At 35.6% G+C, this 120781-nt stretch overlaps 7 protein-coding genes, 2 long non-coding RNA genes and 1 pseudogene across 15 annotated transcripts; 7 read left to right on the forward strand and 3 right to left on the reverse strand.

Moving 5' to 3' along the window:
* Positions 1-4623: 4623 nt before the first annotated feature.
* Positions 4624-10632, forward strand: LOC117685359 (uncharacterized). The gene has a single exon (XM_034459698.2). It carries the CDS (start codon positions 4624-4626, stop codon positions 10630-10632), a length of 6009 nt encoding a protein of 2002 aa, XP_034315589.2.
* Positions 10633-15355: 4723 nt separating this feature from the next.
* Positions 15356-30842, reverse strand: LOC105344551 (uncharacterized). Of its 4 annotated transcripts, XM_066081286.1 has the most exons (7): positions 30327-30842; positions 30162-30231; positions 19102-19137; positions 16942-17265; positions 16398-16481; positions 15729-15965; positions 15356-15552 (listed from the first exon to the last, which is right to left on the reverse strand). In XM_066081286.1, the coding sequence occupies exons 1-7, from the start codon at positions 30477-30479 to the stop codon at positions 15371-15373; spliced, it is 1086 nt and encodes a 361-aa protein (XP_065937358.1). In that variant the 5' UTR covers positions 30480-30842; the 3' UTR covers positions 15356-15370. The 4 variants fall into 4 exon arrangements, 3 of the variants coding, with proteins under 3 accessions (XP_065937358.1, XP_065937352.1, XP_065937354.1); XM_066081280.1 differs by lacking the exons at positions 30162-30231; positions 30327-30842 and adding an exon at positions 19488-20773; XM_066081282.1 differs by lacking the exons at positions 16398-16481; positions 30162-30231; positions 30327-30842 and adding an exon at positions 19488-20766.
* LOC117685328 (uncharacterized) lies at positions 20454-21267 on the forward strand. Its single transcript, XR_010712806.1, has 2 exons — positions 20454-20583; positions 20686-21267. It is a non-coding gene; the product is annotated as an uncharacterized lncRNA (long non-coding RNA).
* On the forward strand, positions 24434-27904 carry LOC117686819 (uncharacterized). Its single transcript, XM_066081292.1, has 3 exons — positions 24434-24633; positions 24971-26081; positions 27627-27904. The coding sequence occupies exons 2-3, from the start codon at positions 25076-25078 to the stop codon at positions 27713-27715; spliced, it is 1095 nt and encodes a 364-aa protein (XP_065937364.1). The 5' UTR covers positions 24434-24633; positions 24971-25075; the 3' UTR covers positions 27716-27904.
* Positions 30843-39119: 8277 nt separating the features above from the next.
* Positions 39120-40667, forward strand: LOC117686111 (uncharacterized; annotated as a pseudogene).
* Positions 40668-42885: 2218 nt separating this feature from the next.
* On the forward strand, positions 42886-44202 carry LOC117686119 (uncharacterized protein F54H12.2-like). Its single transcript, XM_034460801.2, has one exon. The coding sequence runs from the start codon at positions 42886-42888 to the stop codon at positions 44200-44202; it is 1317 nt and encodes a 438-aa protein (XP_034316692.2).
* A 7229-nt stretch (positions 44203-51431) lies between these two features.
* On the reverse strand, positions 51432-54917 carry LOC117685529 (uncharacterized). Its single transcript, XM_066079228.1, has 4 exons — positions 54882-54917; positions 53495-53771; positions 53327-53377; positions 51432-52939 (listed from the first exon to the last, which is right to left on the reverse strand). The coding sequence occupies exons 1-4, from the start codon at positions 54915-54917 to the stop codon at positions 52512-52514; spliced, it is 792 nt and encodes a 263-aa protein (XP_065935300.1). The 3' UTR covers positions 51432-52511.
* Positions 54918-64287: 9370 nt separating this feature from the next.
* Positions 64288-71201, reverse strand: LOC105348546 (uncharacterized). Of its 2 annotated transcripts, none has more exons than XR_010712809.1 (4): positions 71067-71201; positions 69123-69217; positions 68392-68467; positions 64288-67692 (listed from the first exon to the last, which is right to left on the reverse strand). It is a non-coding gene; the product is annotated as an uncharacterized lncRNA (long non-coding RNA). The 2 variants fall into 2 exon arrangements; XR_010712810.1 differs by having other exon boundaries at positions 68331-68467.
* A 239-nt stretch (positions 71202-71440) lies between these two features.
* LOC117685426 (uncharacterized) lies at positions 71441-76151 on the forward strand. Of its 2 annotated transcripts, XM_066081304.1 has the most exons (6): positions 71441-71638; positions 72325-72408; positions 73106-73255; positions 73528-73613; positions 73801-74609; positions 75017-76151. In XM_066081304.1, exons 1-5 carry the CDS (start codon positions 71441-71443, stop codon positions 73895-73897), a joined length of 615 nt encoding a protein of 204 aa, XP_065937376.1. In that variant the 3' UTR covers positions 73898-74609; positions 75017-76151. The 2 variants fall into 2 exon arrangements, with proteins under 2 accessions (XP_065937376.1, XP_065937370.1); XM_066081298.1 differs by lacking the exons at positions 73801-74609; positions 75017-76151 and having other exon boundaries at positions 73528-73727.
* A 7883-nt stretch (positions 76152-84034) lies between these two features.
* LOC105341170 (uncharacterized) lies at positions 84035-91335 on the forward strand. Of its 2 annotated transcripts, none has more exons than XR_004600373.2 (2): positions 84035-90925; positions 91278-91335. XR_004600373.2 is itself a non-coding variant. In XM_034464068.2 (2 exons), exon 2 carries the CDS (start codon positions 84633-84635, stop codon positions 90723-90725), a length of 6093 nt encoding a protein of 2030 aa, XP_034319959.2. In that variant the 5' UTR covers positions 84035-84176; positions 84529-84632; the 3' UTR covers positions 90726-91335. The 2 variants fall into 2 exon arrangements, 1 of the variants encoding a protein (XP_034319959.2); XM_034464068.2 differs by having other exon boundaries at positions 84035-84176; positions 84529-91335.
* The last annotated feature ends 29446 nt before the right edge of the window (positions 91336-120781 follow it).

Here is a 120781-nt window from a genome sequence, read left to right on the forward strand (position 1 = left end):
GATCATATTGACGAACTTCTTATGCTAGATTTCATTCCAATGGAATTTTATGAATGCCTAGCCGGTGATCATTTTTTCTGTGAGGATATGGAGGAAGAAATGAGACTAGAGTCCAGTATCTCCGTCTTATACCATTTCAAAGAGTCTTTTTGAAATAAGGAAAAGGTGAAAAATAGAACTTAGACAATGGGAGAGTATATAAATTGTGAAATCGAACCCTAGCGCATTCACATAACTCTCTGCATAATAACTATGCCTTTTTATGACAGTGGATTTACAATTGACTATACGTTATTATACTCTTGGTACTTAAACCTTGATACCTTATCTTTGACTGTAATTATAACAATTTATACACTGATGCAATTTTTACAAATATATGTATCGACAACCTACAAAGTGGTGTTTTCTTAATACTGAAGTAGATATTGACAAATTGGGTTTAAATGAAAGTCTGTAAAAAAAACAACAAAAAAACAACAAACAAACATAAGCGTCAATGTTAGAATGTACGAGTCAAAGGAATGTTGAGCTTATGAAGTATTTAAGAGTATCCTGCGAGCAGTGAAAATGAGCCCCAAAACTCAATCACTTTATACTTATGATATCGACCTATGGTCAGTGTAGAAATTATACAGTAATAGAGAAAGGAGAGATTCTTTCATTAATTTGAGTAGTCAACCCTTTAATAAGTTAAAGGGTTTTTTTTTTTTTGGTTTTTAAAAAAAGTATTTTTCATCTGCTTTTTTTTTGTTTATTGGCCTCCATTCTCTGTTGGTGGAGGTGGGGGAGGCTGTGGGGGAGTGGCCTACAAATATGTAGACAATCTCCCTGTCTACATTGATCATCCCTCCACTAGGAAAGGGATTCTCATCCGCTTCCTTCTCCCAATCCACTTCAACCAGAATTTTCGTCATTTTAGGTAAATTTGATTAAGACTCAGTTTGTGCTACAGTTTTCTTCTTTTTCTCTTTTCTTAAAAAAATTGACCAATGGACTCCTTTCACCACTTGACCAATGATTAACGGTTTTATAATACTCAGTTTAATCCATTGACCAGAGATAAATTCTGTACTGTAAATCCCTATTAATCGCTCCAAGCACTTGGAAAATTGTAAGTGACTTCACACTTTACCTGAGGATTATTTTGAAAATGGTTGTAAGATCAGTATCTTGACTATTTAGTTTTAAGCGTTGATAATGAGTATTGAGACATTTTTTTCCACAAAAAAAAAATTGACTATATATTTATTTAAATATCAATCACAATATTCAAGGTTTTTTAAAATGTTGATAATAAATTTATACAAGAAGAGAAATTTTGAATAATAAAATGTTTATTCACAACCAGTAAATATACAACTTTGATTTCTTTGCTCAGCAGTTGTTAAAATTGGACAGTAAAAGTTAAGCACCTCAATACATGTTTAAAAAACACACATTTTATTGCTAAGAAGAAGAAAAAGAACACCCTAAACACAAAAACTGGTGATAGGTTGTTTACCAATGGCTAAAATAGTAGTATTTTGATGACATAAATAGTATGAGGTAGTAAATTATTTAAAAACCTGAGTATTTCCAATAAAAAATATAACTTCAATAATTTGTGAATGACTGAATGTAAGTTTTACAAATGGCTAAAATAGTAGTATTTTGATGACATAAAAAGTATGAGGTAGTTAATTATTTAAAAACCTGAGTATTTCCAATAAAAATATAACTTCAATAATTTGTGAATGACTGAATGTAAGTACAAATTGTTTTTCATAAAGTAACACATTTCTCACATAAAAATACAAAACTAAAGGAAATCTAAATTATTGAATATATACATGCTGATTTTTTTTTTATCACAAACTTCAAGTGTACACAAGAAAGAAAAATGAAAAAATATCACATACCTTTAATTTTTATACAGAAAAAAACCCTGAGTGTTGTTTAACGTGATAAGTAAATGGGAATGTATGAAGCATGATTTATAAGTAAATGGAAATGTATAAAGTATGAATTAATCAAACACTTTCATTAGTGTAGAATGACAAGATTGAGTAAATAGGTATGATAATTCTAAAGTGAATAAACGTTGTACACATTGAGCCAATATAACTACATATTAAAAAAAATGCTCACTATAAACTTGTCACATATTAAAGTCAATCTAGCTACATTTTTAACAAAAGGATCAACAGAAGAACTAAAGTAAAGATTTAAACCACAAACTACAAATGTACACACAAAATGAAAAAAAAATTACATGCCTTTATTTTTTATACAGAAAAAACCTGAGTGTAATTTGACATGATCAGTAAATGATAGGTAAAACAAAAAAATAGGAATAACAACAATTTGTATAATTAAAAAAATCACACTTTTTTCTTCTTAAAGAGATGACCTAAGTCCTGTTTAGCATGACTAGTAAATGAGTAAAGCAGAAATATATGAAATATGACACATATGAATTACATTTTGTTAATTTGGGAAAATGTAGAAAGCAGGAAATATTGTAAAAAAAAAATTACAAAGTAAAAGTATAGGCAAGCATAAGCATTTGACATTTGTAGTTTGAGTATAATAACACTGAACCAGTCTAACTACAATGAAAACAAAACACCATTCGTTGGTGAACTTGTGTCATAAAAATAAAAAATATTACAACTACTTTTACCCTCAAAAAAGCACCAGCTGTAAAAAATAGTTAAAATCCAATCAAACTACATTTTTCAAAAAATTAAAAAAAAAATTCTGAACATTATTAGAAGTATTTAAAGCTACTTATTTTACATGATTAATTAAAGATTCAATTTTTTGGAGTGCTTCTTCGACGTGCATATCTGCGGGGTGGTTGTTGTGGATTTTGTTGTGGGTCAGTTCTGCGGTTAGGTTGTTGTTCGTTTTCTTGATGAAGGTAATGGCGAAGTCTGTTTCGAAGGATTAAAACAATTACGATACATTGAAAAATCTGGATGCTTGTTTCCTTAAACAAATCCGTAATATTTTTACTTTCATGCAGGAGGTCTACAAAATATCAAATATACAAAATATTAAATATACATATATTCAAAGGTTGAACAGATCTTCTCGATCAAATAAAACATTGCTGCCACATGGACTGCACATTGTGTGTAGGGTTCTTTTTCTTCTATATATAGTGTAAATTGCCACCAGAAGAAGAATTACTGAAATAAAAGAATGATCATTTTCACTCTTTTTTTTAAAATTTAGTCGTATTCAAAAGCAATATACCAATTTAAGCAGCATGGTCTTTTGGAACTTCTTGCATTGGTAAATTATGAAATAACTCCGTTCCACGATGGTTCTTATACTTTCATACAAGATGCATGATTATCACAATGAAGACCATCAGAACAACTGTAAATTGAGTGAACAGTATATAGAAATATGTATATTATGGAAAGAGAGATACGAAATTATTGAAAAATGAGAAAACAAAATACCTATCACCACTCCAAAGATGTACACAAGCACTTGCCAAGGTATTGTGTCTTCGTTGGTTTCCCGTTTGCCGGTGGGGGTCGAAGCTGAGGTCTGTGTTCTGGTAGGGGTGAAAGCCGAGGTCTGTGTGCCGGTGGGGGTGGAAGCTGACGTCTGTGTGCTGGCAGGGGTGGAAGTCGAAGCCTCCTATATTAAAAAAAATAATATTAATAAACTAACATAAGCTAAGGGTCTAACGTTTCGTACATGGATAATCGAACCGGTAAAATTACACAAATTTAAGTGAAAAAATATTTGGTCAGGATGCAAAAAAGGTATAATGATTGTACTTTGAAGCTAATCAAATTTGATGATTGAAATTCATAATGTCAATAATTCCGACCGTAGACTAAAACGTTTGGTAGTATTAGACCTACTATTATAACATATTCATGCCAACTTTTTAACAGTTAAATTATATAAAAATTACAACCGCGTAAATAAACTACGATATGCATACGTGTTGTTAGGATTAATAAATACGAGATAATAGGATTGAAGCATGTGATCTGTATGTACTAGTACATGTATGATGTAAGAAGGGGGCGGGGGGAGAGGTCAACGTCGACAATTGTTATATTTTTCCCAATTTACAGATTCATACAGAGCTTACTTACACATCTTTGTTTGGTGATGTAAACCGAAACTGTGTGTGGGGCGATTATTGCTGAACAAGATATATCGCCATCCTTTATTTCGATTTTCATCAGGCCCCCCTTCATATGTGGTGGTACGATGAGTGATGCAGCAATGGACATATAATTCATCGTTGTATTGTTTACAAGATTTTGTATGATTGTGTATTTTGCTAAAGTTTAATTATTATCTAAAAACATTTAGAGTTATCTTCCATTATCATATTGATATGTATTTTCTGCAGTTATCTTTCTTTTTTGAACCTAGAGTTATCCTTTCATTATATGATTTAGAGTTACTTTTCCTAATTGTTGACTTCCTGTTTGTTGTTTGTGTGACCCACACAAGGACACTTAGTTCACACAACATGTTTTTCGTATTCCTATGCTGCCACACACTTTTTTTACCGCATACACAATAAATACGAAGCACTGGATTGTTGTGTTGGTTAACTATCTGTAGGCAAAGGCAGAATAGTAAAAAAAGTGTTCAGCTATGGATTACATGGACAGAAGGATGCGTACATTGACTTCTGGAGGCCAAGCCATGTACCAATCGAATCTGGACTACTACCTACGGAATCTCAAGAAGGATTGGAGAGAATTCGAAACTATTTTGACCGACTTTGATGATTCTTGCACCGACATCAAATATCTACGGAACGTGGAGAGCAGAGTAGAAATGGCCAAATATGGATATATGGATAGCTATCAGTCACTCATTTCCTTTCTTAATCGAACACGCACCGATGAAAGTGAACTTGAGCTAGATAATCAGATGATACGTCACCAGAAATGTTTAGGCATTATCAACAACTTCGAGAGGCAACTTGTTGACCTTCTTCTAGATGCGGCTGAAATTCTAACAGAGAGTTTTGAATACCGAACAAGATCAGAAGCATCCATTTCGACTACCAGATCAATGGAATTCAGGAATAAACATATAAGTCCTACACGTAAACCTGAAAAGACGAAATATTCTTTCAAGGAAAAAGAAAATCTTAAAATACAAAAGGAATTAACCGAAGCAAAAATGGAACAATTGGAACTTGAAGATCAAAGATCACATGTGTCATTGCCAAAGCAACACCTTCTCAGTAACTATGAGTCCCCAAGAAGAGTAAGACAACAATACACTGAGAGATACGTTAGTGAACAATCAGTCCTAAGTGAACCGAAAAGCCACTACGTATCATTTGAGGAATTGGACAAGCAGAGCGACCTAGATGATCATTTCCATAGTAACACCAGAAACAGTATACCAAGGAAATCTGCAAGTGTACAAGATAACAATAGACCTTGTGCGACAGCTCCAGAAACTCTTCCAGTTTCATCTCCTGGAGTAGTTGAAAACTTGACGCAGTTTCTCCTAAAGAAAGACCTCCTGATGTCACGATTTAGTCCATTTAACGACAGACCTGACTCGTACCAGACGTGGAAAGCCAGCTTTACAAGCATAGTGAAAGAACTGAACATCTCCGCGTTTGAAGAAATGGATTTGTTGATAAAATGGTTGGGACCAGAGTCAAAGAGATTTGCAAGCAGCATTAGAGGATCCAACATCAACGACCCAGTGAAAGGACTCTATCGTATATGGGAACGTTTAGAAGAGCGCTATGGAAGACCCGAAATGATTGAATCCGCCCTAAAGAACAAACTCAACAAATTTCCCAAGATAACTATGAAGGACCCAAAGATGCTGTATGATTTGCTTGATATATTGACCGAAATAGAATCAGCGAAGGAGAATGGTCAATATGCTACACTCCTCTCATACTATGACTCATCTTCTGGTGTCATTCCTATTATCAGCAAGCTTCCCCCAAATCTAAAAGAAAAATGGGTATCTGAAGCATCAAAGTACAAGAAATATTACGAAGTTCCATTCCCCCCATTTAAATTCCTTGTGAGTTTTATCCGGGATCTCAGCATTGTAAAAAATGACCCAGCTTTTCATACCGATAGTTCATCTACACTAACTACATCGGAGAAAAGAACTTACGAACCAAAGCGATCGTTTCCTGTCAACAGTCGAAAAACTGATCTTGCAGCTGATGACGGAAACATACAAGAAACACAGGAACGAACATCAAGATGTCCAATACACAAAGCAAGTCATTCCTTAAATCAATGCAGAACCTTTCGAGCTAAACCTATACAGGAGAGAAAGGATTTATTGCGGGAATTTGAATTTTGTTATAAATGCTGTGACTCTAAACATCTGTCAAGAAACTGTACAGCTACCATAAAGTGTGACGTGTGTGGAAGTTCTCGTCATACCACAGCGCTGCATATCAACCAAAAGAAGTTTGAACCCAAAGCATCTTGTGGATGGGAGAAGACAGAATCAGGATCTGGACGTGTTGACGGCGGGGAGAGGTCTGCAAGGAGAACTGACGTTTCAAATAAATGTACTGAACTCTGTGGCAATAACTTTAGTGGTCGATCATGTGCAAAGGTTCTACCTGATAATGTTTATCCTTACGGCAAAAGGGAATGCGCTATCAAGGTGTACGCAATCATCGACGAACAGAGCAACTGTACCCTTGCTAGATCCGAATTATTTGACTTCTTCAACATCCAAAGTGAATCAGAAGCATACACCCTGTTTTCTTGCAGTGGTCAATCTACATGCAGTGGAAGAAAAGTCAATGGATTAGTTGTTGAATCTATAGATGGAAGTTGTCGATTCAATCTTCCTACAGTTATCGAGTGTGACGAAATTCCTGCAAATCGACAAGAGATAGCAACCCCAGAGGTAGCAGACACTTACCCTCATCTACAAGACATAGCAATTCATATGATGCCACTTGATGATGACGTCAACATTCTTCTCTTGATCGGACGTGACCTTGGAGATTTACATCATGTTCTCGAGCAAAGAGTTGGACCTCCAAATACGCCACATGCACAGAAACTTCATCTTGGATGGGTGATTGTTGGAGAGGTTTGTCTCGGAAGAACTCACAGACCGGATGTTGTTGTTGCAAACAAGGTCTCAGTTATGTCTGATGGAAGGAATACTTTGGCTACCCCATGTCCAAACAATATCATTGTCAAGGAGACCCTACCTAAACAAATACAGTGTGATGCACTCCTTAAACATCCACAAGGAAACGAACCAATTGGACAGAACATTTTCCAGACATCTCCTGACGATGACAAGCCAGGACTGTCTGTGGAAGATAAAGAATTCCTAGCCATCATGGACAAGGAGTTCTATCGTGATGAAAGTGGCCAGTGGGTTGCCCCATTACCATTCCGAGAACCGAGATACAGACTTCCAGATAATAGACAGCAAGCATTGAAAAGAGCAACGATACTAGATAATAGCCTGAGGAAGAACCCAATTAAATGTGAACACGCACTCACCTTTATGCAACGTATATTTGATGCAAAACATGCAGAGCTAGCACCACCATTAAAGGAAGATGAAGAGTGTTGGTTCTTACCTATTTTCAGTGTATACCACCCGAAGAAACCTGATCAAGTTAGGATGGTGTTTGACTCATCAGCCCAGTGTAATAGTGTGTCACTGAACAATGTCCTTCTGACAGGCCCGGATTTAACAAACAGTCTTCTTGGTGTTCTACTGCGGTTCAGACTTGATAACATCGGTGCCATGGCTGACATACAACAGATGTTTCACTGTTTTAAAGTCCGAGAAGACCACAGAAACTATCTACGTTTCTTCTGGTACTTAGACAACAATCCACAGAAGCAATTGGTGGAATACAGAATGTGCGTTCATGTGTTCGGCAACAGTCCATCACCCGCAGTTGCAACATATGGACTTAGAAGGACTGCAGATATTGCCGAAGATAAATACGGAAGTGACGTTCGAAGTTTTGTTGAACGCAACTTCTATGTTGATGATGGTTTGATCTCGATGTCATCCCCAGAAGAAATCGTCAGTTTGATGGAAAGAACAAAGCAAGCGCTACTGGAAGACGGAGGGCTTAGGCTTCACAAATTTGTGTCTAACAGCAGTGATGTTATGAGCCACTTTCCCACTGAAGACTTAGCCAAAGACTTGATGTCTTTAGATCTCATTAAAGAGAATCTACCTATACAGCGAAGTTTAGGGTTAAGCTGGAATCTCCGAACAGATTCATTCACCTTCAGACTTTCCTTAGATGAGAAACCATATACACGCCGCGGAGTACTTTCCTGTTTAAACAGTTTCTACGATCCTATAGGATTTGTTGCCCCAGTTCTCGTTAGAGGTAAACTGCTGTTAAGAAAGTTCATTGAGGAATCTACTGACTGGGATCAACATTTACCTGAACAGTATCAAGTGGAATGGGACCAGTGGAAACAGCAGCTACCATTTGTTGAAAACCTGGAAATCCCTCGTCCTTATCTCCCGGTATCTCCTGAAAAGCTTTTCATGAGAGAAGTCCACGTGTTTACAGATGCGTCTGAAGAGGCAGTTGCAGCAGTTGCTTTCCTCAGAGCGGAGGACCAAGATTGCAATCTACATTGCGGCTTCATTATGGGAAAAGGAAAAGTTGCACCTAAGAAAGCAGTCACCATCCCTCGGTTAGAGTTATGCGCTGCAGTGCTTGGAATTGAGATATCCAAGATCATCAAAGAACAGCTGGATATTGATCCCAAAGAAATGCATTTCCATACTGACAGCAAAGTTGTTCTTGGTTATATCTACAACAGAACCAGGAGATTCTATACCTATGTTAGCAACCGAGTTGAAAAGATACATAAAGTTTCTTCACCGGAGCAATGGAGCTATGTTCCATCAGAACACAACCCCGCAAATCAAGCGACCAGACCAGTCTCAGTTGAAAGCATGAAAAACAGTCTGTGGCTTTGTGGTCCAAAACAATGGTTCCATCAATACCAAAACACAGTGAAGACAGCTGACGAAACAGTTCCACTAGAGCACGAACTCGTAGACTCAGAGAGTGACAAAGAGATTCGACCAATACTTACAGTGAAGAAGCTACACATTGGAGAATCATCTCTAGGAACTGGGAAATTCACTAAATATTCAACGTGGAATGGTTTGGTAGCAGGAATCGCACGCCTGAAACACATAGCTAGGGCTTGGAGTGGAACATCACAGTGCAGAGGTTGGCATTCCTGCAATAAGGCAAAGGATGTCAAACTGTATCTTGAGACAGAGAAACACATCATTAGAGAGGTCCAAAATGAAGCATTCCTAGAAGAAATTAGATGCATTAGAGAAAACAAAGATCTCAACAGAGGAAGCTCGCTCTTGAAATTACACCCCTTCTTAGATAGCGATGGTATCGTACGTGTTGGAGGCCGATTGTCCAAGTCAGATTTGAGCAACCATGAAAGGAACCCCATCATTATTCCTGGGAAACATCATATTGCTACACTGTTGGTGCGCCATTACCATCAGCTCGCGAAGCATCAAGGATGCCACTTCACTGAAGGCTCGATTAGATCAGCCGGTTATTGGATAACCGGAGCCAAGCGAATCGTATCTTCAGTAATATACAATTGTGTGACATGCAGAAAGATGAGAAGAAAACCTGAGCATCAAATAATGGCGGACTTACCTCAAGATCGGTTATCTCCAGGACCTCCATTCTCAAGCGTGGGAGTGGATACCTTTGGACCCTGGGAAGTTGCTGCACGTCGCACCAGAGGAGGACTGGCTCACGCAAAACGTTGGGCAGTGATGTTTTCTTGTCTTTCCTCAAGAGCTGTCCATATAGAAGTGGTCGAAGAGATGAGTTCCTCGTCTTTCATTAACGCTCTGAGAAGATTCGTCGCTATACGAGGCAGAGTACAGGAATTTAGATCGGATCGTGGCACAAACTTTGTGGGTTCAACCGAAAGTCTAGGAATTCATACCATTAATGTAGAAGATGGACCCGTTGGACAGTTTCTGTTGGATAACAGAGCTGTATGGATATTTAATCCTCCACACTCATCCCACATGGGCGGTGCATGGGAGAGGATGATAGGCCTTACAAGACGAATTCTAGACTCTTTATTGGTTACTGGTACAGCAAAGAAGTTGACACACGAGACTCTCGTAACGTTCTTAGCTGAAGCTTGTGCCATTATTAACTCAAGACCATTAGTACCAGTTCCAACCGATCCAGAATACCCATTCATTCTCACTCCATATACCCTTCTGACCCAGAAAACAGACAACGGAGGAGAACCGCCTGGACCATTTGATGAGAAAGATGCCTTCAAAGCTCAGTGGAAAAGAGTTCAACTACTTGCAGAACTCTTCTGGAAACGATGGCGTAGGGAATATTTAGTCACCCTTCAAAGTCGACAAAAGTGGACACAGCACCAAAGAAACCTATCCGTCGGTGATGTTGTTTTATTGAAGGACAGTTCAGCCCATCCCTGTGACTGGAAGATGGCAGTAGTGGATCAAGTGTTTCCAAGCGCATCGGACAAGAGAGTCCGTACAGTACAACTTCGTGTGAACAAGAATGGCATTAACACATTCTATACGCGCCCGGTTACAGAGACTGTGCTCTTGATGGCAATTTGAATATTTGTAACAGTGCTTCATGTTATTCAGAACTGTTTGGTATTTCGTTTGTTTGGAATATTTTGGTTATTTTGTAAATATGTTGGATAGTGATATCTAAAGATATCAGACGGGGAGTGTATTGTTTACAAGATTTTGTATGATTGTGTATTTTGCTAAAGTTTAATTATTATCTAAAAACATTTAGAGTTATCTTCCATTATCATATTGATATGTATTTTCTGCAGTTATCTTTCTTTTTTGAACCTAGAGTTATCCTTTCATTATATGATTTAGAGTTACTTTTCCTAATTGTTGACTTCCTGTTTGTTGTTTGTGTGACCCACACAAGGACACTTAGTTCACCCAACATGTTTTTCGTATTCCTATGCTGCCACACACTTTTTTTACCGCATACACAATAAATACGAAGCACTGGATTGTTGTGTTGGTTAACTATCTGTAGGCAAAGGCAGAATAATCGTCAAGATTTCCTGGTACAGGGGAGTGCTGACTACGTAATTACCTTTTCCTATCCACCGACAATTATCTTTTTTCTGACTCCTTCTCGGCTTTATATCTCAAAATGTTTTCTTCCGATTTCCATGAAATTTTCAGAGCTTTTGTAAAGTTATCATGCCTCAATGATGTTAAATTTTCAGCATTTACGTCACTTCCGTTCAAGTTTGACGGCCATTTTTAATTTTTGAAAGAGTGATTTTGTCCGGAGGATTTCTCCAAAAACTTTAAAGATATCGCTTCGAAATGTTAAATGATGATAGATGTATCAATTCTATGATGTACTGGGGGGTTTAAAATTTTATTCACCGATTTTGCTCAAAACCGGAAGTAGTTCAAATTTTTGTAAATTTTCATTTTTTTTTTATCAAAATAAGACAATGCCACAGTCTTATAGAACTTGCCATGGTGATTTCAAATTTGAAATTCGTTTGAAAATCGGACGATGCATTACAGAGATATCGGGGTTAAAAAATTGATTTTTCCGGAAATTTTGATTCCGCGTCCTTAGTTTCAAAAATAGCGTAATGTTCAAATTAACTCGTACCAAAAATAATTGTTAAGTCGTACTTGAACACATTCGGTATTTTTTTTGTTAAGTCGTTCTTGAAATCAGAAATGTTTTTGTTAATTCGTACTTAAAATTATTCGGATTTTGTTAAGTCGTACCAGGAATAATTCGATTTTTTTCATCTTTTTATTTAAATTACTCTTGTTAATGGTTTAAGAGCTCTGCTTCTTGCAGGAACTTCCAGCTTTACTTCCGACATTAACGGAAGACCCACGCTTTGCTTTAGTTTTTTAATTCCTATAGTAACCAAAGTAGGATTTCTGATTTTCAATAGTTTATATTTTAGCTTAACCAGCATTAAGGTGGTTGATACATTCTTTGAACATTTCTCGTTATATAAGTCACAGAAGAGGCATTGAAGACAATTCTAAGATTATACCTTAATGAATCACCGACAATTAAGACCAGATTATGATTAAGGCGATTTTTTACTCTGCAAAAATGCTGATTTTTTTTAATCTCCCATTCGAGTTATACAATTTTTTCCACCTAATTACTATAGTAACCAAATTCGGATTTTTTCCTTTGCTGATTTTAATTTCATTTATAACACTCGACATTATAGATAAGGCCGAATAAAAAAAAAGTGGTTTCGATTACACCTGAAAAATTAGGGTAGGTAGGGATTTTAACAATTTTTTTTTTAAAAGCTAATAATTGTATATAATGTTTTTCGTAGTACAACCTGTGATTTGCAGGTAGAATTTAAATATGTGGTGAGATATAAATAAACAATTAATCAAGATTAGTAGGGAGAACTTTAAGTTTTGGCTATGAACCAAATATTTTCGAATAAATAACTAATAAACATAATTGTTAAAAAGAAATATGGTAGCTGATGACGGGTAACGGGGAAAATTCAGGGGGAAAAAAGTTTATGGTAGGCAGTATAAAATAGGGAAGGTAGGGTAACCAGAACCACATATATATATTTTTTTGCCTAATGAAGATTGACAAGTCTCAATCCTACCCCCACACAATTTAAGATTTTTTTTTTTTTGCTTGGTGTTACAAATACTTCGAAATTCTTAATATCGCCCCTTCCGATTCACAAAGTTGTGGGTAAAACACGTCCTATCATCATGAGCAAGTGTGAAAACGTACAGTATGACACTGAGTCTGATAATAAATTAAAACAATTAGTAAACAATTTTGGAAGAGGAAAGCGGGTTGTTATAAAATACCAAGGGGACTTCAAATACGTATAAGTGTTACATTTTTAGGTAGAAGTGGTTTCTCAACGTATCGCAAACGCTTTGTATTAAATGCAACTCAAACAAAATTATTTGTTATTCATACAGTATTTCGATGTTTAAAAACGCGGCCAATGATGCAGGTGTAAAAGTTTAAAGCTTTATATTGTAATAAGATTGAAGAAAATTTTGTTTGAAATTTGTGGAAAAATCGAACAAGTAGCTTTTAATGGTGTGTGAAGTCAAGAATAATTATATATAACTCCTTTAATCATTTGTAAACACAATATTTATACATGTTACATCATTATATTTTCAGCCTCTTCCTGTTGAATCCTTCAAACGAAGGACTGGTGTAATGGAAATAGGGGTTCAGCACGCTCATACCTTTAAGATGTTGCAACCCCTACCTCATCGACAACAAGTACTCCAAGAGCCCCAACAACAAGAACCCTAACAACAAGAGCCCCAACAACAAGAGCCCTCCCAACAAGAACCTCATCATGGAGGATGGTTTTGAAGATTTGGATCTTTTTCTTTCATCTTTGATTGCCACACCCATTTGTGTTCCCAACCATTCCAACCCGTCATATCCATCCGTTTCTTCATCTTTGATTGCCACATCCGTTTGTGTTCCCAACCATCTCAACCCGTCATATCCATCCGTTTCTTCATCTCTGATTGCCACACCCGTTTGTGTTCCCAACCATCCCAACCCGTCAAGTTCATCCACTTCTTCATCTTTGATTGCCACACCCGTTTGTGTTCCCAACCATCCCAACCCGTCATATCCATCCGTTTCTGTTCCCAACGTCGCAAACGATATTCTCCAGAAACAGAACCAGTAACACCAACCAAAACACCAAAGAAAGGACGTCATGTAAAAAACCCGGGATTTAAAAGGCACCGTTCCTTTCCACTCCCTTCTTTGCCACCGTACAAAGAACATTGATAAGTTGTATATATTGAATTTTATGCTAATAATTTGTTCCATTTATGCAAATAATTTGTTCCATTTCTTAGCACATTTCATTTTTTTTAAAAAAGCAGGGAAAAGAAAACCAACGTTTATCATTATATAATAAATTTATTATTATTATTATTATTATTATGTGCTTTCACAATTACTAAAAATCAATCTATAACAAATTTTTATTATATAAGAGTATGCAAATATTGTGATAATATGTGATAATAGGTGATGGAGAAGTCAACGTGATGGTTTAAGCGCCTTTTGTGAACCAGTGACTTTAAATTCATCAGTGTTAAAATAAATTCAACATTAAGAAAAAAATTTTTTTATTCCATTGCATCAACAAATGTGTATCATGGTGTATTAAGCAAAATCGTTATCAAAAACTTAATTTTGGAGATTTTATTTACCATAGCTTTACACATCACAAATCATAAGCACCCAACTTAAAATTGTTAAATGTAGACTTACGCAATTTTAGAAAATCAATAAGGGGGGGGGGGGGGGGGGGGGTACCTGCACACGAGAAAGTGTCGTTGGAATTCATCATTTCGATAAATCCTACACCTTGACTACATAACTGTTTAAATCGTGATGCAGCACCGCAATTCCCTCTCACTAACAACTGTTTTATAAATGTATCGGATCTGATGTTTCGTAACCAGAGTAGTATAGCCAACATATAGAGGGGGGGGGGGTAAACAATGGGTCTATTGTGTGAGAGAACAATGGGGGGATTATCCGGATGATCCTCCTGAAGGTGGGCCTATTGTGTGAATTATCCGGATAATCGCCTTTATGGGGTGAAAACAATTAAGTGGGGTCCATATAGGGTGGGAAACAATGGGAGTAATTGTGTGAAAGTGGGGTTTAATGGAGTTTGTCTGAATGGACACTCCTGATAATCCGCTGAAGTAGGGTCAGATGGAGTTTATCCGAATAATTGGGGGTAAACAATGGGTCCTATTGTATAAGAGAACAATGGGGGATTATCCGGATAATCCCCTGAAGTGGGGTTAGCTGGAGATTATCTATATGGATACTCCGGATAATACCCCGAAGTAGGGTCAGATGGATTTTATCCGAATAATTCGTATCCTGAGGAGGGTATAGAAGGGGGTGAGTGGATCTTTTGAAGGTTGTTGCCAAAAGAGGACAAGGATTCGTATAATCCTCTCTGTCGTCGTCATGGATTTTTTCCCCCAGGAAGATTCTATGACGTATTAAAGGAGTGCAAATACGAGATGATGTTTGCAAATTCTTGTAGACTTGGACTATGAAAATGTTTCAACTCTAATACTAGTACATCTCATGCATTAAAAATTGATTTCAATCAACCATTTAACTTTCAAAACAGTTGTATGTATTTTTATTGCAATCAGTTTTTACGAAACAAGAGATTAAATATTTGTACTTATTTGACATACCAAAGTTCAGTCATTAAAAGTCTGTTTTCGTCAACATGTACTTTTATTTTATACAAAAAATGAATGCACATATTTCCTAACAAACAATCAACAACCAAACATGAGTATGCTTTTGTTGATATAATTTCTTAAAACGGAAATGAAAAAAAAAATATATAACAATAACAAGATTAATTTTTGAGATCATGAATTTATTTTTTTTCTTTTTCATTAGGTTCAAATTCAATGTATCTGCACTGCACACTTCAGGACAGGACTCTGAAAATATTAAACAAAAATGTAAATGTTTATTAAAAAAAATATATATATATAATTAATGAAAATAACAAAAGTGTATGGAATTATTGTAATTCTCATTATATACATGGTTTACAAATGCTATTCAGTTCTGAAATTGAAACATCCATGTTCATACAAGACAAGTAAACACTCACTTTTTTCGGAGGTTGTATCTTGGTCATCTTCTTCCTCCTCCTCCTCCTCATCCATGTTGACCCGAACCTGCCTCAGTTCTATTCCCGGGGGGTCGACACCCTGGTTCCTCCCATTACAAGTGACGGGGAGCCTACACTGAACGTTGAATCTCTTTAATGCCCATTTGATCCCCCACCCCACACATACGGCAATAATTGCCACGACGGCGGTGACGCTCAATCCATAAGCTTCCTGAACTATTTGAAAAAAAAAATAACAACAGAAATAAATACGGTGTGGTATATAAGGGTATATAATCAAGAGTTTCAAAAGTTATATTACGATAAACTTCACATATATACTTAAAAACATATATACCGGTACTTGAACTTATTCAAACTACTACATGACCGTAAATCATCAACTCATGCAGGAGCGTTATTAGTCAACAAATGCATAAAAAAAGATTAGTTGATTAAGTAACATGCAACAAATCTGATTAAACATATGTAATTTTTTTTAATTACATTTTTTGTTTCTCATAATATTTCTTTACCATCAATTACAATATTCATATTAATTGATTCGGATTTCATTTTCCCCCCTCCGTTTTAATCTTAAATCCTTTTAAATAGAATAGTGATAAATAAATAATCTGTTTCAATTGCAATACCCTTTTCAGGGCCCACCGTGGTTTTGTGCACCGCTGTCCGTATCAAAGTGCTCGACCGGGATGATGAAGTAGTTAAATCGTTTAGGAGCCCGTGGGGAACCTGTGTGAGGTAGGGTTGTCAACAGGCGCATAAAAGAATAAAATGGTCAACTGAGTTTTGAACCTGTTTTTATGAAACCTTTAAAGGGAAATACATGCTATCTGAGTTTCAATTCATGCTTAAGCAAAACAAGTGGTAGTAAAGAAAAGTATTAGTCAACATTTCATCAGAGATCACAAAGATATGATAGTATCATCTCGTGCACGTTTTTTCGGGTCACTTAACATGTAAATATCAATCCTTTATACTTACCTAATTTTTTTATTTATTTTTTATTTATTAGTATTTAATTCATATAATACTGTCTATTCTTCAATTTCATCCATATTTTTCATTTCAAGCGATTTATCTACAATATTAACATTTTTTCCACGTTTCAATCTTAAAACTAACACACTCATGATAAAGAGTAAAGGCATAACAATTAAAATAAATAAATAATCAAGTTCATCCCCGATACCCTTGTCAAAACTTTTGTCTGTATTCGTCGTTGAGGATACATTTTCCGAAATCAGTGATGTGGGTGTAACATTGAGGGGCGTGATGCGTGAAATCATATGTCCTTCGGAAACGGTGGAGGTCAAAGTAGAGGTCGCACGCGTCCTAATAAGGGTGGCGGATGAGTCTGTAATGCTAGTTGACGCGTTATTTATAGATACCGGGGTCGTGATAGGGAAAGTCGGGTCTCCGTGTGTACTGATGTCATGGGGAGTATGTCCGCGGGTTACGGAAGACGGAGAGAGCACGGGCGTAGTGGTAACTGCCATCTTGGAGAATTTATCATCTGCAGAACAATATATAACCACGAAAAAAGAGAACAATGAATATGGAACAAACGAGATAACAAGATGTTAATTGTAAAAATAAAAACGTATAAGTTGTAACAACGAACCAATAACATGAAAAATCAAAGGCCTGAAGGGCCACAATGGCGTCGAGTTAAAGTTAATTTGAAGAGTAAAAACCTAAATAATTTTTTAAACAAATGAAAAGCTGTCAATGTGACAGCTAACCGGGTTTTCTTTTTATATGTGAACTGTATCCATAATCCATGTCAACCCATATCCTATTTTGCTAAAAAAAAAAAGACTTAGTTCAAAAGCTGGTATTTTTTTTCATAAATAATCAGAAATAAAAATCCTAGATATATGCACACCTCTGATACATGTACAATTAATCTGCAAAAGAACAACTTTTTATCTTGAAAACTGTAGGAAAAGTTATCCGTACAATGAGGTTACCCTATATGCAATATTTTGCTAAAAATTGACTAACTTCAAAGCTGGTATTTTTTTCACAAATTATCAGTAATCAAAATCCTAGCAATATGCACACCTCTGATATATGTATATGTGATCTGCAAAAGAACAACTTCTTATCTTGAAAACTGTAAGAGGACTTATCCGTACAATGAGGGTACCCTATATGCAATATTTTGCCAAAAAATGACCAAGTTCAAAAGCTGGTATTTTTTTCATAAATTATCGAAAATCAAAATCCTAGCAATATGCATACCTCTGATATATGTATAATTGATCTGCAAAAGACCAACTTCCTATTTTGAAAACTGTAGGAGGACTTATCCGTACAATGAGGATACCCTATATGCAATATTTTGCCAAAAAATGACCAATTTCAAAAGCTGGTATTTTTTTTCATAAATTATAGAAAATAAAAATAAAATACATTAGTCAACTTTAAAAAAAAATAAAAAATGTTATTTATCACATAACTAATAAAATTACAATTAATTACAAATTTGCTCACCTAATTCTTAAAAAGTTTTGAATTTCAATTGAAAATTTAAGTTTAATATAGAAATTTCTTAGGAGTTAAAAAACGTTTAGATTTTTTTTCTCTATTTATATGGAAATAAATATTAAAATTATTATTGTGTTTAATTCTATACATTGTATACTGCTGATAACCACTCTGTCTCTTATTATCAATTTCATCTAAAATTCACAAGGGTCCAAATGACACGGTCCGAAAAGATCAGGGGTAGATAAAAGAAAGCACCCATTCACATTGTTTACAAAGTGAAAGTAGTTCACTAGTTGGTTTAAAATAACTTTTGGTTGTAGATGTACTTATCGCTCGATTAGGAAGTTTTGTTCCTACAAGATCAAACATTTGTGCATTGTCAATTTTCGATATGGATACAAAATAATCTATTTTGCAGGCTAGTACATTTCATAACCAAATTGAGTGTGTTAGCCCAGCTATCGCATGTGTCTCGGTGCTAATGTATTCATCCGCTGAAACCGAGACATGTTGTTTTCAATAAAATGTGAACATTTTTAAAGACGGCAACCATTTCGAATCTGCAAACTTGTTTTGTTGACGTACAGTTCTGCTCGAAATTGAAGTATATGTCATCTATTTTCTTCAAACACATACGAAAACTTTGCACTCATTTGAGTTGTTTGGCTCCTAAAAATGTAACTTCCGGACGTACGATCCCTAGATGGCTTTCGAGCTTCGCTCGACGCCATAAAAATCAGAGAACATCAGACCTGTAGATATATGTAAAATAGAATAAAAAGATTATCATTTGCGCAGTTTTCCTTAAAGTAAAACATCTACAGATCTGATATATTTGTCATAGAGTTTAACTCACTATTTGACTCCATGCTGTTGATAGTTGTGGACGTTTCTGAAATAAAAAACACAGTTTTATAAATCACATAAATCCATATGATCTAACACATGCCATTATCAAATCGGTTTTATCCAGTGTATATTTCAGAAAAATCACAGTGTTTTAGAAATGAAACTATGTACCACACTCTAAGACCGTCATTAAACCTTTCTTCACACATGATCAGACCAAAACGAAGCTGAACCTTTAAACCCTGACTAAATTTGATCGAACCTTGGTCCAACTTTCCCACGAATCATAGCCGTGGACTGCAGCTGTGGCTCTTAAATGAACTCGCCATCGGAGTGGATTATGTAACTTTTTGCGAGAATCAAGAAAATAAGAGGAAAGGGGTGGGGGATTACCTGCACAGGGGAAAGTGTCGTTGGAATTCATCATTTCGATAAATCCTACACCTTGACTACATAACTGTTTAAATCGTGATGCAGCACCGCAATTCCCTCTCACTAACAACTGTTTTATAAATGTATCGGATCTGATGTTTCGTAACCAGCATTCTACCTGTACATACTCGGCTCCATACACACAGACTGATTCCCCTGTACAGGACGCATAGTTACTAAACATATAGTTGCACTCCTCACAACTGTACACCGAGTATATAACAACAACAAAAAAGATCAACACTTTTAGTTTTTCTATCGTTAAAAACTTTTCACTGACCAGAGTCATAACACGTTGGATACAGTTAAGATTAGTGAATATATGACCCCTGTCCCACATTTTATCTTCAATTTACACAGATACATGACCCTGATGGAAAAGTCACCCCCCCCCCACTCCCCTTCGTCGCTTTCTGAGCATAATAAAATTATCTGTGAAATTTTCTACATTCTGTCATTACTCGTAACAGATGGTGAACATACAATTGTCATTGAAATGATTTCTGTGGAATTTTTCATCACCAGATGTCATGTTTTATAGTCTTGTTTAAGTACATCGTACAGATTAATTGTGACTGACAGAATTTCGCTTTTCTCCTCTACCCTGTAAAAACGATAAGATGTACGGTTTTTTTTTTCAAGTTAACTATTGTTAGTTACAAATACCAACCGGTTTTACTATTAAAAAGAAGTACCTGTATCACTTTTTTCTCCATCTATGAAAAGAGATAACGCCCTGGATTTTCTCATTATTAGTTAAATTGCTACAGTTGAGAACCTGTTTCTTTTTTTTTATTATTTAAATGTAGTACTGATATCACATGATTTTAGAAATAAAGAGAGAAAACACACCCTAAATCTTCCCATTTCTTACCCCAAAAATGGACCGGTAGGTGAATATAAAGATTTTATAATTGTTTGATACCACTTTGCTTTCCTTTATATATTTTTTGATATCGCTAATATTTTATTTTATCAGCTGTATGTGTCAGGAGACACGTGAAATATTAAGCGACTTGGAAGAAGTCAGAAAGAAAATCGAAAATCTTCCATGTCCGTGAGTGTTTTAGTGACCTTTTTTTTTAACTTGAAATTTTATTCCGCATTAGGGTAAGTAATATTTTTATTTTCAACGTACCTATTCAATATTTTTTTTTAGTTTTGCTGTTGTGTATGGGAAACGAACGAGCAGGTAAAGTCACTATTCTATTATTTTGAATGTTTTTTTAATTTTTATTTTTTAAAATAATTCTTATAAAAGACAGAAATGTCTCTATTTGATTAATATTATTTTTTTCGGATTTAAATCATGGTACAAAAGTCGCTTGATTTCTTTCAGCCAAGCTCCCCCAGAGTAAGTACTATTTCTAATATAAAGTCATCAATTTTATTTAATTGAAAACAAAATTCACTCTGTAGCATTGTGTGTATTTTTATTTGGTATTCCTCCCCTTAGAGTAACCTCGACTCCGTTGAGGAACCCGGAGTTAGCTTCGGGAGCAGGGTTAGTATATCGCTCAGATGGAAGTTTTTTAATATGAAAAAAAAATCACTAGCTTTCAAGCTCTTAATTAGTTTTTGAAATTTATTTTACACCGGAAACTTTTTTCCCAACAGGGTGCCGCCAAATGCCCCTTTAAGAAAGTTAGTATTTCTAAAAACTAAAACAAAAACTAAAAAGCCCCCAAGCTTGATTATGAAATCATTGTTTTTAATTGCACCTATCTAAAAAAAAACAAATCATCTGATTTCAGCGGACGTAGATTAATAGTCATCGAGGAGCAAGTAGAAAATAGTTTATTTACGTTCAATTTATAATTAAAATATAATCCTGTTGTTAAGTCATCGTTCTTTTCTTTATTAAAGTTCCCCCCTCTATTTGGAGGAAGTGTTTAAAAGCAGCTGGATGGAGGAAAGGTATTTTTTTTTTAAGTTTAATACTTATCATTATCTTTTTTTTAAATATATTTTTATTAAGATTGTCTCATTTTTTTTTAACCGATCATGTCTCTCTTTGAGTACATTTGAGGAAGAGGAGAAAGAGGAAATGTAAGTATGGTAAATATTTCAACTGTAAAGAAAAAAAATTAGTAAACAGTATTGCAGAAATTGAAGGGTCTGTTTATTTCAGCGTCGAAATAAAAGACGACAGCCAAGTTGAAGAGGAGACTGTGTAAGTAATTTTATCAATTAACAATTATTTATAACATGGAAATATTAAGTTGATTTTCAAATTGACTTAACTAGTCTGATCTTCTTGATCAATAAATATCACGCAAGTGTTTTTCTTTATTCTAATATTCTTTTCTTTACAGTGACCAGAAAAAAGAAAATTAAACTTGGAATTTTCTTTTTAACAAATAAAAAAAATTAAAATGAGAAAATGTGTAATGTTGTGTTTATTTCAAAGATGATACACTTATATGACTTTAACATGCCAATGTTTGGAGGTTATGTGATTGATAGAAATCATGTGTATTGTTTCATTTAAAAATATATAAGATGTCGTTATCAGTCATTTGTAACATCCGAACTTTGCTATGTGAGTCCTGTTTATGGGATTATAAAGAGAGGGCTGTCTCTTTTTGTTAAAGATTATGGTTGATTGCACTTTGGTTCTATTACGAATTTTGTGTAATACCGGTACATATGCGTGACGTTAAATCAGATGTTAAATGCCGATATCTAGAGGTTAAGTGATTCATATTATTTGTAATTTTTTTTACTTATCGGATGGTTGTAAAAATAAATGCAAAATTTACATCAGGACATATTATTTTTTATGTTCAAAATACAGAAAAAAAAATATAAGTTCTGATCTCTCATTTAAACAACCGAACATTTGTAGTTGTTTTAAAAGGGTGTATACAACATCGTATGACGGTTTATCCCTGTAGTATTTTTCTAAGGATTCATCATTATACCGCTTAATTTAATAGTTCACGAATTATTGCTTTCTCTGATACTGTTAAAGGAACCGTTCTATCGGTCAGTTGATTACCGAGATACACAGGTCAGGATGGTGATTTTTCTCAATTCTTAAAAGGTGTCATACAGTCGCAAATATAAATAATGAAAAGTATAAATATGTTTTTTCCGTTCAAGATTTCTTCTTATCTCTAAACATAGTGTATATTTTAAGGAAATAATTTTATTCAATAATTTCACATTTATAACGTTATTTAATGTAAACAAACAACATTGGGGTATATAGTAGTAAAGCAACACCAGAGGTAAAAATAAAAATCACCGCTAACCGAACTTAGCCCCGAAAAAGATTGTAAGTAATATGAAATCATCGTATGAAGGTTTTTATGTGCAATGTATTTCTTAGGGTTCAATATTATAGCGTTTAATCTCATAGATCTGGAATCATTGTTTTTCTCTGAATTATTGCTTTCTCTGATACTGTTAAAGGGAACGTTCTGTCGGTAAGTTGATTATCCCTCCCCTTGAGTTTTTCAGGGTCCTGTCATGTTGTTTACGCTTGAACAGCATCATCCAACGGGAATTCGAGAAGGGGGGAAACTTTTAAGAAATAAAATAATGGTAGAATACATTTGATGTATTGTATGTTCTAAGTCCTCAGAGGAGACTGACGTGCCTTAGTACACATTCAAAGAATAAAAATCATCATGTATCAATGTGGTTATTGTGAATTGATGTTTATCGATTATGATAGCATGTCCGAACATGAGAAAGACCACGAACGGATTATCAATAATAATATATCAAATTCCACAAGGTAAGATTGAATATATATGTCCGTATTTATAAATGCTCAGGTGTACACAGCACGATGTTTAAAATCTGTAACAGTTAAAGGAAGACAATCCATGAAAACGTTTAACCTTTATAACTGATTGAAAATTTAGACACATAACAGTGTCATGTTGTAAATTTTGTATTTACACCCACCCAGTAAATTCAAAATTTTTCTGTAAGGTTCAACGTCAATTTTCATAACTAGATTATACATTCTATTTGATATTGATTAGTTAAATCATTCAAATCATACGATATTAGTAAGTTATATAATAATTTTTATGGAAAGTAGATTTTTCATGGAAGACATAACTTGGGTAGAAAAGATATATTTTTCTTTGAGTACTTCTTTAGATCATTGTAAGGAATTTTTCTTATGTAAGTTAGGTGCAGATTAATTAACCAGTTAATCTGATAGTAAAACAGTTTATTTGGCATAAATTCTTCTCTATACTATGTAAATTTGATTTCTTTTCATAAGCTAAACGGAAATTTGTCACTTTTTAGCTCAACAAAGGATGACACTATTTGAGTAATCCAGCATGTCCATTTTGTACCCTTTGATCAATTAATTTAGTCGCGCAACTGTTTATTTAGGGGATTATTGAGGTGATACCTGGGTATAATTCTTTAACCGTGAGCTACACGGTCTTCCTTTTTAGACCACTCTCATTACGTAATTTCTAATTGCTTTTTTCGGACAAAGTCACGGAATCATTTAGTCACGTGGTAATAATTAAATAATTTGATTGGATATATACCCAAGGAGTCGAAATTAGTATAGCGCGTGGGACCGCATTTTATCATTCCATTGCGGGTTCCAATAATATAAGAATCGTCAACTAATTTTGACTTTTGTCTTCTTTTTCCATTAAGGTATGTTTTTAGTTTACTTTCTAAAATTTGATTTGTCTTAAAAAGTGTCTTTATAGCAAAGATTTTCATAATTTAAACTATTTTTCTTTTATTTTTATTAACTTACTTTTAAGTTCTTATTTTTATTTGCTTTTCTTAAAGACACGCTTTAATTCAAGCATTTTACTTTATTGATATGTAGTTTTAGGTTTTTATGTACTTAGATATTAGAGTTGGTTTATGCGTTTGATTTCCAACTAATTAGTGTTTTATTGCTTTTTAAATTTAGCGCACTCTCAATGGTTTAACTCTTTAGTCTCGGAAGTTAGTAAAGTTATTTGTTTACTTTCACTTTAGAATGTTCGGCAAAACTAAAGAAATCGCGGTTGTAAAGCTTTTATTTCTAAACTTTCTAAATTTTAATGAGTGGATTAGTTGGGATCAATGCAAGTTTAACATGTTTGTTCACAGCCATGACCGGAAACGGGTAGTAAACATTTTCTTCAAGGTTTTTATATATTAATCACATTGTTTCTTTACGTAGCAGTTTAGTAGTTTTTAAAGGTTACTCGATGAAATGAAGTTCTTTTATAACATTCTTTTTGAAAACCACAGCGACATTTTGTTGCTATTTTTCATGATGTTCAGACACGAAAACAAAGTTATTCATAATTGTCTTATGTGATGTTCTCATATCAAAGTTTGTTATATAATGTTATGTAATAATATTCTGTCATAACATTTGTATAATTGATTCCATTGCGGGTTCCAATAATATAAGTATCGTCAACTAATTTTGACTTTTGTCTTCTTTTTCCATTAAGTGCACCAAGACTTTAAGTCCTCTTGCACTAATATAGGCTAATTCCCCATAATCTAAGAGAAGAAGAGAGGCAACGTTACTAGTGGAGAAACCGACAGATCCTAGAATGAAACCTCAAAACCAGGCACCAGAAGGAGTGCAGACCAGAGCGATGGAAGCAGCGGCTGTAAACACAGCTACAGCACCTCCTCAGTCTCCATCACCACAGAGGACGCAGCCACCGCCTCAGTTACCATCACAACAGAGGATGCCACAGCTATCAACTTCACCCCAGAGGACCCAGCCATCTAGACCCATGCCAGGCACTCCAACTCTAAGGCCACCAGCACCAAGGGCTCCGGCTCCTCCGGCTACATCTGGGATCCCTGCAGCTGGACGTCCTCCAGTACCTCCACGAGTGACAGTCCATCTGGCACCGTACAATGGACTGTCATCCGTTGTCCAGTGGTGGCTGAACTTCCTGTCGTATGTTCAGCTATATCAGCTAATAGACGACCAAGCTATTAACATATTACCATTCTACTTCACAGAGCCGGTAAAACATTGGTTTTACCAACTTGAAGCCAACGCTAGGAGCTCCCTATCCCAATTTAAACTGGCCTTCTTCTCCAGATTCAGGAAGAATGACGAGGACCTAGATCTGGATGACATCAAACAAGGTCAGGAAGAGGATATTGATTCCTTTCTCTTCAGGCTACAACAGGCAGCTTCTGACCTCAACATCACTGAAGTTGAACTGACCAAAAAAGCAGTCAAAGGGCTCCGGCAAAACATCAGGGGCCATGTATACATGAGAAAACCGAGGACCATGGAAGATCTACGACAGGAGGCCAAGCTGGTGGAGCGGGGACTCAACATGTCCAACCCCATAGGAGACGACATAACAGCAACTATTCAGGCCTCCGTCAATGCAGCGGTCTCTTCGATGCAACAGCTCATGGCACCAATGTCGGCGATGGAGTCAGACCCCACCAACCGTCCACCCAACCGCCCACCCCTTCATCAGTATCAGCAGCGTCAACAACATCAGCAGAATCAACAACATCAGCAACATCATCAACAATCGTCAAGACAGGAGAGCATGAGAGGAAAGAGAGTGTGTTTCAAATGTGGTGAGTTCATGTCTTTCTAAATCACATTGTAGAGCTAAGGATGAAAAATGTTACTATTGCGGCAACAAAGGTCATTTTAAACGTGTTTGTAAAGATTATTTGTTGGAAAAAGCCTTAGGTTTAGAACAATAGGGATTCGAGCCTACTCGAGGTTCTTCCAAGAGTGGGCACATTGGTAAAACAAACAACATTCATCAAAGTGATAAACCGGATGAAACTCAAGAGAAAGGTGCTAAAACTATTGACAAAATTGATTGTGCTTCTGTCAATTTTACTCAACAGATTGAGAAAAATACAATGCAAATGTCAATTAGAAAAACCAAAACTTTTGCTTTAATTGATACAGGGGCAAGCATTTCATGTGTCAGCCAGTCATTTTTAAGCAAAACAGATCTTGCCAATTCTAAGTTAGAGTCACCTGATTTTTCATTTATCAAAGGTGTATCCGGTCAGAAACTTAGAGTTTTAGGGAAAATAGTGCTACCAATCTCTTTCTCAGGTTGTAAATTTTGTATTTACACCCACCCAGTAAATTCAAAATTTACAACATGACAACAGTTAAAGGGGGGCAATCCAACAACATGATTAACTTTTTCTCACGTTTACGAGTTTGCTTTGATGAGAAAGTACAATGTACATTCTATCGCGAAAATCTATCTGGACATATACAGTGATGTATTTTCCCCTCAACAATTGAAGGTATATGTTCCGTTTAATAAGAAAGAGAAATATCTTATTTTATAAAATTAGATAAGATAAATGCTTATTTTTTCTTTTAAAAAAATTAAGAAAAAAAATTATGTCATATTTGCCTTCCCTGTAATTTAAAACGAACTATGTATGATAAAACCTACGAGATACATTGCAATAAAACAGTACGAATATCGAATGACCTCATGTATGGCTGTCCATTATAGATAAAATGTGTTAAAATATGATAGTAATTATATGATAACCTCATGTATGGCTGTCCATTATAGATAAAATGTGTTAAAATATGATAGTAATTATATGATGACCTCATGTATCGCTGTCCATTATAGATAAAATGTGTTAAAATATGATAGTAATTATATGATGACCTCATGTATGGCTGTCCATTATAGATAAAATGTGTTTTAAACAAATAGTAATTTTATGGTGACCCATATTTGACAAAATTTATTAAAATCTGAATGTAGTTGTTTTGCGAGATAAAGTAATTTGTACGGTGATCAGTTTACGATAAAACTCAATGGAAAAAAAGGAAAAGGCAAATCTTTGGTAGATTGTTAAGGATTTAAATAAATAAAAAAAAAATGTTTAAAAATATGTTATTTATTTCAAATAAAATAATACAGGAGGTTTTTTTTTAATTTAAAAGTATGTCCAAATTGATAAGAAAGATAATAATTTTTTTTTGGAGGGGGTGTCTTTTTTTTCTAATTGAAGGTATTTTTTTTATTGATGATAATGCTGTAAAATAATATTAATAATTGTTTGGTATTTCATAAAAATCAAATATAACCGTTTCTATGAATAAAAATTATAAACGATACATTGCAGCTCTGGGGTTTGTGAACAGGCTCTGTTTCGAGACATGCAAGACATGGAATGGACACAGGTACCACCTGCTACGGCCGACGAATTATTGAACAGAGCCTCAACACCGCCCTGTAGGATGACAGAGAGTATGGACTTTGATGACATTGTTGAAAGTTCCTTCCACTGCGAGGATTCGCTATTGATGGAGGAAGATGCATTGTCTGCTGCTCACTTCTTTTCAGAGCTTGCTGATGTCTCCTTCCATGAGGGTGCTTCTCTTATTCGTGATCTACAGGTGGATTCGCTAAGCGAATCGTTTATCGATTAATATGATTTATTCACAATGATTGCAAGTACAACAATTTTATATGTGAACCAATTCTTTGTTTTATTTTTGGTGATTCTTAAACTAAAAATGTTCTTGGTTATGAAGAAACATACGTGATATGTTTTATACAATTTATTGATGGCAACAATAATGTATCCATGGTATTTAGAATGTGTCAGAAGATTTTCCTTGAGCCTATATTCTTGTGCGGATTGATATCAATTAACAAAAAGAAATTCATGATTTTCTGTTGATTAAAATACGTTGATAACAAATTTTACCTCCGATAAAAGAAGTCATTCTTTCATGATTCATATCACTGCATTTTGATAATTGATGTATTAGTTTGACCATCAATACGAAAATGTGATTTAACCCAGTGATGGGAAACCCCTTTGCAGTGACTATACTGAGTTGATATACATCAACTCGTAAAAATTACTTTTATATATTTTTTTTCACATTAAAAACACACACAATCCAAGGAAAAGAAAACCAACATTACTTCCATTATATTTCACCATTTTTTTTAAACAAATTCTAATCATATAAAATTCAGCGAATTATCTGGTTTTCATCCTGTCCATAATCTTTTGTACCTCTTCACAACAGGTCTAGGCAACCTCCGTTTTTGAAGGATAGCTCAATTTCAAGATGGCTGCCAATTTTTACCATATATGGAAAGTTGCTTTGAATTGTGGGTGAAATTATCCTCCATTTTTGGAGGATAGCATGGGTATATTTCATTGGCTTCGTGCATATCTTTAATGGGAAAATGCAAGCACCATACCACATGGAAATTGAAGTTAAGGAATTAAACTAATGATTGTATGCGGCGATTTGAAATTCTATGTATAGTATTTTCAAAATATGCGTCGAAAGTATGTACTTCCTGTGCTCAGTTTTACAAATGGCATAGACTATTTACAACTTTTTCATTTCATAAAAATCACAAAATGGTGATGTTTATTCCTGATTCAAACATTATTGAATTAATTCACGTTTAAAGACACATAATGGATATCTTGATCTACTATATTGTACATGTACACAGTAAATGTTTGCATACCTTAGGAGCTTTGTAACTCTTATTCTTATTAATACACAGGTTATTTAGTATAATGTAAAATTAATCCGTTCACACAAAAAGACATTGTCAAATTTTATTAATCAAAATGATACCATTTATAAATAGGAATTAAACTGAATTTAAAAAAAAAATGTGAGAGTCTTCACATAAAATATTTTTCTTTAAAATCAGCCCTGCAATAATTCAAACTTTAATATTTATTAAATATATCAATAAATATAATTATTGACAGCTAAATAAGGTGGTTTTTTAATTGTCTACTTATTATAGTTCATGTCCCTTTGTAAAAACAGAGTTATTTGCCCTTCATCTGAAAAGATCCACCAGGGGGCGCAAGCATCTATCCTCCAATTCTTGAGGATAAAATCTATCCTCCAAAAACGGAGGTTGCCTAGACCTGCACAATGTATGCATAATTTAGCTACAGACCAAATCTTTCAAATTTTGAACAGTTCAGTGTCACAATGGCCAAAAGATAGATTGGTGATTACTACGTTCGCCATTTCCGACAAGAATTGAACTCGCTTCTGTCGTTCGTGTAAGAGAGTTAGGAGTAGTTAAGATGACCATGGTATTATAATAAAATACCTGGCGTCATTAAATAATAACGTTAATCCCGGTATTGTACTAGGCTTAAAAAAATCAGGTACAAGTTATCTTAAAGCATAGGCGAATGACTTTGTAAACTCGTACCATAGAAAGTTTTAAAACTTCATACAGTTGTTCTAATAAAACAATTAAGATTCTGCGAACCTATTGAAATTATTGAATTACCCTTGCAATTAATTCCTTTATGAATCATGCAAATGAAAATGAAGCTTTATATGGTATCTAAATAGAGTATTATTGGTACAAGTTATCTTTTTATATCAACTGTATACAATGTTAACTCGAACTAGGAATATTCATGTTTTATTGTTGTTGACACATACACCCCCCGCTGCGGCTCACTCATCCAGTAAATACCAATGACAAATGACCCATCGCGCTTTAAAAGTATACGTGTCCAGGTACCTGAGTCGAAGTAGCTCTGCTAATCCAGTCTTCAAAAGAAGTAATAATGTGGTCCACTAAACACGAGCAAAATGCCATTCTTGTCAAAGTCTCTTAGACGCGTACTAATTTTTTTTTTATTTACCTGTGCCGTTCGATAAGACATCTCTCGTCAGGCTGGTCAGAGTGCTGGTTGTTTCCTCGGAAATTACATCCTAAAATAAATGAAGTAATATGAATGTTAACAAACACTTTCTTTTTATTTTTAACTGACTATCTACGTGAATATGTAGGCATAATTATAACTTACACGTGAGCATTCTTTAGAGCCAAGAATGATTCGTGTCCTTTGTTTTCTCTCTATGGCGTTGCATGACAGCCTGGACTTAACTATCTGTAGTAGTTCAAAATCTTCAAACTCTGACAGATCTAGTCGTGGGGCATTCACCTCGGCAATTTTCATGATCCTGGTACCTTCAAACTCCCTCCTAACAAATCTAAAACATGTTACAACATCTCCTTCTCTCCTACACGGCTGACCTAAACTACTACTCAAAACTAAAACAAAAACCACTTCATCTTTCTCTGTCTGAAGCTAGAATAAAAGTGACCAGGGCTTCAAGTGCGTGGTCAGAATCCGGGTACTTCTAGACAGCTAGACAGTCTGTCGCCGCAGACGGCATCATTTCAAAGAGAAGGGATTCTCGGCGAAACGGCCTGTGGGTAACTTCAAAAGGGGGGATGCGCGACATCCCAGACGGCCGTGTATAGTGCCCGTGCGATTACATAATCCTGCAAGATTGATTTGATTTGAACATATTTTTATTGTACAAAATACAATTGGGATTGGGCACAAGTTCTATAACTTAGACCGCCCTCTCCCAATACAATAATATAATACAATATTTATGTGTACACAACATAAATAAAGGTCAGTGGATAGAATTGGCGTATACATAAATGCAATTAACATGTATATAATAAACAACGGTGTACTAGTAAGATCAGTTAAATCTTTCAGTACTTTTGATATAATTATAAACTAATATAAATAAAGGCTTGTTTTCATTGTCACTTATTGAACTGTCACCCCAAAGTAAAACATGAGTATTGACAATGTTAAGATTTACAATTTGAAAAACGTCATTAAATAGAACATTTCTAGCATCTTTATATTTATTACATGTGAAAAAATAATGGTAAGTATAATCCTGTAAGATTCGAAGTTGCGTAACACCCTGTGTATACCCGTTCGCCGAGCAGTCTGTGTATACCCGTTCGCCGAGGTTTTTTGTCTTTGGCGATTAAAAAATAAAAAAATAAATGAACAAGATCTACTTTAATAAACTATGTCCTATTATATAAAACAGCTAGTTTTGACAATAGTATTTAGAATTTTTTGTAAACATTATAATGTCTTTCGTACTGGTGCTGTAACAAAATATTCCCTGTAATAAGTGACTTGTATTGTCCAATAACATACCCGGACAATTTTAGCCATTGAGAATTCTCGTTAATGCGAGTATAAATATCGCAAGACAGGAGATGGGACAGGGCAAAAATCTCAAATCCTGTTGTCCATGTCCCAATTTTGTCAATTTTCGTGTTCTTTATATACTCGTTAACTGATCTGTAACCCTCTCTTAAAATGACTCTAAACTTTTCAGAATTTTTCTGAGCATGTTTAATGGTTTTCATTCTGAGAGTCTGGTGATTTTCTTCCGAATCGCTAATTGCATGGGACACTGCTCTGAATAAGCAATTCCCATCTTCCAGTGTACTGTGAATTTGATCAAAGTCCGTTTCCTCACAGAGCGGGATATCTAATAATTCACACAAGCGCTCTTTTTCTTTTCTTGACAAAAACACAGGTTGATGGGGATTGTGGTGTGCGGATGTAACACACAAATCATCATCGGACTCCCCACTCTCCGCATAGAGATCGAGCCTCAAACTCTCGTCCGAGCTATCTTCTTCGCTATTATTCCTAATAAAAAGTTGATATCATTATATATCCAGTATTCTCTTTTACACCTATTTACTATTTAATTTTTCAAACCGAAACTAATAATTATGAAATAACTTACTCTGTCCGAAATTCTTCTAATTTCTTGTTGAGTGCATGGTGCCGAGTATAATTATTCGACTCTGCCCATTGAATCAGTTCATTTAGAGTTAAACACTTCTGTACTTCACTTCACCATAATATCTTCGATATGGTATAATTGATGATCGATATTCATGTTGAATAAAATCAAATCCAAAGAGGTGCTCCGGTTTCAACTTATATCCGAGACGTATTTACATCGCACTAGCTTTGTATTTATTTACACAACAGATTTTAAGGTTTACATAATACGACTTTTAATTGTTATATAATTCGTTATATAATTATTAGTAAATTTTAAAAGGTCACACATAACTTCAAAAGGGGGGATGCGCGACATCCCAGACGGCCGTGTATAGTGCCCGTGCGATTACGCAATCCTGTAAGATTCGAAGTTGCGTAACACCCGTTCGCCGAGCAGTCTGTGTATACCCGTTCGCCGAGGTTTTTTGTCTTTGACGATTTAAAAATAAATGAACAAGATCTACTCTAATAAACTATGTCCTATTATATATAACAGCTAGTTTTGACAATAGTATTTAGAATTTTTTGTAAATATTATAATGTCTTTCGTACTGGTGCTGTAACTAAATATTCCCTGTAATAAGTGACTTGTCTTGTGCGATAACATACCCGGAAAATTTTAGCCATTGAGAATTCTCGTTAATGCGAGTATAAATATCGCAAGACAGGAGATGGGACAGGGCAAACATCTCAAATTCTGTTGTCCATGTACCAATTTTGTCCATTTTCGTGATCTTTATATACTCGTTAACTGAGCTGTAACCCTCTCTTAAAATTACTCTAAACTTTTCAGAATTTTTCTGAGCATGTTTAATGGTTTTTATTCTGAGAGTCTGGTGATTTTCTTCCGAATCGCTAATTGCATGGGACACTGCTCTGAATAAGCAATTCCCATCTTCCAGTGTACTGTGAATTTGATCAAAGTCCGTTTCCTCACAGAGCGGGATATCTAATAATTCACACAGGCGCTCTTTTTCTTTTCTTGACAAAAACAAAAGTTGATGGGGATTGTGGTGTGCGGATGTAACACACAAATCATCATCGGACTCCCCCACTCTCCGCATAGAGATCGAGCCTCAAACTCTCGTCCGAGCTATCTTCTTCGCTTTTATTCCTAATAAAAAGTTGATATCATTATATATCCAGTATTCTCTTTTACACCTATTTACTATAGTAGTTTAATTTTTCAAACCGAAACTAATAATTATGAAATAACTTACTCTGTCCGAAATTCTTCTAATTTCTTGTTGACTGCATGGTGCTGAGTAAAATTATTCGACTCTGCCCATTGAATCAGTTCATTTAGAGTTAAACACTTCTGCACTTCACTTTCTACCATAATATCTTCGATATGGTATAATTGATTATCGATATTCATGTTGAATAAAATCAAATCCAAAGAGGTGCTCCGGTTTCAACTTATATCCGAGACGTATTTACATCACACTAGCTTTGTATTTATTTACACAACAGATTTTAAGGTTTACATAATACGACTTACGATTAATTGTTATATAATTATTAGCAAAGTTTAAAAAGTCACAGGGTTACTCATCGGGTCTATTTTTAGCTTGCTCATCAGCTCATCATTTTGGGGTAGAACGATTTTCTATACTATATACTACTCTCAGTGAACGTCTTCCATCGTTAAAATTTCAAATGAAAATGATATAGAAAAAGTGTGGCATGCAAGTACTTAAGTCTTTACCGCATTCCTTTCTCTCAAATGTTTTAGCTTGGCTAGGAAATATTGTACATTCCTTCAGGTCTGAGCTAAAATACTCATAATTTAAATGTCTGCAATGAGTTGAACATGAGGAGCGTCATATAGTTGTATTAATAGTAAATAACATGTTGAAGTAGATTTAATGATAATCATAGTTTAAATCCCCGGATAAGTCAAGCAGCAGTCCCCTTCATTAAATTTCATGTCCAGTGGACGGTCATACCGAAGTTACAGCCTACACTCCATCGGAAACACATATACCGAAGTTCGGGTGTTAAATAACAGATTACGACACCTTATGTATTTTTTTTAATTAAAAGATACATATGATTTCTATCAATCACATAACCTCCAAACATTGACAGGTTTTAACGTCACGCGTTGGTAATTAGCAAGCAAATCGCATAAGACCCAAAATGTGATAAAACCTAAACTTTGCAGAATGAAAATAAGTTGGGATGTTAAATGACTGATTACAACAATTTACGTATTTTTTCCCCAGAAAAATACACATGATTTCTATCAATCACATAACATCCAAACATTGGCATGTTTAACCGCACACATTTGAATTACCTTTAAAAATCACAACATTAAAGTTTCGTTTCGTGTTTTTTTTTATTCTTATTTACACACTTCAATTTCACACTTGTTTCTTCAATTTCTGATCACTGTAAAGGAAAAAAAGTGTTATAACAGTAATGCATGTATGATATTTATTAATCAGATATATCTGTACAATTTTTTTTAGAATCAACTAAATATTTTCCATGTATAAATTAAAAAAAAACTTACTCTTTTCCTCATCCAGCTTTTCTTTGTCATCATCTTTTGAATGTTATTCCTCATTAATTTGCACGCTGGAAAATAAATAAAAAGAGACACTATTATTTAATATTGTTGTCTTTTTTCCCTGCAGCTGAAATATTTCTGGTAAATATTTACTTACTTTTCAACCGATGTCTCTAATTCCGCACTGTATGAAAGAGAATTATGTGTGGTTATAAAAACGAGACAAATAGTACATCTTTAAAAGGATAATGATAAATACTCAGTTTAAAAAGAAATTACCACTAATTTCGTGTAACTCAATTGATTAGGATATTTTTAAAAATTGCCATCAGTATTTAACAAACTGGTCTTGTTATAAGAGAACTAGACTTTGACCCGTGCGTGCACGTGTTGACATTGGATATCGGACATTTACGAAATAGGTACATCGACACACCTTATTATTGACATTTACATAACAAAGCTATAAGCCTACAATAATGCTATTAATTTCACAACACTTTCCTTAGTTTGAATAATCTAACTGTGTCTCGGGAAAGGCCCTCACCACTATATAAATAGTGCCTGTTTGGGAGGGTAACAGTTGAAAATGACACCCCTCGAAAACCATTGTCAACCGACGCGAAGCGGAGGTTAACAATAGTTTTCGAGGGGTGTCAATTTCAAATGTTATCCTCCCAAACAGGCACTATTTATTTTAATAAACTGCCTCTTATACCTGTTATGTAGCAGAAAATGGCAGAATCGCTCCGAAACGATTTTGGAGAAAGTTAACGAAGTTGCCTTGAAAATAACAGTCAAATTCATCACAACTAATCTTTTTGACAATATTCTTCTGATTTCTCGGTATTAAAGACCAAAAATTCGAGTGTGTTATTTTAATATAGTAGTATAGATATATCGCTGGTGGAGAACACTGAGAGAGATGGGCATTCCCTTCTGGATACACTTGTTCAAAGATATGGAAGACCAAGGGATGTTTACATTGGCAAATAACGAGCACATGTAAGATGCAAAATATTTATTTTTGAACATTATGAAATAAATTTTTATAACCTAATATAATACTTCTGCAGGTTACCGGATCAATTTTGTAAACCAACAACTTATAATTAGGATGGTTTTTCAACAGAATTATTAAGAGATATTTTTAACATAAATTTTATTTACACTACTTTTTTTTAAATTACTTTTTCTATTTACCAATTCAGAGAATGCCGTCGTTTCTGTTTTATGAGAATAATACAGCAAGAACTTGATCAAATAAGAATGGAATGGAATAACCATTATATTAGAGCACAAAGACGCTACGATGATGACGGAAGTATTCCAGGAAAACCAGATATGATGTTTTTCCAAGTCCAAGTCCAAGTCCGAGAGGATGTTGTGAGGACTACGCAGCATACTTCGATCATTTGCTTTTAGATTCCACAGACCATTGAAAAGGCCATCGCGGCTTTGAATTACTTGGTTGAAAAGCTCTAAAATCCAAACCAAGCCCAGAGAATACACCATCACCTAATGTTCCACTTTTTAATTTAATGTGTTATACCTATCATCAGTACAGCTAAAAGAAAGTGTTTGAATTAAAATTTACAGACAGAAAACTTTACTGAATTTATTAGATAACTATATTCACTCATGGAACATGTTTTAATGGAAATTGCAAAATAAGGATTAAAAAATAGCAAACTATCCCAAGAAAAACTTGAAAGCCATACAGATGCAACAATCAAGCATTCTAAAAATGTTCAAGTGTATGCTACTACCATAGATACACCAGAAATCAATATTTACAAACAATTATCAATGCCCCTTGATATCATCTTTGTCTGAAGAAATACCTTTTTTCATAAAACTATCACTGCCATTTTTTTAGTTTAAAAAGAAAATGAATAAAAACTTTCAAAAAACATATATATCATTAAATAAAGTTCCTTTTCTTAAGCAAGATGGAATTCCCCGCCTCAAGTGATGGCCAACTCCATTTTCCTGTGAAATTTTTCAGGGGTTTCTCCTCTGCATATTTCCAAAAAAAGATCGCAAGTATGTGCAACTGATAACAGAGCTGGGTCTTCAACAAATTTAATTTCAAGCTTTTTGTGAAACCCTAATGGAGGGATTGTTTCAGCTCCAGTCAAAAAAGATGGGTTGATATAGACTTTAATTTGTTTTGTTTTGTGTTAAAATTTTAATTTTCGTGATATGAATAACATCCACCCGTTTTTAAGAATCATGCGGTTTTCTTCTAAATTGTATTGTGATGATATTAATTAAACTATGGTACGTTCAACTCTTCTGCATATTTATATACAAGAACGACATGCCTCGAATACCTAATTATAAATAGAGAATCAAAAAACCAAATAAGGCCGATTTCATAAAATATATAAATCCATTCATACCTTCCCTTCCAGACGCCATGTCTTCTGAATGGCGCATGCGCAAAAAAGTCGATAGCACGATGACGATGATGCGATAATACAATGGCGGTGACACGAATGAGCATAGCTTCATCGTCATCGTGTTAACGCATTATCGCTATAGTACCATCGCGCTATCGCTTCATCGTCATCGCATCCTCGCGCTATCGCACCATCGCCATCGCATTATCGCGCTATCGACCCCAACCTCGATGGTGCGATAGTGAACTGCATGGCCCTATCCGGATTCCATACAGGAGACTTTTGTAGCATGATTCAAAATTACAGATAAAAATTATATCAGTCAAAAAGAGAACTCATTTACGCGTTTATAAAAAAATATATCTAAAAAAATGTTGGCAAAAGAAACAGTACTTACTTTGGGTCCATAAGACTGAAATAAATATACAAGAGACTTGTGTAGCACGATTCAAATTACAAGGTCAAATTACAGATAAAATCAATATCAATCAAATGAGAGCTCATCCGCGTGTTTTAAAAGAAAAAAATTAAAAATTCGAATTCTGACTAAAGTCATTATACACGGTATTTTCCTTGACGATTGAGACCTTTTCCCACTGTTCATTAGGGCGAAACTAAAAATAATAAATTCGTACGTTGATAATAAGAATAAAAAATGTTACTTACTCAAATATGGAATAAGTTCCAAGTAAATAACAGACACTGTAACACTTAGTATTCACGTGCAAGGAAAGTTTTCGATCGTTGACGCGATCCGGGAGTTCTTGTGTAGTTCTTGTTGGCTTAATAGAGGTTTGCTTTGAATGTGCAGGCATTGTTGAGTGCATCATTGAGGAGGGAGAGCCAGAGGTCTTCATCGAATGCACAGGCATTGTTGAATGTATCAATGTGGAAGACTCACTGGAAAAGTCCATCTCCTATAATATAAAGTGGTCCGACGAATTAAATATATTTTAATTTTATCTAAAACGCAAGGTATAAGTAGTAAGTAGGACAGAGTGCAGTCACTCTACAGTCAGGATGACGTCATGGGTTTTCCCCATAAACGAGGTCAAAGGGGGAGTCTGCAGTCAGGGGGGAGTCTACAGTCAGGGGGTGGTTTACAGTCAAGGGTCAGTCTACAGTCAGGGGGTGGTTTACAGTCAAGGTGAACTCTACAGTCAAGGGGTAGTCTACAGTCAAGGGTTAGTCTACAGTTAGGGGTAGTTTTTAGATAAATACAACGATGATACTGATTTGTTATTAAAAATGGAAACTAAGGAGAAGCAGTACAAATGGAAAATTGTAGCCTGGAATGCTTTAAAAAACAGTGACAAGAAAAAATGGACTTTACAAGAGAGTCAATGGTTTGACAAAAAACAGGCATGTATGAATGATTTTAAAGAAAAAATGAAAAACGGTTACGATGTTGTAGACAGCTGGGGATCCGAAGAATACCTAATGAAACGTCAAATTATGCCCAGAAGGACTTATACGATTTAAGTTACACATGGAGATTTTTGCGTTAATTTTTCATTGGATGACCATACGAGTTTAGGGTATAAAAAGCTAGACAACACAAAAACACAATCAATGTGACAAAAATGGCTGAACAAATGGTCATGATGGAACTTCTAACAAATAACTGTGGAAACGAGTGTAAAGGCATGCTAAATGATGAGTTGAAAAAAAGAATAAAAATTATTATACCTGGGATTTTTGCGGTCGCACTCATTATTTCTTTGTGCGTTGTTGTCAGTGTCCTACACCAGAAGAAGAAAGACGACACTCTGATAGACTGTGTTTTACGTCCTACATTAAAAACTGAACTTAAAACTTGTTCATTTGTGGATCAGTACCCCCTTTCAAATGAGATTTACGTCAGGATATGTGTCAACGAAACTGTCCAGATTGATATAAGACGGTTTCATAACGGAAAACCTGGAGATGAAGGAATTACCTTGACCAGAACACAGTGGCAATACTTGAAAGCATCTGTAAATCATATGATGTTTCTATTTTAAAGCATAGAAAAGTGAGAAATAATAAATCAGGGGATGAAGAATAAGAACAAGACTGTGCACTTTTCAGAAACGGTTACGGTTATCCTTATTCCCTATGAAGAACGAAAAGGGGAATGGATGATCATGGCTTTGGACAGATATCGCTTTAAAAGAAGAATAGAAAACGCATCAAATATAATAAGCCCTGTATTGGAGAAACATTTACAAATAATAGTAAGAAATTACACTACGCTAGATGATGACAGTCAAAGACAGCATCCTATTTTAATATCAGAACTTACAGTCAAGGAGGAGTCTGCAGTCAAGGAGCAGTCTACAGTCAAGGGGGAGTCTACAGTCAAGGAGCAGTCTACAGTCAAGGAGGAGTCTACAGTCAAGGAGCAGTCTACAGTCAATGACGTCATACGATTACACACACCAAGTGATCTAAATTGTATATAAACTTAAATCAATTTGGAAATTTTACCAGTTCTTGTCGTCAGCAAGATGGAGCAAAAACACCAAGATCTCATCAAAGCAAACTACTCTACATTGGTAAAAAAAGATGATGTCTGGTTCAGTAGCAGGACACTTATACGCTTCGCACATTATTACAGATGAAATGAGACAGAAAATAGAAGCCGAAAAGACCAGTTATGACAAAAACAGGAAACTATTAAACATTATTTTGCGTCGAGGTTCTACTGCTTTTATGGGACTCCGAAAGGCATTACTCAAAGCTAACCAAGGCGACCTATCAAGACTCCTGATGAACACTGATGAAGATTCAAAAACCGAATACGAAAAGAAGTTAGCCATGGCAAGGTCGTTAGTGATCAACACAAAAGACAGGGGTACGTCTGAATCTAAAAAAGACAAGCGTTTGCAGGAGCAAAGATGCAGAATACCATTAGATGACGTAAACGACCTCTTCCTCACTGTCATGCCTTACAAGGGGATACTTTACATACATATCCGACACCTTGCAGAGTTCCACGGCCGACTCATTGCCACAAAGAAGGGGGTTACCTTTCCTTTAGACCGATGGTTAAAGTTTGAAGCTCTTTTACCAGATATCCAAAGCTACATCGACAATGTCGGACAAGAAAATGACGAAGCACAGTGGCATGTTGGCGGAGGAGTGTTCGTTTCGTTATCACCGAACAATCCTACAGTAGACATAAGACATTTCTGGAAACCAGATGACGCTACACAACCAGTCCCAACAAAGAAAGGAGTCACACTAAACAGGAACAAGTTGGCAAGACTTGGCTATGCTGTCGAAGAGATGCATGAGTATGTTCCGGAGTTAAAAGACGTAGAACTTTGCATGCTGAGCGAGTCTCACCAGAATCAACTTGGAATGCTTAACTGTCCCGAATGTACTCCTTTCGGATATGACCCACAAGAGACTCTACCCTCCTCCATGGAATGTAACCCTGGAGATTCTCGAGATCTAATGAACAGGGAGCGTGATTTTGAATGACAACTTTTTAAATTAATAATTTACGTTTGGTGGCTAAGATATATATCTATACATCTATTCATATAAATATATCTATACATGTATATATTATGTATGAAAACATTGTATTATAACAAAAATAAAATGATAATCGACCAAACAAGACTTGTGTTTTGCTATAAAACTGTGCTCTTAGAATCATGTAGACAGTTTGTGTCAAGTATGTCAAACTACACGGATTACTTACGGGAGCTTTATTATACACCCGGTAAACCAGGCGCATTTGCTGGTCCCGAAAAATTGTATCAAGCTGTAAAATCAGAGGGCAAATATAAGATTGGTAGACAAAAAATTAAACAGTTTTTAAATAACGAAGATGCTTACAGCCTGTTTAAGCCGATTCGAAAGACATTTCCTCGCTCAAATGTGGTTGTTGACACGATTGACTCTATGTGGGATGGTGATTTGGCAGACGTCAGCAATATAGCGTCTCATAACGATGGATACAAATTTTTGCTAGTGTTAATAGACATATTCAGTCGATTTTTATTCATAGTTCCTTTGAAAAATAAAAAAAATCAAACGATCATTGAGGGGTTGAAATCAGTTTTTCAAAAAGGGAGAAAACCGCAAACATTGAGAACAGATAAGGGTAGCGAATTTAAAAATCGTTGGGTAAAATCTTTCTTAAAAAAAGAAGGTATTAGTGTTATATACACCCAAAACGAAACTAAAGCAAATTATGCAGAGAGGGTTATACGCACCATGAAAAATTTAATGTATCGCTATTTCATGAAGACAAGAACCTACCGCTATGTGACTGTATTACAAGACCTGGTGAACAGCTATAACAGAAGACCACACAGATCCTTAGGTAAAAATGCACCCGCTAGTGTCAATAAAGATAATGCTGACGAAATCAGACTAGATACATATTTATCGAGACAGAAAAAGACCAAACTAGACAAGAATGTTAAGGTTCAAGAGGACGTAAAACCATCAAACAAAGTATTACGAAAAAGAATAAAACCTGTGTTCAAGTTCAAAATCGGAGACAATGTGAGAATATCACAACTCAAGCATCCATTTCAAAGAGATTATCAGCAAAAATGGACAGGAGAATATTTTAAAGTGAGTGTCAGATATAAAAGAGGAGGAATTCCTGTGTACAAAGTAAGAGATTTAGACGATGACGCAATCGAAGGTACCTTCTACGAATCGGAACTTCAGAAAGTCATAAAAACAGGAGATGTATTGTACAGAGTTAAAAAAGTGTTGAAAAGGCGGCGTCGGGGGAACATAAAAGAGGCCTTTGTAAAATGGGAAGGATGGCCGCGTAAATTTAACTCATGGATTCCAGAAAGTTCTTTAGAAAACGCCCAATAAAAACGAGCAAGTTTCATCTATCCTTTTTCATTCAGAATGAGCGTCCGAATGGTATTGACGTCTACCGACTGCTCTGAATATTTTGATAACAAACCAAATTGTTTCCGAGTTCAATTAAATAAGCAAATTCCGTTCGAAGGATATTGGTCGGTTGCATTGACAGAATTCTCAACAGAGAGTTGGATCTCTTCAAAGAAGAAGAAATCGGAGTTGTTTGTGTGTTGTGATATCTGTGAGGAAACGATTGTTGGAGGAAAAGACGCTCCTCTTTTGAGACGTGTATGTCTTGGGGAAAACCCGGAAAACATAACGTTTACTGCACCCTATTACATTCCGGTGAAAATCTGCGAATTACAACAGATCTGTATATATATAACGGACAGAGAAGGAAACTTGGTTTCATTTTTAGATGGACCGGTGGCCGTAACACTTCATTTTAAAAAGTTCCCTTACGTTTTATAATGAACAGTCAGACTTACGTTAGTGACCCCAGAATCTGGGAAGCGTTTTACAAAAACATGGCAGAGAAGAAGTTTAATCCTTACAGGTACAAGCCTAAGCAAATAGGAAGAGGAAGAAAACGACAGAGATCTTACGTCATTCCTTTGAGGCCACACTCACAATTAGAATCTACCGTCAACTCAACTCACGTGACTCCCATAGCTGCAGTGGAGGAAAGGGCGAAAACTGAACACGCGAATGATATCAAAGAAGGTGTTCCATCCGTCAAGGTAGACAGTAAGAGTATAAAAAGGCCCCGTTCTGGATATTCCGTCATTCCTACAAAGAAGAGGAAGAAGGCAGCACGTTCCAATCAAAGACAGAAGAAGAAACCCAAGTCTCGTAAACTAGCTAAGCAGCGAAAATCAATCAAAACAAAGCCGGTTACAAAGAAAAGGCAAATACCTGTCAAGAAAACAAAGTCAGCTCAAGTGAAAAAAATCAAGATTGACGCCTACAAGAGTATCTTTCGGGAATAAATATGGCCTTTTTAAGCGGTGATAACAAAGACATAGCTCAGCCTATGGAACTGTCTCTGTTTGCATCTCCTACCAATCAAGTAGCTGTAGAGAAAGTATATTTCACGGAAGCTAGACCAATATCCAGCATAGGTGTATCAGACACACCAATCGAAATTGTAGTTTCGGGGTCGGGTGCAGAATATATAGATTTAAAAAGAAGTAAATTTTACGTAAAAGCACGGATTTTAAAAGCCGACGGAACAGCTTTGGCTGAACAAGAAAAAACGAGTATCGTCAATCTACCCCTGCAAAGTATGTTTTCTCAGATGGACGTCTATTTAAACAACAAACTGGTGTCCTTCAATACAAACAACTATCCATGGAAAGCGTATATCAAGACAATTTTGTTCAGTGGGAAAGACGACTTGAAATCTCAAAAGCAGTCAGAATTGTTTTATAAAGACGAAGGGGCGATGAACGACGCCAACGCTTACAACGGAGGTAATGCTGGACTGGTGCTACGATACGGTTTTACTGAGCAAAGTAAAACTTTTGAGCTGGAAGGAAATCTGAAGGAAGATATTTTTGATCTTGACAAGTACTTGATAAACGGAGTAGATATTTACATCAAACTATTTAGATCCAGTACCCCGTTTGTAATCATGTCTGCAGAATCCTCCGCAGCTTACAAACTAGAACTGCTGGATGTCGTGTTCAAAGTTGCAAAGGTACGAGTTGATCCTGGAGTATTGCTGAACCACAGTAAACAAATAGAATCGACGCCTGTAAAGTATACGATATCAAGGAACGAATTAAAGATGAACACCATACCCAAAGGATCGACCGAATTTTACTGGGACAATATTTTCCCACAGGCTGTACCAGACCGTATTGTGGTAGCTTTGGTAGACCAAAAAGCTGTCAATGGTGATTATACGGCCAACCCATTCAATTTCGAACACATGGGGGTAACAGATGTCGGTATATACGTCAACGGAGAAAGCGTACCTGGTAGACCACTAAAAACAGACTTTTCGGCGGGACAGTATGTGGCTGCTTACACGCGTTTGTTTGAAGCCTCGGAAAAATGGAACTCTGATGCTGGACTCGATATCTCCCGAGAAAATTTCGGATCGGGATACTCCTTGTTTGTCTTCACCATCGATCCTTGTGGGTTTGGCGAAGAATATTTAAACCTCATTCGTCGAGGAAATACCAGACTGGAACTGAAATTCAAAGAAGCTACAACTAAAGCTGCAAACGCCCTTGTATTTGCTACGTTTTCTTCCCTGCTTGAGGTGGATAAGTCACGTGACATCAATTATATTCAACCATGAACTCGACGCAGATGTTAAATATTGTGAGAACGGACCCATGCTTAAGACGTTACGTAAGAGGAGTGTTTGCTAGCAACACGCTACCTGCAACTGTGACTCAGTTTCCGAGTGCATTTATCGTGAACACACAACCTTTACCGTCCCCCGGAGAACATTGGGTTGCGTTTATTGTGTTTGACTCGTTTCATGTAGAATTTTTTGACAGTCTTGGAAAATCACCAGCCGATTATAATCCCGATATACAGAACTTTTTCAATAAAAATAAAATGCATTGTACTTTCAAAACAATTCCATTGCAACCCTATTATTCTGATTGGTGTGGGCTTTATGTATTGGTGTATTTAATTGCCAGATTGTGTTTCAAATATTCGTTGAATCGTGTGTATGCTTTGTTTCCTAACATACATGTCAATGATACCTTTGTAAAACATTTTATGCATGACTATGTGAGATATTAATAAAATGAGTTCAAACAGTACAATGTGTTATCATATAAATATGAGGTTAAACGCCACGTGCTCTCAGTTTAAGAATGACCAAGGAAAAAGAAACAGTGATCATGAACGACTGGTGGAAAACACAAGCTTTGCTTCCATTTTCTGCCCCTACGACTATTTTGATTTGTGGTTGCACACAGAGTGGTAAAACCTATTTTACCAAATCACTTCTCCAACATGCGAATGGAATGTTCTCTGTTCCGGTGGACAAGATTATTTACGCCTACACCGAATACCAGCCCATCTTTGACGACATGTCTCGGTCAATCCCAAACTTCACATTACACCAAGGTTTGCCATCTAAAGAAGACATAGAACAGTATACGGAGGGTGTCAATCACACCATCTTGGTCTTGGATGATTTGATGTTAAAAATAGCTCAATCGCAAGATTGTGTTCACCTGTTTACGGTGACATCTCATCATAGAAACGTGACTACAGTGATGCTTTCACAGAACCTTTATCCTCCCGGGAAATATGCCAGGACCATATCTTTAAATTGTCTTAATGTTATTTTGTTTAAAAATTACCGCGATTCCAGACAGGTAATCACGTTCGGTTCTCAGGTATTACCGGGACAGGTTTCTTTTTTCAAAGCCGCTTATGACTCAGCGACCAGAAGAAATTTTGGGTACTTACACGTCTGCTTAGAGCCTACACAAAAGAGGGAATACCAGTTAAGGTCTCGCATACTCCCCGGAGAAGATATGATAATTTATCAACCTATATAAAGTTGTACTTAAAACATTTCGTCTTAGTTCATAATTATGAAGCAGACGGTGAAGAAGCATAGAGATCTCTTAAATTTCCTTTTATATGCTGACAGCTCACAACAAAAACTAATTCTGAAAACCTTAACTAGCGAACAATTCGACGTGATAAGTGAAATAGCTCTTAATATTTATACTGGTACATATCCTTTACCCAACAAATATATAAATGGGCTAAGACCATTCGAATCAGACATTCGCAAGCTGCGATCCAGAGAAGTGAGCAACAAGGAAAAACGCCGAATATTATTAAGTCACATTGAATTGGTGCCTTCATTATTGAAACCCATCGTGTCGAGTTTTTCATAAAAATGGCAAAAGAATTGATACTTGTGCCTAAATTAAAGTATGACCGTCTTGTGGGCCAGCATGCCAAACAACTGTCCTCTACAGAGACTCAAAATACTCCGGATTTCCCAAAGGAACGTATGGGCGATAAAGAAGATTAAAACAACATGTTACAAGCAGGAGGGGGTTTTGTCAGCAAGAAGCAAACTATTGGCAGACCTCCCGGAATATCTGATGGTAGACGCAAAAAGAAGAACAAAAACATTCCTTGGCTGACATATTGACATTTATTAAATGAATATAAAAAAACCCATTTTTTTTACATGACTTGTGAACGAAATTCAATAAAAATGATGTACAAATATACATTTTAGCGTTATCGTTAATTTTTAAAAACCAAATGGCAATGTGTCTAAATTGGGTAGAATTCTACGTTTGGTATAAACCATTTTATAGTTTTTTGTTTCGACTCTGTTGAGCAGTTTTCTCTTTCTACTGTCCCTCGAAATTTTACAAGGATTGACGATCTCGATTTTACTTTCGGGTGACGTACAGATGATGGATTTTATGGCCTCGAAATTGATTAATTTCGAGTTGGCCCAGTTCAATGTAAATCCTCGAACTTTACATTCTTCTTTGCCAGACGATGTGCGATAGGCATAGTTCTTTGGACCCCCCGAGACAAATTCAACAATGTAGCCGTCTTTGGGGCGGATCTCGTTCGTTAATTCTCCTAAGTAATTGCCTATGGGAAGGTAACCCAAATCGTCCGACCGTTTCGTCTTAAAGATGACACTGTCTGTATCGAAATACAATACGTTTTCATTTAATTGATCGAGAACACTGTACAATTTCAGTCGAGCCCACATAGTGGTAAACGATGCCAGAAAGATATTGGTTTTGTTATCGAATTGAGTAAATAAAGGATTGTTGCTCCATTCTAAATGAAGAATGTCTTTTGAGACGATGTGGAAATTGTGGGGGATTTTGGTCGGATCAGAAAGCATTTGAAAAAATTTATCGGCCTCCGTTTCGTGAATAAACGTGGACTGTTGCATGCCCAACCTCTGACCAAATTTGCCCCAGAAGCTATTCAAACAGAGTTTGGCTAAACATCGCAACCCTGGATTCAGCATGATTTTATCGTATTCTAAATCTATGCCCTCTTTTTCTTTGTAATCCTCGATGTATTTACGTTTTGCCTCTTCCGTTTTACAATCATCTGGAAATCCCGACGCCTCCTGTTTGATTTTTAAGAACATGTTGACGTACTGAGTAAACAATCCCCCCTCACACGATTCGGCGTTGTACATGGCTGACTCGGCAAAGTGATAGACTTCGTAGATATTCAAGATTGTGTACCCTTTAGACAATGCCATTTGAATTTCAGGAGTACACCACGTGCCTGTGATGGCCCTTTCCTCTAGGGAACACGTGCAATCGTTCTGATTTTCATTGTCCGCACAAGTTCTACACAAGGGAAACTTCAATTTTCCATTAGAACTGTAAGGAAGCACGGGGTGATAGAGTTTTCTGGGAGGTAAAATTTTAATTTTAGCAAGTCCAAAATACTGAGAGATGTCCTGAAAATTGTCCGTGACGATGGTAGGATGTCCAACGGGATATCGACAATATTTGTTTGTCCATGGATAAAGACTGGTAAAGTCGTAGTACTGAATGGTTTCGTCTTCCGCCGCCTTGTAGTGCAATTTTATGGCATTAGTTCGACCGCCAAAAAAACTATCACGCGGGTCCAATCTGTCCTGTATATCCAATGTCGACACGAACTGCTGTAAGACCGCATTCTTTTCCAGTTGATATTTAAATTGATGTTCCCAAATAAAGACGACTTTGTATCCTAGATCCTTGAGCTCTCGTTCTCTCTTCTTCGTCATTTCATATAATTCCTGGATCGTCTGATTGGTGGAAGGATGTCTGAGATGATGACGATCTTCGGCGTAACAAGACGGACAACCGTGGAACACACAACCTATTTTTAAAAAAAAAATGAGAGAAAACAGTAAACGTATTTTTATGGTCAACACTCGGTACGCCGCCGCCGCCGCCCCTCCCCCCCCCCCTTCAATTGAGGGGGAGAGGGGGTAAATGTTAAAGATACATGTATATAGGTTTATGGACTTACCATAAAATTCGTAAACTGTTCCTTTTCCGGTTGAAGAGGGGACAAATCCGTCACATCTGTAATTGGTGCCTGGTATCTGAAATTCACCTCCGTTAAGAGCGTGTGAAATATGAATGGAGTTTCCCCGCTGACGGCTTTTTTCCATTAACCACTCTAACCATTGAATCGAAACTTTACTGTAGTTATCACGTTTCGTATACCCTTGAGAAGGCACGACAGCTATGGGACTCTCGAACTGTCGTTTGCCTATTTGCACGTTCTCGTCATTTTGAAGGTCGACTAGGGAGACCCATGATTCCTCGACGTTGACCACTTGCAGTCCTCTTAAATGTTCGATGTCGTACCATTTCGTGTCCCCGTCTTTGGTTATTTGTATTTTTTCCTTGCCTTTCAAAAATAAAGACTTAAAAATGCCCATGCATACACTTGCGATGGTGACGTAATCGAAAGGGTCGACTCCATAAGTAGTTTGTGTTTTTAACGTTCCGTCTGCTTGTGCAACGTTTTCTTCGATGGTCGCCACGTCGATCATTAACTTTCTAAATTCGAGACAGCCCCGTCGCAATATATCGACGTCCGAGCGGCAGTATTGCAACATTTCTTCTCGAAAATGAAACGTCTCGTCTTTTTTCGTTGCATGCCAGTCTTCTAGTTTCTTTCGCTCTTCTGTCGACAGGAATTGGTATCCGTAGTACTGCAAGTCTGGATACGGGCCCACGTAATTTTGATGAGCTTTGGTGTTGAATAAATGAGGAAAGTACCCTTTGCAGAGTTCTTGTAGACCAAACGCTTCTGGTATTTTAGCTAATTTCATGGGAAGAAAATTGAGAGAATCCATAAAGGTTAAATTCAGTTTTTGGGCTATGTGCATGTACATAATTTTGGAACCATTGTATATGATTTTGCTTGGTCGAATGGAGTGTCGGTCGATGAGAACTTCTAAAACGGGGTACAAGTCAAAACTTTTTGCATTGTGTGCAATTAAAATCGAGTCTTTGCAGTGCTTACTGGTGACGTAAGCGCAAAAAAGTTCGGCGGTGTAGTCCCCGGAAAACACCAGTTCCCTTTTTCCACACGTGTCTTGACATGGCGGTGAAACGTATTCTCCTTTGAGTGTCCTAGAGCAACTTCCACATCGTGTTCCGCAATGACTGCAGGTGGCACCCTCTACCAATTCCTCCTTTTCGCATTGATGACAAGTGCTCTGTAGCACTGCAAAGTTAACTTTGTGTTGCATTAAACCACAGGAAGGATCACGGCAGTTCTGACATAGTTTACAGTTGACGCACTGACGTGGCTCTTTAACGCAATGTCGACATCTGACACGAGACGGACTGTATCCCGCCTCACACTGAAACACGTCATCTTGCCGTGTCTCAAAATCGTAAAAGAAGAATTTCTTGTTTCGCTTTTCGATGTCAGATCCAAACGGTTTCTGGTAACAATTATGTTCTCCAATTTGATATTCTTGGCAGTTAGGGCACTGCCATTCTTCGCAAACGTGTAACTCGGGGGAACGCTTCACACGTTTCATAACGACTCTACACTTTGTACACTGGTAAAACAGGTCGCAGGCAGGGGGATAACTCTCATTTTTGACTGTTCGTTTTTCTTTATGGCTTTTGAAACACGCTAGAGATCGACAAACTCGGCCACAGGAACGACAGCCCATTTGGACATCCGTTTCCGGACAGTTGTTGCGTAAACATACCTCACAAGAAGTGGCACAAGAATGTTTCGATTTATCTTTATACGGTTTTAAACAGGTATGGCAAAAGTATGACGCTTTGAAAAACCCTTGTATGCTGGCAATCCCGTGCCAGTGTTTTTCGTTTTCCGAGTCGATGTGATATAGATAAAGACGGGGCTTTTCCTGGTCCTTCGTCACCCTGACGAACTTGTTTCCTACTCTAGAGGACACGACATTGGTAGAGACATCAAGTAAGGTTTCGAAAGGTTCGATGTCATTTAGACCTAAATATCTGTCGGTGGGCACCCCTGCTCTTTGACACAGCCACATCGCCAACTCGGTTTGCTTTTTTTTCTCGACGTTTTCAGGACGTTGTCATAATAAGCCTTGGATACAGTACGGTGTTTGAGAACGTTATCTAACATCTCTTCGTTGGAATCATTCTTTACTAATTGTGACCAGGTATCCGCATCTACTTTTTTACACGTTTTAAGAAAACACAGACCAATGGAAATAGCCATGCATAAATTGTTATCGTTTTGTACATGAAAAAGTGATTTTTTTCTTTCTATGCTATTTTTGGGTCCGAAAAGAGAAGTGATGGGTAGTTTTCTAGGGTTACCTCCTCCTTTGGGCAAATCGATGGACCCTATGGTGACCAAAAGGCTTTCGTCTATGGGTAAGCTTTCGTTCGAATTCAGTACTTTGACGATTTCTGACATTGCAACATCTGCATTCAGAGTTTCCCAGGATTGTAGCGGGACGACTATTGCATTGTTGAGACTCGGGTGACTGATGACCACCCGTCCTATATCCGCATCGTGCCCTCTGGCCTGCAGCAACAGATCTTCAAACATGTCGTGCAAATTGTTTTGTATATCTATTAATTTCTTACCCCGCCACTGTTCGTTAAATTTGACTTTGAATGTTGTGTCGCGTACCCAATGTTTCATAAAAGTTCTGGTATCCCTCTTCCAAATATAGTAAGGTTTAGTTGATGTGTCCTCAGAATCGGAGCTCTCCTCACCTGCCCCAAGCTGTACACTCGTTGAAGGCTGATCGTCATCAGCGAGGGTAGGTCGACTTTTTTTAGCAGGGGATTCCATCTCGGAAAGAACCTCCTGCCATAAGTCTTCGATGTGTTTTTCCCAATGGAGTTCTCTTAATCGGTCCTCGACCTCAGCATCACCGACTAAACCATTCGCTGCGGCAAATAGCTGAACAACATCTGGATCCTCCAATGAGTCCAAGATTTCTTTTAACAAACTACCAGCCGCCATTCTCTAAATTACACACACACAAAAAAATTAAAACTTTTTTTTTATAATAATCTTACCCATGAAAATGATTCTTAAAAAAAATTAATCAAAAACAATATGTACATACATACTGTTTACTATAAATTTTCATAAGTTCATAAATAGTTTCATTATTTATCATTTTCAGGGATCTCTGATTGCTTTTTAATCTGTATTCCAATTTAAAACCTTTTTTATATAATCTTATCCATGAAAATGATGTTAAAAAAATTAATCAAAAACAATATGTACATACATACTGTTTACTATAAACTTTCATTATTTCATAAATAATTTTTATTATTTTTATGGATCTCTGATTGCTTTTTTATCCTGTATTCCAATCACTTACTACTTGTTACTTTTAATTATTCAGCATTCCTTTATGATAAAACAATAACACAGAAACTATCAACTTTTAAAAACTTTAATTGTAATTTGCTAACAACAATAATAAAATACAACCCGAAAAAAATCATAATTCAGTAACAACAAAGGTATAATCTCAACCAATGGAAAAAAAGGCATGTATACAAAGCACCAGTTTAATCTCAACCAATGTTAAAAAAATAAAGCATGTATAAAAATCATCTGAGTAATCAATAAAATACTTGTCAAAATGTTAATCAATACCAAACATTATCTATGAAAGGCAAAAAAAAAACGATAATCACAGCTTCGATTACATATTACAAATATTGATTAAATCATCAAATACCACAATGAACATTGATTTAAAATCACACAAAAAAAGACAAGAAATATCATATAGTGATATACAAGTACATAAATACTTTTCATGTACTGAATAATACTTTTTATGGCATAACTGAATAAAAAAAAAAGGCTCTGGGCCAAAAAATAAAATTAAAAATATCCCACTTACTGACATAAAACTCAACCTCATTTTCTCTGAAAATTTTCTTAGCAAAACAAAAAAAAAACCTCCACTTGAACTATCTTAACATCATTTTCTGTAAATTTGGTCTTACATGCAAAATGACATCTGTTTAATTTACAACGTAAACACCCCTTTTTCTCTCTCTGTTTGTCCAAAGAAAAAACTAACTCACTCACAGAAATTAAACTCGTCCTCATTTCTCTGAAAATCTCTAAGCAAAAAACAACCACATGCAGCATCTTAAACGTCAGTTCTGTAATGTTCCCATACATAGAAAAAAACCAGTAATTTACAACTTAAGGACAGATGATACGAACACAATTTTTATCTGCAAAAGAGTTTTTTATCATGTCATTAGTATGTAAAAATAAATTGCACAGGGATATTTCATCCCCTTAACTTCAAATTTACGAAATTTTATATTTTTTTTTCTCCTAAAATACAAAACAGGTGTCAACTTATATATTTACTTATGGAACTCTTTAGTGTCAAAAAATGAAAGAGGTTGAAAATTTTGTTTGTATCATCTGTCATTAAATATTTATTAATTTTTTTTACATCTCTCTCTCTTGATCAATACTTTTTTTTTTCAAAAGAATAACACACCAAAAACAAAACTCGACCCCTACATGTATCTCTGAAAAAAAGAACACTGAAACTATCTTAAACATTAATTCTCTAATTCTATCTTGCATGGGAAATCACTTTAATTTCCTTTTAGCTTACAACTTAAATAAAACTTTGCCCTTTGCCTTTGATCTTGTGTTTTTCGCTGGTGGACTTACAAGTACAGTTGTCGAGGACGGTGTTGAGAGTGTAGCTGACTGCAGAGGGGTGTCATAAAATGATGATGATGGGGTTGCAATGGAATGTGATGGTGTGTTAATGGTTGGGATTGCGACACTTGGCTGGGTGTCTGCGGAAGTTGGCTGGGTGTCTGCGGAAGTTGCGGAAGTTGCCTGGGTGTCTGCGGAAGTTGCCTGGGTGTCTGCGGCAGTTGCCTGGGTGTCTGCGGAAGTTGGCTGGGTGTCTGGTAGTGGTTGGGACTCTACATTACACTGATTGCATGGGTGAAAGGTCTTTACCAGGTATTTTTTCAAAATTATAAGGATGATGGCTAAGGTGCAGGTGATAGCCCAGGCTAAAAACCCTAAGAAATCACAAATAGATTTTAAAATAAATGAACAAATACAGAAATTATTCAAACAACGATTCATAATGATGATATACATAGTGTGTGTACTTGATCAACTTAACATTTTCTCAAGGCATAACAAATCTAAACTTTTTTTTTTAAATTTATCTCCCAATTAAATCTCTGAGACATCAAATATGGAATCATAATCATTGTCTGAAGTAGAAGTAATAGCTTTTCTTCCTGTTCAGATGATTTATGGATTTTCCGTCTTTTAAATTTTCATTTTCTAAATGACGTTTTGTTCGTTTTAGATTTTAATTGTATCTTTGATGGAAATAAATATACCTATCAAAGTACAAATTCCTACATTATTACACAAAAGAACTATTATATGCTGACCTGTTGCTGAGGGTACGTCAAATATCTCATCATCTTCGCTACCATGGGATTCTAATGCAAAAACAAATAATTATATGAATACCATGGTATCTTTTTTTTTTTTTTTAAAAGTCTTTTTTTTTTTTTTTTTAAACTTTAATATACGTACATTATAAATGAAACACTAACCCTTAAAAGAGAGGTTGGATGAACGATTCTTGGTTCTCGAGAAAATTGTATGGGTCCCAGTTGTTGGAGTTGTACGGGTCCCTGTTGGAGTTGTACGGGTCCCTGTTGGAGTTGTACGGGTCCCTGTTGGAGTTGTACGGGTCCCTGTTGGAGTTGTACGGGTCTCTGTTGGAGTTGTACGGGTCCCTGTTGGAGTTGTACGGGTCTCTGTTGGAGTTGTACGGGTCCCAGTTGTAGTAGTAGAGACCTGGGGTTCTGTGAAGAAACATTGTAAAATCTGGTATTAATCTAGTATTAATCTAGTTAGAATAATCTAATGTGTCTAGGGACAAGCCCTCACCACAGTTAGAATACCACCGTAGCAAACAAATTGCAGACCACCGGATTTTCACTGAAAATAACTTATAAATTAATCATAGCAAACCTTTTTGGGGCTGCGTAAGTATTTAAACCTAAAGTTTAATCAAAATAAAGACGAAAATTCAAAACAAATTTCCCCAGCTTTTTTTCTCGCTTCATGTTTACATTCGGAACTCTCTCGATTGTTCATAGTAAATGCACCACTTTGCTACATTGTAAAAACAAGGAACGCATTCTATCGTTAAACCGGGTCCAGAGGACATTATAGAACATTCTACAAACTAAATCACCGAATTACCGGAAATATATATATAATATATTAAAAAACGAAATTCAAGCGACTTATGAGATGACCCCCACATAGAGACCTGGGGTTCTGTGAAGAAACATTGTAAAATCTGGTATTAATCTAGTATTAATCTAGTTAGAATAATCTAATGTGTCTAGGGACAAGCCCTCACCACAGTTAGAATACCACCGTAGCAAACAAATTGCAGACCACCGGATTTTCACTGAAAATAACTTATAAATTAATCATAGCAAACCTTTTTGGGGCTGCGTAAGTATTTAAACCTAAAGTTTAATCAAAATAAAGACGAAAATTCAAAACAAATTTCCCCAGCTTTTTTTCTCGCTTCATGTTTACATTCGGAACTCTCTCGATTGTTCATAGTAAATGCACCACTTTGCTACATTGTAAAAACAAGGAACGCATTCTATCGTTAAACCGGGTCCAGAGGACATTATAGAACATTCTACAAACTAAATCACTGAATTACCGGAAATATATATATAATATATTAAAAAACGAAATTCAAGCGACTTATGAGATGACCCCCACATTCCATAGTAAAATTTCAATCCTTTCTATTGGGTCTACTTTAGTCACGTGATTAGTCTTTCCCACGGTGCCTTCCAACTTTTGCAATTCATTAGTAAAAGCACCTTAGCGGATCAAATAAGATGAAGTAAGAGGGGTTGATATTAAAACAAAAATATATACTCACGATGGCAGATTTTTCCTTGCCTGTCCGTTATTAAAGGCAGTCGTTCGTCGCCCCATCCGTGAACCCTAACAGTAACAGCACATGTGAACAAACGGATTTTCCTTGCAGGCTCGAGTTCATCCTTTATTAATCGCACGCATGTAGTCGAATCTGTACAAATGTACATCCCGTGCACTCCTGTACACGGAGGACATGGTAAAACGGTTCCGCAAACTATACTTAATGGAAATAACCAGACAATGATCGCGATCTTCTTCATTCTCACGCCTTGATTTCTCCAATGCCGCGAAAATTGCACGAGATTCGTACCCGGATCATTATCATGTGATCAAAATGTAACCTTATTTGGTAAATTATACTCTAACATGAGGGCGCGACAATACAGCTCTAACATGAGGGCGCGACAATACAGATCATTTAGAGAGTGGCGCCACTTTTTTAAACTGGATGACAGAAATGTTAGAGTGACTAAGATTAGTAATTAGATTAAGTTGTTTTTAAATTAGCCAAACAGACCCATATATATTGTTCTAAATCTATGAAAACAACTTTAAACTGGAAAGTGATCTAAACTGAAAAATCTGCACGTGCAGTTTGATAATACTCGTCACATGATTAAAAATTGACTCGATGAATGATTGATGCTTTGCATTATACATGCAATGTCTGTTGTTTTAATGGTAATAGTCCCATTGTATATGTGAACACAATAGTTAACAAACAAACAAACAAAAATAATGGTATAGAATATGAAAAAGTAATTCCGGACAGAAATAAAGACTCGGCCAGGTTTTACAATAAGTGATACATTAATAAATGAAAAGAACTTTGAATGCACACAACTTTTATTTTTCTTTGAGGTTAACGTTATCTCAACATTACAAGTTTTAAAAAAGAGGCTAGTATATTATATCAGAGGCTGTAAAATTAGACCATGTTGTAAAATAAATGTGTCGTTTCACGGTAGATCGGTCTTTAAAACCCCCTTTTGATCAGAATAAAGACGTTATCAGAACCCGCATACCAGGTTGCAATAATTGGCTCGAAAAACATTTTTGATGGTACAGAGTGTATATGGTTGATTCGTATAAATAACAATTTCTATCGAATTATGCATATATCATTGTACACTACAAATGCAATCATGAGAAATATTATAAGACCGTAGTAAGTATTGCAATATTTATGTACATATTTTCACTATTTCATTTCCAACCGCAAATGAGCATATGATGTGGCCTTACACAACATACTTTGTACTTATATATACACGTTATGAATACTGGTTTAAAGTACTTGTCTTCATTCCCTTATTTAAATGAAAAAATAATTGTTAGGTGATTTTTTTTAAACGGTTAAAAGGTAGATTTAGATCAATCCACAGTATCTTATCTCATCCCTTTATTTGATCAAACTACTAATTGCAATTTCATTTAAAGTTAGAATATTACTGAACAAATTAGTAAAGGACGCATTGTCCGTTAATAAAAGTACTAATATTAGGTCAGGTCGGGATACGTTAATTGCACCATCGTCACGCATGTGTGAGATGAAACATTTTAGATAGATATAGAGATTGAATAAATTTACATCTACTCAGTAAAACGAGGTCAGGTCGTGTTAGTCTACTTTTGCGCATCTAACCACGCAAGTATGTCATGATATAGAGCGGTGTTTTTAAATTGGAATTTTGACACTGTTCCCACCCTCAGCAGCTGGCTCTTGGGCTTTCCCACCCTAATTTTTTTTTTAAAATCGCGGTTAATTATCTAATTCAAATTTTCTAAAGTGCCTAATGCCACGTTCACAGTTTTGGTAAAGTATAAATAAGGGGTTGTTAAAAACTGAATTATCATCATTGACAAACTATCGGACAATATGGCAGAAGCATTCCTTGAATTTCTGTAAGTAAAAATATTCCTTTTTTAAAAAAAAAATAATTCCTTAATTTTTTTTTTCGAAACTTGATTCATTTTTTACAAGTTCATTAATTGTAAAGCTTAAGAGTTTAAGAATAAAAATTTCTTTTCACAATTTTAAAACGAAACATAACAAAGTAAACGGTATTTCACAAGTTATAAACTGAGTAGGCATAGATTCGTTCATTTCATTATTACAAATTTTAAGGCTATTTTATGCATTATTATTTAAACGCCTAACATTTTGTACGAAAGTAATATAAAACATGGTAGGGTGTAACACCTTTGTTTATTTTCTCTATTACTGTATTTTTTTTTTACAGGGACGCCACAAACTCAGCAAACTCATTCAATGAGTTTGAAGAAATGTGGTTAAAGATGGGGGAGGAGTTGGAGTTAGAAGTCCTGCCAAAGGGATGAGTTCAACAGCTTTTGTTAGAGTTATCTTTCTTCGGCTTGGTTTTATATGGTTTTAATTGAACTCAGAAAGTGTGTAAAGGCCTTCCACTCCTACCCCAAAAGTAAAAATAACTGCTTTTAGAACAAGTGAATGCAAACCGAAACAATTCTACTTTAAATTTTAGAATTGAAATGATTTTAGAACCAATTTAAATTTTCCAATCAATTTTGCATCATTACACCTTTTAATGATAATAAAATAAAATTAAAAATATAAAAGAAAAAACCGTAAGTGTGTATGTATCTTATTTTCACATTTTTTTTCTCACTCTTTTACTAAAGCTGTACTCCACCCCCTCCATCTCCAGACTACCATTCCACATTGAGCACATTTGGCACGAAAAATGAGTCATTAAAAAGGTAAAAATTGGATTCTTGTGCAACGCGTAATGTACCAAAAGGTGTTATATGTGTATTTAATAACTTTTTTTTTTTTTAAAAAGAATCTTTAGTCATTACATTTTCATATTGTTTAATTTCTAAACTATTAGCAGAATGATTTTTATAAAAAAAAATTACAAATTTGGACTTTAAAAAAAAGCATATTTAAATAAGTTAGATAATTTAGTTTTTAACCATATTAAAAAGTTAGTGTCTTTCACGCTCTCTCTCTCTCTCGATCTCTTTAGACCTCTAAGTCCTACACCAGAGAGCGACACCTTTTCACCAGTTGCCAGCTACTCGCCGGCCCTGGATTCATGTAGTGCCGTTACGCCAGTGACACGTACCATTAGTCAGGCCGAAGACTCTATTCTGACTACTTTAAGGTAATAAATGTTTAAACACATTATTTACATTACCGTCTTATTGGTTACCATCGATGTTAATTCTTTACAAAACGGTTCTAAAAAATGTGATCGCATTACTTTTGCTAAACTCTTTGTTATAAAAGATGTGTGTTATTACAACTCGCAAATCAATTATCACCAAATGGGGCATATCAATAAATTCAATGTGACATTCTGTAACTAAAGTTGATTCTGTTTCATTAACAGGCAAACAAACCAGGACAAGATTCAAAAATTGGAAAAAAGGATGAAGGAAAAAACCCAGGAGGATGTCTTGCTAGAACAAGTAAACGTGTTAAAAACCCTCCTGGCCAGAGTGACAGTAGACGTCGATCAAATGAAAATTATCATAAACTTTTTAGAAGACAAGTTGTCGAAAGGAGATAACAGAACCTCGGCTAAAAGGGTCGCGTTTACAACGCTCTAGTTCTGTAAAGGTGTTCAAGCTTGTGATATTGTACATGTACTATCTCTGTTGTCTTTAAGTTTCCTGATAACAAAAAGACCTAGAGAATCTCAAAACTTTGTAAAAAGTATAACGATAGTTTACTTACTGTAAAGGGTTGAGGAATGGTTCTACCTCTGTTGCAAATAAAAAAGTGAAGTAAAGAAATGCTTCAAATTTTGCACCTTTTATACTCAAATTTTCGTTTATATAATAAAGGACTGACCCTACGAAAAACTGTGTTCTAAAACCATGCCCGGATACAATATTTTGGTAATTCTAATTTTAACAATATTTTACACTGTTGCTGTGGTTACAGATGACTAATGTGACCCTTATACTACGTAGATATTTATGGCATCATCCTTCAACGGTTGCTATGCGAACTAAGGTGACCCTGATAGCATATATTTATATTAACATTCTTCAACTGTTGCTATGTGAACTAAGGTGACCCTGATAGCACATAGTGACCCTGATAGCATATATTTGTTGCTAACTAAGGTGACTTTATTGACTGTAGAATCCTTGATTGTAGACTCCCCCTGAACCCATGACGTCATCCTGACTGTAGACTCACCCTTGACTGTAAACCACCCCCTGACTGTAGACTCACCCTTGACTGTAAACCACCCCCTGACTGTAGACTCCCCCCTGACTGCAGACTCCCCCTTTGACCTCGTTTATGGGGAAAACCCATGACGTCATCCTGACTGTAGAGTCCTGTGAAATTCTTCAGGGGTTTCTCCTCTGCATATTTCCAATAAAAGATTGCAAGTATGTGCAACTGGTAACAGAGCAGGGTCTTCAACAAATTTAATTTCAAGCTTTTTGTGAAACCCTAATGGAGGGATTGTTTCAGCTCCAGTCAAAAAAGATGGGTTGATATAGACTTTAATTTGTTTTGTTTTGTGTTAGAATTTTAATTTTCGTGATATGAATACCATTCACCCGTTTTTATGAATCATGCGGTTTTCTTCTAAATTGTATTGTGATGATATTAATTAAACTATGGTACTTTCAACTCTTCTACATATTTATATACAAGAACGACATGCCTCGGATACCTAATTATAAATAGAGAATCAAGTAACCTTATAAGGCCGATTTCATAAAATATATAAATCCATTCATACCTTCACTTCCAGAAGCCATGTCTTCTGAATGGCGCATGCGCAAAAAAGTCGACAGCACGATGACGATGATGCGATAATACAATGGCGGTGACACGATAGAGCATAGCTTCATCGTCATCGTGTTAACGCATCATCGCTATCGTACCATCGCGCCATCGTCATCACATCCTCGCGCTATCGCACCATCGCCATCGCATTATCGCGCTATCGACCCCAACCTCGATGGTGCTATAGTGAACTGCATGGCCCTATCCGGATTCCATACAGGAGACTTTTGTAGCATGATTCAAATAACATAAAAATTTTATCAGTCAAAAAGAGAACTCATTTACGCGTTTATAAAAAAATATATCTAAAAAAATGTTGGCAAAAGAAATAGTACTTACTTTGGGTCCATAAGACTGAAATAAATATACAAGAGACTTGTGTAGCACGATTCAAATTACAAGGTCAAATTACAGATAAAATCAATATCAATCAAATGAGAGCTCATCCGCGTGTTTTAAAAGAAAAAAATTAAATAATCGAATTCGGACTAAAGTCATTATACACGGTATTTACCTTGACGATTGAGACCTTTTCCCACTGTTCATTAGGGCGAAACTAAAAATAATAAATTAGTACGTTGATAATATAAAAAATCAAAGGCCTGAAGGGCCACAATGGCGTCGAGGTTAAGTTAATTTGAAGAATAAAAACCTAATATTTTTTTAAAAAGTCAAAATAATCTCCACTATTACAAAAATGCATAATTTTTTTTTATATGTGTTATTTATGGTTCTCCTTCATTGATCAAATGTACACTTAGGTACTGTAGATTAAAAAAAAATCCTTAAAACAAAGTATGATTCTGTAACTCTTAGTAATGTGTGTACTTAACATGAGATAAACTTTTCCTGTTGTTTTGCTGGAGATTGATTTTATAAAAATTGATTTGGGCGGTCAATTTTAACAAAAATGAAATTTAATATAGATTTTATGCAGTCAACTAAAATTATAGAAATATCAAAATTAAGTGTGATTTTTTTTTTTCATATTTTCAAAAATCATTCTGATTTGGTTATTGACCATTCATTTAGAAATTGGTATCAATTATACTTACATTTTAAAAACAAATATAACTAGAACTGTCCAAATGGGACTAATACCCGCGCAAGGCTAATTTCAAATGGGACAAATAATTGAATTGAATAATAAAGGTTTGGAACACATACAAAAAAAATTTCTAGAATTTTACAAAAAAAAAAGTTAGTTAACAAACAAAAATTAAAATCAAAATTGTCAGAATTTCACTGAAAATACATATCTATAACAGTAATACATTTACAAATGTATGTATTTGATGATATATTTTTTTAATTTAATTGATTTAAAGAAAAACCAATAAAATGACAATAACCCCTCCCTTTGCAGTGAATAGAAATACCGGTAGCCAAGCAATGCTCTTCTGTTGATAAAACTTTCAATATCTTTCTAATAAGAGTCTTCACATATGCAATTAGTTGTTTCAAATTTTCCTCACTTTCTCCTATATGGCACAATGGAACTCCATATCAGAAAATTGATCCCATAGGACTATGATTTTCTTTGATGAACTTGTTAAATTTAATAAACTCCCAAAACATTACCATAATATGTAAAAATATGTAAAAAAAGAAAATTTAATATCACAAACAATTTTAAAATTGCCAAAACACTACAATCATATCAGTAATTTTGAATTTCATTTAAATTAATGCCCAATAGGGTCACTTCATCAATTTACTTGACAAATAAATTTAAACAACCTCTAAAAATAGTTTAACTTCTTTATTAATAATTATATTATTTATTTCCTTATAATGATAGACCTTTTGGTTTACATGAAACAGTTTTAAAATAGCCCCAAAACCATCACCCATTTTACAGATTATCAATTTCCCCTAAACACATGCTCCATCTGAACCATGGCTCAGATAATGGCTCCCTTGGGACAAATGAATTCAGCCACACTTGTCTTTAATGTTCTTATTAGCTCCTAAAAATTTATCATTGACAAACAAAAACTTTGCATAGTCAGCTGATAGAATACTTATAAAAAATAAAAAAAAATAATTAATTAAGACATAAAGACAAAAAACTCCATCTGGATGTATTTATATAAATATATTTTAGAGTGTTTTCTATTAATTAATTAATAAAATCTGTAAAGATTACCTCCCTTACTTTTCAACATTAGTGTACAATATATAGAATAAGGAAAATGAAAACTGTCATAAAATCATTAAATCTTGTCTGATCTTAAAAAAAATTGCAGGTGCACATCTTCAGATGGTGTTCAACATATGTACAAATTTTCAAACTGTTCCATGAAGTAATAAAAAATTCTATAGGGGGACAAAGTTGCGTCTACAGACAGACGGACAAACGGACGGACAGACAGACGGACGGACGGACAGGGTGAAACCAATATACCCCCCTACACTTCGTTTGCGGGGGTATAAAGACAAATACATAAGTCAACTTTCAAAAAAAAAGTTTTTAGTTATTTTTTTTATCACATAACTAATTAAATTACAATTCATTACAAACTGACTCACCTAATTCTTAAAAAGTTTTGAAAGAAAATTAAAATCTAAGTTTAGAAATATCTTAGGAGTAAACACATTTTTAGATTTTTTTTCTCTATTCATATAGAAATAAATATTAAAATTTTGATTGTGTTCAATTTTATATATTGTATACTGCTGATAAAAACTCTGTCTCTTATTATCAATTTGATTTAAAATTCACATGGGTCCAAATGACACGGGCCGAAAAGATCAGGGGTAGATAAAAGAAAGCACCCAATCACGTTGTTTACAAAGTGAAAGTAGGTCACGAGTTGGTTAAAATAACTTTTGGTTGTAGATATACTTATCGCTCGATGTAGGAAGTTTTATTGCTAAAAGATCAAACTTTTGTGCATTGTCAATATTCGATGTGGATACAAAATAATCTGTTTTGCAGGCTGGTATATTTCATAACCAAGTTGAGTATGTAGGCCCAGCTATCGCATGTGTCTCTGTGCTAGTGTATTCATCCGCTAAAACCCAGACATATTGTTTACAATAAAATATTAACATTTTCAAAGACATCCACCATTTCGTATCTGCCAACTTGTTTTGTTGACGTACAGTTCTGCTCGAAATTGAAGTATATCAGCTATTTATCTTCAAACACATAAGAAAACTTTGCACTCATTTGAGTTGTTTGGCTCCTTAAAATCGGCAACTTCCGGACGTACGATCCCTAGATGGCTTTCGAGCTTCGCTCGACGCCATAAAAATGTTACTTACTCAAATATGGAATAAGTTCCAAGTAAATAACAGACACTGTAACACTTAGTATTCACGTGCAAGGAAAGTTTTCGATCGTTGACGCGATCAGGGAGTTCTTGTGTAGTTCTTGTTGGCTTAATAGAGGATTGCTTTGCACTGCATGAAATATTGCGTTTAATAAAATTAAACTTCGTTATATCCTCATTTTACATGAACTTTAAAGTTTAATTGATATTTAATGTAAAATTATACTTCGAGATATAATTGTAATTAATTCTCAACTTTAGGTCATGTTTATTACTGATTAAACGTCATTAAACCAGAAGTTGCAAATATAATTGAGGTTTAAGATAAATTATATTTCCAAGCAACCGTCATTAATTTTATCAACTTTAAATAAGGTAAACATGGTAAAAGCCTCCCGAAATTGTTGTACTTTGTAAAAATAATGACCTTGCAATAAAATTTCTATTAATCATGGATAGATCTTTATATGTAAACAAATCATAGTCCTTTTCTGTTGGCTGTGCTGGTTTTGGCATGAAGTACACTATGCAGCATGTGTTATACGTATACACGTGTAGTCATGTTGGTTGCAGTAAAACAAGAATCACAGTTTTTTTTATTGTTTATTAACGGTAAAATATATCATGAATATATAAATAAGCATGATTGAGACAACACTTTCGTTTACCTTAAAAGAATGTATGTACATATATTATCCATATTTTGCCTGTTATAAGAACAGCGCATTCCTCTTACAAATATGAAACACAAGCTAATCAAATACCCATTTTACACACGCATAATATAAATACAAAAATCGGACACAAATTTTAAATTTAGAGTATATAGTTTAAAAACTCCCAAATCAAATACTCAAAAAATGAAAAATTTAAATGTCCAACTATACCTTTATATTGCCAAGTGGCGCAGGACGCACATCCTAACAAGATGGCCAATGCCAACTGGCGCAGGATGCACATCCTTCAAAGATGGATTATGCAATCTGATAAAATTATAGATCTCTACATTAGCGCAGAGAGATTTCACTGCGCTGTGCGCTAATGTAGAGATCTGTATTTCAATTATATTTTGGATGATGCCATCAGGTACAGAACGCACATCCTTCCAAGAAGGCTGATGCCAACTGGCGCAGGACGCACATCCTTCCAAGAAGGCTGATGCCAACTGGCGCAGGACGCACATCCTTCCAAGAAGGCTGATGCCAACTGGCGCAGGACGCACATCCTTCCAAGAAGGCTGACACCAACTGGCGCAGGACGCACATCCTTCCAGACTGGCCGACGCCAACTGTCGCAGGACGGTCAATTTTTTCAGGACAGATTTCATTTCAAAAACTAAAATTCGATACAGCTATTAAACACGTCCCTTTTTTATTACATTTACACATTTACACCTTTAATAACAGGACAAATGTATGATACACACTTATTCAAAAGCATACCATCAGCACATATATATTTACAACTTATTCTCTGGACTGGAATGAAAGCAGAAGGCCCAAAAGTGTCAAAAACGTTCTGTCTCCATAATTCAACAGGCTTCCCACAGTGATATCTGTACATGTTTGGGAGTGATGCAAGCCACAAAACTTTAGCAAACAGGTGAACACGGCTTTTATTGTCTACAATTAAGTTGTGCTGAAGAAAATATTGAATTACCCCGGGACGGAGTTCACCTGAGCCAACTTCTTCGATTATTTTTCCATCTGTGGAATGCCAGTAGGCCATGACAAACGAAGATCGCTTGTGACGCGATTGATTTGAACCATAAACTTCTCCTCCGAGACAGATAGATGAACATTTTCTAAAGGACTTTGGGATGCATTCAATGTAATCATCAAGCTCTGGATAAATATGTTTGTATGTTTTCTTTAACATATCTAAGTCAGCTGAAGATAGAACATGGCATGATAACTTTTTACATTCAAATGCAGAGCAAATTTGCCAGTCCTGTCCAACAATTTGGGCACTTTTCTTAGACATATACAATATTTTCAAAATATCAGAATCAGTAGGAAATCTCTCACCACATAACTCTGTCACACTTGGAAAATGTTTCTTAAATTCATCAACATACAAACTAGGGAATTGCAAAGAATGTACAAAAGAGTCTCTTAAAAAACCTCTCATAAGCTGCATTTCTATTGACCTGCTATTATTTGGCATGCTTCCCAAATGACCATTGTATCTTTCGAAACTAAATAGCCAAAAAGAGTAAACTGGACCATAATCAAGTACACACTGTGATAAATGACAATGCATATGAATATTTGGTGTAATGCTAGAACAGCCATATACCCTTTCCACACCTTTACAAAATGCAATAATATAACTATCAAATCTAGCTATTTCTACACTTGATATGAATTTAGAAGTTAGCGCTCTACATGCCAAAACAAAATTTCGCCAAACATCCAAATCTGTTTTAGGCAAAATATCTGCTAGTGCAAAAATCGAGAAAAAAATGGTCCAATTTTTCCATTGCTCAGCGGTAAATCCTCCAAACGAGGATGCAATTTTTCTAGGAATTGCACCTATGTTGCTTGCTGCATCAACAGAATCAACCTTCTCCTGAATCAGAACTAACTGATCTGAATGTAAAACTTTTAAATCAAGCCACATTTTCATCATTTTTTTTGCAGTTCCTTGAAATAAATTGTGCATGGGATCAACAATGGACATTCTTATTGGGTTGAAATAGTCTAGTTCACTTAATACCGAATATTTTACTCCATGAGAAGATTCAAGTCTTTCTTTTTCTGTCTGAGTTCTAGCTTTTTTAACAGCTTTCATGGATAAATTATAATCATCAAGTGTTCGTACTGGCCAATTCTCTACATCAAAACCTGAATAATCTTTATTGCCTACACTACCTGGAAATTTTTTAAAACATTTTGAGCAACCCAATGTTGCTGAATGACCCAAAAATCCACATAATTTTCGTGTTGCTGGAATGTCGCATCCAACACACATTAGTGCAACTTTAAAATTCTTTTTTAAATATGAACTTTTGCTTGAAGCCAACTGAAATCCCTGCGACCATGCTACTTTAAGTTCATTAACAAGAGGTGTTATGAAACTATTTACAGAAGGTTCATGTTTTAAATCTGGAATAACACCTATCAATAAAACATTTTTCAATTTAAATCTTTCGTCTCTAGGCAAATTCAAAATAACTGCATACAAAACACCAACTGAATATTTAACATGTTTAAATGGCTGAAACCAGTCTAGATTTAACATTAAGCCATAATTGTTTCGATGGGTTAAAAAGTGTTTTTTTTCTGAGCTCTGAAACTCTTTCCAAACATTCCCATCATAAATATCTGTCAAAAACCCAGGTGACTGCTTACGTGATCGCCAATGGTTACAAAGATCTTCAAGCCCAGGCCTTTTAACTAAATCTTGCAAAGATTCTTGAATAGGTTTATAGCAGTAAGACTTAAATGGATAAAGTTTTTTTGTACCATCTAAAAGTGTTACAGATTTCAACAACAATTCCCCACATGGTCTTCGCCTTGCTGGCTGTGTATGATTTGGATATTCTACAAAAGGACATTTGGCAGACACAGTTTCACCCTCTAAATTCATTAAACAATCATCATACAAGTAAATGGAGAAACATTTTCTGCACACAACATACTTTGTAAAATTGTCTTTTTTCAAGCCTATCTTTTTCCATAACAGATAAACAGAACCTGGAAAAACAGTAGCTAAGCTCGAAAATATGAAAGATTCTTTTCCAATTCGACAAAAAAATGTACTTAAAAATGAAAGAAGGTTGTCAATAACACAGTCTGGCAGCATGAAAATGGCTTGCCAGGTACATATGAACATACAGAACCACATTAAAAGTGTCCCAAATTTCATGTTTGGGTTTGAAACATTCACATCATTGCTTTCATTTCTTTCTAAGAGTTCTTCAGTCTGAAGGTCTAAATCTAAATCCTCCAAACTTGCATTATTCCAAACCTCATCTTCACTCTCAGACTCGGCGGTACAATTATTTTCAGAAAAATGTTTTCGTACATAAGATTGAAAAACATCATGTAATCTTTGAGAAGAAAGATTTTCATCAGATGAGCTATCAGAAAATTCCTCATCGATATCCTGAGACAAAACTTCAACATTTTCAGACACTGACTTGAAACAATTCCATTGATTATTGTTAAAATATTTTTCTCTATGCTGCCTAAAATACCTAGATGTAAATGATTGTTTACATCCTGGACATTCTTTTCTTGACATTTTTTTTCGCTGAGCTTGGTGAAAAACTGAAAGTTTTTGTTTCCCAGACATGTTTTACAATGTACCCTTCCAGTCTATTCTTAATAAAAAAAAAAATACAATTCCAGTAACTAATGTATCTAGTATACAAAGCTCAAATAATGACAATTTTTGTTTGGACTGAAGCAAATGTTAAAAACTAAAAATACATTAGCTTTTATAAAAAAAATAAAACCTTTTCAAAACTTGGCACAAAATTTACATTTCTTTTTACTTTTGATGACATGAACACAGAGGTTTGTAAATTTTAGAAGGTTCTTTCTTTTGTCCTTTTCATCATCTAGCATTTTCCGCAGTTTCACGACATCCCTGTTTCCATCCCCAAACAGCTCTTTAGCTGATTTATAGGCACTTCTTTTTTCTACAAAGGTATCGTCTATGTATATACCATCCTCTTTGCACTGCTCATGAATTTCCCGTTCAACTTCCTTCAACCCAAGATCATTTTCCTCATCAGGCCAAATATTATCTGCTGGAAATTGAATAATACGTATATTGAGAAACTGAAACTGAATAATTGTAGCATCAAGTACGGTACATCTCTTTTTGTGCAGTGTTAATGATTAGCAAGCAATCATAAAATAAAATTCATGAGTGAAATCAAGTAAGAGAATAAATAAAACAAGATATCTGTGAGCCAATTCTCATTGGCTCACTAGTGATATCCCTGCTCTGATGTGAATATGCAAAATAAGCAAAGTCGACATTTAACAGAAAGCTGGCATCCGATTGGTACAGAAATACATCCCACAATATGGAATGCCTAAACAAATAGTGTGTTGAAATTTAGGCATCTGCGATAAATAGCTGCTGAGAAATCTTTGAGAAAAAATTGTTTGATAATTTTGGCTAAAATAAACAAAGTACTCATTTAACAGGAAGTTGACGTCCGATTGGTACAAAAATATATCCCACGATATGGCATGCCTTAACAAACACTGCGTAAAAATTTCAAGCATCTGCGATAAATAGTTGCTGAGATAAATGCGACAAAAATTTTTGTTACACACGGACAGACAGACAGACACACAAGGGTAAAACAGTATACCCCCTCTCCTTCGGAGCGGGGGTATAAATATGCTTTTCATTTAAAAGTCACATAATATTTACTGTTTTTTTTATTGAACATTTCGAATTCCTCTGAACTCTCATTCAACTGCCGGTGCCTTGCCTTTTCTAATCTGTGTTTTTTCCTTTTTTCTCGTCTCTTTCTCCTCTTTCTGTCTAAAGAGTGTTTTCCCATTTAGCTAAAATAATAATACATATTTTCAATAATTAACTTCAATGAAATCACTTTGATTATTCTTGGCTTTTTTCTTTAATTATGATGAAACAATATACATCATATAATTTGAATTAAAGGTGCTCTTAATTTAGCTTAACTGGGTGTACACCCATCTTATCATTTTGTGTTGTATGACAAGTACATCATAATACTCCATTATATTGTAGAAATCATTTGTCAAGTTTCTAATCATAATTTACATAAAATCGTAATATTTGTTTCAAGTTAAGTTCTTTATTCCAAAGGAAAAATATCTCATAGGTTATACATGTGAACAATGTGTGTATATTATATACATATTAAATACAGTAAGTAAGCGACATACAAAATGTACATAATCAATTTCAGTGTTTCACTTCACAATACATGCCCCTGATTTGGTGTAGAAAAGTGTTCAACCAGTGTACACGAAAACAATACACCAATGCACTTGATTTATAAAAGTGTACACCTTCTTGGAAAATCAAGAGCACCCTATAGCTTGATGTCTTATTTTCTTTTTTCATTATTCATCGACTTACACTTTAACTGCATAAACTCAGTTATAATCTAAGCGATAAGACGTTTTGTCAAGACAATTAAAAGTCTTTCTTATAACACGTTTAATTAAAACATACCGTAATTCAAGTACCATAAACTTCCTTAATACTGCAAAGATTTCTAAAAATGCTCTTGCTTCGTTTTTGACGACCAACAACTGCTGTATGGTAACCTGTCAAATGAAATAATCATGAAACTTAGTTTCTGTGTATTTCTTTGCAAGCTTAGTGCAAGTGATTCACAATTCTTGGAAAGAGGGGGGGGGAAGGGGGCTAATTTTTTTATTTTTTATTTTAAATATAGTTCAGAAGCAATAAACATCAGTAAGCGAGAGTCATGTTAACCTGTCAGATGAAATAATCATAAAATTGAAAACTAAAGTTTCCCTGTACTTCTTTGCAAGCTTAGTAGAAGCGATTCACAATCATTGGGGGGCTTGGCTCTTATCTAATCTGAAATCTTGAAAAGTTTTATTAATTAAGGTAATCCTATACTCAGCACTAAATGCAAGGGGGGGGGGGGGCGGGGGCATCAAACAAAGAGGATATATAAGCATATAAGATGTGACCATAATTAAGCTTGGTCTATTGTGATTCGTTATGATACTATAACAATTTCTGACAAGTGTACAAATCACTTAAATCTTACTAAATTAAGACATTCCTGTAATGAATATTATGCAAATGTTAATCATACAAAGGGGTAGGAGTCATTACGAGTATACTAATGAAAATAATGCACCAAATCAATATTCAAACAATAGAAATAATTTAATTTGTCATTAACATTTGTTCCCTCTTATTTGGATTTCAATTTGCCTGCTCACAAAGTTCTACATGTAGGTCTCAAATTAGTGGTGTAGCATCCTGGTTAATCAGTGTATTATTATCCCAAGAAATTTTGTTTTTTACTTTACTTTTACAAAATCGAGTTTCTCAACATTAATTATTTCTATCTATCTTGTAAATAATGGGTGTTTAAATGTACTTCACACTTTAGAAATAATACAAATAGGAATTTTTACAGAGGCGTTGGAACAGGGGGGGGGGGGGTGTAGGGGGCACTTAGCCCCCTCCCTCCACTTTTTTGGCAAAGTTATACATAACCATAGTTTTATTTTGGCCTGTCAAGATTTTTGATAAGTTTTGCCCCCCCCCCCTCTCAATTTGCTTTTGACGCCACTATTTAATATTTCTTACAGACATGAAATTCAAGCATGCATTTGACTTGAAAATGACAGAAAAATGTTCAATTTGGGGGAAAAATTAACTTTCCAAAACAAGTCACTACTATAATTAAACTCGGGACCTTTTGGTTAGTAAACCGCATTTATACTTACTGTGCTATAGAGATAGACACAAAATTTTGGTGACCAACATCACGAAGAATTGAAATCACCATAATTGAAACGGGCATAATTGTCACAGGGTTTCAAGGCCCCTTCATTACGCCAGTAAGGATCACCAAAAAATTGATCATTGACATTTATGTGTAAAGATGAAATTGATCAACTGTAAAGCACGTTCTTAATATCAAAGTATGAGGCATTGGAGTTTCATTTGAAACCAAGTTATCAGATCAGTTATATCAGCTACCCCTTAACACAAACTTTCATTATCATTATTTACCATGCAATAAAAGTAGAGAGGCAATTTATCATTACAAATCTAAGTTTATTTAGGTGTGATTGTGTAAGTAAGGAAGATTGGTTATTGGTTAAACAAAATGGCGTGTGTACGTGTGTGCGGTGGGGGGACCTGTTGCTACGTGCATGTGGGTATCACTACATAACACAATTCGTGAAATTGATGCTGAAAAGAAAATTAGATATTGCAAATGTCCTTCCATTGTTTGTGATTACAGCCATCATATATACATTATATTAAATTGTATCACGCGCCACGCGTGTATCACACATACATGTATCGATACCGACTGTTTAGCATAAGATACAGCAAAAATGACATCACAAAATGACATCACGCAAGTGAAAATAGGCGACGATATAATAAAACACATACCTGTTATGCTCCGTATTCCAGTATCGTCCGACCACCCTCAAAAGATTATTTCTTACACGTGTTCACACACTGGGTAAATGTGTAACCGCTCAGTTTGGGATACCGCGAAAACTGCTGCTGCTGATTGGATGAAAATGATGCTGTACATTTTCGTAATTTGTAAAAAAGGAAGAATGAATGAAAAAAATCAATCATTTAAATGTTTTTAAATATCTATACATTTCCTGTTTAATATACCATGTTTAAGTAGATGTCGAAAGAATATTCAGATGCGCGATTCAAGATGCGAAAATAACGTCATAAAATTTTGGCGGTAAGATACAGTAAATATCTCTCATCCCGCGCTGCCGCACATTCTAATAGACCAAACGACAATGTCTGATTCTGAAAATACGAATTACATCGAAAACGACTCGGAGGATAGTTTTCACCCAGATGAGGAATACAGTAGCAACGATTCAGACGAGCCGAGTGCGTCTTCGAAAAGACCGAAGAACTCGAGGAAAAAATCTTCAGTCAGCATTTTCACCTCCACGCCAAGAAATTCTGCCAGCCATAGATTAAGTAAAACAGTAAGTCGTAATACAATGCTAGTTATGCTAAATGTGTAATTTTGCTTTGATACAATAGCTAATCAGCTAATATGCTACAATTTTAAAAGTGTGGTTCAAGGATTTTTTTTAGAAACGGGAGGGGGTCCCTTAAATTCCCTAAGAAAAAGGCCATAGGACGTATATTGTATATAACTGTCCGACTCAAAATTATTTTGACAAGCTCTCAAAAGTAGCATAAAATTTATATCTTACAAGTTTACAATGTATTTTCATTTACTACTTGAAATGGCTGGGGGGGGGGGGGGGGGGGGTCATAACCTGTGAACTGAAAACTGAAAAAAAGCAGGGCTATTAAGTAATTTAAGAGTTATAATTAGTTAAGGAGGTAGGAGGATCAACTTATCCCTTTTTAATTGTATATTTTTGGTGATTTAACTATCTAACCAGTTAATTATAATTTTTTAAGTGTTTTTTTTCGGGGGAGGGGGGTCTGGACCAGTTCAACTCCACTCTTGATTCATGGGAATAGGGATTGTTTGAAATGGCTGAGGGAGGTATTGGTCTCAGTTGTGACCGATAACCCCAATGAAGACCTCTTGATTGGTATATGATAATGAAGTGTACATAACAGTGTTTTCAGTGAATAATTTATGTAGGCAAGCTCTTTATCCAGTGATTTTAATTATTAATAACAATATTTTTAGCTTCCAAGAATGCCATCATTGGATTCTTCACCACTTGCTGCAGCTCCCCATAATTTAACTCCAAAGCTTTCCCCAGGAGAAGAGGTAAGAAGAAATGTACAAAATTTGAACATGACCTCTTTTGCAGTACTTCAAAATCAGGTATATATATGATTAGGATTAAAGTTTTTTAACAGACTTATTTTTTAAAAACTTGGTTCAAACTAAACATGACTCAGTAAGGCATGGGTGCACAAAATTTACTATGATACTGTTGATACAGCATTCAGGTGCATAAACCCTTCGTATTAAGGTGGCATGGGACATCTGTCGATATTAATGTGGATTAAAGTACATTATAATTAGAATACTTTCAATGATTAAGAATTTTCAAATTTTACAATTTTTAGCCAAAAAATAGCTTTAAATATTCAGAGAGGTAAAAATTGTAAAAACACCAGCGGGATTCGAACTCATGAGTCATGACTTATAAATTCATAGTAAACCCTCTAATCCACTGCGTTACGCTGTTAGGTGACCATGTTGGGAAAGAAACTACTTATATAATTACGCTTCATTTTATTGTTTATTTCGATAAACAATACGTCAAATATGGAGGTGTCCAATACCACCTTAATTGTTTATATATACATTTTCTATTTGTAATGTGCAAACATTCAGTAATGTGTTGTTGGGAATAAGATGCGCAACCATAGAGGTGAGGAATGCTAAATGTAACAATATGTTAATTACATTTCAATGCATCATATTTGTAATTCATGAATTTCTTGGATTTTTTTAGACTATTATGCAGTACCTGAAAAAAATGGAAAGCAAAATAGACAAAATTGGAGAAGAAATTAAAACTCTCAAGGAAGAGATTGGAACTGGAATGAAGGGAAAGGGGAAGAAAAGTGAACAAGAGAATTTTCATGTTCCTCCCAAAATAAGAGTATGTTTTAGTATATGTAGATGTTTAAATTTTTGACACGTAAAAGTACAACAGAATCAAGTGTAAATTAAATCACTCCCAAGATCTTTATAAAACTGAGCTTGTGCTATACTAATATTTTACAATAGTACGACAGTAATCATTGAGTTTCCTGTATATATAGGAAACTCATAACAAAGTTGCTTTGTCTCATGATGCAGGTATTCATGTATTCCTCAATATTCATGTATGGTATATAGGATATATTTGATATAAAATTCTCTTTTCTGTAGACAGCAGTACATGATGCTTACAAGCAACTTGTAGAAGAAGATGATTATGCTGCTTGGCAAACTAAGCTTGGAGACAATAAGCTAAAGTATCTTATTTTGTTCTTGATGAATTTCATAATTTTTTGTGTTTCTACATGGTTATGTAAATCTGCTACTAATATGCTACATGTTTATAGTGTAACTAATTAAAGTGTCTGGAAGCAAAAATGTATACAAATCTTGAAATTATACCTTTAAAGAGAAAGTAACATTTACAAACTTTCCCAATTTTAGAGTTTCTTCGGAGGTAAACAAGGCAACTACACAGGCTGTGAAGCAGTTTGTCAAAGGCCTATATCATGATGTGCAGGATGGAATTTTACAGAGGTAGATGTTTTACATAGTGAATATTGTCGAATTACTGTTTTGCTCATTTGTAGGGATACAATTTCATGGATGCACCGGTTTTCAGTTTCAGTAAGAAGGATAATTTTCTAAATTTGTTTTTGTTGAGGATGTAAATTCGTGGAGGAAGGCTACCCACGAATACCATGAAAATTGAGCCACCACAAATTCTAATGAATCCACCGTATTTGCTGCTTATCTGACATTAGTTTAAGCAAGATTTAGGCCTTTCAGTTCCTAAAAACAAAGTTTATGGGGGTATATTTGAATCATCTTGTCTGTCTGTAGACACAATTTTGTTTCCCATATAAACTTGAAAATTATTTAAACTTGTTTCAATAATATAGTTACTTAAATTATGGTAAGTCACATTTGCGGCAAATTGCCCCATTTGAAATTAGCGATGACAAATATTTATGACTTTTGTTTTAAGATTTGAAAAAAAATCTGGAAATGGGCTTTTTTCGTTCAGTCATTAAATGGCCAAAAAATAAGTATAACACTAAATTTATAGAATCTGTAAGTTTATGTTAGAACATGTGTACTTACTAACTTAGAGTGTTAATTCAAATTTATTTATATTTACAGCTGCTGTAGCTCGATATTTTGAGTCTGTGGCTCAAAAGGAGCACAAAGAAAAGACAGGAAAAATTGAGCAGCACAAGGCAAAAATGCTCCACTACAGCAGGAGAAAGAGGGTACATATTATGATGTATAAGCATGAATTGATATTCCATAGGATTTTTTTTATTCAACAATGTTCACATTATATAAATAGTGCCTGTTTGGGAGGGTAACAGTTGAAATTGACACCCCGAGGAAACCATTGTCAACCAACGCGATGCTTTAGAGATTTTTTTTACTGATTTTTTATAGAAATGACGTGAATTCCACGGCGAACCGTATGCGCATAATTAACGCGCATGTAACAATTCGTTGTGTTACCCGTTGCTAACGCTGATGGTTATAGAACGGATTATCAACCGTGTCTAAACCAATCAGATTTCAGTATTTAACATGAAAGTATAATAATCAAAGATATTGCTCAGTTTATGCACCTATATAATATATGATGATTTTTTTCATTTTTTTTAAATGCTTATAGAAATTGCAATGGAGAATGGCAATGGTGGAGAAAAAGACGGGATGGGACGAAGCAAAGAAACGCCGCATCTTAAATGCTTTAGAGCTATGCTATATGTCATCAGAGGAGGAAAATAATTCTGATGATGAAACATTTCTGAAGACTAAACCACTGAGTTGGAGATCAGAAGAATATACGAAAATATTAGAGGAACTGGACACAAAATATGAAAGGTCAATGTCCAACAGATCAAAACGACAGATGTTGAAGAGAGTTAAGGGGGATATGCCATCAGTGAGACCAAAACCAATCGTGAAAAAGGAGCATGAATGGGTTTTTGCTCAATAAATTTTCAAAAGGGTGGCTCCCATCACAATTGTAATCATTGTAAAGATTGTTCTCCTTTAAACATTTTCTTTCATTCATGGAGTAATTATTTGTTGTAATGAATTTGTTTTTTACACATTTATGAAAATTCTGTGTGAACAGAGAAATCATTTTTCTTAAGTGAAATATCCGAATATCATGTAAATTTATTTCGTTTTTTTTTACCTGTGTTAACTACTGATGTTTTTTTTTAGCATTATGTATAAAAGACTTCAATATTTTTAGGGCTCTCTTTACACTTTCAATAAAAAATAATTTGGCATGTGATAGAAATCTTGAGTAGGTAAAATTTAAGAATTAGGAAAAACATGCTCTAGAACAATGATTTATTGAATAATTAAAATCACCTTTACTCACTTAGAATGGAAAAATAAATGCAGACAAGTTGTTCAGTTATTTAAACTTAGTAAGTTTAATCAAATGAAATTTGGTATAGCCAGAATTATTTTGGATTTATGTCTTACTGCATAGAATTAACATTGCATTAAAACTCAAATGCATAGAATGTTGTCCGTTAAGAAACTTTATTTATTAAAATAACTTGCATATTAAATTATAATGGCACTCAAAAACATCTGTTCTTTGCTTTGCTGCATCCATGTAACAGTTATCACGTACATGTATATACATGAAGGCACTTCATGTATCTTAATTTGCTGTATACATATTTCATTTGCTTTATTGTTTTTTGTTATGAATTGTTAATGTTGCATTATAAACCAGCATTAAGATGACACGAATCAAAGTAAAAAAGTCTGATTTTCTATTATTTTTTGGTTGTTGATATTTAGTAAACAATAATGCTGATCTCTGATGATCACTGTTGCCTTAATGACTAAGCACTTGGCAAAGAGGAATGAACAAGAGAAGAATATACAATGTTACCTCTGTGAAATGGAGATATAAGATGTTTATTATTAATTGGTATTGATCAAATCTTCAAATGAAATTACGTATATATATATAATTCCAGAAAAGTTGAAACTCCTTATTAAAATCACAAACATGATAAAAAGCAATAAAAAAAGGTGAACAAGTGGAAAGTATACGGTACCATAAATTCCTCGTAAACTTGGTGTTTAAAGATATTAATTGTCAGGTATAAGTGAAATAAAATAATGAATTTTACGTGAAATTTCATATAAAATATTTAAACTTGGTGTATAAAAAAATTATGTGTCATAAAAAGTTGAAATATAATAAGTGGATTATACCTGAAATTCCACATAAAATCAGAAATTTGATGTATAAAATGATTAATCGTCATTTAAAATTGATATAAAATTATGGTTTATATATGAAACTCCACATAAAATAATAAACTTGGTAAGTTTTATGTGATATATAATTGAGATTTAATTAAGTATAAATCTCATTAAATTTAGGAGTTTACAACAAATTTTACACCTAGGTAAACTCCAATTAAATTTCACGTATAAGTCTGAATTAAATTCGTATTATATGTTTAAATCTGACGTTTAATTGGGTTATAACTGGGACTTAATTTTGAATTAAACGCAATTTTTCGTGCAGTGTTGAATGTGCAGGCATTGTTGAGTGCATCATTGAGGAGGGAGAGCCAGAGGTCTTCATCGAATGCACAGGCATTGTTGAATGTATCAATGTGGAAGACCCACTGGAAAATCCATCTCCTATAATATAAAGTGGTCCGACGAATTAAATATATATAATTTTATCTAAAACCCAAGGTATATAATTTGAAAACATTGTTTAAAGTTTTAAGAATGTTGTATTATTTTATCAGAGCATATTTTGTACCCAAATAAGCGTTAAACTGGTCTATTTTTTTTTTTAATTTTGAACTATATACAAGAGTTAAGGGTGATAAATATTTTTTTTTGAACCTAACATTTGATCTTTTCTATGTAAATTTCTACTGAAAGAGGGTGGCAATGTTGTTCCTCCATTAGCATTGCAGAATGTTTTTTTTTTTTTGTTTTTTTTACCGATCGGTGAAACACATTTTTAGAATTTATAAAACAAGTCAAAGTCATACAAATCTTTAAAGCATAGATGGACAAGCGACTTTCCACCATTATGCGTTGTGGTCAGCCCCCCCCCCCCCAAAAAAAAATGATTGCATTTAAAAAAAAAACATCGATGGTACTTACACAACTCCTGTCTTTGATGTATACCTGTACATCAGGTGGTGTGTTGATTGCTGAACATTTGACATCTCCACGCTTAACTTCTATTTTCCATAAAGTCCCAAGGAATTTCTCGGGTACAATGACTGTTGCCTCATCCGTCAAATAATCAAAAATCAGGATTTCACGTTGCATAGGGGAACTAACAGCATAATTCCCCCTCCCTTTTTCAGTTACAATACATAATAGTTCCTGATGCCTTACATTCATGTTGATTAATTTCAAATCCGCGACCAATTACTGTGTACGCTAAAAACAAAATCCACGCTAATACTCCCGCCATGGTCATGAGATTTAAAGGTTACTGATTAACTCGAGAATAAAATAATTAGGAGACTTCTGTAAAATTTCGTTTTACTAATTTAAATAAGTTTTGATTGTATATTTGACGAATTCATCAAAACTTACTATGTTGATAAAATTGCTTTTATATTTATATTTAAACACTTATGACGAGAGAGAGGGAGAGAGAAAGAAAACTAATAGAGAGAGCGAAAGGGGGGGGGGGGCTTTTATTTTTGATTTTAAATTTGCCGAAGCAAAGTTGTTTTATTTTTTTAGTTTTTTTTAAGTTTTTTTGTTTTTCGTTTTTTCTTCTATTTTTCTCCTTCCTCTGATGGTTGAGGTGGGGGAGGCTGAGGGCATGGGGGATGGCGTACAAATATGTAAACCATCTCCCCATCTACATTAATCATTCTTCCACTAGGGAAGGGATTTTCGTCCGCCTCCTTCCCCCAATCTTCCTAGACATGAAGTATTGCCTTTTTAGGTGATAATGGTTAAGAATAAGCGAATGTTATAGTTTTGTATCTCTCCTATTTTAGAATTACCAATAGCCTTAATTTATGAAAGGCGGTCGTTGCTTGACCAATAATCTTATTAGCTTTGTTATCCTCATCTAGGCTAGTGTCAATCGCTTGACCGGAAATGATAATCTACATATAAACAAAAGGAACTCTCTAATCAGTAAAAGCACCATAGAAAATGTCTAAACTTTAAAAACTTTAATAGTTTATTTTAATGACTAATGGTCACTTCAGATGTCTTGGAGAGAAAAATTCTACTTGATTTGTAAATAAGGGTTGATTTCCCAAAGCTCGAGGTTAACGAAAATGACATGTGACACGATGTCATAAAGCGGATGTGCAGTACGTTCATTGTTGATTTTATTTATCGTAAATAGTATTTAGAATACTACTTCAAGAATATTCAATTATTAAATTTTGACAATAATTCCAACGTTAGAACCAATAATTTTAAGGTATGACACTATAAATAGGGTAGATTTTCATATTTCACCCCTTTTATTTCATAACGTTCTATCTTCGACAGTACTAACTTTAAAGTTAAACTTTAAAAAAAACGATAGAGGGAAAAGAAAAACACTATGTAACCAAATCGGATCGGACGCTGCAGCAGCTCAGCACTAGAATTCAAGGACAGAAGAGGATGATTGTCAAATATATAAACGGTGTCAAATATATCCAGATATTTGACAATGAAAAGGGGGCGAAATACCCGGGAATCGTCTTAAAGTACGATGAATACAACGAGACGTGGTCGGATTTTCTTCTGATGGAAAAAGGAGAACATTTCTTTAACAATGTAAGTATTTGATCGAATTTACTGATTAATTTTGGAGAAGAAGACTGTTTGTTACCATCAAATGTATTGTAGATTGTACGAACATAAACATAATTTATTTTGTACACTTTATGAAGTCAGGCACTGATATTTAAACTTTAATGCATAATATCAACCGTATCATGTTTATTAAGTAAATTTACTAAGATATTATGAATTATTTTACATGTATACTTATTGATATCATTATACATTGTGTCCAACATTATCACAAGAATATCAATTCTATTTTTTACTTTATTTACATTGAAGGAATTAAGTCAGTCTATTTTTTCAATCAGTGAATTCATAGAGTCAGTATTGTCAAATGTCAGTATTTTCAGTATTGTAGATTTATTTTATTATTTTTTCAGCTTTTTACTAAAAGTGTACTACTACTACATGCTGTAGAAATCAAAACCATGAATAAAACTGAACATCAAAGGCCTGAGTTGGTTTCAGTACATGCTTTGTAGGAAAGTTGTCATTTGCAAGAAAAATTGAGGAATATCCCTTGACAATGTCAAAATATAAACCAGTTAAATACTGTAAAAATTACATATTTTGTATGGTTTTCACTCTTAGTTTGGTATGTTGTCCAGTTTAGTATGGACAGTCAGTTAAGTGATCCTATATCAGCAGACGATATAGAGGACGAGGATAGTAACAGGTGAAGAAAGAACATTTAAGGTTGGCGACTCCTGCTCTGCTGTTTAAAGGGATGGTGTCAACTATGAAGGAAAAATTTGTTTCTATCTGGTATGTTGTGTGTACTCAAGATTTCAGGTTACTTGCAAATATGTAGATTTTTTCTCAATCAATTGAACCACATTCACCCAACAACCACAGACCTTAAATGATTGAAATTACTGTGGAATCAAACTTGTATATGAGGGGTCAATGTTCGTGGATTTCCTTGGCAGCCCTTACCCATGAATTTAAGTCTCCATGAACATTGAAATATGCATACATTCGACACAGCTGATTTATTTACCTAAATGAAATATGCAAGATACCTAAAATTACTTCCCCCATGAACATGTCAACCTGTCAAATTTTGATTCCCCATGAACATTGATCAAAAGAAAAAAATGATGATGCCACAGTACTTTATGTCAATTTGTGTACCTTATTGCCTTAACCAGATTTGTATTAAATTGTTTCAAATTAAATTGCAGAAGACAAAGAACTGTGCTTGAAATTCATAGCATCAGAAAAGAATAAGACTCAAGGGAAAAGGAAGGCTGTGGATGAACTTACAAAAAAGAAAAGAGGTGAACAATTTCAGAATTCTGCTCTGTTAATCTGCAATTCTCAAACATTTTATTGTGTACGAGTATAAAGAAAATTAAAGTTACAGATTTGTGACAAAATTCACCAAAAAATTCAGTTATTATTTAAAGACATACATAGAGATGTGTTACAATTCTCATGATACAAAAATTAAGCGATCATCGCTTGATGAGTGAATGACTAGAAGCAGAGAATGTATCATATTATCTGATAATAAAATTCACCCCAAAAAAATTTTGGTTAAAACAATACAAAAATACAAACTAACACTGGTTGTATCTGGCTTGGCCATTCAAATGATTCAAGTCTTTTGTACTGGTGAAGAGTTTTTATTTACCGTTGGTTCTTCAACGTAAGACCTGTAAACAATACAACATTTATTAGTAATTACTTAACAACCAGACATTAATTTCATTCACTAATAAATGTTGTATTGTTTACAGTTCTTACTAATGGGCAAGGAAAACCGGCGAACAACTAAGACAGAGTCGAACGAAGAAGTGCTTTGTGACATGATTGACAATATAACCAAATTAGAACGAGATGTCTTACAAGCCTTTGAACATTTCCGTAGCGCTTCTGGCGCTCCTCCTCAAGGCATTGTTCGCAAGGTTGATGCCTGTGTCGCTATTTCTGAGGACTTGATCAGTGCAATAAACAAGAAGATTTCTGGGTTTGAAGACAGTGCATTCAATCTAAGAAACAACAACTATGCAAGGTCTATATTTAGTGACTTAACCTTATCTGGTGTCTCAGAAAGCAACTCTGCGAGGTCCCAACTGTCCTCCAAATTCATTGACGCTGTTGCAGATCTAGCATCTAAGAAGGTAGAGCTTGAGTCAATAAAGAGAGAAGACGAAAACCAAATGCAGTTTCAGGCACTGCAAGAGCCAACCTATGAGCCAACCTTACGTTGCACCTGTCGTCACGCCTATGAGCCATCCCTACATTGCACCTGTTGGCACGCCTGTGAGCCAACCTTACGTTGCGCCTGTTGTTACGTCTGTGAGCCAATTTACAGTTCTGTCGCCTACAAGCCAATCTTACGCTGAGCCTGTCGTCATGCCTGGAATCCAAACTACCGTGACGCACACTTAGGGATTACCTTGTACGTCGTTGACCCCACACGTAAACCATGCTGCAATTAACTCACACAGCGCTGCAAATCATGACTCCGCAACAAGTAGCTTAGCAAGAGTGTTTGCGGACTCAGTGAATCTCAATAGACTCCCCATACAAAAATTAAGCGATCATCGCTTGATGAGTGAATGACTAGCCTCAAGCCTCAAGATCCTGGATGACTGTTCTGAAAATCAAAAACTGCTGAGCAAGCTTCCAAACTGGGCAGCACTGCGTTGGAATCGGCAAGTGCAAGAAACAATTGATTCCACTGGTGATTATCCGTCATTCTCCAAGTTTGTTGACTTTGTTGTAAAGGAAGCTCGTATCGCTTGTAATCCAGTCTCATAATTATATGCACTCAAGGACACTGACACTAAACCTCCAAGAGAGCACAAGAACTCTAACCGTAAAGTGAATGTCCTCGCAACAACTTCAACCCATCAGCACAATATGACAAGGACTGACACAAGATTTACCCCGTGTGATTGTTGTGAGATAGAAGGTCACTCTTTGTTCAGGTGTGATAAATTTGCTGCCTTATCAATTGATGATAAACAAGCTGTGGTACGCAGGAAAAATCTTTGTTTCGATGTCTACGCAAGGGCCACAGAAACAGAGACTGCAGAAGAAAGCATACATGTGGTATCTTCAACGGAAAACACCCGAACTGTCTGCATGAAGATGTGTCACCCGCAAGAAGACAAGAAACAAAAATCAAGGAAGCTAGTTCCTTTCGTGTGAGCAGAGGATATGGTCACAGCACTTCCATGATTGTTCCAGTATGGTTCTCTACTTTGGAAAATCCTTCACATGAAATATTGACGTATGCACTCCTGGACACACAAAGTGACACTACCTTCGTGCTGGATGAAACGGCTGCTGCCCTGAACGTGAATAGACAACCAACACACCTAAGTCTGTCTACCATGACCTCACAGCACACTATCATTAACAGCTCAAGAATTCAGAACCTGAGAGTGAGAGGATTCAAATCCACAGAATTTTTAGTTATAGACTGTGCCTATACAAATGACTTGAATCATTTGAATGGCCAAGCCAGCTACACTGGTGGTTATCAATCCCAGTCAAGAGGTAATACAACCTGAATATAATTGGATTTTCGGGTTAATACACAACTTAAACATCACTTCATAGGGTATGCACGGCCACGTCCCTTTCTGTTGCTCGAGCGGAATCTAGATCGGGATCTTCCACCGTCTTGGTCAGGAATGTTCAGAACAGTATGAATTAATTTATTAAGGCTTGCAGTTGCTGTCCACATAGAAATTCCTTTCGCGGATAGGTGGTACTTGTCCTCCGATAGATCTAGATAGTCCGCATTTGGATTACCATTTTCAGCATGTTACTGTGGTCACAATAAAGGATCATTTCATTGCCTGATAATATCTGCTCGATTAGCGCGTTAATGATCTGGCCATTGGTTTGGTGTATCAGTTCGTCACTTCTGGGTGTGGTCAAGGAGACTAATATGGTTACGCCGTTCCATTTTTGTTTGACTTCTAGAATAAGATGCTCACGGTTTTGAACCCACGCTAGGTGCTCCATTGTTTTTAGATCGTTGGTAAGGGAATGTAATGGTCTAGGAGACTAATATGCTAACGTCGTTCCATTTTTGTTTGACTTCTACAATAAGGTGTTAAAGGTTTTGAACACACGCTAGGGGCTCCATTGTTTTTAGATCGTTGGTAATGGAATGCAATTATATTTGGGTGTTCATTGCCAGATAGTACATAGTATGTGATATCCTTCAGAGTGTATCTGATAACCTTTGTCACCTCGGCAAATGGGGTAAGTTTATTTTCAAGAATTCCTTAGGCCATATATTAATAAGTTGTTTTACGGATCCGTCGACCCCCTTTTTGCAGTTTTGGGAGAAAAAAATTCAAATCAACCCATCTTTTACCTCGCATTTGGAACTTGATGAACTTGTCATCTGCATGTTGTTCTGATACGTTTTGGCATAGATTGATGAAACTTGCAGGACATCTCTCATCTATGGAATAATTGGACTTGGTGCTCTGTCTAAACAAACATACTTTGACTTTCGATGAGTAATCTTTCATCATCTAGGCTTTAACAGGAAGTGTTGAAGTTCAATTCATCATTTACAACATAAGTAAATATCTCATTATAACTAAATTAAAAAAAAATAAACTTAATGTTTATACCACTATTACCTTGGTCAAGTTCGAAAATCAGCGTTAGTCGATACTTTTTGTTGGCGTTGTGGGACTTTGACCACAATCATGACTCCGTTTTTTTTCCAAAAATGACATTGTAAGCGCGCTCATGCCTACAAATTTTGACGGATTTTCATTAAAGAAAGTGAGCGCACAAGATTGTAAGTTTGCAGGAATCCTCGACACGAATCAATTGGGATTTAAATGTCTATAACCTCGAAAGGCTATGTACAGGTTTCAACAAAAATATATGTCATGTTTCGTGTACATTTTATTTTTTGTTACGAAAGATTTGTCGTACGACTTAATTTTTTATGTTGGAAAACCGCGCCATACTCGATGTATGCACAACTCTGATTCTCTGTATCGAGGCTTGTAATCCACAGTGTAAGTCTTTTGACATTTGTAAACTAGGTTATTTCAACATATTTTTATGTGAATTATCTGTATGTTTCATGTCAGTAATGCTAAGCGATGCATATTCTTGAAATCTTGTATTTTATGTTTACCATGTGCTCGGTGTATGGGGCGCCATTTTGTCCATCATATTTCTGGTCATTTAATTTCGAGTTGCAGTTGATTAATTTACTTTAACTTGCTGTTTATCATATGAATAGACTGAATTCAACTGTTTAAATCATATGTGTAAGGTTTCATAATCTAATTGCAAACTCTGTCCTAATATTTTTTGTATGGAAACCTGTACCAGTCATTGATTGTTACATTTTTTTTGTTACAGCTTTTTACCGTCGTCTGAGACGGTTATCTGTCTCCCAAATAAACTGATTTCACCGACACTTGTGAGTCCGACTTTTATTGGGGCAGAACAGTAAAAAGACTAGGATGTCTACCTCAGCAGAGCAGATCACTCCCGACTCAACAGAGGGCACCCAGGTCACTCCTGACCCTACAGAGGATGCCCGGGAATCACAGACGACTGATGGCAAGAGGCAGTACGTCACACAAGATGAAGAGGAGTATCAGGAAGAGTACTATCAGGATGAGGACTCCTTTGCCGACATCTTAGCGAAGAAGAGGGCTGATGTAAGCCGAGCAAAGGCTAGGATGGCATACACCGCCAGAGAATTGGAGCTCAGGAAACAACGAGTGGAACTCGATGCTGCAATGGAAATGCTACATCTCGAGAGAGAGGCTGCAGAAGCTGAAGCTGATTGTCAAGCCTTTGAATCGACCATGATACAGATGTCACCTATGAAGAGACGAACGAGTTCCTTAGGCGAAGTCAGCAACTTTAAACCAGGACAGGATCAATCCACTCCACGTCAACCTTCTGCATCGCCAGGACTACTGACCGGTACTTCCGATCCGACTCAACTTGACCCGGATGCACAACCCTATGTACCTGCAGCACAGCCTTTGGTTCCTGACACACAGCCGTCCATGCCTGTCGCACAACCGTACGTGCCTACTGCACAGCCTTATGTGCGTGCCGCACAGCCGTACGTGCCTACTGCACAACCTTACGTGCCTGTCGCACAACCGTACGTGCCTACTGCACAGCCTTATGTGCCTGCCCCACAGCCCAACGTGCCTGCCGCACAGCCTTATGTGCCTGCCGCACAACCTCACGTGCCTGCCGCACAACCTTACGTGCCTGCCGCACAACCTCACGTGCCTGCCGCACAACCTCACGTGCCTGCCGCACAACCTCACGTGCCTGCCGCACAGCCATCCATGCCTGCCGCGCAGCCATCCGTTCCTGCCGCACAGCCTCATGTGCCTGCCGCACACCCTCACGTGCCTACCGCACACCCTCACGTGCCTGTCGCACAACCGTATGTGGCTGCCTCACACCCCTTATCACCACTTGTGACTGATCAGGGACCACAAGTAACTGATGTTACCCGATTCCTCCTGAGGAAGGACTTGCTATTCTCCAGACTTACTCACTTTGACGATAGACCAGAATCATACAGTGCCTGGAAACACAGCTTTATGTGTGTAGTGAATGAGCTTCAAGTCTTGGACTCCGAGCAGATGGACCTTCTTATCAAGTACTTAGGTCCGGAATCTAAGAAGCACGCAACAAGCATGAGGACATCCAACATCTTCGACATCTCAAGAGGACTAAGAAGACTTTGGGAAAGGTTGGATGAGCGCTATGGTGCACCAGAACATGTGGAAGCATCCGTAAGAGCCAAACTGTTGAGTTTCCCAAAGCTTGGCAACAGAGATCATCAAAAACTTTACGATCTGTCAGACATTCTTATGGAGATGAAGTTTTTGAAGGAGGATCCGAAGTACAGTGCAATGTTGGCCTATCTAGACTCATCCTCAGGGATTAGACCCATCATTTCAAAACTTCCGTATGGCCTGCAGGAGAAATGGACCAACAGAGCCATGAAGTACAAGCTTGAACATCAGACTGTGTTTCCACCCTTTGGTGTGTTTGTTGACTTCATGAAGGAGATGAGCAGAGTGAAAAACGACCCAAGTTTTGCGTATCACACTGACGCTAACCACAACGAAAAGCAGCCTATGAACGTTCCAAGGGGAAGAGTGAACACGAAGAAAACCACAGTGTATCAACCAACAGGATCCGGAAATCTGAACGAGCCGAAGCTTGATGTGTGTATAATTCACACCGGTCCGGGTGTTAAACACAGTGTCAATAACTGTCGAGTGTTTAAGGCCAAGCCTATTGAAGAACGTATGAAGTTGCTCCGTGAACACAGACTCTGTTTTCGGTGTTGTTCCGCAAGTCATAGGAAACAAGACTGTAAAGAGGCCATCATGTGCAAGGAATGCGGAAGTGAGTTCCACACTACGTCTCTCCATGTTGATTCGTCACCAGCTCCTACCACTGGAAGGGCCTCATCAGTTCATGGCGGGGAGGAGGCTCCTAGGCGTCAGCAAGTAACAAAAGAACAGCACGTCACAACCATAAACAGCAACTGCACAGAAGTAGGGAAGGAATTTAAGGGAAAATCTTGTGCAAGAATTGTTCCCGCGACTGTCACCTATGATGGAAGAGCTGTCTCTCTGTATGCTATGCTTGACGACCAGAGTAACAAGACCTTGGCTAAGAAGGAATTGTTTGACTTGCTGAACATCAATACAGAGACAATACCTTACCTGATGACGTCATGTTCTGGACAAGTGACAACCTTCGGGAGAACTGCCTCAGGACTCTATATTGAATCAGCCAGGGGTGAGACCAGACTACCCTTGCCGTGCACGTTAGAGTGTGATGAAATACCGAACAACTACCAAGAGATCCCTACACCTGACGTTGCTCTTCAGCACAAGCACATGCGGGATATAGCCGGCGACATCCTACCCATTGACGCTTCAAGAAAAATTCTGTTGCTGATAGGAAGAGACCTTCCTCAAGTCCACCATGTTCTTGAGCAGCGCATAGGACGTGACCACGAACCATTTGCACAGAGGTCACCCCTTGGTTGGACGATCATCGGCGACACATGCTTGTCTGGACAACACAGACCAAGAGCTGCGAATGTGTACAAGACCTTCATCACGGACAGCGGACGTGGAACTATTCTTGAACCATGTGCCCAGTACTTATCCGTGAGAGAGAAGCTTCCAACCAGAGATGTGACAAACAGATTACGGGTATCTGACACTTCATCTGATGAACACTTATTCAGACGCACACCAGATGATAACAAAGTGGGATCATCAGTGGAAGATAGGATGTTTATGGACATCATGAACAAAGAACTATTGATAGGTGAGGATGGAAAGTGGGTAGCTCCCCTACCCTTCCGCCAACCAAGATTACGACTACCAAACAACTATGAGGTTGCATTGAGACGTGCACGAGCCTTGGACGCAAGTCTCAAGAGGGATCCAGTAAAGAAGGAACACTTTGCGACCTTTATGACAAAGCTGTTCGACAACGATCATGCTGAGAAAGCACCCACTTCCAAGTCAACGCAGGAGCAGTGGTTTCTTCCTCTCTTCGGGGTCTACCACCCTCAGAAACCTCACCAGATCCGGGGCGTATTTGATTCCTCTGCGAAGTTCAAGGGAACCTCTTTGAACGACCAACTGCTGTCTGGCCCGAACCTCACCAACAGCTTGCTTGGAGTGTTGCTTCGTTTCAGGAAGGAGATGATTGCTGTCGTAGCAGACGTGCAGCACATGTTTCACTGCTTCACCGTCAGAGAAGAGCACAGAGACTTTCTCAGCTTCCTTTGGTACAAGGACAACGAGATCGGAACGGAACTAACAGAATTCCGAATGAAGGTCCACGTTTTTGGTAATAGTCCTTCTCCGGCCATAGCGACACTGGGCCTCAGGAAGATCTCAGAACTATCTGAGGAAAGCCATGGACCTGATGTCAAGGAGTTCATCAAGAGGAACTTCTACGTTGATGATGGTCTGACATCATGCTCAACAAGCCAAGAAGCAGTAGACCTGATGTGCAGAACCCAGGACGCATTGAAGCAATACGGGAACCTAAGGCTCCACAAGTTCGCATCAAACAGCGCGGATGTCATGAAGGCGTTTGAGCCACGAGACTTAGCACAGGACATCTACGACCTGAACCTTGATGAGGACCAGCTCGTGCAACGGAGTCTTGGTATGCGATGGAACTTGTCGAGTGATATGTTCGAGTTCCGCATCTCTACTGATGACAAGCCCACAACACGCAGAGGTGTACTGTCGACAGTGAACAGCCTCTTCGATCCATTAGGCTTTCTCTCACCTGTTATCATCAGCGGGAAACTCATTCTTAGAGACGTAGTGACCTGTACCTCAGACTGGGATGAGCCGCTGCCGGACCATATTCTGGCAAGCTGGGAAGAGTGGAGTTCATCTCTGAAGGAGTTGGAGAAGATCCACATACCCAGAACAACCGTGGTACATCTTAGCAAGGCAGTAAGAAAGGAACTGTGGACATATGCGGACGCGTCAGAGAAAGCCATAGCTGCCGTTTCTTACATGAAGGTGTACTACGAAGATGGCTCTGCGATGACTGGATTTCTACTAGGGAAGTCTAAAGTGGCACCAGTATCAGGCCATACCATACCCCGTTTAGAGCTTTGTGCAGCTGTTCTAGCCATTGAGATATCGCAGATAGTCATGGATCACATGGACATAATGTTCGACTCGGTGAAGTATTTTTCCGACAGTCGTGTGGTATTGGGGTATATCCACAATGATAAGAGACGATTTTTTATTTACGTCTCCAACAGGGTCGAGAAAATCAGAAGCCTTAGTGAGCCGTCGCAGTGGAACTTTGTGCCGACACACCTCAACCCTGCTGACGAGGGCACTAGAGGCGTAGTTCCTAAGGACATTGGAGAGTGTGCTTGGCTTAGAGGAACTACTCACCTGCAGCGCATTGACGACGAAACCAAGGCAGAAGGGTTTCCCCTACAGGAACCTCTGTCAGACAGAGAAGTCAGACCTGTATGTTTGAAGACTGAGTGTGAACCTATGCTTGGAACTCAGAGATATGAGAGATTTTCCAGCTGGGACAGATTGGTCGAGGGTATCGCCCTGCTCCAGCGATTCATCATAAGCAGAAAGGGAGGTAAATCACAGATTTTACCGAAGTCCATAGACTACTCTCAAAGAGCAGAAAACTACATTATCAAGACAGTGCAAAGAGAAGTCTATTGTGAGGAGATTTACTGTCTGAGGTCCAAACAACCATTGCCGAAGAATAGCAGCATTCTTGCATTGAGTCCGTTCCTCGACGACGATGGTATTGTTAGAGTTGGTGGACGCTTAAGACATCTCAACGATGCGACTGTCTGCAAGAACCCTATACTGATACCGGGGAAGCATCACATTGCGACCTTACTTGTACGCAAGTACCATCAACTGGTGCAACACCAAGGGCGCCACTTTACGGAGGGAAAGGTCAGGTCCTGTGGGTTCTGGGTCACCGGCTGCAAGCGCCTTGTTTCGTCCCTCATTCACAAGTGTGTTACTTGTCGGCGACAACGTGGGAGCTTCGCAACCCAGAAGATGTCTGACTTGCCTACAGACCGCATACTGCCAGGAGAGCCACCGTTCACTTCGGTGGGAGTAGATATCTTTGGGCCCTGGGACGTCGTGACTCGTCGCACTCGGGGAGTTCCAGCCAACGGCAAACGATGGGCAGCACTGTTCACATGTCTGGTGACACGCGCAGTCCATGTCGAGGTAGTAGAGGAGATGTCCGCATCATCCTTCATCAACGCCCTGAAGCGCTTTACAGCCATACGAGGACAGGCAAAGGAGTACCGTTCCGACAGAGGAACCAACTTTGTTGGCGCTACCGACCCTCTACAGATCGACGCAATCAACGTGGAAGATCGTCAGGTCAAGGATTTCCTGCACTCTCGGGGGACAACCTGGATTTTCAACCCGCCCCATGCATCCCATATGGGTGGAGCTTGGGAGCGCATGATAGGGTTGACACGGCGCATATTGGACAACATGTTGAAGGATCATTCAGCACAGGGTCTTACGCACGAGGTACTTACCACCTTTCTGGCCGAGGCAAGTGCGATCATAAATTCTCGCCCACTTACCGCCGTTTCGTCAGATCCAGACTCGCCTTTTGTCCTTACCCCAAGCATTTTGCTTACTCAGAAGACGGATGTACCGACCGAAGCTGTATGCGACACAACTGCTAAGGACCTCTTCAAGGTACAGTGGAAGAGAGTACAGCACCTCGCCAAGATGTTCTGGGACAAATGGAAGAAGGAATACCTGCATACCTTGCAAGCGCGTAAGAAGTGGCATCATGGTCAACGTAACATTAGTGTTGGTGACATAGTGTTGTTAAAGGATGTCGAAACCCATCGCAACAACTGGCCGCTTGGACGCATTACTGCAACGTTTCCTGGCAAGGACAACTTGGTTCGCAAGGTTGAAGTACGTGTCAGCAAGGACGGCAAGACCACCTCTTACGTCAGACCAGTGACGGAACTCATTTTATTATTGGAGAACTGAATGTTTTCTGTACTAAATTGTATTCAAATCTTGTGTGATATAATTTTATATATCAGACGGGGAGTGTCATGTTTCGTGTACATTTTATTTTTTGTTACGAAAGATTTGTCGTACGACTTAATTTTTTATGTTGGAAAACCGCGCCATACTCGATGTATGCACAACTCTGATTCTCTGTATCGAGGCTTGTAATCCACAGTGTAAGTCTTTTGACATTTGTAAACTAGGTTATTTCAACATATTTTTATGTGAATTATCTGTATGTTTCATGTCAGTAATGCTAAGCGATGCATATTCTTGAAATCTTGTATTTTATGTTTACCATGTGCTCGGTGTATGGGGCGCCATTTTGTCCATCATATTTCTGGTCATTTAATTTCGAGTTGCAGTTGATTAATTTACTTTAACTTGCTGTTTATCATATGAATAGACTGAATTCAACTGTTTAAATCATATGTGTAAGGTTTCATAATCTAATTGCAAACTCTGTCCTAATATTTTTTGTATGGAAACCTGTACCAGTCATTGATTGTTACATTTTTTTTGTTACAGCTTTTTACCGTCGTCTGAGACGGTTATCTGTCTCCCAAATAAACTGATTTCACCGACACTTGTGAGTCCGACTTTTATTGGGGCAGAACAATATATATGTTGAGAGTCGAAGTACATGGCTATTCCGGTTATTAAAAAACTCACAAGCTTTCAAAAAATGGCAATGAGAGGTAAACCGATAACTAGTTGGAAATGTTAATGCAAACATATTTTAATGAAGTTATATTGTGTATATCCTAAAAATCAAAGGCCGGAACGGCCACAAAGGCGTCGAACAGACATTTTCTTTTATATAGAATGATATCAATAACTTGAATTTCTGTTAATTTAATAGTGACTTCGTATTTCAAATAATTTTAGACATAGAATAGAGTAGTATATGAATTATGTTTTGTGCTGCTTTAAAAACAAAAATAAGTTTATTTTCTTATAAAATAGGTATTGGTGCTCTTACAATTCAATAACTCATTATGGTTACAAAATTCGAAGAAATTTCAAAGTTCAAAAATAAATTATTTTTTTAAAAACAATTTTCACAAGTTCATGATTTGAATACATTAACAGTATATTCCTATTATTATAACAAAACATACTTTTATTTATTTCGATTCCCGTTTGAAACAAGATTCCCTATGGTACGGTTGTTTACAAACAAATTCACAACACGTGCTATCTAAAATGCTCGACCAGACCAACTACATTATCGTGTGTATTTTTAGCAACAAAATCACTAGATACGTTTATCGCTTACATTTATTTTGGAGACCGTGCCCGATAACAAATAAATTTACATCGCAAATTTTATTTCTATCGGGCACGCTCTCCAATTAAAATGTAAGCGATAAACTAATATAATATTTAGTGAATTTTTACACCTGATTGTATTCATCCGCCATTTCTTGATTAAGCAAATTTATACTTATGCAATGAGTTGTCAATAACCAGGTAGGTAAAGTTGTTTTTTTGTACACAATTTATAGTTTCATAAATGGAATACGTTTAATACTTTAAGGAACTTATTTCTTATGCGCAAGTAAAAGGCGGTGCAGTGCATGAATTTGGACGATTGCCAATCCAGACGATCGCTAGAAGGCTCTCGAGCATTAGCTCGACGCATTAAAAGGCTAGTACATGTAATAAAAAAAGAAAATAGTTTTCATTCACCAGATCTAGAAATCAATAACAACAACTTAAAATATACCGGCATATTAGAATTCAACATCATGGTATAATAACAAACATTTAAAACAAAAAAGTTTAATTTTTTTTAAAAGACCACCAGTTGGATTTGAACCCAAAACACTGATTGCTTGTATTCACTAATCCAGAACGAAACCACTGAACCATGCGAGACTTGTCAATATGCTCTATAAAGTACTGTTTGAAACAACATATCAATGGACTTTGTTTTTTATTCTTCAAAAATAATTTGAAAAAGTACATAATTAGTCATCTCTGGGTCATCTCTCCATCTTTTTTTATAAAGCGACATTTTAAATGTTGAAATATGTTATCTTTACACGTTTCAAATTTGTGGAGAGAAGACCCAGAGACAACAAAATCATTTAAAACAGTTGTAAATAAGTAGGATTTTGCACGAATTGCATCGTGTTGCTATTTTTAGACTCATATTATGATAAAACCTTTTGCATTTCAAATATTTTTCCACTCATTCCACATCCAACAGAAACCAAATAACGGTTTTGATTCGAAAAATATTCAAAATTAATTGATGAAATTTTCACTCTCCCTGTGCACCCAGATTCCTGCCGAATGTACATCTTAAGCGCCCACTTTCTTTATACCAAATTTTTATACCACTAATACCTTGGTCAAGTTCAAAATTAATTGATGAAATTTTCACTCTCCCTGTGCGCCCAGATTCCTGCCGAATGTACATCTTAAGCGCCCACTTTCTTTATACCAAATTTTTATACCACTAATACCTTGGTCAAGTTCCTAAATCAGCCTTGGTCGATAGACTCGATACTAGTATACTGCTTGACCGGCGGGGGACCCTGGAATTCTATTCGTGAATACTTATTAATTTAACTTAATTTTTCTAAACTATATATTTGTTTCTCCACAGGTTCCAGGCTTTCTGTCGTGGTATAACATTGTTTATGATGGGATGTTGTTGTGTATACCTACCAATTACTGAAAGAAGGGGACCTTTAACACTGTTTTAAAAGAATGAAATTGTGTTTAATGGATTTGTTTTGTTCCTGAATTGACTCATATATGACTTATACACAAGTTATATTGAGTTTCCTTACTGAATATCCAATCATTCAGTTTTGGAATCAAGCAGGTTCGAAGGTAAGCGTCTTTAATGTGGCATTACTTTTTTTTTAACAATTAACACCAGTAAGCTGCATTTGAAATTACCTTTGTACTGATACCAAACTTGTCAATATTTATTTGATATTAAAAAAACACCTATTTTCATTAGTAATATGACACAAATCATACGGTACGAGGGGTGTTGCTAAAACGCGGAACGGAAAACGGAACGGAAAGCGGAAAGGAATGGAAAATATCATCACGTTTATCGCTTAAAAAAGGTATAGACTGGCCAGAAACGATTTACTTTGTATCTTTTATTTATATCTAATGAATGATTATCAACATGTTGTTATCTTATTAATATTCATATGAATGTCTATCAATTATAGCATTGTATTCATTCGGCTTTAGTTGAGTACTAAACGGAAAAATCAAATGTATACGAATTGTGAAACATTAACATGATTAAACGAGCAAATTAGCTATAACTTTACTTATTTTTCTTATATGGTATTGCTGGCATATCAGCGTAACGTATGCAGTTAGTGAAAGCGTTTTATGCGTGTTTTGAGTATTTTTATATATCAAATATGATGTACATGTATATACTTACATCAAAATTGAATTTTCGGTGTTCTAGACGATCTTTTATCATACAGACGATACAGTTTCATTGAGATGGAAGAAAAAAAACCGTGAAACTAGTATTTTTAGCAATGCAATTTTGTTTACGTTTGCATTACTAAGCAGTTGTTTATTCCAGCAGCTATATACATATGATTCGAATAGAGAGCTCTAGACGTTGCCTGGTTTGATTTTCCGATTATATATTGGGACTATAGTCCGTCGATCCCAAAATATTCATGCAGCACATTTGGACGATTTATAATGGAAAATGTTGACATCTTTTCTCCATTTGGAAGTCACTCAGAAGACCTTGCACAATTTTTCAACACTATCATCCGGGTCTATTGAAATGCAAAACCCTGTAGATTTCTTTATTTTTAGCCGTGTATTTAAACCAGCTGATAAGCTAGAGAGGACGTTTTAAAGAGAGAATAATGAGAATGTTTAATGCTTCTAAAAGAGAATCGCTTGAACCCTGAGGTATATATAAATATACAACAAAAAGTGAATCGAGGATATTTTGGGACAGAATATAGTGGTCAATGCATGTACTGTTAATTTTGAGGAAATAAATATTCTTGAATAAATAATCTAATATTGCTAATCTTTCAAAAAAAAATTAAAAAGGTACATAAAGTATATTGTTTTAGCATGATTAACAAATCTATGAGGTAAATAACATTAGATAAGATTTTCCGTTTTCCCTTCCGTTCCGCTTTCCGTTCCGTTTTCCGTTCCGCGTTTTAGCAACACACCGGTACGAGTTACTCATGTTCTTTAAAGAACATCAAAGATAAATTGTACAATGTTGTATCAAACTAATTGACTGACAATTGTTCCGAAGTCTCACGTCTACTTTGACAAGTATTCGATTAATTTTCTCTATATTACCATCTTCATGTTATATTTATAAGAAAAAAGAAACGCTCAAAACAAAGCACATTAACATGTACCTAGGGTCGGGTGATAAGTTAACGTACGACTTATTATATTTATTGCTCTGAATAATGTTAGGTCGTGCAGATATTAGAAACAGACCTTTGACTGTAACGAACGCGTTTAGCGAAAACATTAAATCAAATCCAGGCAGATAAGACGATGTTTACTTCTTTGCTCAACGGGACTCTGACATTTTAGTTGGTAATACTTTACCATATATTGACTGGCGCGGTGTTTTAAATGCAGACAACTGGGGATTGGAGGACATTTCAATAATCATGCCACTCTTAACTTCACGATTCATTTAGTTTTCAAATGCATACAAATAACATCATTTAACATTTTAAGAAAGATTCAATGTATATAAAGTTAGCTGTTCCTCATTGAAAAATATATTTGGTTCAATTTAAATGCATGTTATAATGGGAACATTTTAAAAACAGAAAAACCAAACAAAAACAGTTTGCTCATTTTGACAGCTAACTAGTATACCTATGAATCCAACTTCTCAAAATTTCCATCTCTTCAATGTAATTAAGGAACAATTATCTTTCCTGCGAGAAAAAGTGGGAGGGAGGCTAATGAACCCTCTATGATGCTATGGTTTTTCAAAGTTTAAAAAAATTTTGAAGGGTAATAATTGGGTATTTAAAAAAAAGAATCAACAAATTATGAAGAATTTTCAAAATTAAAAAAAATGTCGAAGAGAAATAATTGAGTATAATTTTGATAAGAATATTTTTTCTTTAAAATATCAAATCTGATCTACCTTTGTATTCATTGTTCCAAGTAACATCCAACGTCTCAATCTTCGATTATTCTACGTCTTCTTTTTTTCTGCTGAAATGAAAATGAAATCAGTATAATTAGGTGGAGTATTAAATTTGAAGACATATCAGCTGGCATATGTAAATTGGTTGTACAGATAAAAAAAAATCAATTTGTACAGATAAAAAAAATCAATTTGTAGTCAATGCGAATGTATCTTGAGTTCAATTTAAAGAATAAAATCTACTGTTTCAGCATAGTATTAAGGAAATAAATGAAATGGAGTTCATGGATTATCAAATTTACACTTAAGTTAACCAGTAAATAAATATTGGGGGAACAAAAACGTACAGATTCCTCAGACACACGTCTTGCCATTTCTGCCTTGACGTCGTTGAATAAGGCTTCAGCCTGTCTCCGGGCTTCATCTTCCGACTTTGCACGAGCCTGTTCCTGTAAATTAAAAAAAAAAATGTCTCAAATAGTGTAGTTCTAGATAAGGTTGTTTACGACACACGTAAATTTGCTTAAAAGATTAACGCCTCGATTTAAAACATATAAAATATTTCTTTACTTAGCTTTAATCTCTTTTCTTTAAAAAAAAAAAGAGGAGAAAAAAGGTGAAAAAACAAACATATTCGTAATACTGTACTTACTTCTACCTGAACGAGGCTACATGCCTCTTCTACCTCGTCCTTTAGGGAGACCAGGTTCATAAACTCTTCTAAGTAGAGAGCGACGTGCTTCCCTTTCGCTCCGAATAGGTGGACGTACACTCTGCCCTTGTATTTATTAATAACTAAGGATTCCCCCTTCCAATATCTGCTTTTGCTCTAAGCAGAGTGTTTTTGTCCTTAATGAAATTCATCTTGGTTGTAAAATAATGTAGAAACAACTGAAATTATACTCCCTTGAAGATTGAGGTTGTTTCCCTTTCTCTAATCCTATTCGCAGGAGGATCTGAGTGAAGTTTATAATTACACAACAGACAGTTGACTTGCTCTGTTAAACTTTTTTATTCACTGCATGGGACAAGAACCACCTCCTGACCAACGCCTTACTCACAGGGGCATGACTCCACCTATTGCATCATCTTACATCTATTTTGTTTTCCAATGTTACTCTAAAATTGATCATTTATTAGAAATATTTAGAATTCAAATAATGGAGTCTATATTAGAAATATTTAGAATTCAATTAATGGAGTCTAGAGAAGCCCTTGAACTGTCATTGTTCCAAAATTTATTTCACTTTGATATAGATATGAGATTCTATGACTTCTGCTTATGCTCAGACATTCTGCATGAATGTTCATATCACTTTTTTTATGATGATCATGAACTATTTTACATTGATGGAAGCAATGATTTTGGCGATGATGAAGATCTAGAAAATGAATCTTCCACTATACCTTATGTGGAAAATGATATAGATATTGTTGATGGATATTTCTCATTCTGGAGACCTACACTTTCAAGTAAGTGAAACAAAAATTAGGAAAACGTAGGAACTTCAACCGAAGACAATGGCACCACCCGGTCCAAAACATAAACCCCTTCTCCCTCATACTTACAAATGTCATCGTCGCAGTTTAAGATTTTCACACCTGCAGCACTGCAGAAATACGTGAACATCACAAAAACAACCCACTTACTCATTGTGAAAACTTCTACCCTACAAGCTTGATCGCGTACTAATTCCCTGTATGTTTACTAATTTTTAATAAAATAAAATATTACCAGAGTTTTCTTTTCCGGATTTGTGTGAGATAATTCAAATAATATTCATACCTCATCAATCATAATTGATTTTTAAGGACTGTTTAAGATATCTAATTCAGCTTCTATATGGTTCTTGCTTTAAATGACCATTTATTATTCTTTTTTGGCTATATATCAATGAAGGCAAAGGCATTAATATCATGTCTCTGCTAAACAACTTGGGTAAAACATGGAAAAGGTGGATTCGATAAAAGTTGATTTCTATTCCCTCATTAAAACGGTTGCATTGACTCGTACATACGTACAAGGAAAACCGAAAACAGATTTTTGCTCCTATTGTGTATTCCGTAAATGGGAGTTTTATGACCGTTGTCACCACCCTCCCATTGTTAGGGGGCGGAGAAAGGCGGGAATGTTTTTGTTCGGGGTCGGGGAATCTTTTGAATTTTAGCTCTTGCTCCTATTGTGGGAAATTGAATTGGTTTTATTGTGTTTGAAATGACAAGACACCCTACTACAGACCTCCGGAACACGGGATGGAGGTGCGTCACAGTAACGTGGTTCTTCATTGTACGGGTCCGTACAAGGCACCCAAGGAATGGACAGGGGGAACCTGGCCCTCGCGAGCCTATCCGCCCCTGGGGATTCCCCGGGGCCCCCGGAAATGGGGGGGGGGGGGCTGCTTCTTCCTCGTGATCCATGGTGGTGACATCCTCTGACGAGACGCCCACACACAGACCGTGGTACCAGCAATCCCACTGGTCACACAAGATTGATTGTATTAAAAGTTAGCTGTTCCTCATTGAAAAATACATTTGGTTAAATTTAAATGTATGTTATAATGGGAAAATGTAAAAAACGAAAACAGTATGCTCATTTTGACAGCTAGTATACCTATGAATCCAACTTCTCAAAATTTCCAGTTATATTTTCTGCGAGAAAAAGTGATCCATGGTGGTGACATCCTCTGACGAGACGCCCACACACAGACCGTGGTACCAGCAATCCCACTGGTCACACAAGATTGATTGTATTAAAAGTTAGCTGTTCCTCATTGAAAAATACATTTGGTTAAATTTAAATGTATGTTATAATGGGAAAATGTAAAAAACGAAAACAGTATGCTCATTTTGACAGCTAGTATACCTATGAATCCAACTTCTCAAAATTTCCAGTTATATTTTCTGCGAGAAAAAGTGGAGGGATGGGGGCTAACGAACCATCTATGTGATGCTATGTGCCTAATGGTTAGGTATAACTTTGCCAAAAAGTGCCCCCCCCCCCCCGGTTCCGACGTCTATGCAATGTGTACTTCCCAATGTTCTATTTTGTCTAGATGAAGTAGCTTAACAGTATCTGAATGTTTTTATTTCTCCCATTATTTTACACTTATTTTGCAGACTTACAGCTTACGTAGATATAAGATTTTCCCATACTTAAAATTAAAATACAGTGAACATAGCGAAACATTATAATGCATCCCAAAGTGAAAAAAGGTTTCAAGTTAACATAAATATTGCCATGCAACCTAGTTCATGAAAGCAAGGTACACAAAAGAGTGTGCATATATATAATAGATATGGCTGGCATGCTACCTTATGGAGTCGAGGCGAGTCCGTACCAGCACATCCAAGATATACACACAACACCACAATGAACAAACTCTGTACTGAGGGAACTCGGGGGTTAACTGGTGACGGTTTTCCGGCGCCAAGTGACTTGCCAAGTTATATGGTATACCAGGGTCAAAGGTCATATTATGAAAGGCCAATAGAGAGGATATATATAACAATAATTTTAAATCAAAGTACTGAAAGTACTGAAAAGCGCTAACCTAGCTTGGTTCTAAGAAAATTTACTGTGTGCAAGCGTAGGCGGAAATGAGCCTTATTGAAATTTTGGTTTATGTTTAATAAATATCAATTTAAAGTATCGAAGGCCAGATTTCTTTAAATATATGTTACTTTCTGAAAATGATGTGAATTAAAGCTGAACACGACTTGTATATGGATACTTGCCTGAAAAAAGATATGTTAAAATCACGAATTATACCTTTTGAACAGTAATTTATCACAGTTTTTGACATTTTCTTGCAAGGAATCGATTATATTTTTCTATATTTTAGCTTCTGAATACGCACTATATTTTTTCATTACTGCGTAGCATCCCGTGCTGATGTACGTAAGCCCCGCAAACCAATCGTATCTACTCGGCCATTTCCGTCACCCAGATAACTGGTTCCCTATACCTCTTACCAGTTTAAATGATGTATATTTCTGCTCATAGAGGGCAGTTATTCCTTGCACCGGAAATAGAAGTCTAACGACAATAAAGCGCTGAGCTATGCTTAGCGCTTTAAAAAAGTATTTCATATGCATTTTGCATGGCTAGTGCAATTTAACTGTATAGAATGTATTCAAGCCATATATACATTTTTTATACTAGATGTGGAAAAAGGGAAAAAACTCTACAGAATGTTATCTTTATAAATATCTCATACGGTGATGAACGTTTGACTATTGTCAAATCGTACCAAAAAATGTGTACGTATATTGTCAAGTCGTTATATAGTATTAAAATACTGGACGACATACTTTTATTCATAAATAAATAAATAATTGCTATAATTTCAGATTTCGATTTGAAATCTCTTGTAGAAATGTGTTTGAAAAGTTTTATATTTTTCTTATGTCTGGTAACTCTCATTTTTGTTATATAATCCTTTACAATGGGAACACAAAGCCAATGTATCCTCGTATTTATTTTCATTAAACCTACTAATAACCCCATGTTTTGTTTAATAGTCTTCGAACTCCGGCGTTTTGTCTGAAGTTTTTTTTTTAAACAGCTTGCTTTGTCCTGAACGGAAATAAACGTACAGGTACTTAAGGTCTCTTTCCAACAAACTCATATAAGTCCACCCTCTTCAAGGTCGAACTTAAGTGGATGGACATTCAATATTTTCTAGTGTCTTCTCCTATTAGGCGGCGTTATAAATCTTTAATATTCCCAAACATCACGGAGGTGACCGGCAAATCTTTTGAATCACACATATTTGATTCTAATTACTAAATTCAGAAAGACAGGTAAAACTATTTACAAGTTTATTCACATTATTCCAGGGATTAGTCACATCACATACTGTGTTTAATCAATGTGCACTGAGTAAATAAGAACAAATCCCTCCAAATCTCAACTCTATTCCATACTATATTCTACTCTAGTCTCTCGAGATTCTAGAGCTCATCATATTTATATACTATATCTAAACAACTGCGTTTTCAACAATATAAAGAATGTCTTTTAGAAAAGAAAATTTACATGTGTGAATTTAACAATATCTCTCATGTTAACCAGCAGTTATATTTAACGCATTTTAACAAAGTTGGATTGTCTGCAGCAGATGATAAGCGCTATGTTCTCGAAAATGGAATAGACTGCGTTGCATTAGGACATTACAGCTTTCGAGATAAATGACACTTTAATTGATTATCAACTTTTCTTCTCTACAAACAACATTGTAATGATAAACAATTGTTTGGTTATATGTTTTATTAAAAGTTGTATGAAATATATAAACTTTGTTGATTTTGTTTTTATTAACATAATACGAAGAAGTAAGCACTTTTTGACTGGGGAAGAAAACCTTATATGATTCCTGAATAACAATTTCTATGCAAACAAATTTGATTTTTACAGTTGACAAGATCGGTTTATATTAAACCAGGTTTATCAAAATTACAACACAAAATAAAGAAGAAAAAAACACCAGAAAAAACCCCAAAGAACAAAACTGATTTGGGCTGTAAATCTTGCAATTTTAAAATTGCAACAAAAATGATAGCAAACTAATTGTGAAGGATATTGGGTTAATTACGGCAATATTCTTTTAAAATAAGTTTGATACATTCTATATAGCATGTTAAAATTTAATGAAATGGGCAAACATTCATATTTAGATTTTTTCGTGCATTGTAATGTTTCACAATTTAAGAAAAAGCCTGGTGACTGGAAAAATATAGTTTATATATCAGAGTGTAGAAAACAAACCGATAAAATAAGTCTTAATATAGTTAGAAAAAGTGTAATTAACTACATATAATAAAAAACTACATGGCATACACTAAACTAAGTAAAGAATATACTTTGAAATCCATTTCCCTACTCTATGTGCTATTATAATAAAGGAATAAAGGCCTTCCCTTGGAAATGGCTTTTACTTAAAACAATGAAACAAAAAAGGACTTTCCCGAAGACAACATCTATATCTTCGCAGCAGTGAACTCGTTTAAAACAGTAAATACATCTCCAAAATTGCTTTGAATTATGGTATTTTACGTCAATGTCGTTTTAATGTTTTTTTTTAAAACAATATAATCTACAGCGTCTACTCGTTATAAATTTACTAGTAACCCCCCGACCACCAATAATATCCCCTAAACATAGCACATGAATCAAAAATTACTTTTGGAGGTAGTTTGGAGAGGAGAACTTTAGTACTCTTACTATTTATAAATGAACATTGACTTTGACATAAATGAACATTGATAAGCATTTCAAAGAACGATGATACAAAGTATTTTTACTATGACTAAGACAAAGTTTTCTGTGCCTTACTTTTTCTTCCAGCAATTCGCATAAATCCATTTTGTATAGATTACAATGATCACCGTTCAAAAATAGTCCTCTGCGACATAATTAAGAAATTCAAGCAAACTCGTTGGCAAGTGACATCTATAGTTGTGAAGAGTTTCCGCTTCCAATGGTGCACAGTTCCTGAAACCAGATCAACCGCTAATCTTTTAAGGGGAGGGGGGGGATATGTCATAGAAAAAAAATATAAAGAATCAACAAATTATGTAGAATTTTCAAAGTTTAAAAAAATCTTGAAGGGTAATAATTGGGTATTTAAAAAAAAGAATCAACAAATTATGTAGAATTTTTTAAATTAAAAAAAATCTCGAAGGGTAATAATTGGGTATAATTTTGATATGAATATTTTTCCTTTAAAATATCAAATCTGATCTACCTTTGTATTCATTGTTCCAAGTTACACCCAACGTCTCAATCTTCGATTATTCTGCGGCTTTTTTTTCTGCTGAAATGAAAATGAAATCAGTATAATTAGGTGGAGTATTAAATTTGAAGACATATCAGCTTGCATATGTAAATTGGTTGTACAGATAAAAAAAATCAATTTGTAGTCAATGTGAATGTATCTTGAGTTCAATTTGAAGAATAAAATATACTGTTTCAGCATAGTATTAAGGAAATAAATGAAATGGAGATCATGGATTATCAAATTTACACTTAAGTAAGGTTAGAATTGATACCGGAAAATAAATATTGGGGGAACAAAAACTTACAGATTCTCCAGACACATGTCTTGCCATTTCTGCCTTGACGTCGTTGATTAAGGCTTCAGCCTGTCTCCGGGCTTCATCTTCCGACTTTGCACGAGCCTGTTCCTGTAAATTAAAAACAAATAATGTATCAAATAGTGCAGTTCTAGATAAGGTTGTTTACGACACCCGTAAATTTGCTTAACAGATTAACGTCTCGATTTAAAACATATAAAATATTTCTTTACATAGCTTTAATTTTTTTTTAAATAAAAGAGAAAAAAGGTGAAAAAAACAAACATAATCGTAATACTGTACTTACTTCTACCTGAAAGAGGCTACATGCCTCTTCTCCCTCGTCCTTTAGGGAGACCAGGTTCATTAACTCTTCTAAGTAGAGAGCGACGTGCTTCCCTTTCGCTCCGAAAAGGTGGACGTACACTCTGTCCTTGTATTTATTAATAACTACGGATTTCCCCCTTCTAATTTCTGCTTTTGCTCTAAGCAGAGTGTTGTTGTCCTTAAATCAAATTCATCTTGGTTGTAAAATAATGTAGAAACAACTGAATTCATACTCCCTTGAAGATTGAGGTTGTTTCCCTTTCTCTAATCCTATTCGCATATCACATTTTTTATGATGATCATCAACTATTTTACATTGATGGAAGCAATGGTTTTGGCGATGATGAAGATCTAGAAAGTGAATCTTCCACTATACCTTATTTGGAAAATGATATAGATATTGATGATGAATATTTCTCATTCTGAAGACCAACACTTTCAAGTAAGTGAAACAAAAATTGAATTAGGAAAAAGAATAAAAATTTTTCACAAATATTATAAACAATATAAAACAACAATACTTATGAGGATCTGGAGTGAACAATAAAACTGTTAATAATCAGTGACTTGAAAAGCAAATTGAACTCCTTCCCCCTATATTTATTTTGATGGCTTGAGGAACATGGAAGTTTATGCAGTCTGTGTTGTCGTTGAACATGATGGATTTTAGATTTGGCACCATATCTCGCTGTAGAATTAACTCTGCGTTAGGGAAACGCAGGAACTTCAACGAAGACAATGGCACCACCCGGTCCAAAACATAAACCCTTCTCCCTCATACTTGAAAATGTCACCGTCGCAGTTTAAGATTTTCACATCTGCAGCACTGCAGAAATACGTGAACATCACAAAAACAACCCACTTACTCATTGTGAAAACTTCTACCCTACAAGCTTGATCGCGTACTAATTCCCCGTATGATTACTAATTTCTAATAAAAAAAAATAATACTGGAATTTTTTTTCCGGATTGTGCGAGATAATTCAAATATTATTCATACCTCATACCTCATAATTTATTTTTTAAGGACTGTTTAAGATATCTAATTCAACTTCTATATGGTTCTTGCTTTAAACGACCATTTATTTTTCTTAATTGTCTATATATCAATAAAGGCAATAGCATTAATATCATGTCTCTGCTAAACAACTTGGGTAAAACATGGAAAAGGTGGAGTCGATAAAACTTGATTTATATTCCCTAATTAACACGGTTGCATTGACTCGTACATACGTACAAGGAAAACCGAAAACAGAGATTTTTTTCCTATTGTGTATTCCTTTAATGGGAGTTTTATGACCGTTGTCACCACCCTCCCATTATTAAAGGGCGGAGAAGGGCGGGAATGTTTTTGTTCGGGGTCGGGAATCTTTTGAATTTTAGCTCTTGCTCCTATTGTGGGAAATTGAATTGGCGTATTGTGTTTGAAATGACAAGTACAGACCTCCGGAACACGGGATGGAGGTGCGTCACGGGAACGTGGTTCTTCATTGTACGGGTCCGTACAAGGCACCCAAGGAATGGACAGGTGGAACTTGGCCCTCGCGAGCCTATCCGCCCCTGGGGATTCCCCGCGGCCCAAGGAAATGGGGGGGGGGGAGGCGACGGTGCCGTTTCTTCTTCGTGATCGTCGTTGTTTCTGAAAAACAAACAGCCGGTTAATTACCACTCCTCCCATAGAAGACGGACATATAAACTGATCCATGGTGGTGACATCCTCTGACGAGACTCCCACACACAGACCGGGGTACCAGCAATCGCACTGGTCGCACAAGATTGATTGTATTAAAAGTTAGCTGTTCCTCATTGAAAAATACATTTGGTTAAATTTAAATGTATGTTATAATGGGAAAATGTAAAAAACGAAAACAGTATGCTCATTTTGACAGCTAGTATACCTATGAATCCAACTTCTCAAAATTTTCATCTCTTCAAGGTTAATTTAGGAACAGTTATCTTTCCTGTGAGAAAAAGTGGGGGGATAGGGGCTAACGAACCCTCTATGATGCTCTGTGCCTAATGGTTAGGTATAACTTTGCCAAATTCTAAAAAACATGTAAATTCATTGACAACAACGAAGGTCTCAGACATCATGATCAAATGGTCATTACTAGATCCTTTTGACGCAAAATTTCTTCATTGTTCAGTTTATATTTTAAAAAAAAAAATGACATAATTTATCAGTGAATAATCAGTCTTTGCAGATTATACATTATGGCTGTTTTATGTTGTTAAAAATCTTGTAAACTAAACTGAAAAAGTGAAATAATTTAAAAATTTGCATATTTCTTTGGAAAGAAGATTTAGTATACGTTGAATTCCAACTTGTTTGAAGTACATTGTATATCAAGTTTATTAAAGACGTGGCAGGTTGTCAGTCTATCATAGAAGCATAAATACACACAAGACGAAGAGCGTCTGTTCCTAGGAGAACGACAGAGAAAATGTTCCGAGCACATTCGGTTGAAATTTGGACCCCGTCGAGTTTAGAACCTTTGCGGTTTCTTTGTAAAAGGCATTACTGTTGCACACATTTGAAAGCGATTCATACTAAGAAGTTACAAATCCGTTACGTAAATATTCCGTTGAGAACTTCCAACAATTCATTTATGATTAGCTGTTTAAACTCAGACAACTACCGTTACTACACTCCGAGTTTCGAGGAGTCCGCCATTGTTTAAGAGGTGTCATGTCGATTCGCCTCCGTTACAAAAACACACTGAACTTCAATTTGTCAATTAACCTAATGATAAGCAATAATGAAAATATTACTTTAAAACATTAATGCAAATTATAGAAATAAAGTATGAAAGAATATTTAATTGAGTGAAAATTATTTTTTAAGTTCCAAAACCTTGAGGGTTCAAAAACGAAGGGGGTTGAAGTTTAACAGACACAACTTGTGTAAACCGAACGATATTAAATCGTACGTTTCTTCAATCTCTGAAAATATAATAATGAAAACTTAAGCATTTTATAATTAATTTCATTTACAGATATTTTTTGATTATTATTAACCCATGTTAAAAAATTATTTAACTTAATAAAAGAGTCTCAGAATACACAGTCAGCGAGTTGTTTTGATTCTATTACGTCACTTCCGCCCAGTGATTACGCGTTTTGAATGAAAGCAGACGGATCTTCAAAATGAGCGATGGATTAATTAAGCATGGAACATGCAAGAAGATAATGCAGCAGATGTAGTTCAAAGTAATGGTATTAAAGGTAATTTAGTATGTATACATGTATATTGAAATAACTTTTACGAGGGAGTCAAAACGTAAGATTAAGTTTTGTTCATTTTTTTCAAACATTTCAAAATGGCGGTTTTTAATTTGTAGTGAAATTCTTTTTTGACTAACTTATAAGTTTTAACTACATAATTGATAATAATTACACATTTGATATACCTAAATCGGTGCAATTACAAGGTAAAGTTATATGCTGATGTCATTTGAGTTAATACAAATTTTTGTTACTCTAGAATTATGCTGTGAAACCAGAATATTGGACAGCCCTAAAGATAGTGATCATTGAACATAAATTTCAGTAAGTAATAAATAAATGCTATTGCAAGTAATTGAAAATTTCTAATAGAATGGCAAGTATCATTTATACAAATTTGAAAACAGTTATAGTATCACCGTAATAAATTAAAGAAGTATTTTATTCGAGTATATAGATACATTGAAATGGATTGAACAGCAGGCATAATGCCTATTTATTTTTTCTCCTGAATTTTTCATCTTGTTTCATCTTGAGTTGTTTTATTTTTCTGCGATATCACTTTTTCTAGGGTAGGCACTCTCATTCTTAAGCTCTAGTGCAATTTCAGCATTATCATTTGATAAAAATATTTGAAATAAGAATTAAATGAAATGATTGAATGATTAGTTGATGTTCCAAATGTTTTAAACGACATGTCATAATTATACTGCTATTTGTCATATTATCTTTGTACAGTACAGAGGTACAACTCTTCTGCCACCGAAGGGGCTATATGTGAAGCCTGAAGAATTGCCACCAAGAAGTATTGTCACCAAGACGCTCTGGGTTTGTAGAAAATAATCATTTAAAGGATGGAGCATTTTACCTACCATGCAGTAAATGTACATTGCAATATATGGAATACAATTAAGTGAAATCAACATAAGCAGAGGCAAGGAAGATGCAACAAAGGAAGATTTCATAAAGTTATCAACTAGTAATCATATTCTAATGTCGCTTATATTTCAAATCATTGCATATTGGTATGTCAATTCTAATATTGTAACATTCCTTTAAAGCTAATGAGTTAGTATTGATATCATTACCTGTTGTTTTTTTAAAACAACTTTATTAAACTTGCTGATTATTTAAAGTGATAGTCAGTACATAAGAATTATGTGATACTTAAGATATTGTCTCATTATTCTTCAATTTATTATAATAAAGTATTTTTTATTTGATTTTTTAGGAGATTTTACCTTTTTATATACAAAATGTAGAAGGTAAGAATTTTCATGAATAGTTCATGAATTATATTTATGAATTATTCATGAATAAAATTCATAATGATATTCATGAACAGTTCATGAAGATTCATTAAACTTATTCATGAACAGTTCATGAAGATCCGATGAACTTATTATTGGACATTAATCAAATGATGAAGCTTCATGAATATAACTGTTCATGAATTATTCATGAAAAATTATATTCATGAATATTCATCAACATTTTTTCATGAACAAAAATTCATGACTTTAAAATGTCCAATAATAAGTTCATGGGATCCTCATGAACTGTTCATGAACATTTCATGAATATAATTCGTGAATCATTCAAGGAAAATCATGAATTGTTCATGATCATCTCGCAGGGGTTATTGGTGGTGAATTTTCTGAACGGATGTTTACTTTGAAATCTAAAAGTTTCCGATCAAATATTTTCCTCAACTCTGTTTTTATCGTTGAATATAGATTTAGCTGCTCCAGCCGCTGGGGTGGATTTTTGATGGCATTTAGGGTATTTCCCTGAATTTCTCTTTGAAAGTTTGTAATATGCGAGACCAATTTTGTCGTCCATGAATTCCACTGAAGATTTGAGAATCTTGTCTCTGATAGTGTTGGTCTTAGTTTTCCAAAGTTCTTGGAACTCCTTATTAATTCACACGTTAGGGCGACATTCAAGTTGCCATCGCATGTACGGCGGTAGTTTGCCAGACATGATCGTATAGGAAAGGCCCTCTCTAGGGCAAGCAATACCGTGTCTCGAAGTTAGAGCAGTTTCAAAGCTATCAACTGCATCCGACAATAAGTCGGCATATGCATTGTCTTGGTTAGCTTCTTTTATGGAGGAGCTCGGGTAATTCCAAGTTAGTAAGATCCAAATTATAATCAAAATCCTCATCGGAATCAAAATGAAAATCAAAGGCCTGAAGGGCCACAATGGCGTCGAGTTAAGTTAATTTGAAGAGTAAAAACCTAAATAATTTTTTAAACAAGTGAAAAGCTGTCAATGTGACAGCAAACCGGGTTTTCTTTTTATATGCGAACTGTATACATAATCCATGTCAACCCATATCCAGTGAAATGGAGTACCCCATATGCAATATTTTGCCAAAAAAGACTTATAAGTTCAAAAGCTGGTATTTTTTTCATAAATAATCAGAAATAAAAATCCAAAAAATATGCACACCTCTGATACATGTACAATTAATCTGCAAAAGAACAACTTTTTATCTATAAAACTGTAGGAGGACTTATCCGTACAATGAGGGTACCCTATACACAATATTTTGCCAAAAAATGACCAAGTTCAAAAGCTGGTATTTTTTTCATAAACTATCAGTAATCAAAATCCTAGCAATATGCACACCTATGATATATGTATAATTGATCAGCAAAAGAACAACTTCTTATCTTGAAAAATGACCAAGTTCAAAAGCTGGTATTTTTTTCATAAATTATCAGTAATCAATTTTGACTTTTTAAAAACAAAAATAAAAACAAATACAGTACTAGTCAACTTTAAAAAAAATAGAAAATGTTTTTTATCACATAACTAATAAAATTACAATTCATTACAAATTTGCTCACCTAATTCTTAAAAAGTTTTGAATTTTAATTGAAAATTTAAGTTGAGAAATATCTAAGGAGTTAAACATTTATTTTTAGAATTTTTTTCTCTATTCATATGGAAATAAATATTAAAATTATGATTGTGTTTAATTCTATATATTGTATACTGCTGATAACCACTCTGTCTCTTATTATCAATTTCATCTAAAATTTACTAGGGTCCAAATGACACGAGCCGAAAAGATCAGGGGTAGATAAAAGAAAGCACCCATTCACGTTGTTTACAAAGTGAAAGTAGTTCCCTAGTTTGTTTAAAATAACTTGGTTGTAGATCTGATGTACTTATCGCTCGATTAGGAAGTTTTGTTTCTACAAGATCAAACATTTGTGCATTGTCAATTTTCGATATGGATACAAAATAATCTATTTTGTAGGCTGGTTTATTTCATAACCAAATTGAGTATGTAAGCCCAGTTATCGCATGTGTTTCGGTGCTAGTGTATTCATCCGCTGAAACCGAGACATATTGTTTTCAATAAAATGTGAACATTTTCAAAGACGGCAACCATTTCTGCAAACTTGTTTTGTTGACGTACAGTTCTGCTCGAAAGTAGAGTATGTCATCTATTTTTCTTCAAACACGTAAGAAAACTTTGCACTCATTTGAGTTGTTTGGCTCCTAAAAATGTTAACTTCCGGACGTACGATCCCTAGATGGCTTTCGAGCTTCGCTCGACGCCATAAAAAAGAATACCTAAATTATAAACCGATTCCTTTTTCAAAACCATTTATTACTTATTGACCTCATATCACACCGCCGAAACACTAAATAAGTTATGAGTCAAGTGAATGGAGGTGCGTGGCTGATGGGAGCCACCTTTTTGAAAACTCTATAAAGATATTTCTAAACTGAGATTTATAATTAACATTCAAAACCTTTTAAGAATTAGATGACTCAATTTGTAATGAATTGTAATTTAATTAAAAAACAATGCTTCATAGTTGACTAATGTATTTGTATTTATATTTGTTTTTAAAAAGTAAGTATAATTGATACCAATTTCCAAATGAATGGTCAATAACCAAATCAGAATGATTTCTGAAAGAAAAAAACCTTAATATTTCTATTATTTTAGTTGACTGCATAAAATCTATATTAAATTTCATTTTTATTAAATTGACAAAGCAACTCAATTTTTATTAAATTAAACTCTAGCAAACAACAAAAAAAGTTGATCCCATGTTAAGTACACTCAGTTACAGAACTTTGTTTTAAGGATTTTTTTTTAATCTACAGTACCTAAGTGTACATTTGATCAATGAAGGAGAACCATAAATAACACAAATAAAAAAATATGCAATTTTGAGATTAGTGGAGATTATTTTGACTGTTTAAATAAAATTGTTAAGGTTTGTATTCTTCAAATTAACTTTAAATTGACGCTATTGTGGCCCTACAGGTCTTTGAAGAGACTCGGCCCACACTCACTAGTGGGCCGGCCCCGTCCACACCAACCAGCGAGACTACAAACAATCACCACACAAGAGGGCGCGTTACGCCCATCCCAGTCACTACCGGTATTACCCACATCACATGTCCATAAGATGGGCAGGTGGGGCCATATTGCAGATTTGTGGTAAAACATTGGCTACGTATTATTTTAATTTGAAATGTGTGGAACTTATCTGTGTATGGAGGCGTTTTTGTTCAAATCTCATAGCATACGATAGCAAAGCATAGCATACCATATCATTAAAGCCTTTAATTTCAATTTCGCATAGCATAGCATACAAATCTCATAGCATAGCTACTAAATCTCATAGTTTAGCATACAAATCTACGCATAGCGTAAAAGATATGCACGGAATGACTGTAATGTAACACTTATTAAATTTAATTTCACCTTGTGGTGAAAGATAATAGTAGAAGATATGTCTTGTCTGATCTTGAATTGAGTAATGCACATAATTATTGGATAACATTGGTTATGCTTTTCTCACTGTAACCCACCTCGTCATGCAGATCAGATGGGTCTTTGGGTCTGTCCATCTATAGAACTCTGTTGGCGGTTCTAACCAGGTACCCTGGGTTTGGCCTGCTGCCAGCTGGTGCTGATTTATCTCCATGGGTCGTAATGGCTTTTTCCACAATGGACGAAATTCTCTCCTCAAATTTAGCTTGTTTGGCCTGCTGTTTGACCTTTAATGATATTGATTGCTTAATTATTATTTGTTATGATATTAAAAAGAAGGTTTTGGCGTTTTTACTAACAAACTTGCTGAATACTTTTTTACAAAGGTGAAATTTCGCTATGTTTGCAATTAATCAAATTCCAATGAAATTTTTCTCATTCTGTCATATATCTATGTGGCACAGTACATTATATATGGAAATTAAATTTGAACGTTCCTAATATTGTGAAATTAAATATATTGTGGTTGGTAATTTTTCACAATTTGTTCAGGATACAGATCATATATTTATTATTAAACACTTAGGTCAATAAAAAAATCATGATCTAATTTTCAATTAAATACACCTCTGCTTTTATCCTCAGTGCAATGTGAGATCCCGAGTCCCCTGCATGGATGTGCTGCTTTTGCCCAGGTCTGTAATCATCTCCATCCTGGATGATTGTGGCGGGGCAGTTGATAGTCTTCGACCGTTTAGTACACCTCCATAAAACATGGTCGTTCTTCTGTTTCTGTAAAAAAGATACAGGTAACTCTCGATGGCTCGAACTTCGATCGCTCGAAGTTCTTGATCGCTCACTTCTCCCTATCCCAGCAGATGATGGACCAACCAAGGTAATACTCTGTACCGGAGGCTGGCCCCCACCTCGGGAGTAGAGACCTCCGGAACACGGGATGGAGATGTGCCAAGGTAACATGGCCCCACATAGTCCGGCTCCTTACGTGACACCCTAGAAATGGATAAATAGAACTAGGCCCTCGTGAGCCTCTTCGCCTCTGGGGATTCCCCGCGGCCCCCGGAAATGGTTGGGCCGGCGGGGCTGCTTCCTCCTCGTGATCGTCGTTGTTTCTGAAAAACAAACAGAGCCGGTTAATTACCATTCCCCCCATACAAGACGGACATATAAACTTATCCATGATGGTGACATCCTCTGACGAGACGCCCACACACAGACCGTGGTACCAGCAATCGCACTGGTCACACTGGACCATTAGTCTTTCATCATCAGGCCGATGACAGAGGCAATAAAGCTCAGTGTCTGTAGAAGTTTCTGGCGACTTTTCGGTGGTATCGGAGAACTCGAGCCTCGCAATGTTCATCAGATCGTAAATCACACTGTCAACCTCCCCCACACTTCTCCCGATATGTGGCCAGCCACAAGTTGATATCCCTGTCTTTACAATTCTTAAGGCGGTCGTAGTTGGACACCACCACGGCTGTCTTAGTTTTCACACGGTAAAGGGGACAGCCTCTTGAGGATGATTCCGGGGCCCTTCCAGGACGGGCTCAACTTCCGACACTTGCCCTTAACAGTTGCAGTGTCTAGCATGTATACCAAGTCGCCCTCCTCAAAGAATGTGGTCCAGAGTTGTGCGGCTTGAAAGGGACGAAGAACTGGAAGGAGTGATGCCTTCATCATGGGTTAGGGGAGGATTTGTGATGTGTCCACCAGGGGTTAATGCCTCAAAGGCAATGAAAGAGAGAAAAAAAAAACAAGACACTTGTAGGAAGTTTAAGCTCATCAAAGTAACACATCAGTCTGGTATGTTTTGAAATGTACAGAACAATTTGTTTTGCCTCGGACTAGAATGTCGCGACGTCATTGGATGAAACGCGTCACGTGGCTGCCTTACAAATTTCTTTAAAAGGCAAGCGTCAAAAGTTATAGCGCAACATGGCGGACGTAACGTTATTTGAACTGATTTTCTACACAAACGTTTGTTTACATATCAAACTTTAGGTCCTCGACAAAACAAAACACTAATATTGTTTTACCTCCACAGAGCATGTTGATGAGAATGCAAAAAATACTTTGTAACATTAGCTTTATAAATAAATAAATTAACTTTGAAGTTCCTAATTGACGTTTTTATGTTCAAAACAATTTGTTATGAAAATTTCACCATCTAAAATAAATTGTTCTTTCAGAGGATTATGGGAAGTGTGAAAACTATTACAACCTGTCTGGATTCTGATGGGGGTGGCCAGGAGGAGGAGAGAAGACCCAAAAAAAAAAAGAGAAACAATTTTCCGACTTTATAACTTATGACCACTGTAAGTTATTGATAGAAATAATTGTCAATTGAAGTTATTCGCCTTAAAACGTAACTCTTTTTTAAAGGACATGATTAATTTTTTAATATTGTGCTTCCTGTGAATTTGATGTTCATCATTAAAAATGATTTTTACTTTTTTAAATACTAGGTGAATCTGAAGAAAAGAATGACCAAGAAAAAAAAGTAGGTTAAGCTATGTGATGCTGTATAAAGCTGAATGTACATTTACATGTAAGAATATTAGTAAGCATTTTAAATAATCTTGTGTCATATCATATTGATTTTTTCTTTTTGACTAGGGAAGACGGATTAAGAGAAAACGTTCCGGAACTAAAGGGAAAAAAATAATTCCAAGGCAAAGAATGGTAATGCAAGATGTAATTGTAAAATATACAATTTCTCATACTAGTATTAAACTATTTATTAAAGTACTACATAAATTTAACAATTTGTCAACTAAAGAAAAAATACAACAGTAATTAAAACCTTGCTATATTTTCAGAGAGTCTTGTACTACACATATCAGCAGATTCATCACCAGTGGAAAGATCTCCAAGTCCATCTCCGATATGCCCTATAGGCAAAAAGAAGAGTACAGGTAGTAAAGATAAACCACCTAACAGTAGCACCAAAGGACCCACGCAGCACAGTTAAGGCTGTCAATAAATTTCGTTCAGACAAAAAGTACGGGAAATGTGCATTATGACATCACAGTATATTACAAACCTCGAAAGTACTCAATCTCTTCGCCCAAGAAAAGATAACTCTGTATTTCCGCTTTTCGATAACTCTCGAGACTCTCTATATACTCAGTAGTGATTTAAAATAAAACTCCGTTAAATATTAAATAATCAATATGGATGGTGAAGTGTTGAAATATCCGAAAATCGGGCATAATATATTACTTACAGGCTTTCCAGGAACTGGAAAGTCTTCTTGTATTGAAGAAATCGTGGAACATCTCTCAGAAACCAAGAAAGTTGCTTTAACAAGCACAACAGGACTTTCGGCTTCATTGTTGCGTGCGTTTAACAGGTAATAATAGATAAAAAAAAAAAAAGAACTTACATTTCACACATATGTAAATCTGCAGATCTGAATTGCGGCGGGGGTAGGGGTGAATGTAAAACCAATATGAATGATTGGCAATCATACATTAAAACAAATGACTATATTTCATTTTAAATGTCAAAATATCTACATGTATATTATTTCATAATGAAGATCTGCTGCCACAATACATAAATTGTGTCGCCTAAAAGATGGAAGGTTTGAGAGCAATGTAGTGCTCGACCCGCTACTGAACTCCGAAAGCTTTGAGAAGTATAAAAGAAACATATGTCGGCGTGATGTCCTAGTTGTTGGTAAGTTAATAAAGTTATAAATCATTTCTTTTTAATGATTATAAATTTCTCTATACCCCAGAGGCAGTAGAGGAGCGATCGAAAATAATATGTTTTTATGAATTCATGTCAGCTTTAAGTTACCATCTTCGCCAGCCAAGGGTTTTCGGTCCACTTTGCTCCCCATAAACCCTTGGCGGATTTCATTACGAAAACTCGGTGATGTGGTGGCGCTATCTAGTGAGCAAGTTGAGTTGCGCCCCTTGCATATTTACATTTTAATCGAATTAAACAACGGGTTTTTATACACTACGGCATTAATATAACTTGAAAACATGTTGACTACCGAACATCGGAACATAATTAACACTGCTATTAAATACGAATTAAGTTATAACCATGGGAAAGCACGGAATGTTTTATTCGTAGTGTTTTGTAAGGATCTGTACCGGGAGTGAAAAAGTCGCCGATTTATATGAAAGCTTTTATGTCATAAAACCAGGTATCGTTGTCGTGAATAATGTGAACCAAACAAATAAGATAAAACAGAGCTCATTGAACCTTTAAAAGCAATAACCATAAGCAGGAACGAATATACTAACAGGATTGGCAACTTCTACATTCGCCATGTTTACTTCCCATGCATTTACGCGAGCCTTGACAAGTTTGCAGAACTACGTATAATCCCAGTAAAATATGTAGGTTTTTAAAGCGATCTGGTTAGACCATCGTTGGGGAGGCACTGTACTCGAGAACTTGTGCCTCAACTTGTTAAAAGCACCGAAAGTTTTACCAAAGATCACACATGTGTTTTCTTTTAAAGTTTATATTTACAAGCACTGCGATTGGATCAGCTACTCGCAGCTGCAGCCAATCATAAAACGGAGCTTGTCACCGAGTTTTCGTAATGAAATCCGCCAAGGGTTTATGGGGAGCAAAGTGGACCGAAAACCCTTGGCTAGCGAAGATGTAAGTTACAAGATATGCAAAAGCAATGTACATAATATATAAAACATTTTGCAAAAGTTCATAGCTGTGACATTTTAAAGTAACTCGAAACGTTTTATTCTCGAGTTTATCCTCGAGTTAACCCGAGTTTGAGTTACTTCGATTGGGTAACCTGAGTTAACTCGAAGTAGCTCAAAGATATCCGTAACTACTGTACACCACAAAAGTGCGGTGGCGACACATTTGCCTTTAGGTGTTAATATGAATACTTTATTTTTATGGACACAAAAGGTTAGGTTATTACAAAGGCATTTTTTTTAATGAATATGGAGACAAAAACAATGGTTCATTATATGAAACTTTTAGAGAAGGATTACCGAAGTACAATGTAGATGAGAAAGATCGGAGTATGTGAAGATCAGAATACACCATTCAAGGTCGCAAGGCTTTCGTACCTACATTCATCTTCTACAGATTTTCATTGAATCGTAATCTTTGCCTTTGACTACACTGGAGATGAAATGTTTGAAGTCATCAGCGACTCTAGCCGTGCAGTACAACTTTGAAAATGAAGAACATAAAGTTATTCCACGTCCACATGGAAACCACAAGAAAGGAAAAGTATTTCAAAGAACCTTTAAGTCTGTGAAAAATAAAATAAGAAATGAACTTGACAAAAACTCCAAACCAACAGAAGTAGGGCACACTATTTTATCACAGCAGGGAGGGGTGAATGAAAAAAACTACGCCGGGACAACACGTGAAAAATAGACAACAAGCAAGTAATTTTAAGTATGCAATGAAGGAAGAAAAAATAATGAACCACTCCTTAACTATGGAAGTCAGTAAGGAAAAGTTACTGGACAAAGACTTAGCGTTTGTGAGAGACGTGTCTGCGTCACCTGAATATTCTTTGTTCGTGGCCACTAAACAATTTATTGTTATAGAACGTTTCGGCATAAATACCGAACATTGAGTTGATGCAAAATTTAAAGTTGGAGAATACTTTCTCACGTTAACAACATACAGACATTTAATGCTTGAAAAGACCAATCGTGTTTTCATTGGACCATCTTTGATTCAAAAAGGAAACATTTTGATTCATACTTCACATTGCCGTTAAACATGATTAGGAATAATCTGAAAATTCGGGGAGTGCTAGTTTATGGCAGTGATGGAGAAAAATCTTTCAGATGCATTTGACTCTTGTTTTACAACTTCAAAACACCTTTTTGCGATATACATGTGAAGGAGAACATAAAAAAGAAACTCAGTGACCTGAGCATAAATGGACACATAGGTAAAGAATGCATATATGATATATTTGGAAAACAGATTCAATCAGAAAAGGTACCGGTTGTTGTGGACTGTTCCAACGCAGAGGAATTCGTCGTAAAATCTAAACTGAAAAAAATTGTTAACAAGTTGCTTTAAGCATGGAAATAATTCATTGACGAAACCATTTGTTCCGCTTCTCTACCTTTTAATGGTTTCTGTTGTATGTTTTGTTACAAACCCTTTTATTCTTGTTGCAGGAGTGCTGAAGTACAACTCTCTTAGCGCCATGCCAAGGTTAGGAAATGCAAGGAAAATGACTTTATTTTCTGCAGAAAGGTAACCAGGCAGGCGTCCAACCATCTCTAGGTATAGTTGTACAAAAGGTATACTTTAGGGCTGATGTCTAGTATGGCAGTGAAAACATGGTTTATCTTATGATTGCTGACCTAAAGAAAAAGAAATCGCACAATACTGAAATAAAAATCTTTTAGTTTTCTAGAGTATAACAGAGGGATACCTTCGCAAATTGTCACGCTTTCATTTTCGTCCTTTGTCGATTTTGAATTACTTTATTTGTAATCCCTAAAAAATTGTGACTGATGTCTGGCCATTTGAAAACAGAGTTCTAAGAATACCACAATCCCTACAATCTACACATTTTTCCATATCTAATGGTAAACCAGTGGACTTCCGAAGATTTTCCTCATTTTTTCAACTAATTTCGAGTCCAAAATTTCCTTCACGTCAACTTTTTAAATCTAGGTTGGCCAATTTCATATCTCCATAGAAAGGTTTGAGGTAAAACAAAGTATTTATTTCATTATCCAAAACAAATTGCTCACCAACACTTTCAACCTTAATTTCTGTTTTTAGCTCACCTGAGCCAAAGTCTCAAGTGAGCTTTTCTGATCACAATTTGTCCGTTGTGTAGTATGCGTAGTATAAGTAAGCTGCATACGACTACTGCAGACAGAAAAAGTGCTATGTCCATAATCACTCTTTTTTCATCCTTTTAAAACGGTTGTCTCCCTTAATCGTCAGTCATTACGCAAATGCGTCTTATCAAGTCATTAATATAATTAGCTGAATACATGTTAACGAGGTGTTAATTTAATTTGATTTTTTTTAACAGCACTCTGTTGCAAGCGTTTATTTTATTATATTTTCTAAATAAGCCTGGCATTTAACACTCAAGATTTCCCGAACTTGATCCCATTAAAATCTCGATTTGGACAGGATTATTTTAAGGGTCTTATCTCCCAGCTGTCAATTAAAATCACCTGTTCGGACAGGATCTTTAAAGTTTAGATCATTTCAGGATCAGACAGGATTCGCTCAAAATACTACCCCTTATACTACTTCATATGTACAACCTTATCCTGAAATGCGAAAAGGATGGCACCTGCCAGATCGCAATTTTAGAACAAAGAAACACCCTGACGAAGTCCAACAGAATCGACGTCCATGAGAAAAACACGCACTATGTTACCAATGCTGAACACGACAAAAGAAGATAATGACTCCCGACGCGAGGAAATATGTTAAGAAATAGTATGAAAAAGAGCGCAAGATCTACCGTTCCTGAAAATGGGACAAAGCGTGTATTTTGAACACAAAGTTGATGAAAAATTGATTCTCAAATTAGAAATATTTTAGGTGACTAAACATATGTTGTACAATCACAGGATGGTTCTACTTACCGAAGAAATCGTAAAAAATGGACCAACACAAGTAACGCCACACATACGTGACAGTTCTCCAATTCGTGCAACACCCCAGTCTGAAGTAAAAAAAAAATTGAAAATAACCGAATCTGTGGATTTTAAAAAAATGTGAGTCTTGTTGATCATTCTTGTTGGGGGTTTCCCTGATATGAAGACAGAGCCTCCGACAAACACATGAATAGAGTACCTTGGTAAAGACTTACAGATTGGTTGGATTGTGTTTCATATGAAAAGCATTAAATGTTTATTATATAATGATGTATATATTTATATGTATTTAGAACACATTATATACATGTTTAGGTTTAACATGTTCAAGAAAACGATTACATGCTGAACGCTAAAGAAAACAAAACGAATCTTAACTTTATATGTTTAAGATGTAAACATGTTGAGATGGGTTAGTATGGAAGTAACAAGAAGCTAAGTGTCTGTGCAAAACATGTTTAATATGTAATTGCATTCACTCAATTATCAACTGTTTATGTAGTTCGCACCACTTTCTGAGAACTAAGGAATTGGTCAGTGAGTGACCAGCCATGTTGAAAACATGATCAAGGAGTCTTCTCTTGGTTATATTTATTTTTTTTTTAAATGTTATGCTTGTTTTGTTCTGTATACATAAAATGTATTGTAAGGGGAAACTTTATTTCTTCGGGATAATTTAATAATGTACAATTTATATTTTAAATATATGGAGATTGTGGGAAAAATATTGTAAACAGACTCTCAAAGAGCGGTACTCTCTCATTAATCATGTTTATAGATATTAGTTGTAAAGAAAATAAATGTGCAGTATCAAAGAGCAGTATTCCTCCCTGATATATATGTATATGTTGTATGCCTGGTTTTTGTTAGCTGCAATAATGTAGCCCTCTCCAGATTTTTTTTTTGGTGGGGGGGGGGGGGGGAGGGCTACAACTCCACTGGATCTCCGTAATGGTGCAAGTGCAGGGGTGATTCACATTTCTTACCTGAACTCAAACGTTGTAGATGTCTATGGCATAAATTAATCCAAAAATATCAAGTATAGTCTATGTATCGGTTATTTTTCGTGTATGTCAACAGCGAAAGTTGAATTTGTCCGCCATGTTTACTTGACCGGTTTTATTTTTGGACAGCCAATGAGAATTCAGGAGCGGATCTTGAACTGAATATAGGAATTCCCCTATTTTAAACATAATCAACGCGGTAAATATGAATTTTCCATTATATACCATTTCCTTAACTGATGTTTTAGTGATATAACGAGTTAAGATCGATTGTTTACACTGACATTCACGTTATCAAGCCCATCAAAACTCCAAGCGTACATCCCATAAAATCACGCGAGAACTGTCATGGCTGATGAAAAAGACGACTGGTAAACATGCTGATGTGTTTTATCTGGTTTTGGTTTATATACGGTTAATTTGTTCAACCAGAATTAAAAAATCATTTTGTCTAAAGGAAGTCAAATATAAAATCGATCTTTTCAGACCGAAGTCAGCCGCTTTAAAAAAATAATTTTGCACCATTATGGAGATCCTGTGGAATTGTAGCCCTCTCCAGTAAAAATCGGAGAGGGCTACATTATTGCAGCTAGGTTTGTGTATACATGTAAACAAACTCGGTCATCATCTTGACAAAAATATTCCATCTTACCAATAACCTGTCCATTTTCAAGAAGATAATTAATATTTACATTTGAGATGGTATAAAATGTATCTTTTTAAAATTATTTGAAAATGAACACTGTTAATCATTACTAAAATCCAGTGACAAACAACAATTTTTGAAAACCAAGCTAGATATTATAAGAAACATGCATCATGTGCATTAAAAGTTGAGGTTTTAAAATTGACAATCTTTTGGAGGAAAAACACAGCTTTTA

This window comes from Magallana gigas, chromosome 1, assembly GCF_963853765.1.
Source record: "Magallana gigas chromosome 1, xbMagGiga1.1, whole genome shotgun sequence".
In the NCBI taxonomy this organism is placed as follows: domain Eukaryota; kingdom Metazoa; phylum Mollusca; class Bivalvia; order Ostreida; family Ostreidae; genus Magallana; species Magallana gigas.

Excerpts from the sequence above, each read along its gene's own strand:
- LOC117685359 (XM_034459698.2), top strand. The coding sequence starts at position 4,624 with ATGGATTACATGGACAGAAGGATGCGTACATTGACTTCTGGAGGCCAA.
- LOC105344551 (XM_066081280.1), bottom strand. The coding sequence starts at position 19,866 with ATGTGGGACAGGGGTCATATATTCACTAATCTTAACTGTATCCAACGT. Across the intron at positions 19,138-19,487 it reads CGACACTTTCCCCTGTGCAG|AAACGTCCACAACTATCAAC; the intron begins GTAATCCCCCAC and ends TTTTTATTTCAG. Across the intron at positions 17,266-19,101 it reads CAACAGCATGGAGTCAAATA|ATGATAAATTCTCCAAGATG; the intron begins GTGAGTTAAACT and ends ATTGTTCTGCAG.
- LOC117686819 (XM_066081292.1), top strand. The coding sequence starts at position 25,076 with ATGAAACCTCAAAACCAGGCACCAGAAGGAGTGCAGACCAGAGCGATG. Across the intron at positions 26,082-27,626 it reads GAGAGTGTGTTTCAAATGTG|CTCTGGGGTTTGTGAACAGG; the intron begins GTGAGTTCATGT and ends GATACATTGCAG.
- LOC117686119 (XM_034460801.2), top strand. The coding sequence starts at position 42,886 with ATGGCCTTTTTAAGCGGTGATAACAAAGACATAGCTCAGCCTATGGAA.
- LOC117685529 (XM_066079228.1), bottom strand. The coding sequence starts at position 54,917 with ATGGGGCGACGAACGACTGCCTTTAATAACGGACAG. Across the intron at positions 53,772-54,881 it reads CTGCCTTTAATAACGGACAG|ATTTTACAATGTTTCTTCAC; the intron begins GCAAGGAAAAAT and ends GATTAATACCAG. Across the intron at positions 53,378-53,494 it reads ATCCAACCTCTCTTTTAAGG|AATCCCATGGTAGCGAAGAT; the intron begins GTTAGTGTTTCA and ends TTTTTGCATTAG.
- LOC117685426 (XM_066081298.1), top strand. The coding sequence starts at position 71,441 with ATGTCTGATTCTGAAAATACGAATTACATCGAAAACGACTCGGAGGAT. Across the intron at positions 71,639-72,324 it reads GCCATAGATTAAGTAAAACA|CTTCCAAGAATGCCATCATT; the intron begins GTAAGTCGTAAT and ends CAATATTTTTAG. Across the intron at positions 72,409-73,105 it reads AGCTTTCCCCAGGAGAAGAG|ACTATTATGCAGTACCTGAA; the intron begins GTAAGAAGAAAT and ends GGATTTTTTTAG.
- LOC105341170 (XM_034464068.2), top strand. The coding sequence starts at position 84,633 with ATGTCTACCTCAGCAGAGCAGATCACTCCCGACTCAACAGAGGGCACC.